Here is a 133,113-nt window from a genome sequence, read left to right as displayed (position 1 = left end):
AATGATCAAGTAATTTGATCATCAATTAGTTGTTGAAAAGAATCAGTCATCACATTTCTCCAATATACCGGTAAATTCCTTCACATGTATTTTAAAACAGAATAAGATCAGCAGTATGTGTCATCATCATAGGTGTCAAAGTCAGGTCCTGGAGGGCCGCTGTCCTGCATGTTTTCCAAGTCTCCCTGTTGCAACACACCTGATTCAAATGATCAGATCATCAGCAAGCTCTGCGCAAGCCTGACATTGAACCTGTTCATTTGAATCAGGTGTGTTGCAACAGGGAGACTTGGAAAACATGCAGGACAGCGGCCCTCCAGGACCTGACTTTGACACCTACATCATGCATGTCACGACAATATAATTATAAAATTAATTAAATAAAATTATATCAAACACCGCTTATAAAATATACTTATAGTCAGATATTTGTAATATAGTACTTTGAATATGTCCTTAGAATATTTTTGAATTTTTTTTCCTCAATGTCTATTTTTGATGTACATTGTGGTCTTTGCAAATAATCATGGGGAAAAAGCAAACTTTAGAGGAATAAGTATACACTGGATTGAAGCTCATTTCAGGAGCGCTTAGCTGCTGCTTATCGCAGGTCATCAAAATTCCTGCATTGTTGAATGAAGCTTAATGAAAAGATGCTGTTTTATGATTACTTTATTCGGGGCGTTAATGGCGTAAGTTGGAAAATGATGGTTAGTACCGCTGCCAAAGAGTTGATGCTTTCATCGGATTTTGTTTGCCTGTGAGAATTATTACTGCTTGTTTATTATGATTTACTGCATTGTCATCCTCATTCGTGTCACGACTGAGCTGGAGCCTCTTTGGATGAGAACCGATGAGATTCTAATCTGGGACCTTAAAACTGTGAGCCAGAAATGCTAACCAGTAGGACACCTTGCTGCCCCATGGGAATGAATGCAAATTATGATTTCTTTTGACTTTTTCCCCCGGTGGCTGATTTAAATATTAATTCAATAATCAATGTTGAATAGATGAAAAATCATTCTGTTGAAATTGTTCAAATAAAATCGAATTGTACAAACTATTCAAATCAAGACCTTCTCTGCAAAGTTCATTTCCAAACACATTATTGGTCCCTACAATTTCCGCTATATAAGGTGCAATCATTCCAACTTTCATTTATTATTGCAGCATTCTTTTGAAGCCTTGGTGGAGGTCCTGAGGTAAGTGGAATAGTTTTGCGTGCACTTCAATTCTCCTGCAGTGGTTACCTTGCACTCACTCTCATCTCTAATGTTCCCACTCAGTTTTTATTCATCCATGTTATGAGTCCTCATCTTTCCCCACTTGGCCTTATTCTCGTTCCACCTTCTGCCTCCGTTCATACATCACCTTAGCTCCTCTACCATTCTGACCCTGACCTTAAACACTATTGATGAGAGGAAGGAACTATTCGCTCACAAGCTCATCTGCACTACCTGTCACACTGGCGTAAGAAGAGGAAAACGACTACTGTGTGAAGATGGGGGGTGCGGGAGGGGGTGGGGGTGGGGGTGGATAAAAATCTGTCACATCACAAGTCTGTGGACCAGCGTTCTGACCCGTGGGACTTACAGAAGATTCTTTTTTTTCCATGATTAACAGTCAACAAATTTCTTTATGGTAATGCCAACAAGCCCCAGAGACTGATCAGGCTTGGTACCATCATTCGGCATATTGATAGGTGACGTAGCGCAGGGAGCCAAATCGAGCAGCAGGATACAAGACGTAACCCACCCCGTTTATCCTTTGGCCCAAAGTCCCACCCTGATTTAGTCCCATGGATTAGCTGCCACTGTGACTCAGGTCAGCTGTCACCACGTTTGCACACAGGACTTGTGAAACCGCATGCTCGAGACCTCCGGCAAGGCCTACACAATACCAACCAAAGATGCATCATCAATAAGTGAGTGTTCCGTAATTTCATATGGATCCAAGGAACAAAATGTCTATGTTATATTAGCACGACTAATAACAACCTGATCTGTTGAGATTTAAACGAGAGTCTCCGAACATGTTCAATGACATTTTCTGCTTAAATTTAAATCGCAGGCGGCCAGGTGATCCAGTGCTTAGCGGGTTGACCAGACAGACACACACACACACAGTTTCATTTTAGGCAAAGATGGACAGATATTATATAAAGTTTCATCCACAAGGGCACAGGGGACAAGTATACACGCATCGGCCTCTGAAGGTGGAGGCTGAAGTCCAGGTTATGGCCTTCCAGTGTAGAGTTTGCATCTTTTCCAGATACTTTGCCTTCTTCTGACATTCCAAAAACATGTTTCCTCATTTCATTCGGGCAGGCACAACCGAGAAGCAAAGGACATTCCAAAAGTGATTCCAAAAACAGTATTCACAAAACAACAAAAAGGCAAACAGGGTAAAAAAAAAAGCTCTCATATACAACCTGCTCCTCCTGGTATGATAAATCTCCCTCCTCCTTTTTTTTTCTGTCTGCCTGTGGGGGCCTAACTGTAGGCCAAAAAGTTAATGGCCTTGTTTGACACTCTTCCAGGCGACTTATGAAGCTGTGTGTGTCTGCAGAGGAGCCCCACGTGTATTTACAGCCATGCTCCCATCACACCGGTGTACTCAGAGTCCTCCTGTAGTGGCTAATATGGGCACTGGGGCCACTAAATCTTACGGCACATCAGATCTCTGCACGGAAAAGGTAAACACAGCCCCGACTGGCAGGGCGACAGAGACAGTGGCCGATCAATAGAAACAGCATTTGCATCCATTGTTTTGCCTCCTCTCAGCAGAATCACTTTTCTCATAAAGGATGTGCTCCCTGCAATTAGACTGAGCAAGCTGATGGCGTTGCAGGTTTGGACAGAGGATTTGATTTGAGATAGAGAGGAGTGATGATAATGGAAGTGAAATAGAGACAAATTGTGTCCCTGAGGGGAGAGAAAACTATTTCAAATGACCAAAAAGAAAAGACTGAGTCATTGAGACTTAGGCGTGTAGAATCACAAAACTGAATAAATTGGAACTGAACATCTGAACATTTGAATGCAAATTATTCTTAGCTCCTCCGAGGGCAAAAAGTATCATTTTTAACACACATCTGACATAAACTTTCAATATTAATTAAGTAATCTTTGTGGTATGCACTAAGCAAGAACCTGTTCAATTTTGATGTGGTGATGGAGCATTTGACCAATACTTAGGCTTATATAGTGCAATCACCATATATGAATTAACAGAGCAGTTTTTTTAAATGTTATTTTATCTTCACATAAAATACAAAAATAACCACGCTCAAGGAATATAAACCAATCATGGAGTCACTCTTGTGCAGTGCACTTGCAGGTACTCATAGTGAGGTTTTGTCACAGCGGGCAAACTCACGCAGCCTCACACCAACCTCGGTTCCTTGGGCTTCAGGAACTTTGTTGAAACTACGGCGGAATTATCTGCTGCCGGAGAGTTACCAAAAAAAAAAAGAAAATAAACCTGGCCATAAGACGAGCAAACAGAAGCTACGTGAAGAGACCTCAGGCAGCTGGGAGGATTCAGAAGCAGCGTGGAATTAGCAACATTTCTGCTTGACAAGTTTGTCACGTCTTTTGTTTTTAACTCATTGTACATTTCAAAAAATAAACCTGTAGAAACACAAAAAGTAACACTTAACTACAAATACGTCATGCCATCAAGGTAGCAGCCACGCCAAATGTCAGTCGGTGTACAGTGCTGTTGCTAGCTTAGCATTGCTGGCTCTGCTATTTTATTGAAGCGGGATATGCGTTCTATGTGAATATTTATGACAACTATGCACTCTCCTAATTGCAGGCCTTATAAAGTAGCCATTTTTCAGAATCACACTGATGAGGGTGTCCCCTTGGTCCGAGATTCCAGGAAGGGGAGGAATTCATGAGATGAGGGTATATTCAAATCTTGCTAGCAGCAAACGTCCCCTCATAATGTAGAGTTGAGTGCTACAGTGAACATTTTTGTGTTGCTGCCACACTATCACTCAGTGCACGTGCTGTTTAGTTGTAATATAGACTACAAAGCATTGTTACTTACAACTGCTCATGTCATGTGGCAGTAATCAGGAAAAAAAATGGATGTCAAATGTGAATAAAAACACGAAGATGAGATGACCTGTCTCTTGAGCAGTGCCCCTGCTTCATTTATCAGCATCGACACATGCAGAGGCACACACGCGCCATAGGAGCCATCATCCAGCATTTGCACTGTAATGTGAGTCATGGGAGTCGCGTCACGTCTTCCACGGCTAAGCGGCCCGTGGACGTGCATGGTGGGACAGACACAGTGCAGATCAGAGTACACTCACAACCTATTACTGCAAAAAGCACCACATCTATCCCTGCATAAATTAACTGCAAGCTTTGCCACTCATCTGCAATGCTGAACAAATGCAAGTTCCTCTATTGCATCTGCCTCCTACTCTCATTTTTTTATTAAAAGCGGGATCATTTCTGTTATTGTCTCTTTGATATCACTGGCAGATCTTACGGGACCTGTACTAAAATGAGATAAGAACAGATGACTTTCCATGGAAAACAAAACGCTATTCAACATTATTAGATCATGAACATGGTTAGACTTTCAATAACAAGGAAAGGCTTTATGAAAAGATGAAACGGATAACTTTTGGTCAGATAAATAAAATAAAATCAGTGGCGAAGCCAAGGCACCCCTTTTACATGAGGAAAATCTCATGGCAAACGAGCAAAGAAAAATGCTCCAGAAAGTATGAATACTGAAATATAATGATGTGGGAGATCTATTGAACCCGTTTTTTAATTTAGTGTGAAATTTGGGCCTGTTTAATTGAACACAAAGGCACGACTTCCTCGGAATAGCAGATAAACAGTTAATTCTGTCGTCTAGTGGAAGAGCACTTAATTGTTGTGTCTGTCACTTTACGTTGTTGCCTTGATAGATGAACCAGTATTTTATTTTTTGAATGAAAAATAATTTGGGGACAAATTAGGTGGCTTCATCCTAGTTGGCAATCGCTGACTTTCAGTGCTTGTTTGATGTGAATCCACTGCACTTTTGAAGGACAAACCTCAAAAGGCAATACAGAGTATGTCATATAATTCAAGAAACCAAGCATCAAAACTTTGCAGCTGAAAACCACTGTCGTGCATGACACCATGCAAAATCAGCAAACCTGAAAAGGATGAATACTTTGGCTTTTCTGCGACACCAAAAGGAGCAGCCTCAACAAGAAAGGGAGTCATTCCCACGAGACAATACAAAAATTCCTTCCTGACCCAGTGCTTTAACAGAAATGCAACTAACTGTCCTGCAGAGTGCACTTTTCCCACTGCGTGTGTGTGCCCATCAAATGCCATGTTGGCACAGGCCCTTTGATGTGCGCTGCCAAATCTGGGTCAGAGGGAGCACCCACGCATGCAAAAACACCCACGTGTACATCTGTGACCTTCATCAAGCTCTTTTCAAAAACTTCCAGTCGATCAGAGACATTGCGCCAGTTAATGTTCACTTCAACTCAGATCAATTATATAAGGAGCTGTGCCATGATGTATTAAAGTCACATTATCTGAAACACTCACTGCATAACACTATTTGTTTTCGCAGAAAGACAGACAAGGAGGGCATATTAAGGGAAAAAAAGCCTCAGCAGAGGACCGTCTCGGTTAAATCGTCCCTATGGAAGCCGAGCGTCAGGGGAGCACAAGGGCGGCGTAGTTAATGGGACGTCAGTCAGATGACGGGAGATGAAAATGGGGACAGCTGTTTAAAAAAAAAATCTGACAGGCACGTGACGCTTTACATGTATTAAGTGCCAATGGGGATAGAAAATTAGTATCAGGGATGTCATGTTAGGGTCACGGGATAAAATGTCATGAAAATGAATTTGAGAATTCATCATTGAGCTTTACAGTGAAAAGTACTTTCCTCCATGCTGATGCTTCCATATGTTTGACGGTGCAGATTTTTTTTTTTCGGTGCAGTTTGTATTTTCCGAGCTGTTGTCACTCAGCCTGTCAGCCCTGCTTGCATCTGCCAACTTGGATTCCAGGCCTCAGCATGATGTCTGCACTCACCCGTCAAGTGAGAGAGTCAATGTGACACTTGTGCCCCACTTCCCTGGGACGTGACACAGCACCACCGCCATGTGCGCCTGCGTGTGTGCATGTGTGAGTGTGTACCCCCACGGAGACGTAGGCGCAACAATCCGATTGTCAGTGGCCTGCTTCTTACGGACTCTTAAAGCCCCACGTGTGGTGACTACTTCATTCTGTTTCCATCAGTCCACACGGGATGCAAAGTGCACTTTACAAGTACATCCTCACTCCCCACTGCAGTGTGTGTGTATACACCCACCAACCACAACAGAAGGAAGAACTGCGTATCGTACGGTGTGGTTAAGAGATACATCTTTTTTGTTTACACAATTAAACATGTAAAAATGTATTGTATGCAGTGGTGCGCCACGCATTTGCATACCTGTCAACTCATACGGTTTAGCCATAGTTCATACGGATTTTGTGGTGAATCTTACGTATATGTCCGTATCGCACAAATCATACGGATTCTGAAAATTTCCGGGTTTTTTTCACCAACTCCAAATGATTTGGAGTTGGTGAAAAAAGTAACGCAGGAATACAACTCTGAACACAGTAATGCCACTAAGTAGAATGATGATTAGACATTAACCAGACATTGTATTATGGAGATCTACAATAAATATAATTGAAAATTTCGTGGGTTTTTTTCTGCCGTTATTAAATGCTTTGGTATGTTATAAGGATTTTTTGCTCTTTATAAGGATTTTTTTGGTAGTTTATACAGGTTGGCGCGCCAAAAAATGGTATGCATTTGATACAGATGGACAAGGGGTGCGGGTGGCCACCATGTGGCTCCGCCCCTAGGCTATTAAAAATCCCAACGTTAGATGTCTGGATAAGGCAACACACGTGCATTTCCTTCTGACACCAAATCATCTGCAAGCCATGTATTTATAAGTTTCTTGATAGTTTGTGGTATATTGACAATTAAAAGTATTAGGCTATTGTAAACATGTTGGGGATATCGGTGACTGACATTTCACTGTTTGCGACACGGCATATTCGGTAGTCCCTGTGGGTACCAGTGTTTACTGTGGTTTATTTTGTAATTATGATTTTTTTTTAACTTGGGGTTAGCTGTATTGTTAAATGAATACAACTGACAGTGCGAGTGTGTGCACATTATTACCATGCAAAAATAACACTTGCATTAGCATTATTATGTGGGTTGTTTTTTTCTGCTACTTAGCCATGCAATCAGTTACGAAAATCAGTCTGCAAAATATGAAGTGATAGACAATGAGTGGCAACTCACTTAAAATACGTCATAATTGTACTTACGTAAAACAAATGGATGTTCTGTCCCCTTTAAGAAATTTAGTCTTTCCACCGAGTTCCACATCAAGACCAACTGGTATACGCGCGCACACACACACACGGGTGTACACACACAGTTTGTGTCAGCGAGTTTCTGATTCAATGAGTCTCTAATCAGATCCAGCTGACCAATCCCCAGTGTGGCAACTGCGAATATCCGCGTGTGGAGATTGGGGGGGGGGGGCGTTTAGAGCGATGAGTGCCACATTGGAGGAGATGCTACCTCAACACAGTTCAGCAACAAGGAGGATCCATTACGAGGGGACAGTTTTGGGAGCAGACGACCCACACGGGGCTGTATAAGCAAACTCGCGGACCTATTTGAAGCCAGTCCTCAAAATTCACACTGCGGACTTCTGTAATCAATCCTACGGATTGAAACGGGATGTTGACCACAAATGCATGCAACATTGCATCGTGCTCTCCTAGACTACCATCTGTACCCACCTGGCTGTCTGATAGCTGCCACAAGCAATCAACTATTGCGCTGAGCCATGCGCACCTGAACTCATCTGAGACACCCGGCCAAAGAAGCTCACTGCCTGAATAAAGAGCTACTCGTTTCTAGGGGGATTTTTTTAAACGTACTCTTCCATGAATACAAACACGCAATCTTTGAAGATTTGGAAGTGACAGCTAGAATAAGAATCAGGAAATAGATGTTTTCAAGGTGGTACAACTCTGAACATTGATGCAATAATGCGTGACGAAGTACTTATAGCAGGCATGTCCAGCTCCGGGCCTGGAGGGCCACCATCCTGCCTGTTTTCCATCTCTCCGGGCTGCAACACACCTGCTTCAGATTGTCAGCTCATCAGCCAGCTCTGAAGCAGCATTCGAATAATCCTGATGATTTGAATCAGGTGTGTTGCTCCTGGGAGAGCTGGAAAACAGGCAGGACAGTGGCCCTTGAGGACCGACTTTGGACACCTCTGACTTATAAACTAGAAACAACATATAGACTATAATAGGAACAATAGTAATTGTTGACCAGTAATCAAAAGCCCTCTTCAGGTGGCGGCTAAATATACTGTACTGTTATTCACTTCCAATAAATTACATGTATTGGTTAACACAATTGTCATGTTTATGTTGGGGTAGCTATTGCAGCTGCTGAATGTAACTAGAAGTAACGTGTAACCCAACTAAGTAACTTTCCAAACCGAGTCATTGATTAATAAATTACTTATAATATCAAGTAAGATGCTAATTCAGTTACATTTTAAGGGTAACTGTGGCAACAGTGGCCCATTAACCCACCATGAATGACTATTATAAACGTCAACTTTTTGAATTGCTGACTTACATCTAACAACAAAACATTAAGCCTTTACAGAATAATAACCCCTTTTAGTTGAAGCAAGCGCTGTGAACATAATGGCGACTTCCAGTACAAACATCTATCCCATAAGTGTTACAGAGCAAAGGCACTCCGAGGCCAACCTAATTCTAACATACACCTAATTTCAAGTAAAAACAAATCCTTTAAAAATATGTTGACGTTGATCACCATTTCCTGCCAAGCATAATTATAAATGTGAATGGTTGGCGGCGGCGTGATGACTTCACACTGCAACTCAGTATTTAATCCCAAAGGAAGAAAAACATCAGCTATCACAATGTAGAACGAATTTGAATCTAAAAATAATTACTGGTGTGCAGACATTATCAGGCAGATGGAAATCATAAAAATGCTCAGACTGTATATTTGATTCTTATCAACATGACATTTATTTTAAAAATGCCGACTAGTGTGTGTGTGTGTGTGTGTGCGCGCGCGTGTAGCGGTGGGGGTTTATCTTTTACTTTTCACAATAAATACAGACTTTTTGACAGTTTGACAATTACAGTGGATGATTATCATACAAGTACGGGCTTGGGTTGTAGATGCCCAGACATAATGGGAATTTATAGATGTGGAAATCATGATTGGGGAGAAATTGTTGCAATCTTTTGTATAATTTTCCAAATATTTTGACATCTGGACCTAAAAAAAAAAATCTTTTGAAGCGAGGGGGTGGATGTCCAGCACCTTGCATGCTTAGTTCGAATAGATTAGCGGGGCTGGTGCTCTACCGCCCCCTTGTGTGAGACATAAAAAAAGCCACCATAATGGAGCAGAAACATTTTCTGCAGCGAGCTGACTCTCTGTTTCCTCCCCATCTGATTACACGGTGTTCAGGTTGAGGATGTTCTCTCCGTGGGTGAGCGAGTGTTGCTTCTGCGGGTATCAAAGAGTCTTAAAGGATCTGTTCGGTGCTTGAGGCAGAGATGTCAAGTAGTCTCCAGGCAGCATGTGGGTTGAGCTCCTCTTGGTCTCGACAGAGAGCCCACACGTACATCATCCTCAGAACTCTATCCTAGCAAGAGAGAAAACGAGGAACATGACTCATCGTTTTTCTCAAAGGTGACGCAACAATATTAGGTTGATCTGGGTGATATACACAATTAGATTTTATTGACTAAATACTGTGATACATGAGGGGCACAATATTAGACGGTTCTTTACTGCAAACAATAATATAAATGATGTATTATGAATATAGTTCTGACATTGTCAATCAATATACAGTATGCTTTTCACACGCATAGGTTCATGTGTACCTAATGTGTGTGCGTTTAATAGTTCTCGTGGCCTGATCTGAACCCTGTTGAAGATTGTAAATGTCCCTCCCGATGGTGAGACAGTCAATATGTTGTGAATTGTGAGTGGCTGTTGTTTTCGCTTCTTGAATAGATGCCTTGGCCTCCATAACACCACCACATGTCCCTGAGGACTAGAATAGACAATTAGGCTGATTTACAGCTCATGAAGTAGGAGTTGTTGAGGATATAAATAAATGCAGACAAATGCATCAGACTTGGCCAATGTATGTCCTGTGTCGGAGTCACACATCGGTGATTATGCACCAAATTTAGTGATATTCGTGTCAAAATCTAAATTACCATTGTACAAGCAGGCATACTTAACCTGAAAGAGAATCTGAAAATAAACCTGTGTTTGGAACGTGTATTTTGTGAATGTATGTGTGTGTGTGTCACTTACAGGGTCGCCTTCCACCACTTCTCCTTTGGTATTTCGTACTACCATCACTAACTGAGCTTGGAAGGTGATGATTAAAACTGGACCCTGGTCCATCATCTTTCCCATGGCCAGCTGGGGAAGAGGACACACGCAAAGTGTTTAAACTGACACTTAAAAACTTCAGACAAAATACAGTCAATCAGATACAATCGGATATATTTTAACATAAATATAGTTTAACAATACCGTATGCGCCGTGTTTATTAATGCGGTTGCTGAATGCAGTGTGGTGTACAACCTGCACTGAATCAACTTATTTTATGCAGTTCTCTTACAAATGATATTTGGCCAAATGTGTTTTGGGTTAAGTGTTTGCAACCACTGTACTTTGAGTCATTTCACAGGTGATTACCCATTATTTTATTTGTTCTATAATGAAACATGCCGAGATCATTCATGATAAAAGTGAGCACTGTCTCATGGGATCTGCTTTGGTCTTTTTGTTGCGCTTAAGTTCTGTGCAATTACTGTCCGGAATTTACATTGGTGCCAGCGGTGGCAACCATCTGTCAGAAATTTAGGGGAAGTCGCTAAGGGTGGCTTCGTTGAGCAGAAGGAGCACGCTGCCGATTCTCGTCTACCTTGAGCAAAATCTTGGCAGAGTTTGGCGGTACTGTATGTTGTAACTTACATCAATGCTGTCGATGTCCAGGATCTTTGAGTGAAACTGAAATCCCATGGCCTTCGCTTGTTGGATCGGGTGTGCTAGCTGACTATATGTCTGCATATTATGATAAAGAAAAAAAAAGAGCCAAAAGATGACTTAACATTCATGATCACAGACCAGGAATGAAGCCCAAACATCTTAACAATTCAACTGTCAAAAGCCTGTTTCTAGACTTGTAGTACTGAGTGTGTGAGTGTGTACCGCTTCATAACACCAGTCTTTCAACACATCCAGCTCCCCTCTGATCATTGCCTGCAAGGATAATAACATCGTTAGGTATATCTGAACAATCAAAGATCCAAGACAAAAAAATGCTTTCAAAGAAAAGTCTTCTACAAAGACAATAATTTTTATTAATAAGAAAAAAAAACATTAAAAAGCCAAAGTCATGCACAGTTACACGATATGGAAGATGGTAGAGCACAGCCCAGGAATTTATATTTCAAAAGTATTGCCATATTTAGAATTTTCAAGGTTGCAGTTAGAAAACGGAACTGAGATTTGGAGCCATGCTAATATCCATCCATCCATGATCCAAACTATTAGAAATATAAAATTGCGATGCTCCCCAATGACATATAATCAATACCTTTCTGACAATGCTGAATTTTAACTCAAATCAAGTCAAATTTATTCATATAGCCCCACATCACAGAAAGTCTCAAGTGGTGTCACATCATGCCCACAGTTTACAAATATTAACGGCATCCCCTGATTTTAATCTCCAGGAGGAAGAGGAAACCCCCCCCCAAAATGATTGAAAATTGAGGAACCTTGAGAAGAGGCTGCAGATGGGAGAAATGTTTCCCAATCCCAATTTCCATACTTCAGAATCTTTTGTGCGTAAACATGGGCTGCATTGAGTCTTAGCGCGATTTGTGCATTTGACCGACTTAAAAAAAAAACATCACGATAACACCCTGGCTGTTTGCTGCATACCTCCAAAATATTAGGGATGATGTCATGTTCACACTGCTTCAGGAAGGAATCTTTGTCAAAAGACGGGTCCGCCTTCAGAATTTCCGTCAGTACTTCGGACATTTCCGTCTTGGAGAACAGTCCACCTGGACATGTGTGGTGGTGAAACACAGGAACGGTTGTAACAATGTAGTTCAGGCACTTGCTGCACACGTATTTTACGAAAACTCTTGAAATAATGATGCAAAACTTTGAGCACTATACAATAATCAAAATATTGTTTCATTACTATATCAGTGTCAATAACAACTGATTGCTACATATTAAAATGGGGGCTACACACTTTTTTTTCTTTTAATCAGATTACCATAACATCAAAGTTCAATCCAGAAGATGCAGCAGTTCTACTGTACTTTTCCGTTATCATCTTGAATAAGCCTCACAGCATGACTAATGCAAGACTATTAGATCTCACACCTATGAGGTCGGTCATTTTGTCAGTGACGGCCCGTGATGCTCTGATGAAAGCGTTGTCACTCTCATCATACTTCATCTTCATTTCAAAGAACCCTGGAGTGGGAATGAAGTTTGCCGGTAAAAGGTGAGCACAGAATCGCAAATGTATGAATAAGGTTAAAGGTAAAAATGTGACTTCCCATTGTGTCAGCTGGTGAAACAATGAGCCGTACAGTGATTAAAAAAAGGGAAAAAAAGCGGAGATAAAAAAACAGACCAAGATATAGAATTTCAAAACCTTTTCCACCATTTGTGTGACGTACAACTTGTACAATGCAAGTGAAAAGAATTTGTGTTTCCAATAAACGTGGATACGCCTGCCACCATTTAAAGTGCCTTTGATGACCCCCAAATAAAGCTTAGCTGTTCTATTAGTTTGTGACATTTTTGTAGTCACATACTATGGCGCAATCCACGGTTTGCAAATAACGTGTACAACATTACAGTAGATGGAGCTCTCTCACTGTGAAAATGTTAAAGTCAGGACAAGGGTACAGAAGAATTTCCAAGGGATTAAAAATAACACTCACAACAGTGACATTACCAAATACTGGGTTTGCCTCCAAAAATGATGAAAAGACAAGAAAACTGGTCATTGCTCATCAACCCCACCCGAAGGAAAAACAAAAAAACACCATACCTGCAGTGAAGAGGGAAAGACTCCTAGAACATCTGAACTTCATTCGGGGTTAATGAGTGGAACTTTAAATGGTGTCAGGTGTATGCTGACTCACTTAACATGAGTTGTATATGTTAGTTGCGCCGTGCACAGCACTTTGTATGCAGCGATGGCTTTTTGAAAGTGCTCTAAAAATACAGTTGAGTTGAGTTGAGAGTTTGAATGGTTGGTTATTTCTGAAAACAGCAACATCAATATCTCAGTTGTTTATTTTCACAACTACTCCGAAAAATATGTAATTTTTTGATATTGTTGTTGAGTTGTTAAGTTATATACTGTAGCTCACAATGGTGGAAATAGCTTTCAAATGCATATTATGCTCATTTTTTTTAGATCACAAAAAACTGACATTTGTGGCATATGACAGAATTGGATGAAGCACTTTTTCCCCTTACTATTGAAGACCACATTATTGTCTTTGAAGTCCTTCCACTGTTGGTACCATTTGGAGTCCTTGTGGAGCACCACACCCATGGCTTCCCTAAAGAGCACATACAAATGATGAGAACCTCGCTAATGTGTTTAGTTAACACACGATGGTCCAGAGAGGAGAACATGGCGATGGCGCGCCCCCTCTCAGCATGAGAGCAAAGCGGGTGGCCACTCACGTACTCGTTGGCTTCAAAGACCCTGTTGTCATCTGACGACCCCTTCGAGGAGAATTCGCTCCTCTTCCGGAGTCGAGGAGGGGGCCGGTAGGGGCCAGTGTGGCCCAGATCGCCGATCTCTTTCTTTACACTCTCCATACCCTGAAAACACCAAGTAATAGAGTGAAATTCTCAAAATGAAAATCTTATTATCGAGGAGGCATGATTGGTTTCACACTAATGGGACAGTGAACCTCTAAAATTTTATACGATAGCTATGGTTTTGTGTTGGTGATGCTATGTAATTCATTAAGGCACACACAGTTTCATGATTTTACAGAGGAGTGACATACATCTTCAGAATAGAATTGAAAACCTATTTTAAAATACCGTTACACTACGCCAGAAGAGTGGCACGTTAGTTCTGCCCGACAGTTCTGAAGTTCGAATCTCATCTCTGCAACTCTCCCCAAAGTTTAGCTGAGCTAGGCTCCAAGGTTAATGGTAACAGTCATTTTCAGAGCCTTTTTTTTACACTTGGGTAATGAAAAACAAATTGAGAAAAAAAATATGAATAAGTTAATTGGATTTAACATATGGAGTCTGAAAAGACAAAGGTTTGGGGGAGTGAATGCATTAAGTTGGCTTTACAGGTTTAAAATACTGAATATCTTGAATGTTACTTTATATTTCACCTCCCCGTAGCTCACTAGTGCCCCCATGAGGATGCATATCAAACATTTTGAAAACCCCCATTTGACAAAGCAGCAGTGCCTCCAAACCTGTGATATAGCTTTGAATGCACCAGTCTTTCCCAACATCTCTCCACTCTTTGAGACGCTCTCTGCTGAAGTCTTTGCCGTTTTGGCTGCCTCCTCCATTCCCTCCTTAATCTTCTTGCCAATTTCTGTACGAGTGACTTCCTCCAGGCCCTACTCACCAAGAACGCAGATGGATCAGTCAACTTGGGCCACATATTGATCGTAAGACCGTCAAGGAACTGAGTCAGAGGCGTTTGGCATTTACCTCCTTCACGGTATCTGAGAGGGTCTCCAACTTCTTTTTGAGAACTTCAGAAGTCTTTACCGTTTCAGACTCTATAGTTTTCTAGCAAAAAGACAAGGTTTTACAAACTCAACCAAATGGATTGCATAGATGGACACAAATGCAAGTTGTGTGAGATACTAACATATTTCCTGCGCGCTTGCCTCAGTGCGTCTGAGTCCTCTAGTTTTTTTGCCTCTTCCCGGAACTTTTTGATGTTTTCTTTCATTTCCTTGTTTTTGCTCATCTCTTGCTTCAAGTTGTCCAGGAATTCACCGAGAAAACCTTTTTTTCCTCCGCCCCTCTCCCCTGACAAATATCTCGACTGTTGAAATGAAGACCGGGGCACCTTTGTAGCGTTTCAGGGAGATATAGTACCAACAGAACACAGGAATTTAATCAATTCAAGACGTCCGCATGAGTATTGTTATATCTTTTAAAAAACGTGATGGAAAGGTCATCGATACAAAGGTTGAGGTTAAACATGATTTATCGATACTCTTACCTGAGAAGTGCTTGCGAGAATGCTCCGTATTCTGAAGACATTTGCTCCATTGTGCAGGAACAAGAACGATGAGGGGAATGCCAAAGAGTATCTTTTTAAACATACCTGATGACAGACGCATAATATTAAACTGTATGGCAATCCAATTACGATCGCACATATGTAGGTTAAGTGAGCATGAGACGAGATATTAATGTCGAAGTCGTGTCAAAACAGAATTAGTGTTACTTGAACCACTTGATGAAAGCATCACACACTCTTTTTAGGAAGGTTAGTCTTGTTCGGAGTACTTTATTATTTTCGTATTTTATCAGCGTGGTACAATGACGGTATGAGCCGACTTGACATTCTAACATCAGTCCACACACCGTCTAGTCGTAGGAAAAACAAGACACGCTACAGAGAGCCCGGTTAACAGTTGTACGCGATCTACATCAGTCGAAATAATCCTACTTTTGAGTGTTCAGTGAACGCCAAACGACCCAAAAGCTCACCTGATAACACTGACACAAGGGGGCCGCCATCTTGAATCTGCTGACAATTAAACTTCTTCCGGTCTAGAGTCGCGCTACCGTGTTCCTGGGGGAGGATCTTTGATTTTCATTGGCTAATTTGCAGTAGGGGCTGGTCTTCACTGGGTACTGGTTTAAACCTAATCTCCGACCCTTTCTGCGTGGAAATTGCGTGTCACTCCCCCCACCCCCGCCCAGTGATCGCGAGATTTCTTAAACTCTCCCCTCCACATTGCCAATACAACTTTCGAAACTAAGTACTCATAGCTGTTAATACTTTGTGTCGTGTGATTGGCTGGGCAACCAGTTCATAGTGAGCCCACCTCTCGCCCAGCCACTTGGGATGGTTAGGCTTCAGCTTCCCCATGATGCGAGTGAGGAAAAAATACAGCTGAACGATTACAAGACATACATTCACTTGTGTGCGACTAATAAGTGTGCAGAAATCGCACTAAATACATTGACTAAAAATGAACATCTATACTCACTTGGTTCAGCGAGAAAAACATTGAACATACAGGTGTTAAACACGATGACAAAAACAGTCAAGATTAATGGTTGAAGTTTATTATCAAAACACCTTGAATTACAAAGTGATCGGATGGACCTTAGCAGAAAAAAAAACATCTTTTACAAACTAAAAACATCTTTTACAAACTAAAAACAGTCTACTAAAACTATTTCACTGTGACAAATGTCAAACCAAGGGAATATGAAGAGTGTCTGGCAAATTTAGACAATCGTGTATTAATACACAGCAGCAGCTTGATGTCAACTGCTGATCAAGAACAATTTATGCATTCCTATCAATCCTAACATCGATTTCTCTTCCACTGAGGCGATAGCCATTCATGGTACGACAGGCACGCTCAGCAGTCTCAGGGTTGTCAAAGCGAACCACACCACAGCCCTTGGACTTGCCATTCTCCATCTTGATGTCAGCGTACTGCACCACACCTGCAAGAAAATGCACAGAAAATAAATAAAAGCGCCAATTAATAGGTATTGGGCTAAAATCAACGCTGTGGTAATTCCATTGATGATTATTATCAATCTTACCACATGTGCTGAAGGTATCCTTCAGCATCTTCCATGTTAAGTCAAATGGCAGCTACGAGACAAAAAAGCCAAAGGGTTAATCATACTACATGAGAATGTCTTGCTAGAAGCTATAACTCCATACAAGCTGAAAAACATACATTGCGGACAAAGATCTGGCAACCCTTTCTGATATTTCCCGCTCCACTTCCAGGGCCTCCTGATCCAGCTCCTCCAAAGGAATTTCCACCAAAGCCACGATCCATATCAGAAGAACGATCAAACTGACCACTGACACCACCAGATCCCATCCGGTCCATTCCAGAGCTCATACGATCTAGGCCACCAGACTGAAAGCGGTCAAGACCTCCAGTGGAGCCCATGCGGTCAAAGTTGCTGGACATTCTGTCAAGCCCAGTGTTGCCCATGCGATCCACGCCCATTGGGGAGCCAAAGTCCAGACTAGAGGCGATGCGATCCAAGCCTGATGGGCCCAAGCGGTCGAAACTAGTTGGGCCGAGGCGATCCATATTGGAGCTCATGCGGTCGAGGCCACCTCCAAGTCTGTCCATACTCGGTCCCAGGCGGTCCATCCCAGAACCAAGACGGTCAAAGCCAGAGCCCATCCTATCCATGTCAGACACGCGGTCCCTGTCAATGCCCATTCGATCCATCCCTCCAATGCGATCCATGCTCGTTCCAAGACGGTCCATTCCAGAATTCATACGGTCCATACCCATGGAATTTCCTGTACATAAGAGAAACGTATTACATATGCAGTCTGGTGTGTAGGTCTTGTACAGCGTTGGTAAATTGCAGCCATTCAAGGAACATGATCTCATACCTCGATCGAAGGAGTCTCCAAAATTATTGCGAGACATGCCCATTTCATTTCGACCAAACTCCCGGTCAAACCCACCACCAATACCTCGGTCCATATCTGAAAAATGCAAGAGATGCAACGATTGGATATGAAGTAAGCCTTACACTTTATCTTTATGTATCAAAACTCCTGACCATTCATTCTGCCCATCCCAGAAGAGCCAAAGCGATCCATGTTGTTCATTCCTCCAAAGTTGTCCATCCCTAAATCTCAGACACGAAAACAATAATAGCAAATAAGTATTCAAAACATGCACACCAGAAAACCCTGAAAAGAAAGATTGAGTTCTGGAACATACCTCCCATACGGTTTCCCATGTTGCCAAAGCCCATTCCATCCATTCCTAAGAGAGAAGACCGAAGACCAGTGAGCAAACAAATGTATTCTTGTTCTCTTTGTCAGTAAGAATTTGGCAATAACCTCCAATGCCCATGTTGCCCATTCCACCACCGCCGCCTCTGTTCAGCTGGGTAGCGTCAATAGGCTGGCCACCAGGCCCCAAACCCAAACCAATGCCACTCAAGCCACCTGGGTTAAAAAAAACAAAACAATAAAATGTTACTATGACGGATTTTATGAACAGACATTACAGAAATGTATATGAATGCTAAAGTGGTGCATTTGTTTAGGTTATTTAAAACATTTTATGCTTACGTGGGAGAGATACACCTCGGTCAGGTGGTCCAAAATCTTTGGGCATGGACTTCTCATCCTAAAGGAGACAAAAACAATGTACAAAATCACAAGATAAGATAAACTGGACCCCAGGGGGCCGTGTTGGCAGCATACCAGTTTTACGTGCATGATCCGGTTGAACAACAGCTGTCCATTCAACATGGCTGCAAAACTCATTAAGGAAAATCATAGTGCAAATCTTTGAGACTTGGTCAACTTTGCTTGGAAATGATTCCAACAACTAAATGAGAGGTGGCGATTCTGTAAGGATACAGACAGCTTGGACCGCTTCAATGGGCAGGTTGAAGGTTACGGTGCCCATCCCTCTGCTCTTTCCGTCCTTGTCCTCCAGGATGTCAGTCCTCAACACTGCGCCAGCCATGGCGAACACCTCTTTCAGCTTCTTCCAGCCCACCTTGTAGTCAAGCTGAAGAAATATATTTTGGCAGTGTTAAGACTTACATCAGTCGTAACATTGCAAATATTCTCACGTTTTCATCTGGGACGCACCAAAATGAAAATTGCTGGCCGAAACCATAATAAACAATACTGTATTTTAAAAAAATAAATAAAATAAAGCAGGGGTGGATCATTTTCTGCACATTGCCAAATTAGTTGAAGCGCGAGCTCTCTGGTTCCTTCCAAGCAATGGGCACACATTCACGGCCCGCGGGGAGGCAGTCCGCGGTGGCAAAGCAGCGTTTTTGTCCTGGGCCACGGCTGACTTTGCCATGGCAAGGGAATTTTGGGCTCGTTGCTCCACCGCCCAGCTTCTGCGCTGCACCACGTCATTGTGGTCGACTACGATGGCTCAACACATCGCAAACTCTGGCCGGATTTCACTCCCCCTTTCTTTTAAATCTAAGCTTAACCCAGGCACCAAAGCAGTGCCCTACAACATTGCGGCAGTGGCTTTGCACTGGTTCGCGCTTGCGTCTTGACAACATCCTCTTTCGGACATGGTGTTTCTGTGTCTGTTGGCTGGAAACCGAAAGAGCACTTTTTGACCATTTTCAGCACAAAGATTTCAATAATTGAATTTTCGTTACAACCACGGTTTTCATCATTATATAATTAAGTCTCACATTTGCAACAAAGACAGTGTTGCCAATTCTCCCCGCTTGCAGGCCATGGATGATCTCCATGGGAATACTGGGGTTGTTCATCAGGCTGGGAGGGACGTTGATCATGGGGCCATTTGGTCCAGGGCCCATTCTGTCCATATTCATGCGATCCATTCCACCCATGCCACCATGGGGGCCTCCACCCCCTTGTGCCTTGCTGATTTCCCTCTGAGCAATCATACCATCAGGGTCCTAAACAAAAAATACAAATCAGTGACCATTTGGCAAGAGGGGCGGGGGGCAACTGTGCAAACTGTTTATGTGGCGTACGCACCTCTTTCACTTTCAGGGGACGGCCATTGAGGTTGTGCTTGTTGACCTTCTCCACTGCCTTCTTCATTAGCTCCTCAGTCCTAAACTCAACCACACTAGCGGACCAGAAAGAACCAGTCAGAACAAGGTTTTATGGCAATGTCATACAAATGCACAATTGAAATGACAGACTGTCACATAACAGAAGAAACAAAGTTACTTACGCACACCCCTTTGTTGATTGAAGATCATGAAACCACCCAAAATGAAAAAAAATATGATTCAAGTTAGGAAAAAAAACATGGAACTTGATTTTACAATATGCATTTGTTAACACAAAAAGAAGATCATGCACATGAAAACATACATTACCACACGCTTAAATCCTCGGCCACAACAGGTGCCACAACTATTCAATTACTTAGCCAAATCTCCCATCAATAACACAAAGCAGTCACATGCTTGTTTTTTTTTTTCTGTCCAACATCCAAAAGAGGAAATCCACAATGAAATTGGATACCTCAAAACGGAGATATTGGAGGTTACTATTCCAGGAAAGAGATTCTTCTTTCTAAAAATATTTTTATATTAAACAACCATCAATAAGACCCTCGACCGCCACTTGCAGAATTCACCTTCTTTAGGTCATTAGAAGAAATTCCAGCAACCATTTCGGTACGTTTGTGTGAGTACATAGCTATCTCACAGCTAAGAAGCTAAGAGAAAGCTGAAGTCCTGACAGAGCATCAACCCTAAAATGACCTCACGTCAAGGCCACAGGCGACACCACAAAGGACATGTCTCTGACATGTCACAGTCTCATCCACTGCCTCAGGTTTCGGAATCTGACAATTGTCCAACGATGAAGATAGAGACTAAAGCTGACAAACACACGTTTGTCAAGGATAGTTCAAAAATGGTGTATTTGTATATATTTGCACTTACCCTTGATTTGCCTTCTGCGTCCATTAAGTGTTCCACGTACGTAACCTCACCCACTACAAATCAGATCCCAGACGACACACACCAAGGGAGAGAAGCCGAGAGAACAATTGGGGTTTAGAATGGAAACAAGGAGGGTGGCCGGTGAGCTCAGACTTGCAGTCCCAAGCCTTCTTCCAGCACTGCTCTCGCAGCACAATATGGTACAGGTCTACAAAAAGCAAACTTTTTCTTAACCAAAATGTACTCCTTAACCCTGTCCTTTTAAAGGATTCTCCCAAAGCACCAAAACAAAGGACTAAGGATATGCAAGTTTTGCCATTAGTCTTCCCGTTTGGAAATGAAACAACGCCTTGATGATTGACAAAAATATTTTAGAACGAATGCTCTGAACTCTGTTCAAAACCACGACTCGCTTCATTGCTAACCTGTGTGCACCGAGACACCATTGTAAACCTCAGGGCAATGCATAAATACCTTTGTCAAACAGCTCAGTCTGTCTTATCCTATGAATACACTGACCATAGCCTGAGTTACAGTCATGAGATTTGTGAGCAGAAGAGTAGCGAAAGGCATTTTCTTGGTGCGCTGTTTTATGAAGTACAATTTAGATTCAGCGTCGACCACATCCTTCACTCCTGATACAACAAAATGGACCAAACCTCTAAAGACAAGGACAGTGTGATGTAAGAAGTTGTTTCATTTTGTAGACCTGTACCCCAGACAATCCCAACACACGTCTTTGATTGGCACAACATGGAGACCTGCTGAGAAAACATTTGGCTTGTCAATGACACACCTAAAAGAAGAAAATGAAATTTAACTCCACACTCAGATCACAGATACTAGTTAGCCCTTTCTAGAGGGGGCGCTATCGGCATTTCAGGACATGCTCAAGATGCTCAATTAACTAAGATAATTTAAAAAAAAAATACGAGTTTTAGAAAACCCACAAAGGTGGACCAATAGTCAGTCCGCAATCAATAGCGTACATTTGAAATGGGACTTCCCATTTCCGTCTTAAGACTGTTCAAATGTCTCAATTTAATTTTAGACAAGAAAACTCATTTTACCTATCGCCAAGTGAACGCAAGACAGATTTTCTGTCATGCAAGTCAATGAAGTTGAAATCATCTCATTTAGCACACATATACACACCATCGATTATAACTAATATGAAATACGACATCAAGAATTAAACAGACTTCTAAAAAAAAAAAAAATACCCAATGGACATTTTTTGCTAAAAAAAATCGAATAAAAATGATCATTCCGTCAGACCTCCAAGGCGACAGCCTCAATGCAAACCTACTGCAAATCATTAGCTGACCGCAAAAATACGATGGGGCCTTCGCTCCAAACCACACAATTTCTCCAAAGAGGATGTGCAACTGAAAAATCCCAAAGCTCTTTACAAGCACCGGTAGTCCAATACAAAGTTAATAAATAAAACATCCCAAACGACCACACACCACTTCAATCACATGGACTCAATGAAGCCCCTAATCCAGAACCCTTACCTTTTTCTTTCATTAGGTCTTTAAGGGCTTGCCACTTCACATCATAGGGGATGTTGCTGACAAAAACTCGGTATCGCTTGTTCACATTTCCATAGGGCTCAAAGCGTCCACCTCCACCTCTCTTCTGGGGTCTCTCCTTCCTGCTAGAATTTCCCTCATGTTTGACCTTCCCGTTCATTTCTCTGCAAGTGAGGGTAAAAACACATCCTCATATAAATACTTTTTCGCTAACCCAACAGTCCATTTCAGTGGCCTGTCTGGTTAAGACAGACAAGAGACGAATTATCGCTAAAAACAGCTGGTGAATTAAGATTTTTCAAATTACATCACCATAAAAAGATAACCACGCGGACGATTAGCATTAATATAGTTGTATGCCAATAGTAAACTGGTTAAGGTACACAACTACTGTAATCTGTTTGTTAACGCGGCGTCGAGCGTAAAATGGCTGCGCGTCCCAAGCAAGGAATTGACGAACGATAAGCCCACAAAACAGGGAAGGCTCGATTCCATTTCAGCACAATTTACAGTGATCTGTCACGACCCACAGCCACGCAAATCTTATTTTTTAGCATGTTTCCATGATGTCCCCTAATCGTCATAACCGTGTGATATGTTGTTCAGAGTTAGCTAGTTATGTTAGCTCTGGGGGGCTAACAAAGAAAACGTTGAAGACATTACCCTTGTTGCTGCGGCGACTGCTGCTGCTGTTGCCCAGCTTTGTCGGAAGTATTTTCATTCTGCTCGGCGGACATGGTGTTTGACGATAAACTGATTGCAAACAAATGCGTTAAGCTTCTCTTACAAATAAACCCGCAGACAGCAGTTGACTTTAGAGATCGCACAACGTATAGAAAATGGCGGAGAATTTTTTCATGGGGGGCGGATGTAGAATTTTGGAACAGTGTAATGACGCACATGCTTATTTCCGTATTGTTCCTTCAAAAATAAAACGACGTGAATTACGAATCTTGCACTTCTATGATCATCATTGCGATCCAGATTTCAAGTTACAGTTAAACACACTTCCGGAAAGGTTTCCCCACTGTTTCCAAAACATACTTGACTAAACCCGTGATGGTTGTGCTTTCCGAGTTATGAACAGCAGAGGGCGGATGGTGTTACTAATATTTATTTCCATTTAATCATTATGACCTCGCAAACGAAAATTAGTTTTGTGTAATCTATCCACCCATCCATTTTTGTAGCGCATCATTAATTATAACTGGAGTAAAATTAAGGATCCAGACGCTACAATTTTGTAAGTAGTACAAACAATTCACAACGCGCGGTATATGGTGCAACGGCAAAATATTCCACTCCTGTTGGTGGCACTACTTTGTGTATCGCCAACCAACTTACGTATAATGTAAAACACGAAGAAGACGCCAGCAAGGAAGTCGGAAATGTTAGCTGTTTACTAACCAGAACAATAGCAGAGCAATCAAACCAGAAAATAGCAATCGTGAAGCGAAACCTTCATATTAATCCCATCTATAAATTAATTTAATCAGGCTACCTTTGAGTATATCGTGGTCCTGTGCGATTCTGTTTAACTACGCAACATAAATGAGCAACGAGCAACGCGTTCTGTAGACGTCAATGAATAAGCGCCAGAGCACGAATTCGTTGTGTTTACCAGTTGTGTGAAGCATCGTTTTATACAGCATCATGACTACCGGTGCTGATGTGAGGGACATTTTGGAGTTGACGGGAGGGGATAACGATGGCCCGATCAGCAAGAAAGACCTAATCAATTCAGACAAGGTGAGGGTTTAACCGCGCTCCCCCATTCATGTTATGCGGTGCTATTAAATACAAGAACTAAGTGTCTTTCCATAAGAAGAGTCCACGTGAATTGTGATTGATTGTGCAGTATGTGAAATGTGTCCTTGGTGGTTAGGTGGTCTATTTCTTATTTATCTCTTCCAGAAAAAGTCTAAGAAAACAACTGAAACATTAACCTTCAAGAGGCCAGAGGGAATGCATAGAGAAGTCTATGCGCTGCTGTATTCTGATAAAAAGTATGTATTTTTGTTTTTTAGGTAATGTTTTAGCCTTAAATGTGTGTACAGGTTAAGATTGATTTGAAATTCAATGAGTGTTTCATCCGTAATGTGTTTGATAATATTTGATTCAACCTGACTGGGTTGTACTGTATCTCATGAATTACGATTAAATTGTTAATTTCATGACACTTCTCGATTTCCACCTTAACATTCTCCTAACATTCACTTTTAAATTTACTTGTCGCCGTTCTCTTATTCCATAAACATTTGGCTATATTTAAAAAAATAAATCCTGTTTGTTTTTTCACAATCCCCAGGGATGCACCTCCACTTCTTCCCAGTGACACCACCCAGGGCTACAGGACAGTCAAAGCCAAACTGGGCTGTAAAAAGGTTCGTCCCTGGAAGTGGATGTCCTTCAGTAATCCTGCTCGAAGGGATGGTGCCATATTCCACCACTGGCGACGAGTGGCAGAAGAAGGCAAAGATTATCCTTTTGCCCGTTTCAACAAGGTGGGAATTGGGAACTGTCTCTGCTCTCTTGAGCCAAAAGACATCAATGTTTCCCGTATTAAGAAGTACATTTGCTCTTCGTCCCGGTTCCCTGAATAGACAGTGCAGGTACCTGTGTACTCGGAACAGGAATACCAGCTGCATCTCCATGATGACAGTTGGACTAAAGCAGAGACGGACCATCTGTTTGACCTGTGCAAACGCTTTGACCTGCGCTTTATAGTGGTGCATGACCGCTATGATCACCAGCAGTACAGAGTAATCAATCCTACTTCCACCACGTTATTGCTCAATGTTACAGAATTAGAGCAGAGTAAGGGCTCATTTTATTATCAGTAATATAGTTTCTCTGTTCATACTTTCAGAAAAGGTCCGTAGAAGATCTCAAAGAGCGCTACTATGGTATATGTGGGAAGCTGACGAAGGTCCGTGCGCCTTCAGGGACTGACCCCAAAATCTACATCTTTGATGCCGGTCATGAAAGGCGCCGCAAAGAGCAGCTGGACAAGCTCTTTAATCGTACACCTGAACAAGTGAGAGACCTTGCTTTTTCTTATAAGGAACTGCTACATAACATGATATTCTCAATTTTAAAGATTTCCCAGAGAGGCTTTAAATGAACGTAAAATAATCTTCTCAAATAGATTTCAATGTTTAATTCTGAAGAGTAAAATAGAGTGGTGTCAGCAATGGAAACAATTTGTTCTGGAAAACCTATAGGTTGCCAGCTCTGTTCATGTTACTTGTACTTCTGTTGTTTTGTCTACAGGTGGCAGAAGAAGAATATCTGATCCAGGAGCTCAGAAAGATAGAAACAAGGAAGAAGGAAAGGGAGAAGAATGCTCAGGATCTGCAGAAGCTCATAAAGGCTGCTGACACGACCACAGAGTTGAGACGTGCAGAAAAGAGAGTTTCCAAAAAGAAACTTCCGCAAAAAAGAGAAACAGAAAAACTGGTAAGCACTCAAGAAACAACTTCAAAATAGATGTGGTTCACATGGTTTTTAACAACCAATCTAATTAACTATGTATAGATGGTATATAGTGTTTAAAATTATTATATTATTGTTATCATCATCATCACGATCATCATTTACCGGACAATTTTGAACCAACATTGACAGTGTCAATAAAACTGAGTACTTTTAGCTAGTTATTGGTTTACGTTCTGATACAAAACTTTTCATGTGCAGGTATCCTTAATAACTAATTTCCTACATATTTTGTCAGGCAAGGTGAATCCATTTGAAATGTTTCTTTTCTTTTTTTAGGCTGTTCCAGAGACAGCAGGCATCAAATTCCCAGATTTTAAATCTTCTGGAGTTACGCTGCGCAGCCAGAGGGTGAGTAGTAATCTGTTGTGTGTGCATTTATCATAACCACTTTGTAAATATTCAACTCTCCTTGTGCACTGTTGAAGGTGGATTTGTCGAGCAGCAGACACGTTTATTTTTCATTAAACGTAACAGGGTTTTCAAGCTATTCATACGTGCACAATAGTTCATTAATTTACATTTTGTGGGCTTTACTTTGTAGTTCTTATATTTAGATTTTTTTCCCCCCACAAGTTGCTAGGCAGGGTTTTGTATTTCATTGATCTTAACATTAAACTGGTTCATTTAAGTTTTAGCATTAACATGACACGCCAGCCAGAATGTTTGACTTCTGCTCACTATCTCTCATTAGCACCGTTATGATAAATTCTGCTGATGACATATTAGTACCGGTGTTTGTAAGAGCCAGCAATGGCGGAGCCTTATTCATCTTCAAGACCGATGAGGAGCTGCTGCTCTCTATGTGATGTGCATTAGCCCAACTACGGAGTGGAGTCCCCCTCCCTCTCATCAGTCAGTGTTCAGTGAATGAAAACATTTTGATCTGGCCCACTGAAGTGAATTTCATATGAATTAAAAAAAAAGCCTGATTTGTTTATCATCATTTCCCTTGCCCTCCTTAAATCATGTCTGTGAGTGTGTGTCTGTCTCAAGCTCTTTATTTTTTGTGTGATTTAAAGATGAAACTGCCAGGCTCAGTTGGCCAGAAGAAGATCAAGGCAATCGAGCAGATTCTGGTGGATCAAGGAGTGGGTGAGTGGTAAACTTGTCCCATCGCAACAGATGCACGGCATGGAACTTATAAGTTAACCTTTTATTGGAAATGGAGACACACATGCATTCTTGGTAGAAGCAGATTGTATTTCAAGTTTGCAGATGTATGGTCTGCTGAACATTATCAAACATCTTGTCATATTTCCTTGGATTATTTGAGCCAGTTTTCTCCTCAAATTGGTTAATTAAATTGCATTTCTTCATTTGTTCAATACATATATCTCATTAATTAACAGGTTAGTTGATTCAGTGTAAATAAGCCCATTTAACATTTTTGTTTAGATTGTGTTGAACAGTGGTTAATCATAATTCATTTAATTATGAACATTAATATGAGAATTCTATCATTGAAATAATGCAAATTAAATAAAGTATATTTCACACCTTTCAACTATTTTTAATGATTTATTTTTCCATCACCTTCAAGTTAAATCATATGTTGACCTTTTTTAACGTTGTTATTTTTGTGCCGCAGACCTCAACCCAATGCCAACAGAAGAAATTGTGCAGATGTTCAATGAGCTGCGAAGTGACCTGGTGCTCCTCTACGAGCTGAAGCAGGCACACAGCAACTGTGAGTACGAACAACAGATGCTGCGTCACCGCTACGAAGCCCTGCTGAAAGTTGGAAGTGGAGGAGCAGGCGGGATCATGGCGACGTCTGCACCGCAAGGCGTCGAACCCGGTGGCACCAACAGCATGAGTGCTTCCACTCCGGTGGGGGAAGCACAGGCATGGCCCGGCACTGATGACATCAAGGTCGAAGCGAAGGAGCAAATCATTGATGTGGTGGGAGCTCCACTGACCCCCAATTCGGTGAGTTTGCTTTCTGTCAGCAGTAGTTGACATCTGGTCTTTGAGAATCAGGTGAGGACGAGTAGTCGGAATGACTTCAAGACCTCCGTTGTTTGAGCCCCGCTGTGGAAAAATATAGAGAAAATAATGGGTACGATGCATGATATTCATTTTTAAATGAGAAAAATTCACGTGAAAAAAAAATCATGACTAAAATGCATTACTGTATATTCATTTTTGAACGAGAAAAAAAAATCAGGTGAAAAAAATCATTCTGCAAAAAAATTCAGTCTCCAACATTTTTCACTCCCATGAAAATCTCACTCTTGACGACTGTCAGTCTAATTTAGGCAGTTAGAACCCTGAAGAAAGTGCCTTCCGAAAAAAGCCACAATAACCACAACAGCGATTTGAGGAAAATTGATTTATTCATGTGGAGAGAGAGCGGAGTTACTTGTGAGTTGGCCTGAGAACATTTATCCCATTCCAGCGCAAGCGGAGAGAATCAGCATCCAGCTCGTCATCAGTGAAGAAGGTGAAGAAGCCCTGATGTCGACTGCTACAAGGTGAGGATGGGAACAACGGCTCACCTAAAGAAAGTGTGACGGCTGAAACATGCGAGACACGGCAGGATGTAACACACACACGGTCACAAACGCAACTTCTGAGCTACTAATGGCATCTGCCTCACCCATCCGGGCTCGGTCTGCTTACCATCATTGGGACAAAGGCGGCGACTGAGTGACATTTCATTCCATTACTGCTCTTCTACCTGCTTTCGCCAATGTTCAGCTTTAAATGAGGCAAGATCAACTGTAAATTGCCAGGCTGAGCTAATCGGGACACGGGGAAGAAGATGGGGATGACTTCGTAATTGAAATGAATTGGAATGAAAGAGAAGGCTCTGGAGTGGGAAGACCACGATTCGCGAGGGTCCTGAGACACTCTTGTTTTTGTGTCTTGTTATGCTGTAAGATTGACTGGAGATGGCGTTTGTATACTCTGATGAGCTCTGCTCCCATGACTGTGGACTCATTTTGTTGCTTGTACTAAGGTGACCTTGACAATGCTTTAGTCAATGTTTCAATAAACCTCATTGTGTTGTTTCACAGGCTGTGTCTTTCTGGAGTAGGCATATTTAACATTTCATGCACCTTTCCGTTTTTAGGCATTTTAATGTTTGGAAAATTACCTTTGAATACGCATTTGCCGGGGAGAATGTAGTCTCATGACTTCCTTGCTTTATATGTCATTTACATTAAGTGACAACTAAAGACTTCATTACTGTGATAATTAAGCAGCGATCAGTGTCCTGGCACCGTCATGGTAATGTAATTAGTTTCCTTCCTGATAATTCTGCTAATTGCGTGCCAGTTTAACCTATGTTGACATCATTTCTATGCAAATTGTGAACATGTTGGCCCAGAAGAGGGGATCACTGGGAATCTTTAATTACATACACACAAATAGTGTAAACAGGGTTCCCATGAGTGCTTGGACATGCTTTAATGTGAGCTTCAAGCGTTGTAAAAGTGACTAAATTGTGAAGTTGCTATCATTAGTCACTTTCTATGACAAAAATTAAATCTAACTGACGACTTGTTTGCTAAAATAGAACTTAACAAGCATAAACATTTTTCCTTTTGATTTTATGAAACAGTTCTACCATTGTATTTGCACTAATGAATATTTTGTTGTATATTAATTATACTGCACTTTATATTCACATTTTTGGTAGCCGGCAGGTCTGGACTGCTGGCAGGCCACTCTATTACGTTCACTCTTTGATTACAAAGCCATGCTGTTGTGACATGTGCAGAATGTGCTTTGGCATTGTCTTGTTGAAATAAGCAGGGGCGTCCCTGAAAAAGATGTTGCTTGGATGGCAGCATATGTTTCTCCAAAACCTCTTTGTACCTTTCAGCATTGATGGTGCCTTCACAGATCTGCAAGTTACCTGCACAATGGGACGAACACACCCTCTTACCATCACAGATGCTGACTTTTCAACCTTGCGTTGGTAACACTCAGGATACCTGTTTTATTCTTTGGCCCGGAAGAAACGACGTCTACAATTTCCAAAAACAATTTGAAATGTGGACTTTTCAGATCACATAACACTTTTCCACTTTCCATCAGTCTAGCTTACATGAGCTCGGGCCCAGAGAAGCCTGCAGTGTTTCTGGGTGTTAATGACATGTGGCTTTTGCTTTGCGTTTGTAGATGTAGCAATGAACAGTTTTAATTGACAACGGTTTCCCCAAAGTGTTCTGGAGCCCACATGGCAATATCCCTCAGACAGTGATGCTGGCTTTTAATGCGGTGTCACCTAAGGGATCGAACGTCATGGGCAAAGCATCCAGTGTTGGTTTTTGGCTTTGTCAATCGCATGCAGAGATCCAAGCGTAATGCAGTTGAATTGCATTTCCAGTTTTTAATCCGTGCTGTTAGGGATACGAACTCTGGTCTATGTGTCATTTGATTTTGAGAGAAAGAAAGAAGAGAGAAGGCAAGTAAACATGGGTAAAATTGATTCTCTGTGTCTATATTTCATGTTGAAAATTGGCTCATAAATCCAGCGGTTTGATCTATGGTGCCCGTCGTTGCTTGAAAAAACCTCCGTAAATGTGTAATTTCTCCCTTGACAGAACACAGCCAAGAGGCTATCTTTCTTTTGCCCCCTCCTTCCCTCACACACTCCCCTTACGCCCCCCTCCGGCTCCATAGCTCTGCCCTAAGGTTGGATTAATGCTCCTCTCTTTCTGATATCTCCTCTTCATCACTGCTCATCCATTCATCAAAACTGCTCGCGCTCTTATCTCTCAATATCTAAACCTTTCTTAAGTTAGACGGCAGTGGCGCCGGGTGTGTCGCGTAAATTGGGCTTCGAGAAGGTGGAGATTATTAATAAATACTACGGTCTAAATTGAAAATCGGTCTGCAAGGGGTATTGCTTCACCAGTCGCGTGCGAATGATAAAGAAGAGCTCCATCCAGGCTTTTCGGTGTGTGTTCTGCAACGCTGACGTGAAAAACACGAGTGTGGAGTGTGTTATGTGCTGATGATGAGATCTCTTTATCAAGGCCCAGCTGAAGCTTTAATCACGGCCGAAGAGGTGTGCGGGCTGTTTATCATAATTGAACTGTATCCAGGCTAATTGTGAGCATACGTCAGCGTCAGGCGGAAGGGGTCGCACGGCCGCACCAATGGTCGGCCGCTGGTGCGAGTGATTGAACGCGCAGTTAAGAGAGAGGCTGTGCACCGAAGGGGCTTCAGTAGGAAGAAGCAGGTAATTGCAGATGTGATAGAAGCCTCTTCAAATACATCACACCTTGTGGTAATCATTGATGTGACAATGATTAGATTGTCGATGCTTCCTCTCCGAGGTGCGGCACTTTATACCTATCATGTCACATACAATCATTGATTGCAACAAAGGGAAGGAGGAGGAGGCCACAATAGAAGCGTCCTGTCTCGCGTATGCATGAGCGCCTCGCCATGTGCCCCCGAACAGATTGTCACCTCCGTGCCCGCCTCTCATCTTCGTGTCGCCGACTTCGGCTTTCACCTCACCCGGTATTGAGGTCACCTTGGGGGAGAAAACTTTTAATCATCACATCAAATTCACCTATGACCTCTGTGGGACACAGAGCTGTAACAACGGGGGGAGAAGAGGAGTTGAAAATGACAAGTGCCCCCAGGGCTGGACGGTAAAAGTCATTTCCATTGGATTTTTTTTTTTTTTTTGCTTGTGGGGGAAGTTCTGCAACCCAATCGCTACTAGTACTAAGCAGTGCTTACAGCCAAGCATTAACCCCACTGTCCCACCTTCCTATTAAAGCCCCGGGGAGGCAGAGAGGAGTGTAGTGTAGGGAAGACAGACCAGACTCAATGTAGACTTCCTATTCCCCAATTGTATGGTGCTGTTGGCCTCAGGTCAACAGTTGTCCTTCAAGTTCTCCTATGTCGCTATAGACTGGAAGACATGCTCTGTTGGTCTAATTTTTGTCCATTAGATAAAAACTATAAAACAAAAGTATTTCTTTCATTTCGGTTTGTGTGAAGGGGTTTTGTTTCAACAATTGTCACGTTCACATATCGTATTAACAATTAATGTAAAAAAAAAAATCCATCTGTTTTCTGTACTGCTTCTTTTCATTCGGGTTGACTCGGGGTGAGAGGCGTAGTACACCTTGCACTGTTCACTAGGCAATCGCAGGGCAAATAAAGACAAATCACACTTGCGTTCACACCAGAGGGCAATTTAGAATCTTCAATTTACCTAACATGCATGTAAGTCGGGACTCCAGAGTAACCGAAGGGGAAAAAAACCATGCCAGCAAGGAGAGCATAGAAACGATGAGCTTCAAACCACGAATCTTCGAGCTGCGAGACAGGCGTGCTAACCACTCTTCCACTATGTTGCCCTCTTCAAAAAAATTGTTGACCATGGTGCATTTTGAGTCTTTGTCCTTTTCGTGAAAGCCGAAGAAGCTTCACTGTAATTGTACAAATGTGTACAACTGCACTGAGTCATAATGAATTATCTTTCAGTTTTACGCAAGAAGTACATTCTTGCAAGTTGAATTCCTCTTTGACAGTGCCAATCAAGACAAAGCCTTATTGTGTCATACCATGCACAATATTTGATAAACGCTTGTGCAGGTGTACCTAATGATGAGGCCGCTGATGTAGGTGTGAGTGTTGGCAATTCATATATTTAACAGGGAGTATGAATTTGGCGATTTGACCTGTGACAGAAATGGCAACCTATAACACCCCCCCCCCCCCTCCCCCAACAGGATAATACAAAAGACACCCTGTTCACATATTTGACTTTTCATTGATTGCATGTACTACGTGATGAAGTCAGCAATCCTGTCAGGGTGAAGAGAAAGCACCCTGCCCATGTCAGACAGGCGATTGCACACTGCCCATAAACTTGGATAAAACAGCTCCACATCAGGTTAACCAACGACAGCCACAAAGAAACTTGATTGATTTGTGAGCGAGAGGCCCGCGTGTCAAACGTGACGCGCCTCAGCCAAGCAGTGCAGCCACTGTCTTCGATAGCCTTACCTGCTCAACCAATTGGAGCAAAGAGAAAGAAAAGGGGAAAAAAAATCCAATTTGCCATGTGGATCCACAGCTGTCACAGCAGGAGAATTAAACATTACCCATAACTCAGTGGGGGTGCTGCGCAGGTCAGTAAGCGGCTGGGGCTGGCAACATCACTCCGGTGGAACAAAGGATTTTAACCTCTGACTCCAACAATGGGGCTGCTGGCACAACATGTGGTTAACAATGTTGTGCACACACCTTACGAAGAAGACATGGAGAAATGTCAGCATAATCGCTATATTTTACACCCTACTGGTTCCGGCGCAGCCACTGCTGCGGTTGGGGGTGCGGCGCGGGGGTATCGCCGGGTTCCTGTGGCTGCCAGCGTTCCTGTGTCATCACCCTCACGGGCCGACTGCCTGCCTGGTTGGCCCCGCCACCGCCAGAACCTCAATTACCTGACTGACGTTTCATTAGCGTCTGCAGCTGATCCCGTGGCTGAGAGGCGGCGGGGCGCAGAGGAGCATGGAGCACCAAGGGGGGTGGAGAGGTGTTTGCAGGCGTCCATGCGTTCTATTCCCATGCGCTGTCAGTGTCATGGCTCAGAGTACATCCACACAGCCACCCCATTATACTCGTCATTTATACATGCTTGTATTCATGCGATATGTGTACTAAAGTGGAGCTGGCAAGGCGTCATCCGGGCGATCTGACCTGGATTGTTGGAGAAAATTGGAAATAGAAAAGTTTTTGCGCGTGTGTGCGTGCGTGCACACGTGTGTGTGTGTGTCACCCAGGCCACTTCATTAGGTACAACTGCACTATCATGAGATCCGAATGTCAGAAGCATACAACCATCCACTTTCTAATCACTCGTCCTCATTTTTGCAAGTTACACCCGACGGTGGTCACACTAGTGCCGTGGTTGCTTCCAGGCATCGCCGGTGACTGACCGTCCTGCATACAAACCGGATTTTCACCTAAAAAATCTCGTTGTCAACACACACAAGAAGCCTAGCTGAAAAATGCGAATGCAAACTTTTGTCGGAGGCATTTTTATTTCGGGGTAGGAGGAAGTTTAACTTTGACTCAGATGGCAAAATAAAATGTGCATTTTGTTTTGAAGGAGTGGTTTATCGTCAAAAAGTGAAAAGATGAAATGCATCCAGCATATTTTGTACAGAATTAACCCAAACATTTGGTTTATTTCTTGCTGCCTATGACTCAATGACAGCTCCCCACAAAAAAAAATCTCATGGAATTACTTTTTTTCATTGAAATAGTTTTGCATACTCCAGGTTAACCAAAAAACAAAGCAACAATAGGCAAAACCTTTCATCCTTCCATTTTATGCTTGACAAAAGAACACTGTTAGGATGGGGGGGAATGCACAGGCCAACCCCTCAAATGAGTCACTGTGCCCCCTTGTAGTGTAGCCTTTTCATGCCAATCTTGATATTTTAGGGATGGATTGCAAGGATGGGAGAGAGGCCTTTTTTTTGGGGCTGAAGAAGAGTTTTATTTCAAAATAGGCAAAAATAGACCATTGCCGCTCGTTGCAGAAGTAAGCAACATTAGGCAGGTCACAAAAGAGGACACAACATTCCCACTTTTAGTCATAGTTGGCCTGGCCACTATCAGAGAGCCATATTGTTATGTCTTGTACTTTTTGATCCCACTCCTGTCTTGGGTCTCGTTGGATTGTGCCGGTTTACCGAATGAGGATACAAGGCAACCCGAGGTGTCATACTACGTATTGTACGCGATCTGCCCAGGAATTGATGTGACTCTGACCGATATGCTTGTAGCCTCCCCACTTGTGGGGTTAGAGCAGGCCACGGCAGAGATAATCCAGGGTGAACTGAGCAGGCTTAGTGAGACTTCCAGTTTGAGCCTGTCCACAGAGAACCACGCTTGCCTGAGTCTCTGCTGCCCATTTGTCATGCTCACCCAGTAGGATCTCCACAGAGATTAGGGCAGAGCACAGTCTACAGGAATATAGAATAATAGCAATAAACACAGACAAGTTTGTGTCTCACCCCGTCGGGCTTGTTGACATTTTGTAACGGATGGCTAAAGTTTGCCGTGCAGTACATCTTCTTCCAAAGCACATGGTGAAGTGGGGATGTCCCACCATTCCCGTGTCAGCAAACACAACAGGTGAAACCCCCCAACACTACGACCAGTAATGTGGTGAATGTGCTGTAAAAATTGGACAAAAGAGCCACCGGCTTCAACCCGCATTGACCCGAACTAATGAATCATGACCCGATGCAGAACATAAAATGCAAAGGCTTGCCTGTAATTGGAATTCTTTGCCACAAAGACCATTAGTCAAATCACGAGTGCCTCCTCATTTCCATATTTTTGAATATTCTACTTAATTATGCAAAGAGAATAGTGAGGTAGATGAAGTTCTAAAAAAAAAAAAAAAGCCCCATAAAGTCCTTATGAAGAGGAGAGGGGATTAATGACAGTTACTATGAGGGCAATCAAACATTTAATGCAAAGGCCTTCCTGCGGGCAAACAGTATTTAAATTAGTCAATTAGACGTTCATTATCTCCTCGCCTGTAAGTGGAGTCAGACCTGCTTCAATGTTATCTCAGAGAATATGTCCCACCTAAAAAGGAACTAATGAAATATTTCAAAGTTAACTACCTATACATGGAAAATGTGTAAATTTTGATTGCTCCAGGGCTGGCTACATGTTGTTGTCAAATCAGGGAATAATGTGAGCTATTCCCTAAAGATTATCCCATAAATCATAATTATTGAGTTAGTGCAATCCCTCCTCCCAATTAGTGCTATTGTTGGGATGGAATGATGAGGGGAGGGAAAGGGTGGGGGGGGGGGGGGCTGCAATTGTCCATCATAACGTCACATCAAAGCCGACCTGCACCCCTAAATATAGCCCCGAAATGATTGTCGTACTAGCAAACCACCCAGTAGATACATGCATGGGAAACAAAAATATTGGGCGCAGGATAACTTGAGCATAAAACTATGCAGATGTATCATTGTCAGGACCTCCCTCCATCTTCCTCCTTTTCGTTTCCTCCTCTCTTTCCCGCCCTCCACGTCTGAGTCTACGTTCTTGTCATTTGCCCCAGCACACAATTACTGTGTGTGATTGCTATCAGGCGGGACGGTCGGGAAGCCTCCTAAATTAGGGCCTAAATAGGATTTCCTACATGGCGAAGGCCACAGCCCTGGACATGGTAATGAAAGCCTATACATCACAATCAGGCCGACAATCCTATTCATATTGCAACACATTACTCTCACTCCTCATAATTATAGAGGGCTGACAGACGGGCCTGTGAGGCGTGGTGGAGGTGGCGAGTGGGAGGCAGGGGTAAGGGAAGTGTTCGCGGTCGTGTAGTGGCACTCGCCGGCCACTTCATTAGGTACACCGACGAAATGGAATGTCATCCAGTACACCAAAATTCTGCCTTGACAGAGATAATTCCCAACAATACTAAGCAGTGCAATCCTAAATATGTCAGGCTAACAATTTTTTATATTTCTTTCCACTCCTTTTCCGATTAATTAATTAAATCATTGTTTGTGCTATACAGTAGTTTTCATTCTTTGAGAGTCTCCTATAATCCTGATCAACAAATTTTTGCTACTTTTTTTTTATATTCAGAGATGCAATTAAACTTCTCTCGATAAACATTTGTTGTGCTGATTTTGAATCTCACTCATTTTCTTCTCTCGCAGATCAGGTTTTCGTAATAATCCATTTTTTTTTTCAAATTCATGTTTGGTTTTCGTACTCCAAATAAACTACTAAAGTCAAACAATAAAACTTTTGTATGATAAAAATTCATGATACTGTTTCACTCTAGTTGTATGGCTCACAGTGATGCGGATTAGATGCAAGTGGGTGCCAAGTGCCACGCACAGCAAGGTAGTTACACCACATCTCCGCCTGGATACATCATGTGTACTCATTAGGGGTTTGTCTCCACCTGTTCTTGGCAGACCAGTTCCTTGTGTGGACCAGTCAGCTACCTTCAGCCACTTGTATCATGGTCGCCTTGTCATGTGATGATTCTTGTAATAGTGACTGTTTTGTTTCCTGGTGTTTCTTTGTGTTTAGATTTTTTTTAGGATTTTCTTAATTAAGTGTTTAAACTGGGTAAAAAAAAAAACGGTTCAATTTTCAATTTTATTTTGTCAAGTGGCTGGACATAATAGAATCATCTGGATTCAGACACATTTTTAAGTAGATGTATAGCCTACTTCAAAAATAAACAAAAAACACCCCAACATAAACCATGCCATTATGAAATCTAAAACTAAGCTACTAGTGTTCTATTCGGTAAAATATTTTCCCTTTTGGATTATTCTGTAGCATTGTGATGTTCAGAAAATAATAAAGCTGATCTTTTTCACCTGATGCCGGATCAGCTGAAAATAACGATTTCTGACCACGTGATCAGATCGAGACAAAATCAAATTTGGTCTCATTTAAAAGTGGTGTACCTAATTAGATGTCTTGCGAATATTCCACTGGCTTTGTCTCCTTGCTACTAGGAGTGACCGGATTAGTTCTTTGGGTTCAATCCTGCTCTGTGTGCGGTATGGAGTCGAAATTTCCGCATTGTTATGACAGAAAATTCATTTAAAACTAGCATTTTCCCAAAAGGAGAAGATCCTTCCATGACCACATCCACATTTTCTATCAAACAGTGACTCAAGTCCAAATACGCGCTTGCAGGCAAACTCACTCCTTCACACAGAGCGATGTGATGAGATGTGAGGGGGGACAGCTTTGCGATCAATAGCATGAGCAGGAATCAGCGATGGGGAGAATAAAACAATGGCCTATCAGATTGAGGTTGACTTCTCCTTGTATGTGTGGCAGGACTGTGACAATAGATTGGCTCAGAAATCCGATGGTACTTGGCGGCAGAGTGACGAAAAAAAGGGGAGACAGATGAAAAGAGCGATTGCTAATGCTCTCCAAGCAAGGCATTTTAATCTGTGACAGAGGAGGGATTTGGCGAAAGCCATTATCACAAGGCGACCCCTCCACTTCTCCCCTTCCCTTTCTTTTCTGATAAGCCAGCCTTATCAGTCTGCTCGGGGGGGGGGGGGGGGGTATGTATGTGTGTACATCCATACTTTTGCATGTGTTTGCGTTGCAAAACGGGACATTCAAAATGTGATGCACTGGAGCCGAGCGAACCCTGGTTCAGTCGATGTAAATCTCCTTAAGAACTCTGTCAAACTGTCACCATGGCAAAGTGCAAAGCAACAGTCATGACGGCGACCTAACATGAAGCGCATTGCTACATCTGTTCACTGCTTGTGCCCGAACACACAAGCCTGTGTGACCTTGTGTGTGTGTGTGTGTTTGTGAGTGTCCCTCACCTGCATCTGCTGAGATACCTTTCATCTCTTGATTGCAACTTTCAAAAGAGAGATGAGACGATGATGGTGTGGGCCCATGCGGGTCACGTGCACTCTTTCTGCTAGATCAGGCGTGCAAGTTGGAGTGTGTGTGTGTGTGTGCGTGTGCGTGTGCGTGTGCGTGTGTGTGTGTGTGTGTTGGACGGTAAGAAAGTAAGCAGGTGGAGCGTTGTGCTTGAGATCACTCTTCCTAATGTATGTAATGGACTGAGCTGTGCATGTATCTGTAACAAGAATGTGGGCGTGTACATACATGTCTCTCTGCGTGTGTGTGTCCCGAGTTTTTACTTGTGTTTGCGTTTAGATCTGTGTGTGTGTGTGTGTGTGTATGCACGTGCTTGGATTCTTTAGCAGCATTTACCTTCCTGCTTTATGTGTGTGTGTCCAGAGTACACTGTCCCTTCTGTGATCAGGACAATCCATCAGAGTTGGCTGTTCATTAATCATCACAGTCACACACACGCACACACGCGCGCACGCAGACACACCTGGAGTCAGGTTGGACAGTGGGGTCAGTTGAGTTGAGCTCTCACACCTGCACCAGAGAGAACATTTCAGCACTTGAGAATACATCACATCTGCAGATATGAGGAAGTCCCCACCCACTCCCCCTCGCTTCCGAATACGAGTGCGTCTTAGTCACGGATTGAAAGTGCAGCGAACCCTTCCCAAGGTTTCCCCCTGATTTTCTGTGTTTATCAACCTTTGTGGGAGAGTGTTTGGGGTTTAGTTGTTATGATTATTTTCCCAATGCATTTCAACGGGCGGCAATTATACGTGAAATTGGGGCCCGTCCTAACCCCCTCCGCAGATTTACCTCTGCTGTACATAAACAAGTTGGATTAGATAGTTTGGAACATCTTGTGATTGGATTGGTAATTGGTTATGGTTTTGTTTTTTTCACTCTGTGATGAGCTCCAAAATGCTGATCATTTAGAGCCAAATCGCTAATGTCTTCTGAAACAAACGTACTTCTTCAGCCACCTCATTCCCCACACTAAGGCTGTCTTCCCGTCAAAATACTGGGCTGCTGCTGTGCCAACTTAATCCACAAAAGGGGTTTACTCTGGTTTTTCATTTTGGCATTGGAATTGATTTTAAAATGCAAACAGATTATAAAGCATTATAATTTTTCAGTAAGTTTTCGATGATATTAAGGAAACGCAAAAATAAAAAATACAAGTAAAATAACCACATTCGGGTTGAGCCCTCCCATGTCACGTTGCAAGGTGGTGGTGGACCCCAAAAAGCAAGCAGGAGAGAGGAGCAGGGTGTACTTGACGAATTGTATTAAAACAGAGAAAACTAAATCCTAAACAAACAAAGTCCAAAGTATCAAACAAAAATCATGACTGAAACAAACATGACAGAAGCCATGAGCAAACAAACAGCAACAAACAAACATGCCAAGAGCAAACACAAAAAAAACTTGGGCTGGGAGTCCTTTTAAAGCACTAATTACATAACGACCAACAGGTGTGCAGCTGCAGGGAGAGCCCTGCAGTGCCACCTGTTGGTCCCAAACCGAATCATGACATCCCAGTTCTAAGGTTTGGGGTTCAAATCTCCACTGTGGCCTATTTTCCCCCCTTTTTGCATGCTTTTCATAGGTCAATTGAAGACTCTGAATTGTCCATAAGTGTGAATGTAATAGTCAACGGTCATTTGTCAATAGCAGGAATGTCCAGCTCTGGGCCTGGAGGGCCGCTCCCTGTCTTGCCTGTTTTCCATCTCCCCCGCGTGTAACACACCTGATTCAAATGAGCAGCGTTCAAAGCATCCAGATGATTTGAATCAGGTGTGTTGCAGCCGGGAGGAATGGCAAACAGGCAGGACTCCAGCCCTTGAGGACCGAGTTTGGACCGCTCTGCTCTATATGGTATGTGCCCTGTCATTTATTGGTGAGCAGTTTGGTGTACTCTGCCTCTCACCCAGTCAGTGAGATAGGCCCTAACTCATTTGCAACCCTAATAAGGACAAGTGCTATTGAAAATAGATGGATGGATGTACTGCATGAGATCAGAATAAGAGTGAAGTTTTAACATTCAACATTTGGGTTATGATTCGGTGTCTTTTTGGCCACGATGAGACACTGATCTATTGGCTTCTTATTTTATAGTTTTTCTTCATGCTCTACTACTTAACTGGGATTTTGTAAGAGAAGACATAACTACCGGCTTTTGACCATTCAACTGACAGTATTTGACCCATTTCAAGAGTTTAGCAAAATTATGCCGATTTATTGGAACACATGTAATGGGCATTACAAAATGCTTGCAAAGTTGTCACGACTTCCTAACTTTGGAGTTCCTTTCTTGGCATGGTACTTTGTGAGCAGCTGTGGGCTGTAGAGGCCACTGTTGGAACCACTCGTGGCCTTTTTAATGGATCATCGGATCGGAGCTGAGTGAGCAGCCCGAAGAAGCAGCGCACTGGCTAATTCACTATTGATCTTGCTCCATAGACCAATTTCCACTTGTGTTTGGTTTGGAACTACAGTTTCAGTCACGCTCTGTCACTCCTTCTGGGCTAGGAGAGAAGCCCGGGGTACTCTCTTATCAGTCCGAGAGCACACTCGCACACAAGGAGTGTGCAGGGCAGAGCGAGATGAGGAGTGAAAGCCAAGGAGGGGAGCATTACTTGCTTGTACAGAAAGGGAGAGAGGTCATTAGAGGATGGTGATGAGTTCCATCCACCAAGAGTGGAGGTGGCGTGGGCGCTCTGGAGCTGCACAGGAAGGACCCGCCACCATTATTTAATACCACATCTTTGTACGAGTTGAGCAGATCCGGGTTCAAAAGTAGAAAATAGAACGGGAATGGAGAGCTGTCCCTGGTCCTGAAAAAGTTTCATTTGAGTTCCAGACATTCCGGTGTTAGTTGTTTGGATTTTGACATAATTGTATGAATATTTATAAGACAAAAGATAACGTTTTTCCTTGTAATTTCTACGAACGATATTTGGTGTGATCTTGACTATTTTAGAAAAAATGCTTCAACATGCTTCCCAAACATATATCATTTTACAAGTCAATGCGTCTAGGTTTTGGGGTTATCTTATTTCAGTTTATTTTGCCCTACACACGCAGATTCCAAGATCAAATCTTTCACCCTTGCTTCCATTCTTTCTTTTCCTCCAGCCACTCACCTCTCACTCTCCATTTCTCCTGTCTCCACATCTCCCCTCACCTGCATCAGCTACCCCCAAACGTACCTTCACCCCTCTTTATCTACCCACCTCTCAGTCTCCATTTATACAGACTCACCCCAACCCTCTCCTCCCTCTTCTTTCTCGCAGTAACAACATTCCCTGGACTAATTGCAAACCTGTCAGCAGGTAAATGCTTGCAGACCAGTGTGTGACAGTCACGCTTGGCAACCCCCAGGTTGCCACTGACAGTCATTGTGGGTCAGGACAGGACTCGCCAGTCTTAGAAGTCAGCGTGTGTGTCTGTGTCTGTGTGTGTGTGTGTGTGTGGGTGGGTGTGAGTGTGTGTGCACGCACCCATGTGTGTGTAGATGTGGCCTCTCAGCTTGAATAGTGAAACTCCAACTGTCTGTGGGTGTGTGACGCTCCCATTATGCTGCTAAAGAAAAAAGTAGACAGCCACAGAACAGCTGGGTAATGCACTGTCTGAGTGACAATACACTCTACCTCTCACCCACTCTGCTTCTCACCTCGTCTGTGGGCCTATGACAACGCCACATTGATACTGTCAGGTTAGGGGGCGGCTAGTGTGACATGTCAGTGCTCTCACACACACACACACACACACACCCAATATGAAAGCAAAGCCCAGGTGGAAGGGAGTCCACGAGGCAGGGTGATGAATGATGGATCACTTCAAAGAAAAGGGGAGCAATCATATTTTTATGTGACGCTCCATCACCTGTTCATGTTTAAACCTTCCCCTCCAATAAAAGGATAGATTGATGCATTTACCTTCCAAGCCTGTTCGTTTTCCCATTCAGCAGCCCTTTACTCTGATATCAGCCTTGATAACAAAGCTCAGCTAATTAAAGCGGGCTGTTGACAGTTGTGAGCCTGACCCTTAGCATGGCTCCCCCCCCGGGGGTCCTGTTAGCATGCTAATGCTAATCCCCAGTGACGGGGGACAGGGCAAGGCTGTCCCCTGCAGCCGCTCTGCTCTTGTGACCACAGGATGTGTCAGGACAGCCACAGTGATGTGCTAACATGGAGACGTCCCTATGTGCATGTCACAAGTCTGTAATTAGAAAAGAGGTAGGCTCGGGGGGACAGACGTTGTCGCAGCACCCCATCCGCGTTCTCGAAACGGCTCTGCGAAAGAGCAATCGGCGCCTAAAATGGGCTCATAAAAGAGCAACTGGTTCACATGCTTTGATGCGCTGATTTGCCTGACGCAAGCTTGAGGTCATGTTCGATGTGACTATATTCATGCGTTAGAGAGAGACAGGACCTCAATAGACACAATCCAGACTCGGGTTGGGATGAACTTGAAACAACAATGTAATTACCTCTGACTGTGCAGTTTAGCTCTGCTAAATATATTGTTGCTCTGTTCAGTCTGTTCACTTTATGGGGATTTCACTGGCACAAGAATTGTTGGGATAAAACACCGATACAATGTATCAAATAGTTTTCACTGTACATTATACTGGAATAAAATATTTATATTGTTGCTATGTATCCCTCTTCATGAGGACTTCACAAGAACAATATGGGTTGTGATCATGTATCAATATCATGGGGTGGTCCTTCACATACACCGGCAGCAAACATTAAAATGTAGCAATTGTGGCAAAGGGCAATACAATATACATTGTACATTATACACCATAGTTACCTTTGTTTTCAGTACACATGCTTTAAAACTGGCAATTTAAAAACGGTGTAAAGTCATGACAATGTTTGACATTAATTTTTCGATGTAACTCCAATCCAAAGCGCTGCAACACCGCCATTTACAGAGATCTATTAGTCATTGGAAAACGTACTTCACAAATATATTCGCTGTCATCAGTCAATGGTTGGAGTCCAGGTGACAGAATTAAATGCCCAAAAAAATAAATGAGGTAATATCATCACGCATCATTTGCGCGTTCCTTGCAATGGCATTACACTGTAAGACTTTTAAATCATACCACGACTCACAACCTGGTTTACAATGTAAGTGAGAGAAGGGAGAAGCAAATGCTCCCACCTGCCTGTCAGTCTATCCGTCTCGAGCTCCCTTCTCTTCTAACGGAAGGTCAAGGACACATGCATATTCATGGCGGAGCCTGGCATAGGAATCGATGGCTTTTAATTGTTTTCCCTTAGTTGGTGCGGGGACGTGCCAGTGTCTATTGATCTGTTTGAACAGAGTCCACTCACAGTGCAGAACTATGAGACCTTTGCCTGACTGAACACCAATAGACCACAAGGACGAGGGGGGCTTGTGATTAGACATTTGACACACGGAAAAACACAAGGTGTGGGGAGAAGGTCTCGAGGGGCTTAGAGGTTGATAGACAAACATAGAGGTGACACTGTAAGAGAAGTGGTTAAGACAAAAAAGGCTTCCTATTGTAGTAGTAAATGCGACTGATGCCATAAAGAACAATTACTGGTAGCTTACATAGAATAGCTGTCGGCTTTTAATTTTTTTTTTAACACTTTATGTACTGGTAACTCATTCAAAATAAAAACATCGGCATGCAAAATTAGTGTAAATTAAGAATACCAAAAAATGATTTTGTTCGTCGTCAATTCTTCCATGTATCCATCAATGTGTATCCTTCTGTAAAGATTACATTTTGCAGATGTCCCCTCTTTCTCTCTTACCATCACATTTATTCTTTTTGTCACTGTAGAATTTGTATTAAATTGTCACAGGAAACTTTGCAGATAGATGGAAAGCAAATGAGAGATAGAGCAACAGAATGTCGGCGAAAGACTCGACAAGGGAAAAAGCTTGTGACAGTCATCCGTTTGACCCGGACTGGTGAGTGAGTGCAGTCTGGCTTGTCAAATCTCTGTGCTAACAGTGAATAGGCGTATCTGTGCAGAGCATAGAAGGGTGTCATGCACTGTGGTTTCATGGTTGAGGATAAGGCTGGATAAAGCCATTGGCTGGATGACACGCACACAGTTTTGTTCGAACGCCTTGTCTTTTTGTGCCTTGTCTTTTTGTACTCCTGCTGCCTTGACCTAAAAAAAAGAGAAAGAATATATTTCAATCTGGTCTGTTTGTTTGAGTGGAAACTGCACACTGTCTGGACAAAAGGCAACATCAGGATTTAATTGGAACATACCACCATACACTGTGTATGCCAGTTCCGTATAAGTTGGTAGCAGTCTTTCACTTTTTCCTGGTGAAATCTGCAGTCTTGTTCCCACGCTGTAGAATATGTGTAAAGATAAGATATCCTTTATTTGTCCCACACTGGGGAAATTTACAGCCTCCAGCAGCAAGAATGTAGGCAGAAAGAAGAAAAAACAAACAAACACCGTTCAATTAAGTGCAATATAAATACAAAATGGATAAATCGCAGTGCTATTTACAGTTGTTTTCCACATCATTTAATTATTATTAATATTATTGTTGCTATTTTTTATTCAGCAGCCTGACAGCAGTTGGTAGGAACGAGCGTCGGTATCTCTCCTTCTTGCAGCGCGGGTGTAACAGTCTCTGGCTGAAGGAGCTACCTAGTGCTGTCAGGGCGGGCTGGAGGGACTGTCCATCATAGCTTTTAGCTTAGTTAGCATCGTTCTGTTGCCCACATCCTCCAGAGTGTCAAGGGAGCAGCCCAGGACAGAACTGGCCTTCCTGACCAGTCGCTCCGGAAGGTAAAGGTAAAGATTGGATAGTTAGCTTTCTTACCTCAGATCCATGTTGAAGACCAATAACAAATGATCCAGTGACATTTTGGACATTGCCCCCATCACTGCATTTGTGGAGGATGTGACTACAAATCCGAGGGACTCCACATATGATGAAGAAAGAAATCATCTCTCTGAATGTGACAATCTTGTAATGTGGGTGGAGACTGGAGTACCCGGAGAAAACCCACGCAGGCACAGAGAGAACATGCAAACTCCATGGAGGAAGGCCGGAGCCAGAATCGAACCCTGCACCTCTGCACTTTGAGGCCAATGTGCTAACCAGTCAACCACAATTTTAAGTCTCTTCCCCCGAGTCAGATGTCTGTTGTAGTACTAAGAGTGACCTGTGAGAGGCAGCATGCTGCTACAGGGTAACCGGATTCTCAAAAAATATATAAGGACAAAAGAGTAGTCATTGCAGAAGAACTAGAAGATAGGCTAGCTGATAGCCTAGCTGGGCATTACAGTCTGATTGTAGGCTCTTTCCTTTGTCGTTTTTGTTGTGATGAATCACATGTGGGTCATGTGAAAGAAGAACTCAACAAAACGAGTTGCTCCTCCGTTTCTGTTGTTCTGTTTCATACCACAATCAAAGACTCCGTAGCTCGACTAAACTCGGGATTTGCATTACATTTACAATTTGATCTGGGTTGACGAGACCGCTTTGTTGCTCTGTGTGGGAACAATTCAATGCTTCCAGCCTAGTCAGAACATTGCATGGTTTGGATTGGTTGTAGGATTTTGATGTAGACTTTTAAACCCATCAAACACCACTGACCATTGAAATAGTCCAACATCCTTGGCCGAAAAAGATCCCAGTCACACTCCAGAATATCAATTTTGAAAGAAACTCTACCAAGGAGAGAAGCTGTTATAGCTCCACATTTTCTTCAATTTCCACCTTCTGTAGATGAAGCAGCCAAGTATCCCAATACTTTTGTGAAAATAATGTCACAAGACAAAACTCTTTGTGGAGTATTCGCTAAGAGTTTCTGTGGGCAGAAAAATAATCTCGCACGAGCTCTTGCTCACAGATTAAGCCTTGTACCTCCATTAGTGAGCAATGACAACCCTCCATCCCTTTGCCCCCCTCCTCTAAATTGTAATATCTTTCTCATCTCAAAGAGCAGACCTATTACCAGCTCATTAAACAGAATCATAGGAGAATTAGACCCTTGCCTGCTGACAGTAGTTCAGAGAACAGGCTGCTTTTTTGCTCAAGAGTCAGGGGTTAAGTTAGCAATCAAACTAGCAGGGCAGATGTATTGAGACATTTTAATATTGGCGGTTGTAGGAGCTCTAAAAATGTTAATCTCTCACTGACACGAGTCCAACCCTCAAGGCAACTCAAATTAAAGTCTCCAGGAGGAGTGGGGGTTTGGTGTTCATAGAATTGATGCCCCATGCAGCATTTGGATAATTGTGTTGGAATTGTTGCGACCTGGAATAGATCTTCCTTGTTTTACTTCGGTGCTTACCTGGAGAGATTCTTCTTGAGTCTTGTGTTCATGTCTGTCTCGCTCTTTTTAAGTCATTTGAGGCTTAACAAGAAGACTCCTTCAAGTAGTGTTAGCGCTGTGTTGATTCCGATAAAGTGGATCGGGTGGTATTGCCTGCCTCCCTATTGTTATCATGATATAAATCACCACAGAGGGTCGGTGGTGAAGGCAGCCGCAGTGAAACAGATGAACCTTTTTTTGTTTCTGCATGTTACGAATATAAAAAACAGGTTGTTCCTAATACACCTGTCAAGGCTCCACTTCACCTCCCCCCCAACCCCTTTACACAGTATAGTCATTGCCATGGTCCCACGCCACACCTCCCCCCTCACCATGGCCCTGTTCTCTCCCAGGGCTCAGACTAATGACTGGTGACAGTCCACTGAGGGGAGCGAGCTGTTTGCAGTCAGCAGTGCGTTTGTTGGTAATTATTTTCCAGAGTGTCACATTAGTGTCAGCCTTGTGGCGGTGAAAGAGCAGCAAGGACGAGGGCCCTGGCCGGCTTGCTGGGAGGAAGTGGATGGAGCGAGGGGAGGGATATGGTGTGATGTTTGGCGGTGGGCAGTGTTTTGTTGATGCGCCTAGATAGAAGCTGCGGTTGTGGGTTGAGGATGCAACCTTTCGCTGACTACTGGCTGCGTCAGGCCAATGGTTAAGGATGGAAGCGAATATAAAAAAAATTAAATAAAATCCTAACTGAAAGGACAAAAGGCGTTGATGGTGATTTATGCTTTCGTCACTTTGAGCAGTTGCATACAAAACCAGGTTTCATGTATTTTGTGGTGCTACTGACTGGCTCGTCTTTTATTGCCTACTTGGCAGAAACGAAACAATCCTTTTGAATTTACTCATAAATTAGAAAAAAATATATATTTGTTAATCTCGACTCACTGGATGGCTCAATAGGTACATATGCATCATATAACGTCTGATCGAAGAAGATACTTTAGTGTGTTTGTTTGTGTGAATGTGCAAGCGTGAATGCGGGCTGTTGTGCAGGGAAGGGGGGCAGTCAGCGGCCCCCTTGGGAGGAAGCGATCAATGATTGAGACCATAATGCACCTCTCTGTATTCCTCCTCGCATTCACGCTGGCCGGCTGCTTTGGGGAGCTGTCACACACGCGCACACACACATAGTCACATGTTGGACAGCTCATCTCTCACACGTACCCTTCCAGTCCATCTTGGAGCTGTCTGGTCGATGGCCTCTCTCGCTGTCTCACTTCCACTGGCAAACTGCTCTAGCTCAGGCTCTCCCTATGTTAATAAAGTAGACCCCCCCCCACCCTCTCCCACAGCACTGTGACCATTGAGACAGTCTCGGTGTTGACACACTGAGCGTGCTCTTCCGAACTTTCTTCTCTAATCACTGCTGCGGCCTGGCAAACACAACAGGAAATGAAATTGCTTAACAACGCTTTTATTTTCATATTATTTCACTTGTTATGAGAGAGCGCAGAATAAATATTGAAGCCAACCAAGCATCAAGAGTCCCACAGCAAGTGGCAATTATCACTAATTGGTCTGTGGAAATAATTACAGCTACATTGACTCCAGCCCCCCAATGCATTAAGTGGGAATGAGTGAGTTAGAGGAGGGGAAAAAAAGAAAGAATAATACAAAAGTCTATTCAACATTTATGAGGACAATTATATTTTGAGACAGTTAGAAGACTCGTCTGATGACCTCTGAATTATATTACTAATATGAAACTAGTCGTTTTTTTTTTTTTTTAACTTGACCTTTTAACTTTTTAACTATTACAATCTGTAGCGCAGTTAAAATTAACCCAAATACCAGTTTTGGGTTGTGCCTTTCAAATCAAAAAAATCAAATTGACTTGTTTTTTATTTTAGGGTAGCATGGTGAATAATTGGTTAGCACAACTGCCTCACAGTTCGGAGTTTGAATCTAAGGTCTGAATGTGCTCTGTGATTGACTGTTGACCGAGCAGAACCCCTTGATGATGCTAAGCGATGGCTGGATATTACATTTTGTTGTGCACAAAAACTACTATTTACAGGATGTCATGAGTATGTCAAAGCAACATTATAACCATTAACAACCATAATCATGAAAAGTATAAGAAACAGTGTTTTTCATAGTTTGGCCGGTTCTACGACTTGTACTCAGCTGTGATTTCGATATATTAAAATAAGAGATTGCACTGGCACCACAAAACCCCCATTTTCTAATCATGTTGATGACACTGGACAAGTTCCGGTTGGATTTGAAACTTGCGCTCAAAAAAATGAACCAAAAGATACAGCCACCTTCTGAAACAGAGTGGGTACACAATATTCAATAATTTATGATGATTCGAATCAGAAAATTCTGATCTGACAATTATTTTTTGACAGCCAATTCCGACCCTAATTTGAGTCGCCACCGATTCATTTCATACTAAAAAGAAAAAAGTTTCCATGGTTAGAAGTGAAAGTTTCAGATCTGACCGAAACTTACTTGCTGCCATCAACACGATTCGGGACCGAGGATTTGGGATGCCGGTCCAAGTTCTGCCGTTCTTGGTTTTGGTTTTTGGGAAAATAAATTTCCCCTCAACAGTGGGAGTAAAAAAAAGACAAAAATCGACATAGCAATCAGTGTTTTTCACAGGACAGCGCTATCTAAGCTAAGCACAGTGCCAAATAGCAAAGAAATCAATAAAATAACTGGCTTGGAAAATCTTCAACCTGGCAGTCAGATTTTAGGAGCCTAACATGCAGTTTATGGGTTGACAAAAAGCTGCTGAACTCTTGAAAAAAAGAAGAGTATGCATGGACATGGCCTGAATGAGCCTTGCGTCTTTCCCTTTCTTGCACGTTTGGATCACATACACAAGCGCGCAACTTGACTGTTGGGTGCGAGTGAAGTCGACACATAATAAACAAAGACACCAACGGCGAACTCAAAGCTCAAGTCGCACACATCCTGACGTGTGTGTGCGTGCGTGTGACAGTCACCAAGACAGCCAAGTGACTCACCTCCTGCCAGAAAATGAAGACATACAATTAACATCGCATCCCATCATCCTCAGCTGAGTGGGCAGGCCTGTAATTGGCTGGCTGACCAACCCGCGTGGCTCCGGGTGGCAATTTATTCTGGGAGCCTCGCACTTTACCCACGGCGGCTGACGGCCCCTGTGCCATAACCTGGCTGAGGGAGCGGGGACATCATTAACACTTCAGTGGGCCTGCAGGACACACAACCATCATCCAGCACGCACCCGCACTCACCGCGAGTTGGAGGAAGATGTATGGCCGCTCATCGGCTAGCAAATGTGGACACTTGAGCCATGTTTGCTCAGTCGTGTCTCTCGCTTGTTATTTCTGCCAAGTGCGAAAAAATGTGCGCCGAGAGGCTTCTTTGTGATCGAGTACCTTGGTCGGTTAGCAGGATCACACGAAACCAATACAACCGTTGGGTAGGATCGGACAGTCTTTTTGAGTGGCTACCACGTTGGCCAACATAAGCTAAATTGTGGTGGCCCTGTCAGAACAGTTGCTGGCCCTCTACGGTCAGAATATAATACGATACCTTTCAATGATTATTTCATATTTTGCATCTTTGTACTGTATACAGTTGCATCCATGGCCATGACTGCGTACTAACCTCACTTAAAATCAAAGCATTGCAATTGTAAAAATGAATAGAAATGCTCCAAAGAATACATCGATTAGAAAGTTATTGAACTATTTGCATCGCTGCCATTGTTGTTCCATTGCATGGTCCTACTGCTGCTTAAATGAGCAAAAGAACAACAACAACAAAACAAATTCTAGAAAAGTAGTTGTGGCCATAATTATAAAAATCATAGTTGCATCTTCACTAGTTGCTTTGACAAAGGTTTTTAACTCATTCACTCCCAAAGACGTTTTTAAATGTCTTTTCAGACTTGGTCCAGAATTGGCTAGTACTGAATGAGTTAAGTACTGTATATCGCTTATCCTTTTCAAAGTTTTAGGTTGCTGAACCCCATCTCAGATGAAACTGGGCCAAAGTCAGACTTGTAGTGGTCGCCAGTTTTTCAAAGGGCACACAAACAGACAGATGACCATTCACAGTCAAATTTATACTGTCACTGAGTGCCTGCGGAGAAGTAAGACCAGTCAACCCCAACATCGTAAGTGCCGCGTGAGAAAATATGAAACATGCATGACATTCCTGTCATGCTGCTTGATTAAGTCAGACAAAAAGGCATTTTGCTGTATCTTATCATGCTAAACATAAAAATAGGTTTTCGATGAATTACATTGCGGGTTAGAATTAATTACATTTTGGTGAATATATGGAAAAATCTGTTGATCACAGAATTGATTTGAAATTTTGCGTCCGCCTTCCACTTGTGCTCCACACCAAGTGGTGCAATCACCCACCTGATCCAGCAGATGAGGCTGTGGCAAGAAAATGTTAAACGTAGCAGTTGACAACCCACTTTAAATGTGAATTACCTTCTACAGGACTGAAGAGGACTTTGGAATTAGTTTTCAGTTGAAGGAGTCAGACTTACTAGCCCCCAAACAATGTAGGAATAAGAGAGCGGCCATGATCTTGTCTTGTCACAGACAACAGACACGTTACATGTTGCTTGGAGGTCAGGGCGGTAACAGGCTTGGTCTGGTTTATGTGCCTCTTTTTAAGGTCTGCATCTGCTGCATGGCTGCAGCTGTCATGAGGTGCGATGATGAGCATGCATGGGAAGCTTGTCGTGTGAACAGAACAGGGGTGTAAAAACAAATGAAAAACATTTATTTTTATCTACCGACAATCCAGTTTGCTCTCACAGTTCGGACTCTCCACAACGCTGGATGTATTCCCCATTCACTCATTTCCTATCTCGCAACTTGCCCACTGATCACACACACACGCACACGCGCACACACACAGTCACAGTGCAGGCTCACAGCCAAATGGCTGTTCATTAAAGACCGGGACCTGAGGGGAAGCAATCGTCTGAGAGACGGAAATTGCGTGTCACATTAGATTAGCAGTGTAAAGCCCCTGGATTGGCTCGGGGGAATAAAGAATTATTTCAATTACATTATTTCAAAAAGTCTTTAAGCAATACCAATACCGATAAAAACAAATTAAGAGTGATTTGGGCTGATTTGTGGGGCTCAGAGCCGTGCTTTCTGACAATTTGCTTGGAATCAGATATGAATGATGTAGATATTACACCGTCTGTAACGTGCCGCAGTTGAAAGCAGATTACGCTTGACAAATAATACCATTGGTGTGAATTGTCTCTCATCAAATGGGAATGTTCTAGAGTGTCAGTCACCCGACAGGCTGCAGACTGTGCTGCCTCAGAGCGTCACAGGGGAGCGGATGACTCTATCAGCTACCATTCACAGCACAGACACTCTGACACCTTGTCACACCTGCACTTGTTGACTGGGTTCAACCTCTGAGTGCAGGATTTATGGAGGCCATTTGAGCTCCTGAAGCGTTTTACACGCATACTGAGTTTTAACATCTGAACTGATTCTTAAAATGTGGGACACCCCACACTACCAAGAAAAAAAGTGTTCTTACTGCTCTTATAGTGTGTTGGACCAACACAGCACGCTGTGCAAATAACTGTATCGCCAGCGAGACCGTTGTAGTACCAGAACCGACCTGTGAGAGGCAGCATGGTGCCACAGGGCATCCAGACTGACAGGAAAAAAGAGTAGAAGAAGAAATAGAAGAAGCGAACTGTTAAACTGTTATCTGGTAATTAGTGTGTTTGTTGGACAGAGCCCTTCTGCTAATTGCGACAATCTGCAACTAATCGATGTATCCGCTCAAAAAGTTTTTAATTGCCTGTAGATGCCATAAGGTGGTAGTAGAGCACTACTTTTGTCTAAACAAAGCTCCTCAATACTGTAGCTCCTTTTTTCTAAGAAGCCACAACATGGCGGCAAAGCACAATTTTTGTCGAAATGAAATGCCTCAACTCACTTCAACACTGTTCCTTGTTTTGCCAAAATTCTCCTGAATGGAGCTCCACAAATCTCTTCTACATAGTTCCTTTGACTCATAGTTCCAGCAATATGATTCTTTTTCCATTTACAGAGCACCCGGTGAAGGAGGGATATTGCTTCAACTGCATGTGCTTTTAGACAGCAAAACAGCACTAGCCAATCAGATGATTGCCCAGTGTGACATTTTGGATCCTCATCGAATAGCAGCGTTGCATTTAACACAAGATGGAAAAAAACGTCTCAACTCTGTCCAACTATTCACTATTTGTGCAGCTGTCAGAATGCCGAACGTGTAGTACTGGTGGAACAATTTAATGCCCATCATTCCATGTAAGTGTTGTTTATACAGACCAGTGACCCGGAAAAATGCTGAGAAATTACAGTTTGATCAGGCAGTGTAAAGGGAGTTCAACACACGGTCACATGTACAAACATCTTCATTCAAATATCACAAATACTGTATGGTGACGAAGGTTTTCAGCGATGGGGTCAGGGATTGTCTTGACAGAAAATGGAAAAGGCTGCGCTTCGTCCTTGTTTACCTCCAGCACCGTCTGATCCACTGACCTGAGGCACTGGGCATGTGTGTAGCGGTGGAAGATTTCAGAAAGGTAAGATGCGGAGAGACCATTTAAAGATTTGAGAATAAATCAAAAAATCTTAAAATTAACCCTAAAATGTACAGGGAGACAGCGAACAGAGGATAGAATTGCAGTTATGTGCTCCCTCCTACAAACTCCAGTTAGGAGGCGAGCAGCAGCAATTTGGACCAACTGGAGACACTTGTGGGAGGACTGGCTCTCTCCAAAATGAAGTGCATGACAGTAATCCACCAAAGATGTAACAAAAGCATGGATTGCTGTTTCGAAGCGCTGTTGAGAAAGAGGAGGCTTTACGTTAGCCAGGTGCGTGAAATGAAAAAAGCTGGATTCAACAAGAGCACCGATTTGTCGGTCCAATTTCAAATCGCTGTCCCATTTAATACCCACTGTTGAGTTTAGATATTTCATGATTTTTTATTATTCAGATACTTAGAGAGTCAGCTTTCTCCGCTGTTTTTGGGCAAGAGGCGCGCTACAAACAGCAGACAAACAAATTCACACATTCACACCTATGAACAATTTTGAGTCTTCAGTCAAGCTACTGCGCATGTTTTGGCAATGTGGGTTGCAGCCAGACCGACAGAAAACCCACTCAAGTAGAGAGAGAGAACATTTAAATTCCACGCCGGAATAATGTCGTCAAAGTTTGAACCCTGAAATTCCAAAGTGAGGCAAATGTGCAAACCACTATTTCACCATGCTGTTCTCTTGAAACTATGCAGTATGTAAGTAGGCAATCCAGGAAATCCGATATTGGCTCTTAATTGGAATTAGTCCGATTTACAAAATGTGTCCAGTTTTACTTCCTGTGAAAGGCAATTTTCTCCATGCCACACCTATCATCTAGTTATTGCATATATGATGCTCTTTTGGCTCTTTTCAATGGAAGTGATCCCCAACCATGTCTAATATGAAAATCTTCCAAGTCGATTAAAATATGTTTTATGACTACAACTAAACTGGGATTGTCCTGTCGGCAGTGGTTTTGATTGTATACTAGTACTATACTGTCACCGCTGCTGGTTTGCTTGATTCATCTTTAGCAGGAGGCGAGAAATTGAAAGTGTCCGACCGAGGAGGGCGAGAGGTGGGGTGGGGGTAAGTGGTGGAAAGAGGGGCTGGAAAAGAAGCAGAGACGGGAGGAGGGGGTGTCTCACACACACACACGGAGGAGGGAGACACGGACAGACACGCAGCCGGCCCACTGATGTACTCAGCCCGGTTAGAGTCACGGCCACCGGTGAAGTCTTGTCGCAGCATCCCGTAGTAGAAGTAGAAAGGAGGACGCTTCGAGGATCCGAAGTGCGCCCGCCCGTGGAAAGTGTCGTCTCCGTGGACTGCTGGAAGTTGAGAGAGTGAGTGGAGTTCACGTCGCGCCCGGAGTTCTTCATCAGAGTGAGTGCGCATCTACTTTGGATTACTGTTTAATCGGTCTTAATTTGGGATATTGATTGTTTAAAAGGCGCGTTTATTGAATGCGTAACACGATTGCGCATTCCGCTGTAAAAGTGTCAAGGCACTGAAAAACTGACGCTTAACATTTTATTTGACGATTGATGGTGCGAAAAACTAAAAATCGAGTGCTTCATACTGCAGTTCCAATATAGGCTACAGTATGGAAAGTTTGTTCATGTCAATTATGTCTAATTGGTTCAAAAACTTCTGACGAGTTCGGCAAAAGCCCCCACAAACCGGGGAAAGTCTCATAAAGTTTTGTTTAAAACGAGAAATGTTTTTCACACGTCAGCAGTTCTCACTGAATGAACTGTTATATTTCATCTTTATGTATAATTCTATCATTTTAACCGTAATTATGTGCTTTGTATTTATTGTATTTATTATGTACTTGATTATATAAACCAGTGTTGAAAGTAGACGTCAAAAACTCTTCATTTGTAAAAATGTTTTTATGCATCTATTTTCATATCGTCCTTATTTTTCTTAATTTGCCATATCTGATCTTTTAGAAAATGTCTTTGATCAATGCAGTTTTAAATGTAACGCTGGCAGGTTTCTGCATGTGAGTTTTATTTTAATATATACAGTTTTATGCTAATCACATTTAAATACATATTGAAATGCTACGTGTTGCTAACAATTTGAATTTTCAATCTCTAATTAAAATAAATCGAAAACCTCTTTTATAAAAAAAAAAAAAGCTCCTACAGTTCCAGCAAAGCGCATTTTACTAAATTCAATATGATATATGAGTTTTAGGGGGAGTAGATATGTTTTAATTATTTCTCAGCCTTTGCACTTTCCATTAAAAAAAAATGTTCTCTTTATTCTTTCTCAGCACCGCTCAAAAGGAGGTGAATGGACCTCCACCGCCCCTTCAAGATGGACAGCTCCACCTACATGCCAGCTCCTCTCGCTTCCCCCGCTCTCATGGTCCTCGCCTCCACCGCTGAGGCTGGCCGCGACGCCTCCGTCCCCAGTCAGGCGCCCAGGCCCTTCGGGGTTCCTGCCTCATTGGAGAAAGACCTCCATCTCCCCTTCCCCTCCGCATCCTACACCTTTGCCTCCATGTATCAACGCCAGGGCCCCGTATCAGGCCCCTTTCCTGGCCGAGACTTCCCGGCATCCCTACTCCACCTGCACCCCCAGTTCACCCCACCCAACTTGGACTGCTCTACTCTGGGCATGCTCCACCACAGCGGGGTCGGCGGTGCCTTTCGACCTTTCTCATCCCCGCATGATGAGAGGGAGCCGATCGGTTATCACTCGGCCTTCACGCCGGCAAAGAGGCTCAAAGGTTGCTTCTCGGAGGTGGAGGGTAAGGAATTTGACTTTGGCTCCCCCGGCGGCTCCATTAAAAGTGGAGAAAACCCGGGGCGGAAGCTGTTCTCCATGTCTGGTCTGCTTTCTGATGGTGAGGCGTCATCCAGCCCAGAGGAGCGCAGGGAGCAGAGTGAGTGTAAAGTCACACAATTTATGCAACTCTGAAATTTACATACTGTCCCTTTTGGACAACTTTCTTACTGTATTTAATGGATCAAGTTGACATGATTCAGCTCAAAATATTTGCAAAGTTGGTGTCCAGTCAAAAGTCTACACGTGTACATAGAGCATGTAATATTTTCTGTGGTTAATGTAAAAATACGCTATTGAAAGTGCATGAGAGGATGGATGAAAAACACAAATTTGAAGGTACATGTTTTTTTTAATTTTTTTAATTTGGACAGAAATGTGAAACAAAACGTATTTGGACATTCTATATTGCAACGATGGAAGTGTCTATGAAAGAAATTTGTAGTTACCACCCAACCCATTTCAGAGCTTTCACTGTTCTGGGAAGACTTTCGGCAAAATGTGTGTCTTTATGCTTCGATCTCTGACCTGAAAAGAGGTCCTGGCTCATAATCTCATTTGTAGTTCATCTCAAAGGTGTTTGAACAGAAATTCCTCCACATCAAACTCATCCAAACATTACCTTCATGGACCGTTCTTGATACGCTGGGCCACAGTGAAGCTGGTATAGAAAAAATGAAAAGCTTACAACTGCCCTAAATGTCTCGATAAAATTAAGAATTATTCTGAGTAGGCTGACCTGCACTCTGATTGATCAATTCATTGATTGAGAGTGTCTCCAAAGTCTTTTGTCCATACCATGTAGCGGGTTTTATATTTCCTTTTGCTTTCTACGCGTGCCTGTGAGCAACTTTGACACAAATCATGTGAACAGCTGCACTTGTTTAGCTCAGTGATCATTAGCCACATATGACCATTAGGCCTATTGGTAGTCAGACTTTCCTTGAGCAGCAGAGATACACAGGAACGTATGGCGAGCAGACGTCGGAGGAGTGCGTGTCGGAAGAGGAATGACATCCTGTCAGAGATAACGAGGTGGCAGGGATAGAGGAAGGGATGGAGGAGGATGGAGAAAATGAAAGAGGGAGAAAGTGTGAGAGAGAGCAAAGCGCATCAGCCCGAGCTTCCGTGCGCAAAAAAACCCTCAGTGCAAATATGGCCGCCCACACCAGACGTCTGATTTGTTGACAAATGAGTGGGAGAGGTGTCAGTCAGAGCGCAGGGGAAGGAAGAGACGCTCCTCATTACTCCTGGGGATAATTGCCCGACGACGAGGGGGCACCGCAACGCACAGGGGAGGGAGAGTTCGGAACTAGGGGGGGGGGGGGGGGGGTCAGGGTGATGGGGGGAACAATGCTAGGCATGATGGGAAATCAAACCCTACTTGGCGGGGGCCGCCACAGGGAGCGCCTGACACTTCAAAGTGTGCACAGAAAGACAGAGGGAAGAGAGCATCCAAAGGCTCGTCAGATCAGAGGGGACACTATCAAAAATAATGACAATGAGAAAAAAAAAGTGTGTGGGGGGGGGGGGTGAAGGCAGAAGTGGTGGGGTTGAGGGCGTGAGGGGTTCAGATACACCTGAAGGAAACTTTCATCCCACGCAAAAAGGACAAGGAATAGGAACAAGTTGTTTTAAGAAAAGTTTCACATGCGTGCATCTTTTTGTTGAAACTTGACGATTTTTGTGTTGAGTGACAGGGCCTGGGAGGCGGAGCGGCAGGAAGGAATCTCAATATGGAATTTTAATAAGGACTGGAAGGGAACGCGAAACGATGGCAGCCGGCGTGCTGGCATGAGAGGTGTGTCTGCCTGCCTGACAGTGTTTGCTCTGTGCAGCCGTGCATGCGTGCTCCGCTCACCTCCTGGTTTTTGGGAATCTCATTTAGGGGAATGTTGACAAGGACAAAAGATGGAAGGGAAGTGAGGGTGCGGGGCTGAAGTTTGGGGGTGGACAAAAATTGGAATCTGCTTTTCCAGCTTGATCCAATTAGTCTGGAGTGAAGGCAAACTTAAGAGCTTTAATGCAATTGAGCTCCCAGCACTTGCTGCAAGTCTGACATGCACTTGTTCCTCTTGACTGACTAACAGACAGTCACTTCAGGACCTCAAGTCTTAAGTGTTCAGCCTGGAAATTTCTCAGGCTTTGAGAGAGCGCAGGTTTCAGACTAGACAACCTACCGAAATGCAAACAAGTACAAGCTAGACGAGCCAGTCAAACTTTTCCTCATTGGTCGACTCGTCTCATTGGCAATGTTGGAAAAGTACCATCGAGCTGCTTCGTTTTTTCGGAGGACTCAAATGCAATGGACAAATATTCTCACAGTTGCTATTTTGTTCTATTGCTACTCGTGGTGAAGCTTCATCCAGGGCATTTTCATCAGTATAGTTTGCGTTTTGGAGTTTCAGTCTTGCCGCAATGCCACATACACAAGAGCCATAAAAAAGGGTTTGCCCACTTCTCATATTCCTATTTTTTTGCATGGTTTCCCACTTTAATATTTATGACTATTAAATAAATGTAAATATAAATAGCAGAGAACGATAACCCAAGTAAACATAAAAAGCCATTTTTAATGATGATTTTTTTTTCACTCACATTTTCTATTACTGCAAATGCATCTTTCATATCTCTGTGGAAATATTTTTGGCCCACTCTTCCTTTCAGAATTGCTTTAATTCAGCAACACTGGAAGGTTGTCAATCACGAATGACATTTTCAAGGGCATGCCGTAGCAATTCAGTCCAATTCAAGTCCGCAATTTGACTAGGTTACACCGAAATCCTGATTTTGCTTTTTAAGTCATTTAGATGTTGACTGATGAATTTATTTTGGATTGTTGTTCTGCTGCAGACTACAAATGCACTTCAGCTTGAGGTCACGAACTGATGGCTCAACATTCTCCTTCAGGATTTTCTGGTAATGAGTAAAATCATGGTTCTATCGACTAGAGCAACTCGTCCAGGTTTTGAAATAACAAAGCAGCCCCAGAACATGACACTATTTTACACCTCATTCTGAAAAGCCGTACTCCAGATGTTATAGCTTGCAGTGACAACCAAATATATTACTAAATATTTTCTTAAAGTGGCATATCAAGGTGCTAGTCATCACTCTATGTGCACTCTTTGAAAAGTCAGAATATTTGATACACTCTCCTATATTACATCTCATAGAGGTTTACCGAATGTTGCAGGACTCTCAGGTCAGTCAGTGTCCACATCTGGCAAGGACGAATCTTCTCATCTGGCCCGTGCATCATGGTGGCAGGACACCTCCATCTGCCCTGTTAGTGACTTACCTCTGTTGATTTTTCCCTTCCAGAGTCTCCTCAGTTTTATCAGTTAAGGTCTGGGATGCTTGGCGTGCGCTGACAGCTGTTCAAACAGTCTTGTTGCCTTTCAAAGGGCAGATGCTTGCAGCCGAGCGAGTCGTGCTTATTTTCCTCAGGGAGATGCTCTCTGCTGCTGGGCCGACCCGAAACTGAAATGGCCCTTTACCGGGAACAAAAATACGGAAACTGGAAGACAGCGGCCAGGTTTGACAGATGATTGGTATGTGCGTTTGTGTCATTAGGGTGCCAAAGCTGGTAGAGAGCCAGATGTTGGAGGGCGTTGTGCACATGAGACTATTAGGAGACTTAAGTTCTTCACTTGCACAGTGACACAAGTTCTCCAAGAAACAACAATGCAATCATAGATATGTACATTAAATACCAACAGCAGTTCTCCAACTGGCGCCTGATCATTTTTTCTCGAAAATGTTCAAAATTTACCAACCCAGAGAAATGCATTAAACTTGACAGGACTATAACTAACAGTGTTGGAGAAAATTCACTGAAGCTGACTGCAAATCAAACATTACCGTTTTATGAGATTTTATAGACTAAATTCATTTTAACATAACATTTTCCACGCTTGCACTAGAGTGTGACACTGGAGTGGATTTTTACTTTTGTCCAATGACACTCCCACAAAAAAAAAAAAAAAATCTCAGCCTGTCACAGTCCCAGTCCATAGTTTAAAAAAAAAAAAAAAAAAACTCTCCTGTTCTGCTCCCAGTGAAAAGGACTGATGGACTAGCTAAGCATTTATTGGGGCAAAATGCTTACAGTAATTATGTATAAAACAATATTTTCAAAGGTTACCAAAAATAGAAGGGAGGTATTTAAATTCAACACACAGTACTCCCTGCCTGATTTTGGCTTGTGGAAACAGAATCAATACTGCGTAGTTCCATGTTAGATTTGTCCCATGGATTACTGGTCACGGTGAAGCTTGATACGTTAAGCTTGCTGCAGACGTGGCTTAAATGGGCCCAAAAGTGTGTGTGTGTGTGTGTGTGCATGCATGTGTTAATTTATCTCCAGAATGTTTTCTGTACTGAACAAAGTCATCTTGAGTTATTAACAGTCTGACTAAATTTAAAAAAACACTCTCATAATTGTCATCTGCTAGCAATACATGCTTGTTTATGTCTATAGAAAAATAAGTTTGGCATATTGACACATGAATGCAAGCTCTATCGTACGTGACAAAAAGGACAGCGTCTTGTCGTAGACGTCTGCTCGTATTGAGTGGAGCTTCCCGTTGAAAGACAGTGTTTACATCCCACTGGCAGACCGCAAGGGGATCAATAGCAACCACTCAATTCTCATGCATATACATCTCGTATCTACTCAGCGCTATTATTCCCAGGATGTACGCACCTCCTCATCAGCACTCCCCACATCAATGGCAACTCTCACCAAATGCTTATTTAAGGTGTAAAACTGTATAACATCCACATTCTGACCGAAAGCTAGCAACACACGCGCAACTGTTAAGTGCATTTTTCAAGCCGCTCTCAAACTGACCACACTGGGAGTCTCCTTGTGCGTTTCAAACGCTCCAGGGAGAAGAATTACAATATTAATGGTTGGTTGTGTTTGATGTGTTGACTGTTTCCCCTCCTGTGGGGATGGTAGTTTGTTCTCCTAATGTTCTCCCAAGTAAAAGAGACTTTCATCTTGGCAGGAGGGTGGGTGGGGGGGGGGGGGGGGGACTCTTCAGTGGTTTTTCCCTCCATCCCTTCATCCTTTCCATCAGGGTCAGAGAGAGGGAGCATGGAATGTTACTTGTCATGTATTTGGATTTAGATATGGCCCGTGTGTGGCCGTGCAGTGTGCAACATTTTGGTCACTGCTCCCCTCAAAGTCACATTTCCCTTCATCGCTGTCAAACTAAACCCCGCACGCATCTGTGATTTTTCAATAAAAGATTTTTTTGTTTTCATTGCAGTATTTGAGAGGTTACTCTGATTGCCAAGATCTCTCAGTTATGTCAGTAAGAGTAAACTATTGTCTCACAACTGTTAATTCAACAAATCTGCTGGTGGCATTTATTATTAAGTCAAATGGCAGTTGCCAGAGGTTATTATACTTACACATTTTGGAAAAAAAATCAAATTAAAATAATAAAATAAATAAATCCTAATGTTCCTAATCGCCAGAACACATGCAAGAGCTTAGTTCAGCAGTCGTAAAGTAATTTTCCTGTTCTTAGCTTTTTCTTATTTGCGTTACCTATTCCAAAAGAGCCTCAACAAGTGCTGTTAAGAAGCATATAAATCAATGTTATGAACTAAGTAAGATTCCAGTGTCTGTGCCACATGGACAGTGGTCTGCTCATAAGTCATGGCTTTGTTTTTCTTCTTTTTACACTTTTATGACAACTAAGACATATTTATGATGCTAATTACTTTTGCATTATAATTTCATCATACTGTATCTTATTGAAGTTAGCGCATGAGTATTTTATATTATTTTTTTTCATGTAAATGCTATATAAAATACAACATATGCGCTAGCAGAATATTTCTACTTTTATTATTTTCTGCTGAAAAATTTGTTTCCAAATCAAAACAAATCGGAAATTGACCAGTGTTGTTTGATGGCTTGCATTTGCCCTTCCGTTGTAATAAACGCTTTAATGGGCATGGCCTTCATTCTTTCAAGACTTGTGTCAGCTTACTCTCACTATATATTTTGAAAAACGAAGTACTGGCAAATATTAATTTTTTTTTAATTTATGAATGTTACTGCAGACTTGTGTGTGTGTGTGTGTGTGTGTGTGTGTGTGTGTGTGTGTGTGTGTGTGTGTGTGTGTGTGTGTGTGTGTGTGTGTGTGTGTCTTCCAGTGTCTCTGCAGGCTCAATTGTGTCTCCAAAAGAGTGCGTGTCAGATTGTGGACCACACAAATTGCCGGAGACAGACAGGATCGCTATAAGTCTAGAAGGAGGCTTTTACAGTAGCGGGGGGACACATATGTATGTGTGTGTTAATGTGTGTTTGTGTGCAGTGAGACATTTTTGCGGTGACCATCAGCACCTGTTAAACAATCAGGAGTCATAACACATCTTGTCGTCACTGCATCTGCCTCTGTGTCCCACTGTGATGGGCTCGGGGGAGAAGGGTTGCTCATAATGAGACCAATGCCAAGGGGTGTTTAAAAAAAAAACCCTTGTTTTAACAGAGGCTGCTTTTCCTTTTTCCTCTCTCTGTTTCCTCCCGTGTTCCGCCGCTCTGTCCAAGTACCTGATCAACCTGCATTGCAGCTGCTTCTCATCTCACATCAAAGGGCCGCACACACGTGTGTGCAAATGTGTGTGCGTGCATAAGAAGGAGTCGGGGTAACGGTGGAAGGGGGGTGGATTTCTGGAGATCGAATCGCGTGTTCCTCAGAAGTGGCGCGCCGCATGCACACAGCATCCTTCGCATTGTCCCCCGAGCCCAACAAATCAGTGTCGGGGCCCATCGACATGTCAGAGAGGGCAAACGTCGAGGTTAAACACATGCTGCTCACTCTGTGTGTGTCATTGTGTGTGTTGGGTGTGTGTATGCCTTGTGTCAGACAGACCTCATTACAACATGTCGCTTTGGCTTTTTTTTTTTTTTTTTTTTTTTGCGAATCTTCCAGCTGTAGAGAAGCTTGACAAAAGCCAAGTGTGTCAAAAATGCATGCCAGGCTTGATGGCTTTACCTCCTCCAGTGCACAATCTTTTGACATCATTCTGCGACTTTAAGCCATTGTTTGCATTTTAAAAAAAAAAGTATTTTATGAAAAATGAAGCAGCATGTCAAGATGTACGCATGCGTGGAAAATGATGTTATAACTGAACTCTTCAAACTTGACACGTTACACTTAGGAAGGGAAAAGTTCATTTTTGCTCATGTAACCACTTCTACAAGTTGGTTTCGCATGTTCTAAAACACAAATATTTTTAAACTCTTCATTTATGTCAATTTAAGATGAATAATGCATTTATTTGACATAATGATTATTTTATTAAATTTATTAAGCTCTTGGTGAAATAATATGAAATGTGATCAGGCCTGAAAGAGAATTATGTTCATTAGGACGCACAACAAAAGCTCGGTTCCGTCCCCAACTGGGGGTTTGACTTTGATGCTAATAAACATTAATATGACTTTGTAAAATTACGAACCAAGCAAAAAATGTAAATCACATTTATAGTGATGGTTCTACAATATTTTGTTTGTTTTATTCTGTGAGAATGAGCTTTTATATGGATAATTTGTTGTGATACAGATGATTAGGTATGTCTGTTCGGTCTTTTCGCTAATGTTAGTTTGCAAACCTCTTCGTGTGCCAGCTACCATCTTGCCTGGGTGAGGACAGCTTTAACCATTTTAACTTTTCATTTTGTCTTCCCCGTTCAGGAAGTAAAACAGATAGCATCGACGTATACCAGGGATGGACAACTTATACGATGGCAGAGGGGCCACAATTTTTCAACAGTGCTAATGGGAGGACCGCATTGGACCGCACACTTCCTATCTGGATGTAGAACAAAAATGTTACTTTTTATTAAGGACAAAATATGTGCATGTGTATGTTTTTTACATAACCAATGTACCGAAGAGTATCTTCATATCATATAATTTTCACATGCACATTGATTAGAGCCAATGCTCAACTTCACAAAATAACCTCTTACTGTAATTTCTCTGAATTGCTAAAACAACAACGGCGCTTTATTTTTTTGCACCGTGCAACATTGTGCAGAACTGAGATTTGCAAAGGTATTTTTAAGTACAGTATTATTATTTTACTGATGCACTAATTGTAATGCTACTATTTGCTTGACATTCTGGCCATGGCCTAACAACCCCGTAAAGGTCAGATCCTCGAATCACCTTCCTGCCTTAAAGGTCAAAGTTGACCATGATCGACCCCGTCGCACAAGGGGTGTAAACACTCTCCCCCGCTTTTCTCCTGAGAGAATAGAATTGAGTTTGGGGCCATAAATCAAATGCTTTATAATTGGTAGGAAAACAGCCGTCCAGCAGTATATAACCTTTTATGTGTCGTCCCAACTCTTTATTATGGTGCTAATGAGTGGCCAGACATCAGGGTTGGACCTGCAAGCCAACAGGGAAGAAGGGAAGGAGTGAGCACTTTGCTAAAATACTGCTGACTGACCACTCACATAAATATATACACACAGGAACTCAGTGCACTGTCACACACCAGAGGGGACGCATATTTACACCAACAGATATGCGCGTATGCAACCAGCTCCTCTCTCTCTCTCTCACACACACACACACACACACACACACACACACACACACACAGGCTCAGCAGTGTCCATTACAAACTGTCATTAGTATGGAGATTGTGCTAATTGTCCCCATAGACCACACAGGCAGCGCTTGGCAGGCCTGCTGTGAGGCCGCCGGGCTGGGTCACACAGCAGAGTCCGTTTCACATATCCTTTTGTCTCAGCCGTGACTCTATTAGTGAAATTACGGAACAATCATTGAATAATTATGGGATGCACACATTGGATTGTCTTAATGCTAATAGTACCAATGTTGCACTTCAAAATAAGGCAACGATAGAGGACTACACGATTTATGAAGACTGATGATTTTCATTTTGAATTGCAATCAGAATCAGTAACATCTTTATTGACCAAGTATGTCGAACACACAAGGAATTAGTCTCCAGTAGCATAGGCTACACTGTTATTGCAATAACAAGCAACTACAACAAACAAAGTCATGACATATGAATATCAAAAGACTTTCCGCAATGGAAGGGTACCATTGTGCAGTGGTAGCACCCACTGACAGCTGTGCGATAATGCGCAGAGTCATCGAGCAGAGATAAAGTGATCAGTGGTGCAATACATTACTATGACGGTTGTGCAGTTGTTGCAGATAATCGTTGCACCATTTCTAAGTGACCGGAAGCAGTAATTGTAGTACGACTTGAGGTGTGCAATTATGCAGAAAGTCCTTGAGCGCTTTAAAGTGTTTGGTGCTGTGGAATATTGATCACCGACAATTGTTCAAGTAGGGCAATGGATGGAGTCTGGGTTGGGAATAACTCAGAGTCTGGTGGGGTTGGGCAGGTGTAGGAAGTGTAGGTGTCCTTTTCAAATCGGTAGAAAAACATGTTTAGATCGTCTGCCAGTCCTGCCAGAACTTCCAAAGGTCTTGTTGGTCCTTCTGAGAAAAAGTTCATGAATCTTGTTTGGAAGAGAACCTAGACTAGCATGGATCGATGGGAGCGGGGTTCGATGTATCTTGACTAGCACACCGGCTCACTTCCCCTTCTTCCGACGGCGCTTCCATGTTCAATACAGAGCAGCCTTGTGGGTTTGGGTGTGTTTGCGAGAAAGAAAAATCAGTGAGTAGACTCTCTATTGCTTAACAAGTCTTCTCAGTAGCTGGCTTAGAGTCGCCCAAAAAAGAACGAAAATGACAAAAACAAAGACAATAAATACTCGGGAGTGTGTGATCCAGGCCGCCATTCGTGCCAGCGCCATCTTGGTATTGATTTGATTCTTTTGCTTCAGGAACTGCTTTTATAACTGGACAGTGTCTGCTGTTGATCTAATATTTTAGTCAATTCATTGAACGAAATGAAGAATATGTAATACAAAATATGATATACAGCATCTTAGTGGAAAGCTGCACAACTTCTCAAATTTTTTTTCCAGATCTAATTCCAAATACATGCGAGAGAACCTCCAAGACACTCGGACTTTTGGTGGGCCGTTTTGGCTGGTGAGAATCCAACCGCATTAGCAGCCGCAGCAGCAGGTCAAAGCGTCTGGTGGTTCAAGTAGAAGAGCTTGAAGTGATAGCAGCTCCTGTGTTGACCTCACTCAGGGAGAACACAAGCGAGAAGATCTATGCCCGCAGGCAGCGCCGCAGGCCTTTTTGTTCTTCTTCTGTGTTTGCTGACAGTTTGGAGGGTCTTATTGACGAGGAGATCACTGAGATTACATATTAGGTCTATGTGGAAGTGATATACAGTCATCAGTGCATGCACACATTAGTGCGCCAGTGTGAAGAACTTTGGTCTTTGGCATACTGGCACGCCTGTCCCCAGTCATCCTGAAATATTGAAGCCATTGTCACTGCAGGTCCAAGTGCACAATTTCAATTGAATGCCCATATCAAAAAATTTGGACTGTCTATTGTATATTTGTTATGATTATTTACTTTCGCGGAACACATGATACAGCCTGCATAGGCGGACACGTAAACTGCATGTAAATAACTACACAAGGGTTTTAAGAAACAAACGGTTGTACAATAAAAAGATCTCTCTTTAACTCATTTTAACTAAATGATCAAATATGCAAATACAATAGATCAATATTGCACAATATTATGGAACACACTCCAAATATTTACCAATATTAAATTGGCCCCAACACTCTCCAAATAACGTCTGTGCTGTGTAAAGTGTTAAGACACCTGATTATGCTTAACTACTCATCTATTTAGAATCTTGCTTTTCATAACTAATATAATAAAAGCTAGAAGAGTAAAAACCCAGAACACTCCAAACTTTGAAGCAGACATGCTGAAAACTGGTGACTGGTGAAAAGTGTGTACTGTATCTCCAAATTTTGTGAGCTTTAATTATTTATGATAACTTTGGTTGGTTTCCTGACAGAAAACTTCATGAGAGGGATATGCAGGATCTCCACATTCAGATGATTATTAAATTCTATGAGAGAGCTTTGTTAAATCTGAGGTGATTTAAGGTCAGTTATCATCTCAACTCTGTTGATCAGCAGTTTAAATCCCCCCACACACACACACATGACTCTCAATCACTTCCTGTTAAATATGCTGCATATGTGGCTTGCTGGCGATAAGATCCATCATGTATTTGCTCATCCAGGCAGACACAATAGCGTCCTTTAGGAAGTGTGACTAACCCAAACACAGGTGCGTCACAGAGTGCCAGGTGCATTTTCTTTTTAGGTGCCAGCAGCATTCAACACTGTGTTTTGGACAGTATCGGATGTTATCTGGTGAAGTGGCGGGCGGTGGGCCAAGTGGCGGCTTAGCTCTAATGATGTCTTGCGATGAGGCCGAAAGGCTTGAAAACCTTCACGGCGAGGTAAACGACACCCTTCTGACATTCTGAAACGTTCTGACGGGAAAGACGGATGCGGGCCGTTTTTCTGGTCATGAGCCCTGATACAATGTAAGACCATTTTATTTGCTTTCTTGGAGTATGCTGGTGGTTTTAAAGAGCTTTCAACTCACCTGTGGAGTGTTGCGTCTTAATAGCTAATACCTTCACCTGCACCACATGTTGTATGAGGGTTAGCTGTGTGTGCGAGGGAGAAGCAAATGTGGGATTTGTTTCGTTTGGATCAAATTTCAAGGTGGCTGGAGTACATGTACTTATTGTCAACTGTATAAAATGGCATATTTACAGATTAGTTTGAAAAAGCACCCTTTGTTTGCCTCTGTGCTGTGTTACGATTTTGTGTTTGCATGTAATGCGGACAATCACTCTTTTCCATGGCTGATATATTCATATCATTTTCAATCTCCCTCACGAAAACTAAACGAATGGTCAACATTTTTCAAAACACGCTCCTTTACTTGATAATGGCTGAACCCTTGTGTCAGAGTAACTTAAAGAAAGTTTGGAAACTGCTACACACTTTCAAAAAGTAATTGCAGGGCCAATCATATCCGCCGGTAGGCAAGTTACACATGAACTAAGGATAAACTTTTTTATTATTATTATTTTATTTTTTTTATAGGATGTGTCAAGCAAGTGTACACAGAAGGAAGATTGATTCCTTCATAAGAATGAAAAAAACTGAGAAGCAGGGGAGACTCACAACTTTGTTTGAACTCAAACAAAGCATTGCATCAGGTGGATTCATTGTGTTGACACAGATTCAAGAACCGGCACTGTGATTCAATGTGACAGTATATTTCAGAGTGAGTGGCGGTTGATTGTATCACAATGAGTGACAGGCCACTGGTAAACTGCTCTTTCTCTTTCCGCACTCGCTAGCTTTCCTGACCCTGTCAGACTGATGGCACGGCAAATGGATTGGCAAAAGGCGGATATAGGCATCTTATTGCCCCAAGTGAGAGCTCCTTTGCGTCTCACATGCAAAAAAAAAAAAAATGGGGGAAGAAGAATGAAACAACTTGACTGAGATGCACCTGAAGTCTGTATCTGGTTGCAGATCAGCAAGGATTGGTCATGCATGAATAAAGGAGCATCATAAAAGGAAATGACATTTTAAATGGTGTCTTATCTGCATTGTTAATTTTTACAACTGTTAGGTATTCTTGCTAACAAAAAGGGAGGAAATCCTTTTTGTCAACAAGAAGGAAAGAAAACCTTTACTCCTGACTAATGCAAAGGGCTAAAAGTTAATGCTAATGCTACATGTGTATTTTCAGCTCTCTACTTGTCACAATGAAGAACGCCCCGTGTCCACCGAGCAAAAAAAGTTCAGTGTACAGCTTTTTTTGTCGGCAAACGTTCTGAAGGGTGCCATAATAATTTCAGGAGTGCAGAACCACTTTTTGAGACCCTTTGTTTGTTATACCAGCCGCAGGGTTATAAAACCTAAAGGGCAGCGAGATAGAGCCTGTAGATTAGTCAATAGAATCAGTCAGTCACTCATCAAGACGTTACCAGAGCTGGTCTTTTTGTCCTTCAATGATATCTTTTGTGAAATGTAGTAATGTGTTCATACGTAACGTTGTTAGAGTCCCATGTCATATTGGAAAATGTTTTTGCTAGTTGGTGACTCATTCCCATGACTTCACATTGTTGACTGTTGTAGTTATCTGGTCATTATTCTGTTATGTTTTTTTGCTTTGTTTTGTTTTGTTTTAAGTGAGGAAATGACCGCAGAAAAAGTCTTCAAGCTCCCGTGTAGATTTGCTGTGAGTGAGAACATAAGTAGCTTTATATCACCGCAAATGACTAAGGACAGCTCCTGACTTGCACTAGCTCTCACCAATCTGTAATTCACTATCACAGATCATTGAGCCATGCATCTCAATGAGGGCCAGATTGATTGGCCGGAACGGCGCAGAGGCAGGGTTCGATCCTTCGCCCGCCGGTCTTGGGAAGGGAAACGTGGCCGCAGAGTCGAGCGGCCACCCAGTCCACTCTCCATCAACCACATGATTGGACGCATGCATGCCGGGCCACACCCGCACCTGATTGAACAATTGTGGTGACTAATGGACAAGATGAGAGAGAGAAAGGGTGAGAGGGAGACTGAGATAAATTTGGGCTTGTGTGCTGATTGACCCGTGGTCAAAGAGGTTATGTCCATTGATCTGTAGGTCAGGAGAGAAAAAGGGATTTCGCCTGAGGTGCCTCAGAATGAGTCCATTTGAGCTTTAGGATTCCCGTCCATTCCCACCAGGAGCTTTTTCATCATCTGATTCCCGAGGACTTGCAGCTGTTGCCTCCCATCGCATGTGGCAGCTCCACGTAAATCCCCAAGAACTAGCGAGGACAAAGGCCAATCAATGAGCCACAAGAGGTTGATACAGATCTTATTAGTCAATGAATGATCATTAGCGATTTAACGAGGCATCGATTTGTGCAAGGGGCAAAGGTTGCCGTGGTTGTGGCGAGTGTCTTGAACACATGAAATACAATAGATTGCTCGGTCGGAGGGATATTTTTGAAGGGTGCTGGAAATGAGATCGGATGGAGAGAGGCGATTTGAGGTCAAGCCTTGCAGAAGAATTCCTTTGGCCGTGTTCAGCATTGTCACGCAATTAAGAGAACACAGATATCTCGAAACACTGTGTCAAAGGCAAGTGGACGACACGTTTTCAAAGCAGCTTTGAAAGTGGAGGAAATAAATGAGCTGGTAGCAGATGTCTCACTACGGGGCCTGTTATGTTGCTCATTAAATACCAAACTTCTCAATAGGCCATTATTTCCCCAATAAAAAAACAAATGGCGGGCCGCATACCCCCCCCCCCCCTCCTCTGTTGAGCTTAGCTCTACCTCACAGACGGCAAAAAGTCCTGACTAATATCCTGCATGATGCTTTTTAGATTGGAAGCAGGCAGTCTCGTCGGGCGTGGCACAGGTGTGGCAGGAGCCAGTGGCTTTTATAGGCCTTCGTCTCCTCTGAAAGTGTGCCAAGGACTTGCCCACTTACCAACTGGTGCAGAGTTTGACACCAGGCGTTAATTGAAAATCCCCCCTCCCCCCTCCAAATCTCCACATGCCTACTGCTTATATAGAGTCTGTCTGTGCTTGTTACCGCTTTATAGAAGGTTTTCTGTTGTGCTTGAAGGAATTGTTTGATGATTGGTGTAATGGTGCCGCTCGGACCGACTTGTCTCAGCACTTTATTGCTAGTGAAAAACCCAACTTGTGGCAAAGTAAGCACCGTCTCCGCCTCGGTTGTTTGCTTGCGTGTCTCCTGCCATTCAGAGCTGTCTGGTCTGCATCGTGTCAATCAAGATTATACCGCGTCCACAGGTTTGTCGCCAGCAGGAATGAGTGGGAGGGGGCCGGTGGGTTTAGCGTCGCTCGTCACTATGTCTCCCTCCGTAGAACAGCCTTTTCATGCCCTGGCATAATGTCAACGGGTGACGTCCCGGCCTGATGTGATGTGGCATTCACTAAAGGTCACGTTAGGCATCTTTGCTCCATCTGCATCTGCTGAAGTGGCAGCCGTCATATGGGCGCTGGCATCGGCCATTACCAGGCCCCTTAGGGGGAGGGAACGTGATGTTTTGAGGATTTTTTTTTTGGGAGGGATTTTGATCTTGTTTCTGCAGGGCTGAGTACTGAACATTGTGCATCTGTGACCCACGACACACATATAGTTTTACAAGGCGGGCGGGGGGGGGGGGGGCAGAAATTAGGAGCGCTCCTGATAACTCAATTTGAAACCTCCAACCAGGAGAAGTTTGATGGAATATCATCTGCCACATTTTAGTACACACTGTACGATCTTGATGTATGTATGTTGTTACTGGTCATACTATCACACCAACAATAGCACGACTTGTTCTTCTAAAGCATAGGTGTCAAACTCAGGTCCTGGAGGGCTGCTGTTCTGCATGTTTTCCAAGTCTCCCTGTTGCAACACACCTGATTCAAATGAACAGGTTCAATGTCAGGCTTGCGCAGAGCTTGCTAATGAGCTGATCATTTGAATCAGGTGTGTTGCTACAGTTAGAAAACATGCAGGACAGCGGCCCCCCAGGACCGGAGTTTGACACCCCTGTTCTAAAGTGTTGCTAAGATACGTTGATATTTCGCCTTGTTAAACATCACCTGGTGACCCCTTTATTTTTGTGATCTTACCGATTTTTCCTCGATGATCTATTTGACGATTGTATTTGCTGTTTTGAAGATATTATTTGGAATTGGATGGAAGTACCTCAGAAGGTTCTGAAGTTTCAATGCCATTGTTGTACTGAGCAAAATAATGCAGCTCGGAGGTCTGTGTACTGGATAGACCTCAACTTCTGTTAATATCGTACTTCTTTTGACATATGAGTAGTTAAGATTTAATCACCTGCTACTTGGTTGCAGCTACTCTAAGTAGTTCACTATATTTTGCCTCACTTGCCCTAATACTTTACTCAACTATTGATCCTACGCAATTAACATGAATTTTAACACTCGATCAATCAGCCGATTGTGCTTCATCCATAGTGGCAATTAATCTATCGCTAGACAATGCACTTGTCACCGTCACCAGCCACCACCAGCTTATGTTGGACTTGAAATTAGACTGGAATGCAGCTTTTATTTTATGTTGCACCTAATTTTATAATGCGCGACAACACATCGGAAAACTAAGACCTTTCCTTGTGATGCACGTGAAGTTTATAGGCATGACACTTGAAGTAAACAAATGAAGGACATAGTGTATCCTCGGCAGCCAAAAAAGGAGGTTCTGAACTGGCGAGACACCTCTCGGAAAGAGAAAGGAAACAATCAGAGACACAGTGAATCCATTCGATGATGCGCCCTTCAAACTGGGCAACACCCAACTACGGCGCGCCAGCAATCCATCCGAGCCGGTTGCTGTAGTGAGGGAACCGTTTACAAGCCTCACAAGCAGGTTTTACAGCCTCCCGTTGTGTGTCTGAGAACCCCCAGGCTGAAGAGGGTCTGAGTCTGACTGAAACTGACAGCGTTTATGTGAGCGGGAGTGGGGGGTTGGAAACGTGTAAAAAGAGTGGCGGTGGTTGTGGTGGTGAACCAGCCACTGTCACTTATGCACAAGCAGCGACTCAGCAAACACACTCCAACAAAACACACATTTAATCTGATGTTGGTGCGGATCAGAGGTGAAGGATGCCGGGTGAGGCTGCAGTTGGAGGGGCTTTGGGGAGTGGAATCCCAAAAGTGGACCAATAAAGCACCCGAAAATCAAATCCCATTGCTCTTATCGCGGCACCGTTCTGAGACGTTATCTGTGCACGTAATGTGGTTATAAATTCAATTTCAGCACCGAGATTTCATTGTTTACTGATGCCGACATGTTCCGGCGGCGGAGCGCAGAAAGCGCAACAACGTTCGATGCGTGTCGGGAAAAGTCATTTTGGCTTCCGCGAGGGGATGCAAAAAACGGTGTGAAGGGGGAGGCGGGGAGACAAGGAGAACCGTCACTCTCCCAAGGACACCATTTTCTGTTTTCCACCCCCGTTTTATTTCGACGATATTTTGTCCTATGTAGTTGTGCATCAACGGGGCACGTCGTGCTATTGATGTTATAGGACGCCTCTTATCAACACATTTTCTTTGGACAAAGTGATAATCGGGTCCTTCCTCGCCACAAACCCTGCTTGTTATAATCTAGTTTAAAAACGATAACCATTGGCTTTCCCTCTTCTGTACAGAGATGGCAAATTAGGTACGTCTTGCCTACTAGCGCTCAGTGACTGATGGCTTTCAGGAGTAAATCACCTCATCTACTAGGTAAAATCTTGATATAGTGGAGCTCCTCGGGATCCCAGCTGGCTGCTTATGGCAGTAATCCATCAGTGGGGCCCAATGGGCCGAGCGGTCCTCCTGGGTAATGTTCCTATTGACAGCCTATGATGTCGACACTGACGGCAGGGAGACACTGTGCTGTGTGTGTGTGTGTGTGTGTGTGTGTGTGTGTGTGTGTGTGTGTGTGTGTGTGTGTGTGTGTGTGTGTCCTCTTTCACTCGCCTCCACTCTCTGTCTGTAGGATACTTCGGTCTCAACAAAGTGTTTCAAACATATATATCAATCCATATATATATATTTTTTAAATATCTGCAGGTGGCAAAGTGAAGGTGATCTATGATGCCGGGGCTCCAGTGTGTCCAGTGTGTCAGAGCGTTCTGCGACCAGGGGAGCTGCAAGAGCATATGGAACAGGAGTTAGCCAAACTCGGCGAGATTCAAATCAGGTGCCACAATCCCAGCAGCCTCAAAACATGTTCATATATCATTATCGAAACGTCATCATGCTATTTTATGTATCATGACATACGCAGAAAACTTCCAGCTCTATCCATTTTTCTGCTCTGTCGTCCCGATAATTAGTGCAAACAGTATTTCTAACAGTAACCCGCACACCCCTGTAGTTTCCTCAAGTGGTTTGTCCCATCGTCTCTATCACCTGTGTGCAATGTTTACAAGCTGCCTCATTGTTCTCTACATATTTCATATTTCAGGCTTCAGCCTCCTGGCCACAAATCATGCAGCCGGCAAATAATGTCCCACAAATAGATGCTCGGAGGCTAACATGCTTGCTTGTGTACACGTTGGAAAAAACACATGAGCCACACACACACACGCACACGCTGCTGCTTTGACCGTAAGAAGGATCTCTCCAATAAAGACATTACACTCCAAATCTGCTTAAAGACCACTTGGTGGACAGTAATGGTTTCAAATTGAACTTGTTCCACAGGGACACTGTATGTGTGGCTACGTGTGTGTGTGTGTGTGTATAGATAAACCATGACATGTATGTGTATCCTTGTCTGTGAGGAAGATTGAGTGAAAGATCTGAAAGGAGGTTATACACACTCTTACAATACATGCAAATTTGGAGCAGATAAAGCCGGCTGTTCAGGAGATGGTGTTTATCGAGCCATATTGTGTTTGTTTTGTTGCATGTTGGATTGGTGTGCGTTTGTATATGTTTCATATTGTTTATTTGCATGGGTGCTCATGTATTTTTTACCTTTCTTCTCACAAGCGTCACTTCGGTGCAGCATGACCACCTCATGAGGACGCCAAAGGTAAACACTTAGATGAGACCGTCATGATTTGCCTTGAATCCGTTGCTCCTGAAAGCTCTCCTTTTTAAAAAAAAAAAAAATTTTTTTTAGTCTCTTTCATTCTCTCTGCACATCAAACGTGAAGGAGCTTCTCCGACGTCACCCCCTCGACCGGCTGACGACATCCACTCTGACCGATATCAGGTAAAGTTTATCTCAACCTCAATCTGATATTAGACCGACCAATTAGGATTACATGATCTCTATAAAATAATAAACTCAACATTAGGCCGGCCAGTGAGGGCATAAGCATAAACTCTTCTAAAAAAACAGCCTCCATCCATTTTCTGTAGCACAGGTCCTCATTAAGGTTGCAAGTGTCCTCGAACTGATCCAAGCTGACTTTGGATGAAAGGCATGGTACATCGTGGACCGGTTAACAGCCAATCGCAGGGCACATAATGACAAACAACCCTCCCTTTTATGCTCACATTCACAATTTAGAGTCTTCCAATTCCATCATTTGAAATGTGGGAGCGAGAACACATCATTCGATTTTTGAATACTTAGTTTATACTTTAAGAGGGACAAAATGATGCAGTGCAGATTGACACCACGACAAAATACAAAGCACAATAATACATATAATGTTGAACAGCTCTGTCACTGTAATTTATTGCTTTTTTCCCCTCTCTCTTTTATAATAAAGTACTTAATTGGAGCTCACTACATTCAGGGGTACGTAATGTTGGGGCCAGAGTGTAGGATCAAGAGGGTTCATTGATTTTGCAGGCGTTGCCTTCAAATGTTCTGTTCATTTATGCACTAAAAAACTGCGGGTAGTTAGGGACATCATAAACATTGTTGCTGGTCTTGATGTGGTGCCAGTGACTGAGAAGTTTTATGAGCTACGAGTTGATCACTCGCTGCAGCCAACAATCACAAGTAATATGTTCACCAGTCGCTTAGCTCCTAATAGAGTAACTGTCGGGAAATAGAAGAAATCAACTGCAGATGTCACCATGAGCTCACGTTTCCTCTCCGGTCCAAATTGCTGGTTTGTGACTGTACATGTTTAATTTAGTCCAAATTAGTAACAGGGTGATTTTATTTTTGATACAAAAGTAATAAAGGGACATGATATGCATGAATATAAAATGTATATCATCGTTCAGTTGTAGCCCATATCAAATAATTGTTCTGTTCAGATTGGTGGACGTCAGGCGTGTCAAACGTTTCTGTTGTGGGCCATATTGAAAGGTTTCTCTCAGGTGATGCAATTTACCTTATGTGGAATGTGGGAGGAAGCTGGAATAAAATAAACACAGGGAGAAGGTACAAACTCCGCACAAGAAGACCTGAACAGAGATTCAAACCCCAGACCTCAGAATTGTGTGGCGTCCATGCTAACCACTACATCCGCCTTGCTGCCGAACACCTGCAACCTTTAACCAAAATGGCATTTTACTTCAATTACCACTCATGTATTATGACATGCTGTTTTTCTTTAATACAGACTTTTCTGCGTGTGCGGGCTAACAGACACACAAGACTAAACGGTATGTAGATGCATGCTCATGAAAGCAAATATTTTCTTTCATTGCTCCTGACTGGGTGTCTCAACAAAAAGCCACTTAGATGGCTAATCTCAATATACAGTAGTCTTCCCTTTTTCCCAGTCTTCCAGCGCCTTGCCCCCCCCAACCCTCCCTCCCACGCGTCACCCCTCCAACTGGCCTAGCGCCCACACGAGCAGAGGAGTTATTAACCTTTCAACTTTGACCTCTTGATATGTTAACAGTCGACGACCTCTGCTGGTGCAGGTGCTACGTCAAATCCGCCCCATTACGCCCCCACAGCGCAGGAGCCCACCTAGACTGCACCCAAGCCGGTAAGACACAACGCAGATGCAAATTGGATGCACACAATTTTTATGAAAAAAAAAAGTAGCATTTGCTCTAAATAGAAAAAAATGGGTTATGAAAGAAAAACGATTTATTTATATATTCATATATTTTTATTATCAAGTCAAGTACAACATTTTAATTATATTATAATTATAATATATAATATTATATATATATATATGATTTTTTAAAAATATAATATAACATAATAAAATTATAAGGTGCTGTATTTATTTATTTGGTTTTCTCCATCCTGGAGATTGGACTAATTTCGTACTCATTCGGAAGCAAAAGCCTTTAGCCTTTATTGGGTTTTTAACAGGACGCCATAATGAGCTTCTAAATACACGTCAGAGGAAGAAGATTGTGTTGGAGTCAATGTGTGCGAGTGAGTCGAGTGTTGATTAATCAACCTCTCACTTTCCTTCTCTCTTCTTCTTTCCTGTTTGATGAGCTCTTCCTCATCTATGACCGCCTCTTTAACCCTCATTATATTTGCTGGCATGGTGGCGCTCTGGGTCACGGCCACCAGCCCTGTCTGTGTGTGTGGGTGTGTGTGTCTGTGTGTGTGGGTGTTTGTGTGTGTGTGTGTGTGTGTGGGTGTATGCGGACCATACCACCACCGCAACCCTCCCTCACCCAACTCTCAGAGCCACTGTCATGCAGGAATTAAGGGGCCCTAAAACCTAATGTCCCTTGCTTGCAATCTGCACTCAGTGCGGTCCCAATGAGGAAGGAGGGGCTGCTGGTGTTCTGCCATGTTAACATTTATATCACTGAGGAAAGTGGAGGCCTTTGCCATGCTCTTACTGTATGCGATATTTGTCTTCAGGATCTGTGTGTTATGTAATCAAACCAACAGGTCAACACGATCGGGTTCACAAGGCAACGTCGACAATATGCAAGAAGGCCATTAAAATACGTTGTTGTTCCGCGAAAATCACACAAATACAAACTTTTGCCCTTTGAATCCAAATCATTTTGCCCATTCACTGTTTACATTTATTTCTGTGAGTCTATATTGCACATTCCTGTGAGTGGTATTTTTTTTTTTTAGTCTTTTTTTTCCCACCCTGAACACAGGTAACAGTTATATTTGAATCACGTTCAAATTCAGTGGGTTTGTGACAGCACGTGAGATGTTTAGGTGCCCTTGAAATGTCTATCTTTAATGTTGAAAAAGATTTTTTTTTCCTCGCTCATTCAATGTTCTTTCAAAAGACAATAAACATTTTATTGGAGTCAACATTCCTTTGTCAAACCGCAGGATAAATCGTGTATTTAATTTTAGATTCATACTGCATTATCGATATTTGTAAATACACTCGTTTTGTTGTTTTGTTTTGTTTTTTAACCAAAATGCTTTGAGATCCACAGAGAATTCTCCTTTGTCCGAAGAACAATTCACATTAATAGTGTCCATCCATCCATCCATTTTCCGAACCGCTTGATCCTCATTAGGGTCGCGGGGGGTGCTGGAGCCTATCCCAGCCGTCTTCGGGCAGTAGGCGGGGGACACCCTGAATCAGTTGCCATAGTGTATGAAAAAAAAAGCCACACTATTTTCAATTGTGTTTGGAATAAATACCTTTTTTCGTGTTTGCATTTTGTTAACAAATAACATCTTTTTCATGTAAAATGAAATAACGGAACCATTTAAAGGCGCACTTTCTAATGCTGCAAACGAAGCCAAGTCCGATTAACAACAAAATATTGCGAGTGAAATGAATCAAATGTGAATGTGAATCAGAATCAATGACAGCAGTCAACGTGGCTTCAACTTTGTCCCTGTCTTGTGTCCTCAGTCAGGATCAGCAAAATGAAGAGGAGGAAACCAGACGACGCTCAGGTATGGTTGAGTTGATATTTTTCTTCCCCCGTCTTGTAAAAGACAGATGAAACCATACATTGTGACATTTTTATTGTCATTGGAGAGAGACAAATATCAGCGCGTCCAGATTGACACAGGACACCGTTGGCTGCCTTTGTCCATGCGGCATCAGGATCACTGTCATGTCAGCGTGTATTCATGTGAAAACACTTCACTTGTTATGAAAACGCTGCTAGAGGCTACTGGAAGCAACAAGACAATCGTCCTAGTGTGTGGTGTGTGTAAACATGCTCTTCTTTGTGTGTGTATTTGCTTAGGAGGTTTCTGCAGACACAACACCATCGGAGGATGAGTGGAAGGAAAGGCGGAAGATACAGATGATGTCGCTAGTCGGAGGGTTCAAAGGTAGGTGTGTGTGTGTGTGCGTGTGTGTGTGTGTGTGCATGAGATGCTGTGCATTGGACGGTAATAACATGACGGAGTGGCAGTTGTTGAAAAAGCACTGAACTTTTCAATCCATATTACAGAGGACGGGCATGCCTTGAAGGTTAGCGTCCATGCAGTGAAGGGCTCTGACATGCAAACTTGTCACAAGATAGATACAGTACACTCAACGCTCCCCTGTTAAAATCACATGCTTTTCCCCCTGCAAAATTGAGACCAGAATTACATTGGAAAACCAATTCACAAATTTGGTCAAATATAACTGAGGCACGGCAGCTCTGTGCTGTGTCTGATTCGGAAAACTTGTTATGGGAGCAAAGAATGGAGATTTTTATTTTTTGTCTCTATGTGCCCTGAGATTGAATGGAAACCAGTCCAAGATATACAGTACCCCGCTCTTGCCCAGTCAGCTGGGATAGTCTTCAGCTCACCCACGACAAGTGCCGCAAAAAAAAAAAAATTGATGGATGTATAATCTATCATTTCACTTGAAAAAGAAACACAACTCGACTGCAACAAGATGGGATCTAAGTGCATATTTTGTTGAATAACTTCAGCTTGAATGACAGCGCTCAGTGTTTTATTTATTTTTTGTGGAAGATCAGAATGGGACAAAAATTTCCATCTCTATTAATGTGAACATTTGTCGTCAGGTTCACTGTTGGTGAGCAGCACATCGAAAGAAGGTCGGGACAGCGATGCAGACCTCGACGTGGATGGAGACGACACCTTGGAGTACGGCCGGGCACAGTATCCTTCTTCAAATTGTTTTGAAATGGAGGGAAAAGTGTTTTTAATAGTAAACTAATACCTGAAACCTCCCAAAGACATTTTTTCAAATTTACATTTTCTCCAAAGTGAGTCACATCGTTCTTAACTTTGCCTTTTAAACCCTTATAGGACAATATTATAATAAATAAATATAATAATTGAAATAGAAAAATAATCTAAGATTCCTGGTCCAAAAAAAAGACATGGAAAAATTGGCGATCAGTAGAGCACAGACCTCCCCCAAATGCCAAACGATTCTACTGTCAGCACCCTGTTGTACACCGTCATGGATGCAAATGTCGGAATTTAAGAGTCATGCATTATGGATTGAGAAATTCATCATTCCTCTGACTTGTGCGGACGGAATGGTTTTCCACAGAAATTGTGCGTAGATTGTCTGACTCATTTTCGGATAATCGTATCAAAGTAGAAATCTAAATACATTCCTGGCAGATTTATAAAATTGCATTCATCCGATGTTTTTGAGATTTTTTTTTCCTCACCCTTAGCTTTCATTTTAGATACACCGAGACAGATGTGATCATGTGCGCCGGAGAAAACAGCAAGGAGACAACAACAAAGTATGTTTCTTTCAATGCATAGTTGACTCTGAGCATCACGTGAGTTTCATGTGTCATTGCTGTTGTGTAGCAGTGTCGGAACATTGCCTGACTCTGGAGTCCACCAGGAAATTTCCAAATGGTCAAATGATGGTATGGTGACCCAAAAGGAATTTGAATTACAAGTCATTGATTGCTTCTTATGTTGTACTTTTATGTTGATTCACATCCATGCAGAGAGTCCGTCCACCAGCAGTGGAGATAAAGTGGATGGATGCATACCTGTCCTCCCAAAAACCTGCAGAAACAATGACATGGACATGTAAGCGCAGAATTCTTTGGATTTCAAGGCGTCGTCATGTCAAATGTACTGTGTGCTCTGACAATGATTTAGTTGGAAATACAGTACCGGTACTCCAAAAAACGTAAGCGACACACTCATGATGGATTGAAACGGAACTATGTGCACTGGACACCCAGCACACTCATGGTTCAGTACCTGTATGATTTGCATATACACACTTTTTTTGTCAATATACCGGTATTTTAAAATATCTTGTTTTTCGGGAGGGTTCCCCATGACCTCAACCCCATTTTTTTGTGAAGAATTCTTGGAGGTCTCAATTCGTTGGATTCTACTGTACTTCAAACCGTGACACCAAAGTGTTCAAGTTTCCACCTTTTTCCACCACAACAAGCAGACTTACCAATGTGTTAAAATTTTATATCACCGCATTTCCCGCACGACAAGGCGCTTCGGAGTATAAGGCGCACCTTCAATAAATGGCCTATTTTTAAACTGTTTTCATATTTAGGGTGCACCGCGTTATAAGGCGGATAGAATAGAAGCTACAATAGGGGCTGCGGTTGCATTATGTATCCACTAGATGGAGCTATGCTAAAGGGAATACAATACAATACAATACAATACAGCTTTATTTATATAAGCACACTCACAACTCCTGCAGCTGTAACAAAACACTTTTCAGAACATTTATAATACTACATCCAAGAAATCAGAAAATGAATCCATATATAAGGCGCATCGGATTATGTCAGCTTTTGAGAAAATTGGAAAGCTTTTAGGTGCACCCTATAGTGCAGAAAATACAGTATTCATCTTTTGTTATGCAAAAGTATAAAGTAATGGCCCAAAGATTTCTACTCACGACACAGCTTTTCTTTTTGTATAAAATCCCACACATCCGGTTGATGTTGACACATACATGATGGAACCCCACTGAAAAACCAGCAAAAATAAGGTGGCAAACACCAAGCACATAAAACTTTATTTCAACTCATATGCGACAACCCTTTTTTTTTTTTTTATTAAAACAAAAATAGACAGCAAATGTCTGTCAGTTTGTTGAGTATTAATGCCAAGCCCCAAATCCCCGCCACTGCCAAACACCGCATCACCATACAGCACCCCCACCATTCCTCAGCCGATGATAAATGACAGTGCACGCAGCCAATGTGATTGCTGCTAAATTTCATGCTCACCATCCTTGTTGGCCAGGAAATAATTTAATATGTCTTCCATTTATAAATGACTATACAGTGTCGAACTCACGGTCTCTTGCGTGTGTGTGTGCGTGCGTTCGTGCGTGAAGGCTCTCAGAAGACTCTGCGCTGACATCCCTGGATGCTCTTAAAGCTCGGATACGGGATTTGGAGAAACAGTTGTGTAAAGGAGACAGATTTAAATGCCTCATCTGCATGGTGAGTGTATGTCTTCATTTTGGCGCACTTGTTCAGAGGGAAGTGTCTATCGTATGCTGTGAATTGCAAGGACGTTTTCTTTAGATTTTGTAGAATATCTTCTGTCGCTGCCCAATGAAGTGTGTCAGATTTCTTTGATGTCATTTATACCCCTAACAGTAAAACATAAATACATTTTGGGAATGTACATAGTTGCATTGGGACAGCAACATTTTCATATTTTTGAAAGAATCATCAAAGTACGTAGATTGACGAGTATAAATAATAAAAATCTTTCTTCCTGACTGGGCTCAGTACTGTTAGTAATTAGAAAATTCTAAAACAGATGTTTTCATTTGTTTTGTGTATTTATATTTTACTTTCATTCCCCTGCCCCACACACACACTGTTGGACCAAAGTTGTTTTAATTGTTTAAAATGGGGCCTAAATTAAATAAAAATGTGATGTGAATTGAAATGGGAAAACATGTGGGGCTTCTAACTTACATGTTCATTATATGTATAGAAAATACAGACAGTATATTTTGAATATTTTAAAATACAATTATTAATTTTCATATTTTATTACTATGTGCACTGTGGACTGTTTAATATTCTAATAAAATATATATTTTTAAATGTATCGATTTAATTTGTTCTATTCCCTTTAATACTTATTTGCCCGGGAATTTCCCTCTTATGGGACCAATGACGGAGTGGTTCAATCTGTTTCGGTGGGCCCTCCATTTAAATCTCTGAAATGAAATTAGCCAATCTGTAGTTGGAAAATTACACTTGAATTCTCTATGAACAAGCACGTGACTGGAACAACAATCAAGTTGAATTGCAGTAGAAAGGTTACTTATGGACATCTAGTGGCGAGATTCGTCATTGCAAATGCCAAGTTTTGACCTTTGTGTTTTATCTTCTAGGATACTTATTCAAACCCGCTCACTTCCATCCAGTGCTGGCATGTTCACTGTGAAGAGTGTTGGCTCCGAACATTAGTATGTATCTTCCCTTAAAAAAAATGTTTTTTAAATCACAAACATGAAACATTTTTCATGGATTGATTATGGTGTGATTTTTTTCATTAGGGAGCAAAGAAGCTGTGCCCTCAGTGCAACACCATCACCTCGCCCGGTGACCTGCGCAGGGTCTACCTGTGACGCCAGGCCCATCACAAGGGGTGGACTTGTGAGCAGCTGGCCTGACTCCCACCCTCTCCCCAATCTCTCCTCAACTCGGACCTACTTTTTAGTCATTGCATCCATTCAAAAAAAAAGAAAAAAGAAAAATTCCAGGGAGAATAGCTCCAAGGTGACATTTAACATGAACTATTCAAAATTCCTGCAACTTGTTTGGTGGAAACACCCGAATAACACTCTTTGGGGATGATATTTATCAATTTTATAACCTGTTTTTTTCTGTTTTCTTGCAAAGCACATGTAAATATTTTTTCGTGTTTGGATTGGTGTTTGTACATGATGTTTATGAGAACAACCTGACTGTATTTACTGTACAGCATTTGTCTTAATGTTTACTCCATCTCTTCTTCTCATACCTCCTCACTTTATGTCTTTATCGTTACCATAATAAAAGTTGTGGCCAAAAGGGGCATCGGAGTTCATTATGAAAGATTCAAGCTGTGTTCAGTCAATGTGTCGACCTTAAGAAGTGGGTCGCTGCGGGATTAGCCTGGTCAAACCCAGGCATGGCTCAATTGTAGCCCATGTAATTCTGTGCTTTTTACTCGGAAAGATTACAAAGGTGACAACACATGAAGGACACTTCACATTTCGGCAAATACCTGTTCATGATATGAGATTAGTTTAATCACTTTATTTCTTCACATCAGCCTAACGGAGACAATAGAGCCACTTCCAGATATGTAAATATATGTCAACTGTCAAAAAATCTGACTACCTGTGGACCCTTACAGGTGTGGATGGGCTGGATATAAGCAAACCGGGCCAGCATGCAGACGTGTGATTGGTCCGTGGATGTTGCCTAGGGGAGGCGGCAGTAATTGAGGTTGACAGTGAGCTGATCAGCGAATCCCTCGTTGAGCATCACGCCCGACTGAGCGGTCCACTCCACATCTCTTCGAGGGTGCAGAAAGGTAAGCAAAAGCCTTCAAATGAATTTATTTGGGGAAAATATCACTCCCGAAAAATCAATGAGAAATAGGAATATGTATTTGTACAGTTTTTGAATTTGAACACCTGTCTTTAAAATACATCTATTCATAATTAACATCAGTTAATTTGGAGGTGAAATGGGGGGAAAACTTCCAGTTGCTGATTGGATGACCAGTTGAGTGTGAACAATTAAAAAAATAAAGGAATCAAGTGAGGCGTGAACAAATACAATTGTATTAGTCCAGTAAAACACTGCACACCTGTTTTATGTAACTTCATAGTCTACATTTATTTATTAAAATATGTACACATAATATAATGTGACAATAAAACCAGCGGAACATGAGCAGAATATGGGTAGAAAATGGCTGCATACATTAAAAAAAATCATTGTATTCCTTGTTTCATGAGTAAAATGCAGTACAATACAAAGAAAAACCCTCCACAACATGGAAAGGTTTGACACCTGTCATTGAGAAATTGTAATTTGTCTGTCTTAAATAGACAAATACATAGCAAGATAAATATGCATCAATAAAACCTGAGACACTCATCATTGTAATACAGTACTACCAAAAAATGTAATTGCCTAGAAAGTGAAAAATGGAACAAGAAAATCAACTTTTACAAAGGTAGCCTCAGAAAGAATAGTCAGATACTGAATAAAACAGATCAACATTAAAAGAGCTTCCAAATGAAAATGCCCCGCATCATGATATCCTTGTGTAATTGAGCATTGTAAATCAACTCTCTTTGCACTGCAGCTATAAACAGATCACCTGTCCTTGCACCTTTGCCCAGACCCAATTAATCCTGTTGACTCACTCGCCATGACTTCATTAATGAGCGCTCTTAACGTTAACCCGCAGGCCTCGGCCTGTTGCACTACTCGCCAATTAGCTGCATGTTTTCTTATTTGAATTAAACAAAGACCCGGAACAGTCCATTACAAAGATTAATTAAAAGTGAGATGATGAAAAAAGAAGAGATCGACTTTTCAACCTGTGTATGCATGCGTGTGTGTGTGTGTGTGTGTGTGTCTGTGTGCGTGCATGTAAGGTATGTGAGTGGAGGTGAGATGGATAAGAGGAGCAGCAGGGATCAAGAGATTAGCACAGATGACAACAAGACTTCCGGTTGAATAACATTTCTGTGGCAACTGGAGGACAATGAAGCCCCGCCCACTCGCTATTTCAGTCAAATGGTCAAAAAATGACTCATGATTTGTACGTAACGTGTCTTTGGTCCTCTATAAATCTCGGCGACATACTGTATAATGACAGAATGAACATTTTTTTTCGTCATTTTTCACATTTATTCGCCTCATTCTATGTACCATTTATTACATATTTATTAAGGGTGCTGTGGTATGATAAGTTTGGAATCACATTAATATTAAATAATATTAACTATTTAGTGATATAAACGCATGTTTGTTATATCTGTATGTATGTACAGTACAGTATATAGTGTGTGTGTGCGCACGTGCATGTGTGTGTGTGTGTGTGTGTGTGTATTTAATTTATAATCTATAATCATAATTTGTGGTATATTTCAAGTTTAAATTCTTAATATAGACAATTATAAACACTAATAAAGCCAATTACAAAAAAAGGTTCCTTTCTGGAAGTTCAATAGCTTGTCATATTTAATAATAATAATGATAATAATAATAATTGTCTGACATCAGCACCATCTACGGGTTGATCACTCATGATGTCCTTGTGTGTCAGACAATGTCAGGACCGAGACCTGTGGTGCTAAGTGGACCATCCGGAGCGGGCAAGAGCACGCTGATGAAGAGGCTCATGAAGGACCATGAAGGAGTGTTTGGATTTAGCGTGTCACGTAAGTGGAACAAATGCTTCTTGTCTGCTACGGACCAAGAAAAAAAAAATGCAGTCTATCTGATGGGCTTTTTAAGTCCAGATACCAATCCAAAAAGCATTTGTGAGTTACTCTAACATTTCCTAGGCAGCACAGTGTCCTTGAGGTAAGCAAGGCTGCCTCACAGTGTCATGATTCGGTTTGGGACCAACAGGTGGCACTGTAGGGCTCCCCCTGCAGCTGCACACCTGTTGGTCATTAGGTAATTAGTGCTTTAAAAGGACTCCCAGCCCAACCACTCATTGTCGGGTCATTGTTGCTGTTTGCTCTTGCTACTGTCATGTTCGTTTGTTTGCTGTTGCTTTTTGCTGCTGTCATGGTTGTTTGTTTGCTGTTGGCTTCTGTCATGTTTGTTTCAGTCATGTTTAGATCATTGTTATGTTTTAGCTTCAGTCATGTTTTGGTCATGTTTTTGTTATTGAGAGTTTTTAGTTTCTGCCATGGTTTTTGTTTGTTACTTTGGATTCGTTTTGTTTTCATGACTTTGTTTTGGATTTCGTTTTCTGTGTTTTATCAATACACTTCTTCAAGTTCACCCTGCTTCTCCCTCCTACCTGCTTTTTGGGGTCCACCACCACCTCGCAACGTGACACACAGTCTTGAGATTTGGATTCAAATCGCAGCTGTTTTCCTGTATGGTTTCTGCAAGTTCTCCCTGTGCTTGGATGCAACTTTTCACAACTCTCATACTTCATCCATCCATTTTACGATCCACTTTATCCTCACAACGGTCGCGGGGGACACCCTGAACTGGTTGCCAGCCAATCGCAGGCCGCACAGATGCACACAACCATCCGCGCTCACACTCACACCTAGGGACAATTTAGAGTGTTCCTGCCATACATGTTTTTGGAATGTGATAGGAAACCACAGTACCCAGAGAAAACCCACGCAGGCACGGGGAGAACATGCAAACTCCACAAAGGAAGGCTGGAGCCGGACTCACGACCTCTGCACTGTGAGGTCGACGCGCTAAGCACTCGACTACCGGGCCACCAACTCTAATACTGTTTGTTTGAAATATTTAGACGCAGCAATGTAGGTTTTTCAGAGTTCTTCAAATGGTTTTTCACAGTTACATCATGTTGGCTTGGCTAGCCCAGCCGCTTTTGGGCTAAAGGCATTCACACAAACATTAAGCAGGAAACAATTCCATGCTGCTTGCATGATAGTCAACAGAATGTAGTTGTTTTTGTTGTTCTTTTTTTTTAAATCATAACTGTCCCATAGACCTATGAGAAAATTGGCGTATACCAGCCATGCCTATGCAGGCTGCTGAAATGACAAAGTTGGGACTGACAGAGCCGTGCCCATGGAAAGGAACACAACACAACACAATGTAACTCTAAGTGCACCCTTAATTTTTTTTGAGCAGCATATACAGTATACATAAAATGAACACTGTACTGTTCTCGGCACAGACACAACGAGGAACCCTCGCCCCGGAGAGGAAAACGGCAAAGGTACTGCCAAGCTGGGGTTCAAACCTGTGGCGTGGTGAATGTTTTAGCGCGGGCGCTGTAGCAACCCTGGATAGATAGATTTGCACCTGATTCTGAAATATTTTAATAAATCATTGCACCCCCTCGTATGACATTTCCTATCCTGCCCTGGGGCTCCTGCATTACTTCTTACTCCCAAGTGAACTGCAAAAATAGTTATGTCCATTATGTACCGTCTCCATTCCGATAGGCTGGGATGAAGCTGCGTATGTGTGTATGTGTGCGCTTGTTGTGCTTTTTCCATAGGCCTCAACACGCTCCCCATGCTTCTGGGGGCTACTTTACTGCCCGTAGCAGACGTCTTTTCCTCAGAAGACTTAGACACGTCATTTTCGTGCCCAAATGAATCAGAAACCCCACATGAAGGTGATCGCCGGTGTGGTTCCACATGCGTACATCTTAAGGCAGGGGGACGGGGGTTACTTTCATCACCCTGGACTACTCTCTTTGAATATATTTAGGAAGTGCTGTTTGGATCTGAAAAAAAAAAAGAATAATATTTGAGGAATCACATTACGACATAAGTCCACTTTGGAGTAAAAAGCTTTTGAAAATAGCCCCCCCGTAATGCCTCCGTAGTGAGTCCAGTTGTCCTTTCCCGTTTTGTGGGGGATTGTCCACAAAAAAAACGCAGCCCTCAGTAGAGTGTAAACAACCCCCAACCAATCATTAGCATTATGCAATGTTAACCTAGGTAATTATTACATGCAATTTAAAAATTTTGTTTTTACTTTTTTTGGGAAAGGTTTAATCATTAATTCTGGGTGTCCCAAAAATTAACATGAATACAGCCAATTTTAAAGGTGGCATTTTGTGCCCCCCGCCCCCACACACACATACAGTACACAATTTAAAACAGCTCCAAGGTTTGTGACAGGCGTTTGTCAAAATACCTCAGCAGTCACCATTTTATCCATCCTGTTTCCTTTCTTGCTGATGTCGATATCCATTTGAACATGTTGGAATTTAGATCAATACATTCAACATGAAGGATGTTATAATTTTGCTTACATCAGACATGTCATTACGTAGATAATATTTTTTGAAATGATGTCAACATTTTTGGTACACCCTGAATTTAGAATGGTTTATTCTTTCATTGTTTGATAAAGCCCATAACTTAGCCTCCTCAAAATATATTTAATATATTTATTTTTTAATTGCACAATAAAATTCTGTTAATACATCTTTTATTTTCCCTCTAATGCTAATGATTGAGTATTTCATGTTAGGTTGCAGTACGTGTTTCTATCGGACAAAAAGAAACACGTGGTGTCCAAATGACCTTATAAAATCCAATGAGTCCTGTGTGGCCAGCCTATTGTATGGAACGGGTTCCACGTGTTGTCATTGCGCCAGTCACAATATGTGATCCTTTCACACAGATTACCACTTCACCAGTCGAGAGGCCATGCAGGAGGGCATCCAACGCGGTGACTTTATTGAGAATGCCGAGTTCTCTGGCAACCTGTATGGAACAAGGTAAACATCCGGAAAAAAGCGACAGGCTTGCTATAGTTCGTGTCAATGAATTATAAGATCTCGGAATGTCCGATTATTTCAGTCGTTCAGTTCAAAATGTGAAACTCAATTGTACTGAATCATTTATTTGATTACGTTAATTTTTTTTAGAATACAGTGCATTGTATCATACTATTATCAATCATATCAATACCATACTATATACATAATACAAAGTATTAAACAAATGGGAAAATACCTTTCAGAAGATCAATTCCTATCTAATGTACATTTTAAATTGAAATATGTTTTCCATGGTTCTGTCGTAGTAGAAAACTATGCAAAGTACTGTAGTGAAATGAAGAAACCTGTTCTATAATTACACTATAGTTTCTTCGAATTTTAGTACAGTGCAGAGGTTACATAAGTACTGGCACAGACATTGTTCCCTCAGAAAAAAAATAGCTAATGATACCAATTGAAGGAATAAAACCTAAAAATATCAAACTTGAGAATTTTTAAATGCCACCATTTTTTTTTTTTTTTTTAGCCTGGCCCAAGGTGACAGCTTCACCACAAATTGATATGGTCGCTGACAACATCAAACAAATCTCTTAAATAAGGCCGCGGGTGAGGACTATCTTCATTCTTTTTCTTACGTACTTGTATAAGAGCTAAAGATATCAATCAATATGATCTCATCCACATCATCACCTTTACCTCTATTTGCATGTTTTTATTTTTTAACCGACATGACATTAGCAGGATTTGAAAAAAGTAACAACCCTGCTTTGACAAAGTAAAGAGTAGAAAGTCCAGATATCTGTTTTCAAATGTATGGAACACAAGTAAAAAGTGACCAGAAAAATAAATATACAATTCAAGTACAATTAACCTGACAAAATCTTCTTACAGACTGCGACCAAATCTTTGTGACTTTGTTACTTCCAACCACTTGCACAGTGTGTTCTCTCTTGTCAGGCATCCTATGAATAGGTAACCCATTTCAACACTTTACCTCACCAGACAAGAGGTTAGTTGCCTTGTATAAGAGCGCACTCTAAAACTGGCCCGCTGGGCTCAAGAGGATCAAGAGGATATTCACCGTCTTGGTACAGACAGAGCTTTAACCCCTGATACTACAACACGAGCGTGTGTGTGTGTGAGTCACATTCAATCTCACCTCCTTATTGTGAGGTGGGCGTAAAAAGTGAGCGGCTCAGCGATCCTCTTAGCTTGTTTGCTTCATGTGGGAAGTCAACAGCTGTGTGTGTGTGTGTGCGTGCGTGTGTGCGTGTGTGCGTGTGTGTGTGTGATGTGTTTCATAGCAAAGCTGCCATCGAAGACGTGCAGGCCAAGAACCTGATCTGCATCCTGGATGTGGACATTCAAGGTGTGAGGAGGATCAAAGAGACGAACCTGAACCCCATCTACATCTCCATCCAGCCTCCATCGATGGAGATTCTGGTAAATGACCCATTTCATATGCAGTGCTAATCGAAGGCCGCAGCATTAGGGACACCCACATATTCAAATCCAGTCGCTTTTTCGACAACAGTAGCACCTATAGAAAAAGTACATCTTTTATGACTAACATTTAAATGCAATGTAGTAGGCCTACATATTACCAAAATGAAACCGTTTTTCCCCCCTAAAATGTGTCACTGCAACATGTTGCAGGTCGAACATTAGCACTGAATATAACAAATAAATCAACTGAAATAATGACTCAATTAAAATGTATTACACATAAAAGTTTTTTTTAACCCTAAATAAAAGCTTAAAAAGAACCTGTTCTTCAATATCGAAGGCAAATGTGTTGAGCTTAAGTTAAATATAACTGAATTGTTTTTCCATCAGTACGAATGGGGACCCACATGCTCGTACTAATCAGATGCATGACAAAATGCTCTTTTAAGTTTGGAAAAACTACATGCCAAGCCATGAAGAGTGAAAATACCCCAAAAATTGACACCCAGTGGAATGCATTGGGAAAATTGGGGGAATATAATAATCAACGAACAAAAAACTTTCTTAGTACCCAAAAATTCTCCCTGCCCAAAAACAGCATCACTGCGCCATAGAGAGAGCTTACACGTCAGAGAATTCTCATGAAAGAACTCTATTATTAACTGAAATACTTACTGTAGTATACTGCAGTGCAAATTAACCATCCATAATTATTTCTCAAATAACATTTAATAACTGGACAGTATATCATTTTGGAATAAGGGAGGAAGCCAGAGTACTCATAGAAAAGCCACCCAAGCAGGAAAATAATGTAAACGACAATCACAAATATTGTTGAATCCATACTGTATTAGTTTGACAGTGTCCAAAAAAACTCCAACATTATTATATTTGTTGTATCAGATGTTGTTAGATTGTGTAGGTGTAGATACCTTTTCTCTCTGCGAATCACTTGGTGGATGGCAATCCGATGTCATGATGAGGAGGGAAATAAATAAAAACACTTTCTTTCTTAAGGAAAAACGTCTAAGGGACCGACAAACTGAGTCCGAAGACAGTCTACAGAAACGCCTGGAGGCAGCTCGCATCGACATGGAGCTCAGTAAGTTTCGACAGATTTAAAAACATATTCCTTTGAAATTCCAAAAATATCAACCCATCAACGAAATTCTCTCTCTGCAGGTAAGGAGCCAGGAGTGTTTGATGTTGTCATCGTCAATGACGACTTAGAACGAGCTTACGAGGAGCTGAAGGAGATCCTTAATGATGTGAGCCAAGACCCATTTTATTCGGAAATCAAGACATCTCTCTTACCACGAATCTTCTGACTTTCAAATGTTTCCCCTTTGTTTCTAAATCTCTCTCACTCTCTCTGCACAGGAAATCCAAAAGGTTCAGGAGAGCAAATCCTAAAAGTTGCAAACTCACCAGCATCTCAGAGTGTGAAAAGGTGGTCCTTTACCGGCGATGTCTCTGAACACAGCAAATAAAAAAGCTTGTGCTGGAGAAATGTTGTCTTTTACCCTCTGTGATTCATTGCGAAAAATTTAGTTGAGCATACCCAGAACAAAAAGATTAAGAGATAGAAATTGATGTTAGACTTAATTAAACCAGTGGTTAACTCTTTCAGGGACAGAGGTTACTTCAGTGGACAGCTTACCATGTTATCGGGTTACAGGGTGCATGAAAGGATAAATATTCAAACATTACGCGGTGCTCATTTCACTTCAGGTTTTTCTTTGGTTGGACGATAATTAAATCGAAGCAAAACGTTACATGGCTCTGGGGCTCTGAGCTGTAGCAAACATTCTGCTTCATGCCAAAAGGGTGTTTCTAAATTAAGAAGCAGCTTTCAGTATGATTAAATGGTGTCCTACCCGTTTACAACAAGAAAGCTACTGTTCAATTCAAAATGTTATTTTCTACTGGATGCAATTCGATTGTACCGGTCAACCTAACAAAGTGTACCGTCACTGCAACACTCCAAATCCTCGCTTGTATATTTGTGATTGTTTACAATTAAAGTTGAATAAATAAGATGATGGCAGTTACTGTACTGGTCATTTCAATGCCATTTATTTCACCCGTCATCCGGCAACTCATCCAAGCAGATGGTTGACACAATAAATTGTATTACTGAGACATCCAACCGACAAAAAAAAAACAACAACAAAAATCTAATTTACACATGAAAACAGAAAAAGACTGAATAATGTCATATTTGAATTCAAATGTGACATGCAGAGAGAAACATTATCAAGTCCGAACTCACTCACTGAACATTATCTCTCAGATGCTTGCATTTAAACCATTTTCAACAACAACTTTTATCATGATGCTCTATAGCATAGGTGTCAAAGTCAGGTCCTGGAGGGCCGCTGTCCTGCCTGTTTTCCAAGTCTCCCTGTTGCAACACACCTGATTCAAATGATCAGATCATCAGCAAGCTCTGCGCAAGCCTGACATTGAACCTGTTCATTTGAATCAGGTGTGTTGCAACAGGGAGACTTGGAAAACATGCAGGACAGCGGCCCTCCAGGACCTGACTTTGACACCTATGCTCTGTAGTATAAGTTGAGACACAGCTTTTTAAGACGCATCGCAGTTCCCTCAGGGGCCAGCTGTTTGACACACAACTTTGTTAATGCTTGTATTCCATAGTTTTTTCTCTGGTGACTCGCTACTGAAAGAAGGGACCCTGAAGCTTGGTGCGCACTTGGTCTCGCTTCTCCTCCTTCTGCGTGAGGTACGCTTTGAGTTTATCGGTGGAGAAACACACCTTGGAGTGGTGTGATCGGTGGGGGGCGCGATGAGCACGCAGCCAAGGATTCTGGAGACACTCTGCCGCAGTGGGTCTCCCCCTTAAAAAGCATTTTGCCATAAATTTAACTGCATTAACACAATTATATCTTTTTAACATTATTTTCCTCATCATCATCCCACTTATTCTATGTTGTGTTTGTGTCTGTCACATTGGTGGCAAAAGGCTCAATATTGGACTCGTGAACTTGTGTAACAGGTTCACAGGTTTGGGGACACAAATACCCACATCACAAGTCCAAATCAGTGTGAGACGCTCACCAGGATTTGTTATTCAGGCTGCTCTTCATCAAGTTCAAGGCTCCTTCAGACAAACCAGGGTAACAGCGTCCAAACTGGATCTTCCCTTTCTTGATGTTTCTGTCTTGTTCCCAGCTCTGTTCTGCATGAAACGGGCTGTCGGCACTCAACCTGGAAGACAGCAATTACAAACATTAGGGAGGAAGAAGAAATATTCATGACAGTCATCAGACTGTTGATTTGCGTGCTTACATAATAAACAAGAGAACTCCGATTGCCCAAACATCGGTCTCAGGTCCAACACCCTGGCCGTCCAGGATTTCCGGAGCTTTAGGAAGGACAATATAATCTAACAAAACAGACAGAAACATGATATTGTTCATACAACATTGTGCACTTATTGGCACCGGCAAGTTGACTCGCTTGATCCATTGTGAGTGATTGAAACTGTTTTAATATCAGTAAGAAATAGTGAAAAACATGATGGAAAATTTTTGTTGCGCTTATGGATGTTAGGATCATCTGACGTTATTCCCATTCATCCTTCCATCCATCCTCCAGTAAAGAAAGTGTACCTTTGCTGCAGCGCTCTGTTGAAGGTCATGAAGGGTCAAAGGTTTAGTGTACTAGAGATTTACAACAGCAACAACACCAAGTCCAACCAGCGTTTTATAGTCACCTTTGCTCTCCGACAGACCCTGCAGGTGCTCAGTGTGAAGGGGCTGACCAGGCGTGAAAGACAGAGCCGAGCCAAAGTCCACAATCTTCAGGTGGTTGCCGTCGTCCACTAGCATGTTGTCAGACTTGAGGTCCAAGTGGACCACTCGCCGGCCATGAAGGTAGTCGACCGCACTCAGGATCTGACCCAGCAGCTCGGCCACACTAGCCTCTGAGTACACATCTCTGCAAAACAACACCAGGAGCTAAACAGACATGCACCGCAACATATCTCTGGAATATGGTGTTTGCAACCAGTTGTCAAAGCTTGGTCGTGTAGGAGGTCAGTGATGGAGCCAGAATTTTTTCGCTCGGATCGCCAGCCGTTTCAGTAGAGCTTTGCTGTATTAGTCTTTTGCAATGCTGTAGTAATTTCAAAAAACTCTTACCTTGCAGCTAGACTGTAGAGCAACTCTTTGCCAGGACAGAGCTCCTCCACCAGCACCAGGTAACGGGAAGTGATGTAAGCAGTATGCAGTTGTACCAGGTGGGCATGATGAAGCCTCCTCAGCAGCTGATATTCCCTCAGGACCAACTGTCTGTGCTCCGCCCGGTACGGCGTGATCTTGGCGGCAAACACTTGGCTGGTTTCAGCATCGCGACATAAGTTGACCACACTGAAACGACCCCTGAGGCAAAGATGTCAACAAATGATGAGGGGATGGAGGACAAGGGCATAGCTTTGCTGAACGCTAACTTGAAGCGATTTATAAAAGCCCAACCTGTTGATCTCTGACAGGAAATTGTAATTCCTCTGGGTTGCCTGACTTTCTGACCCAGTCACCTTTGAACCGAGGCAGTCGGTCTGGATGAGAGGAACATTTGCATCTGTGTAACAAAAAAAAAAAAAGTGACTAGATGGACAAATGAAGGCTCTTTCAAGTCCCTTTTTTCATTTATGCAGCCCTCACCTTCAAGGTGTGTTGCCATGACAATCGGGGCGGAAGCATCACTGAAAGGTCCTGCTCCTGTCTTGGTGATACAACCAACCCTGAAAACATATGAAGCTCCTCTGGGTAGATCTTTTGCTACATAGCTGCTGTCAGTCACATCCTCCGACAGGACTGTCCACTCCCCACCTGAAGAGTAATGTAGCACTCCTTTACGATGTGACACGATGACGCAATTCATTTGTCGCCAACAACAAACTATACAGCTGTATATTGGTTGTGATCTTACCATCTGTACAGTATTGCACACAGAAGGTAACCGGGTCACTAGACTGAACAGGCTTCCACACTAGCAGTACTCCACCTCCGTCCAACTGAAGCACATCAGCCTTGTTGGGACGGACTAGAAGATCTAATAAAATGAAGCTTAGCGCAATCGTCGGCAACAATCATATTATGAGCAACTGACAAATTGAATATGGCTAATTTGATACCTTTAGATTTTTTGAATGCTGGTATCTTAAAAGTAGGCAGGCGCTTGGAAGTTCTCACTTTTGGACTTTCAAGCCCATGCTCCTTTTCAGGCAAAATTGAGCCCTTAACAATTGGCCCTGTTGTAACGACAAAAAAAACATTAAATAAAGCTGATTGTATTGTTGTTCTTCAATCAGACACAATAAAAATGGTGCACCTCCTTGACTTAGATCCTCTTTACTGGACGACCTTGAAAACAGCTTCGTCAAACTGGAAGCCGAAGCTCTCATTTTCTTTCTGAATGACATGGTAGGCGTAGCTGGCTTCATTATCTCTCCTAGCGTTGGTCCTAACTCTGTGCTGTCCAGCTGAGAGTAGGAATGGCTAGCCCAGGACTGCCTGCGGAAGATATTCAGCAGTCCCAGTTTTGGGGATTTTCCTGCAGGTGGCTGAACTTCAAGAGCTGGCGCAGATGCATGTCTTTGAAGGCCGTGGCTTTCCTTCTTATCTTTTGCCCTGGGTGGCCTTTTGGGAGCCTGGAGAGAGGAGAGGCTCGGACTTGGACTGGGGGTTGATGACATCTGCAAGTGACATATGTTGGGATTGGAGCGTGTGCGATTGCGTGGAGGAACTTGAGGAAAGGGGCCTCTGGGTTTGAGTTCTTGAAATGCGCGAGGGGATGATGAAGTCCTGGGCTCCCTTGGGTCATCATACCCTTCACTCTCTTCTGATCTGTACCTCCCTCTGAGCTCTTCATATGAACCGAGTCTACTGGAAGACTCAGAGCCGCCATGCTCCAAAATAGATGAGCCAGCCAAGGAACCCTGGGAGCCAGTGAAGGCGTCGCCCTCCGATTGTTCCTGATCCATCCTGTGGCTCATCCTGTCACCCAATGGAGCAGATCCACCACCCAATGTTGCAGTGCCCTGTACGGGAATAGTGGAAGCTCTTCTTCTTGCGGGTCTCCGAGGGCTTGGAATCATCAACAATTTCTTTCCTCCCACTTCATCGTCTGTGAAATCCTCCTTCAAACTTTGCGTACCTTCTTCGTCACCTGCCTTTGAGGGTTTGGGTGAGCTTGGAGATCGCCGAGAGTAGTCATCAAGAGACCTGCTCCTTCTGTGAGGTGGAACATTGGTTCGGGTGACACTGCCATCAAAGGAGGTAGACTTTTGCATTGTGGGTTGGGTGGACCCACGTCTCTGGCTTCGGTTGGTCTCCGTGTCATCCTCCACGTATTCTATGAGCGGTTCATTGAGGCGCCCTGACAAGCTCCTCCGTAGTGGCTTGCGACCTCTTTCCTGCTTTTTGGCCTGAAATTTATCCCGTAATGTCATGCGTCTGGCTGACATGGGTGAAAGCTGATGAGATGAGCTGTAGAAAGTGCTGCGGATCACACTGCCACGAGGGATTCGACCCGCATCGCTCCCTGAACCTTCATCTCCATCAGAAAAGTGGAGAGACGGACTACTGCCCTTGTCGAACCTTCTTTCATTCTGAGGTGTTTGAAGGTATGAAACATCTGATGAGGCAACAGACTGCCTACTCACACTCCGTTCTAACACGCTCCTCCTACCAGCCAGCTCGTCATCGTCCTCCTCCTCTGCCTCCCCAAACGTTACTTCTTCCTCCTCATATGGACCTTGCTGAAGTTGGGTAAAAGGTTCTGGGATCCGCGCTCTCTCGCTCAAAGGGTCATAGTCCTCTTCTGTTTCTTCCTCCTCCTCTGTCGGGCTGTAGTGCTGGAAGAAGTCCCAAGAGTCAGCCTCATCGTAATCGGATGATGAACCACTGCTCATAGAGGTGCTGCTGTTCTGCTGGTGTTCACGGGGAACAGTCACTGCGGTATCTCTGAGAGGAGCATCCAGGAGCTCTGGAATTTGCCTTAACGTGAGTACCGAACCAACACAAGTCAAGGACCGCTGGGGGTAAAGAAGCAGAAGACATTGCTGTTGACGAATCGCAGAATCTCTCAATTCCCCAATGAGTTTGATGAATCATACAAAACAGCTCACCTGCCATTTTCTTTTTGAGATGAACAGCTTTAAACCCTTTGTGTTAATTTCATCCGTGTCTTCTCCTGCATGTTCGTCCTGATCACAGTAAAATTTTGTTTGATTTCCATTCTCAAGTTGAAGAACAACTGAACACCCAAAAGCTGTTTGCTATATGATATTTAGGTCTCACCTGGAACCATTCATGGCTCAAGCATTCAGAGGCAGATGGTCGCTTCCTATACAGGGCAGAAAATGGTGAATATTGCTTCATTATTATCATCCTTAAAAATTCTTTGCTTTTTGGATGAAACAAATCATAGGATTCTGCAACCGTATAGTGAAGTACATGGGTGGTGTTAATTTCGACTTCAGTAGTCATTAACAAAGAAAGGGATAGTTCAATAATTATGGCTGGAGCAGGGCTTACTCGGGGTCTGGTTGAAGAAGACTGTGAAGAAAGGCCTGGGCTTCAGGACTCCTACTCATGACGTCAGGGGCATCCCAGTTTAGGGTCCCTTCTCCCACTCTCAGCAGTGTAGCACGGTCCGTTTCACCCGCAAACGGGCAACGACATAATAGACTGCCAAAGGAAGTCATAGAAAAGAAACATTATTGACTATTTATGGATAGTTTTATGCTATCGTATGTATCGTACTGTATGACGCCTGGCAATATACATACCATAAATAGGTCATCACACCCACAGACCTGTTACAGATGGAAAGAGGTTTCTGTTATCTCGCACAATATAGGCAATTTTGAGGGAATTACAAAAGAAATGTTATGTAATATATGATGTTTAGGCAGGAACAAAGTACTGTTACTCTTTTATATTTTTGTAATATTATTACAGTGATGGGCGGCCCAGTGATCGAGTGGTTAGCGCGTTGACCTCACAGTACAGAGGTCTTGGGTTCGATCCCGGATCCGGCCTTCCTGTGGGGACTCTGCATGTTCTCCCCGTGCCTGCGTGGGTTTTCTCTGGGTTCTCCGATTTCCTCCCACATTCCGAAAACATGCATGGCAGGCTGATTGAACACTCAAAATCAGGGGTGTCAAACTCATTTTTGTCGCTGGCCACATTGTAGTTCCGGTTTCCCTTGGAGGGCCATTATGAATTTTAGGAAACCATATAAATGTTTGATTCCCTCCACATATTACATACACAGCGCACAACAAATTGATGAATAACTAGTTTTAAAATCCAAAGTCAAGAATAATGACTGTTATTGTGGATTACGTATGACATTTTGAAATTTTGGTTCAGACTTTAGCATGCATCATGGAACTTGACATACTTGATTTGTTATCAGGGGCCGCATCCAATAATGTGGCGGGTCAGATTTGGCCCCCGGGCCTTGACTTTGACACCTGTGCTCTAAATTGTCCCTAGGTGTGAGTGTGGGTGTTTGTTCATCTTTGTGTGCATTGCGATTGGCTGGCAACCGGTTCAGGGTGTCCCCCGCCTACTGCCCAAAGACATTCTCGGATAGGCTCCGGCATGCCCCACAACCCTTGTGAGGATAAAGCGATTCGGAAAATGGATGGATGGGTATTACAGTTATAGAATCAGATAACGGGTTACAATCCCACACTGATGTCGGGCTACGCCGTGTTAATCTGAAAGCCAGTGAGTGCCTATTATTTTTCTTAGAACAGGCAAACACACAGTAGCTATGACAGTAAAAAAATATTTTTGATTTTTGATTGCAATGTCGAATCTGGACTTTGACTCACCAAATATCTGTGCCCACACTGACAGGTTCTTGGTGAACAATTTCGGGTGCAACAAACTCCGGCGTACCAAACATGCTGTACAGATGTCTGGATGTGTCTACTTCCTGACAGAAGCCAAAGTCACAGATCTTGATTTCATCTCTGGGTGGATATACCATGAGGATATTCTCTGGCTGAGGGGGTATACATAAAATAACATAAATTATTGTTTTAATCCAAAAACTCGTCATTTTGTCAGTATTGTAACTGAGCTAAAATCTCACTTTGATGTCCAGATGCAAAATGTTCATGCTATGAATATGCCCAACTCCTTCAAGAATTTGCTGGATATATGACTGAACCTGAAATCAAATAATTCACAGTTCTAAACCAACTGAACAAGGAAAATATACACTGTATGAGAATTTGAATGAGGAAAAAAAAAAGCATCGCTTACCTCTTTCTCTGAGACCAAACCTCTGAGTAACAAATGGTCAACAAGGCTATGAGAACAGCAGCTGGTAATTGCATATGTTAAAGAAGAAGCTCATCCACTAGGACAAAAGTGGTGATTGCATGAGAGACCTATTTATTTATTTATTTTAAAATTTTAGAAGGGATACATTTCTGTAATGAGCACCAGTGTGCGCCGAGTGCAAAAGAAGTCCAGTAGACAAGCCACCCTTGGATGAGCCAGACGAGAGAGCAAATCTCTCTCCTTGAAGGCTCGTGTGCGGGTGCTACTTCGCAGGGGTAAGAATTTGGCAGCAAAGACTTCACCTGTCCCTCTATGGATCACACGCTTCACTACCCCAAATGTTCCCCTGAGGATGGAGACACTCCAATGAATCATAACAGAGATAAAAGAATGGTAGGACAATACGTATAGCAAGGGACTCACCTTCCAATTTCGTCACCCACATCATAGACAGTGAATAGCTTCCTTCTCTTCCCCAACTCCATTTCTCTCTCCTGAGACCCCAGTGGACCTAAAAAAAGATGAAATGATGGATATACGTGTACCACTCAATATCTGATAATATTAGGTATTTTTAGCAGCCTGAGAAGAACGCTTATCTATTGCCTCACCTTCCTCAACGGTAAGATGAGCCTGACACGACACATGGCCAGAGTCATTGTAAGAGAAGCAGGTGTAAATGCCACCGTCTTCAACTTCCGGGCACACTATGGTCACTGAGCAGCGGGCGGCATGTTGAACGATCTCCACGTTGTGACTGGCTGAAAGTTCTTCCCCATCCTCCAGTAAGAAAGCAGAGATCAAACTGAGCAGAAACGCATGCTAAAATGAAGTGATCTCAGGAGTGATGATTGAACTTAAAAGTTCAATCAGTTTTGGTAAGGTTTGGAATGGTAAACTCTGATCTTCTGCTTCCGCCAAGCGGGGTGTGTAAGCAGGCATATTTAAAAATGTGGCGTCATAAAAACAAGGTGAGATGTAGCCTTCTATTGAATTAACGTAGACACACTAAATGAAGCAACAAAGGATGACATGCAGCATGTTGTGTCTCTGTTAACCAATCAATGGATCATCGAGCACAGGGCTGGGCAACATCGGCTTGCTGAGGATTTCCATTCTTGGGAGCGTTTTTACTTGTTGCATTCATCTCACTGTTTTTCCTGCATTCTGACTGTTCTAGTATTTATGAGGATTTTCTACAGTCACAGAAACAATTTCACGAGTTAAATTTAATTTAGTGTCCCAGAGAAACTAACATATGGGGGCTTACTGGAAATTAAAGTTGAATTGAAGTAAAACAACATGAATATTATAACAGTTGAATATCTAAGCATATTAATAAAATGACGATACGTTTTAAAAAGCAAATATGGCTCTTGAGCCCAAACCTTTGCCCACCCCTGGGCCGGTGTCACCCTTTTGACACCAACAACTTAAAGGGTCCCGAAATAACAAATCAGTCAAAGTGCCAAAGAACGGAACTTCTTATTGAATCTCTCCAATCACAAACAAAGTGCGCCTACCTTGTACCACTGTATCTGTGGCATGGGCCTTCCTGTTATGATGACGGTAAATTTGGCTGGTTGGCCTGGTTCAACACACACATCTTCAGGGGGTACTTGGATGAAGGGAGGAACTGAACAGAACAGCAAAGAAAATCACACGATATTTGAAAAGAGTGATTCTTTACATCTTAACACAGCAGAAGACGATTACCGTCTGTTATTTCTTGCATTTGCTCCGAGATGTAGATTTCTTCTTCTTCTTCCTCCAGGTAACATGGAGCCTGCGGCTGTGCTGGCTGATCCATGCATGCTGGCTGAGGAACCTCTGCAATACCACCCTCAGCTCTGAAGACCAAAAAGCAATCCGGGGTTACTGTTTCAAGTTCACAAGTGAATATTTGGAGGATTGTTCAGATGTTCTGGCCTAGGGATGGGCAACTTAAATGACAGTGGGGGTCACAATTGTCATCAGCGCTATCGGTGGGCCACATAGGAAAATGCACATCCTAACAAGCTGTATGACAAAAATTGTATTTTAATAATGGCTAAAATACATGCATATGTGAAAAATAAGTGCTATTAATACTCTATTTCATTTTGAAAATAAAATTTTCAATGCATGTTTCAAACAGCCATTATCCCAGCAACAAAGGGTTTGAAGCAAACAACAAAACATCCATCCGTTTTCAGAACTGTTCATCCCCTCACAGGTCACAGGACAAAATATGCATATTGTAATTTTTTTCCTGAGCGCAAAGGGCTCTCTTGCATAAATATGGCCATTCAAGGACGGCACAACACTGCTGAACAAGAAACCACTATTAAGTGCAAGAACTTGTTTTGTAGATATTTTCCACTTTAGTTACATTTTAATCCGAATATCATTGAGGTACTGTTTGTCCAAACCGCCCCAAAATGAATAGGCCAACTCACTTTTTTTGTTTTAAAGTCCAAGGTTCAAGAAGAGAAATAGTGTTGTCATGTTTTACTTACGGTTCATGAATGGGTGGAAAAAGCCCTTCAGCAATAGAAGAGGGGGTGAAATCTGTTTGTAGCCACTTCTTCACAAAGGCAGAGGACCAACCCTCTGAGTCTTCATCTAGAAAAATGCACAATAGCATTTTGTTACTAAATGTAATGATTCAACATAGACATGAGTAAAACATACATTACCTGAGATTACGGAAAAAAACTGAAATAATGTGTGTCTTACCTGCTGTCTTCGGGCTATAGTGAAACTACAGTAAAGTATCCACCACATCGACAAGATATGGGCATGTGCCCAATCCTGCATGAGAACATCTGCTCAGCACATGACCATCGCATATTTGTGGTGGTGAAGAGTTAGCTGGGCATGCGTTGACGAGAGGGGGAGGAAAAAAGGGCAACACTGAGCCGATAACATGATATGTTATCATGACAATGATGACTTACATGGAGCGGTCCGCATGAGGAACCTTCTGCTTTTGGACGAGTAGAAGGAGGAAAATATGAAGGTTATAGAGAATGAAAGGGTAAAAAAAAACCAAACGGTGTTTTGCATTAAAATTTTAGTACTTAATGTACAAACTATAGCATCACTCACATCTACTTAAACTCACCAACCACAACATTCAGTACACTTGCAAAATCTTTCAAAAAGAGATCCAGTACATAAAGTGCATCAAACGTTCTGCCTTTACAAAGATAATCATGCTCAGTTAATGCAGTTTACATTATCAGAGAGGCATGAATCTAACATTTATTTTGTCTGTTTGTATGTTTTTATATCGCTGTTTGCATATGTGGAACTACATTTGACCTACTGAGAACTATTTTTATTTTAGCTCGAGTAAAACGCTACAATGCTGAATTAAACATTGTAACTCTATTTGATATCCTTAATACATGTATGTAATGTTGTGGCCAGTGAGAACCAGAAGTATTATTTTAAAACACATCGGTGGTTGTGATGCCTCCATCTTGAGGAGAAAAAGTTTGTGTCCTCGATGTGGGGAGTGAAAACATGATCAAATATATCCTATGAAGCAAATGTATTCATTCTATTTTGTAGTTACTATCTCTCAATATCCCTCAGTAAAGTCGTTGTTTCCTTTTTGTCTGTTTTGTTTATCATCCACGGTATCTTCAATAACTCTCAAGAGTGGTCAATAGCTAGACATTGTAATTACTATACTGAAGTTCCAATGAACACGCATCCATTTTTTGTTCTTGCAAGGTATTGTATTCTTCCGCAGCCTAATAAACCAGAAACTGGTATGCTAGACGAAACAACTCCAGATGTAAACATATGAAGTGGATAAAAGGAAAAGTAAGTAAATGTTTTAAAATGCAAAACACATGACAGAATGGATGAAATGCCCCAGAGGACTGTCAAGTGACATTATAAAATGAGAACACACATGGATTGTTGTGAATGATGGCATGTGCTTACTTCCTACATCCTTCATGTAGAAGAAATTAAAGTAGGTCCCAAAGAAAAAGATCCCCACTGCGGCCTCTATGTTCTCTACTGCAAAATTACCGTGTATAGCTCAAACTGTCCTACCTTTCGGAGGTAGGTCATGCGTCTGGTCACTCTCAGATTCATTCGGGGCGACATATGAGGGGCACAGACCGGCCTTGCACTTGACACAACCGAACTCATTCGAAAGCTTAAATGGAAGAAACATATTTCATATTTCGTTGTATTTACGAAGCATCTCTGACAATGACGAATAGTCGGCATGTCGTCCATGTGATCGCATCGTACCTCGCACTCATAAAGTCCGATGTCTGCCTCTGTTGCACTGACGACTGTGAGAGACAATATTCCACTTCGACGGTCATTCGAGACTGAATATTTTTGCGTGTCACTCAACTCTTTGCCATCTTTCATCCACCTGCGGAAGAAAAAGAGGAGTTTATTGCCATCGTTAACTCGTCAGAATTTTGCCTTTGCATTTCAAAGAACAAAAGATTAATCATGATCAGATTGGATGATCATAAACAACACAGTGAAAGCATAACAAATACATATACACCTGTATATATATATATATATTTATCAGTGGGGTTCCGTCAGGGCCAGCAAGGCCTTCTCTGCTGGCCTAAACATTCTCAGAAATGTACATTTAATAAATGTACTTTTACAATTGAAAATGTACTTTTCTGAGAATAACATACATTTAATTGATGTTATTTTATTTTCATAAATATATAAACAAAATTATTCTCTGTATTCATTACGTCATATTATTTCCACTTATGTTATTTTAAATAACATTGAAAGCCACTCGATAAATAACTTATTTATTATCGTAGAGTTTTTAACCAATCATATTTCAGATGTTGCCAGGTAAACTAAACTGCTCGGGCCTTCAGATGAAACAGAGCCAATCAGATCACGAGGCTGCGTACCAGGGCCAGCGAGAAGGGCTTACGTCGACACTTGACGTGCGCGTTCGGTGATTGGATTAGCGCCTGCTAGAGGGAGCTGTTGCTGCATTTTGACCCAGAATGACCGAAGGAGAAGACGTTGATCTGGTTGCAGGACTACTTTCCACACAATTTTCAAGACGGACCTTCCACTGGATTTACCAATTGAAGTTGTTTTACCAAGGCAGCAAGGAAACATCAGAGCACGGCTGGGCACTTACAAGCTACGGTGCGTTTAAAAACGTTTGGGGACACTCGCGTAGATCTGCAGCTCAGTGAACAGGCACTACATTGGTGAGTAAATGAATTTTATTTTACATTTCTTCTTGTTATTTTATTTCGTTAGTATTAATGGTAACGAAATATAATGACAAAGATACAAAAATGTATCAATAAATCAGCTCACCTGCAATTTTTAATGGCGCATTGTAGTCAGCTTCGTGCACTAAAAATTAGTTCAATCACAGCTGCTCAACATTTTCAGTTATTTGCTGTTGTATAGCTTATTCTTAAAGTCTGAATTCTGAGATAAAAGTTTGAATTCTGACTTTAAAGTCAGAATTCTGAGATTAAAGTGAGAATCTTCTCAACCTTATTTTTTTTTTCTTCATTGGCCCTAATCCTCTTCCGTACAAATGATCTGTTAATTTTATTTTCAAAGAATAGTTTGTTTTGTTATTGTGTGGTTGGTGTCTTATATGAAACTGTGACATTGCGCAATTTATTGGACAGACTTGTTTATGATCACACAGCGCAATTTGGGTGGCATTTTATTGAGTATTTTTAAAATCTTTTTATTTTTGACAATATCTGTAAATTTAGTTTCCTGCTCTTAATTGTGAATGCATACTTGATGGTTTTAAATGCTCCTGAAATTAAGTGCTGCCTGACGAGCCTATATTGTGTTCATGTTTGTGACGTCACTGAAGGCCTAAGGTTGAAATGCACGGCCGCCACTGATATACTGTATATATATATATATATATATATATATATATATATATAATAAAATAAAGCTCCTGAAAGTATTGAAGGAGAAATGCCTCGTAGTAGGATGAAGCATTATTATGAAGCATTGATTTAACTCATTCACTTCCAAAGACGTTTTTAAACATCTTTTCAGACTTGACTGAATGAGTTAAGATTAAATTACCAAACACATTCTGTCCATATTTTTACTATACCTGTAAAACAGAAGATGCACTTTGATATATTATACTATTACCATTCTGTACATACCTAATGTCATTACCAATGAATGTACACTGTTGGAAAATTTGCATACCGACCTGATTCGGGGAACAGGAGTTGTGAGAGTGGAACAAGTAAAGTGAAGGTCCTCACTCTCGATCAGACAAGTACTTTCCAGCCGACTAACAAATCTAGGTGGAGCTGAGGAAAACATTTTAAAATACGGTAAGCACAAAGCCTTTCCAGGTTGAACATGTAAAGTGCACATAGAATGATATTTCAATCGAATCCCTCTCGACTCACCCTGCACTACAACAGTAGCCAAAGTGCCAGTGCTGCCCATGCTGCTGTTAGCATAGCACACATATTGTCCAGAGTCTTCTGCAGTTAAACTGTCCAAGATCAGAATGCACGTGCCGGATCTGTCCGCTGTGATGATGTGCCGAGGGTCATCCTCCAACGCAAGGCCATCTGAGAAGAAGACATCCGATACGTGTGAACCAATGCAGTGTGATACACTTTTTTTAGTTTTCTGACCTTTGAGCCAAGTGATCACTGGCTGAGGCGATCCTGTAACCTTGCAGCTCAGTTTGACTGTCTGCCCTATCTTTGCCGTGCAATCCGATAGCAGTGATGTAAACACGGGGGGGTCTTGTTGATGGATAGACACAAACACAGCAGGAAAGGACAACAAGATTCATAAAAACAACGATAGAGGTTTGCAGTAGATCTGCTGTCATCGTAATAGGCTTACTGTTAGTGGGCAGGATGGATCGTTGCTGCAGCTCCTTCAGGTCTTTGAGCCAGGAAAGTCTCACCAGTGGTGAACGGCCCTGCAGTGCATATCTCCGCACCGAGCCCCTGTGCTCATGCCACAGCTCCCAAGTCTTCTCATCACCTCCCATTGTTTCCCGTAGCTCGACATCATTCAGCTGTGGTTGGCAGAGTCGAAACGTGAACTTGGATTTGTACGTCAACATGAAGCCACCAAAAGTGACACAATGATCACTTTATTACCTTCATTTTATTCTTGAAGGTGTACACATCACAGCTCTTACTGGCATCTCTTCTCAGTTTGCATAGGACAATACATTCCTTGAACAGAAAGACTTGTCTCTGATGCCCTCTAGAGGTCTTTTTAGTTTCTGGCGTTTCATCCCACACCGTGAAGGCTCCCTTGGAGAGAAAAAAATGAATTATTTAAAATTATTTCCCTTCTGGAGATAACATTTCAAGATGTGGTTGATGCTTTTGCTGACCTGCCGCACAGGCTCGCCCAGGGCAGACAAAGGGGCGGGGTAGTTTTCAATGAGGGAGACCTGGTGCAGATTGTCAGACCTCCAGGGTAGACAGGACACAAGGGAGAATGCATCCTCCAACAAAGAACAGCTCTGGCCGCTTTTGGCCTTGTTCTTAATTAGCTCCTGAATATAAAATGTTCATTCAGAACAGAGTTAACACCCTGTGGACTAACGCTTGCAATGTTTGAAAACAAACAAAAAAAAAGGTATAAACTATTCATAGTTGACCTTCAGCAATGCTTGATATGTCTGAATCCTTTCAACTGGTCTTTGGAGGAAGGTCAAGGTATCGATGACGGGAGCCTCAGGTCTACCGGATCCTGGTAACTCCTGTATTACAGCAAGAAATGCACTTAAAAATGGTACTGTTGTTTCTTCGGTGTATGCTGACATACAGAGTAATGTTGATGGGGCTTACTTTGAAATATTGTTGGGTAGCTTTATCAGCAATGCAGGCCTCTGCTTGTGATTGGCCGAGCATGTAGTGAACATACTTTTCAAGGTCTTCAAAATGACGGATCAGATGCATAGCGACATCATCATCTGTAGTACATGCTCTCAACCCAGGGAGAATAGACCTGAAACCGCGCGTATAATGTCAAAATTAGGCTTAAGCTGACTGCAGAAAATTGGAATCTACTGTTTGTATTCTTTGTGTCGAATTTTGCAGATGAGTGCATATACACATTTATACACTGGTTATTGCGTACTTACTTCTCATGAAGAAGCACAATGTCCTTTATATTTCTGAAAATGATATCTTTCTGGTTGATGATGTGGATAGGAACATTGAGACTTGAGTCCAAGTAATTTAGTGGATGAGAAATAAACAGCCTCATTTCCTTCACAAACTCCTCTTCACCATCAATCAGTCCTTGAATCAGTTGGCTAAAGAAAAAACGTTGGAAGGAAAAATATATATATTTTTTTGTCAATAATAGACAATAGGTGCCCTGTAATGCAAACAGACCTCAAAGCCCTCCTATACTCTTCTCCTGTGGAACCGATTCCATCAAGATCCTCTTGAGGTGCACGCAATTGTGTGAAGGCCTCCTAAAAAATAAATAAATAAATACAATTAAAAAAACGAACAGTGCTGCATTTATTTCTGACACACCTGAACTATTTAATTATTTCACCAATTGCTAGAATGAACGTCTAACCTTTCTCTTCTTCTCCAGGTAGGCCGGACACACCCATCCCTGTCGGGCAGGGTTGGTTTTGGTGAGTTTGGTTCTCACGAGCCATTTGTCTGGATGGACAGAGTCGAGAACCTCGACGAATTGACCCTCCTTCAGTAAAAAGCTGTCCTTGCTTCCACTGTTGGGGTTGCAGGCTGCTCTCGCAACATACATTTCAAATGTCTAACGGAAGTAAAAAGTAATTACGTGCATTAATATCATGCAACAAAAATTGTTCAACTGCAAAATAATACAAATGCAATAGATGACCATTAGAAGAACATTTAAACAAACCCTAGCACTGAGCTGGCTCCTTTTTCTCAACTCAAACACTAGGGGTCTGATTTACAAAGGTCTGAGTGTGCAAAAATGGGCACGAACTGTATTGCTCAAATAAAAAGCTGAACTAAAGGATCAACCAAACACACCCAGGATTCTGTCTGTTCAACAGGAATAATTGCTGCATAGTTGATTCGCCAAACAGATTATACTTTGGATGTGCAATGTCATTTATCAAAGCTGAGCCGAATTGCGATGGCTGATTTTGTGCTTTAAAATCACACATCTGAAAGACAGATTGAAAAGCATCAAATACAGCTTAGCCAACGTAGCACGGAAACAATAAGAAGCAGCAGGGAGAACCTTTCCATTCATGGAACATTTTTGAAATGCCAGAAAGAAATATTGTGACAAAACATATTCCGAGCGGCACAATTTTTTTCAGCTTCTGGACGGCTGACTTGGAACTATACGGAGGCGTGCCATATCACAAAACTCCTTGCAAATCTGTATTTCCTTGCATCCATGGGTCATTTCAGTGAACTATGACAATGGCCTCTCCTAAAACAGGTTTTCGGATAAGCTGCAATTCTAAATACATGGCTCTCCACTTTTTGTACCTGTTGCCAACAATGCATTCAATCTGATAGGGGAAGTAAAGATATTCTTCAGCACCTGCTCTTCAGGATAAAGCTTGCAATCTTTGGAGATCCTGTGTAAAATGACCCCCAACAGCACATCCAATATGTTGAAGTCTGACGTGCACTTTAGCACATGGTATTTGGGGGTAAATCTGGCCCTTAGATATGTATTGTTCACAAAATATTGGACTCTTCCGCAAGGAGGGGTCAAAGCATCATTGGAATATTGTACTTAATAAGCGACCAATTAGAGTGCTCCAATTACTGCTATTGAAGCAAACCAGCATTTTTGCCTGGTATCTGGGGATTGCTATGACGGCCTTTCAGTATTCAACATGGATGTGTATTTTTTGTATGTATTTTCTGCCTTTGCAAAAGCCTTTGCAATTTCGGCGGCAATTGCAGTTCCTCCAATCAAAAGCACAAACCTCACGTTGATCCTCTTCCCCTTCGGATTCTGAGCCAGAGACAGTGCTAGCTAAAGGTGTGTGCGCCCTCAGGTGTTTAGGAGATGGTGTTCTCATTTGGCCTTCTTGCGTGCCTATGAATGAGAGGTACACAAAATCATTGATATACTTGATAGGAGCTGAGAATGAAGAAGCCTTATGGGTATCGCTGCTTACCCTGGACTTGTAAAAAGGTCTTGAGAAGGCAGGGATCAGCAGAGTGTTGATTCAAGTCCTTCGGAGGCATTTGGTCCGTTGCCTCAGGAAGTTCCCTGTGGTAATATTCATGAAACAAATAAATTTTCGTCATGAGAATAAAACAAAGCCTCTGCTCTATTACCTTGCTGGATGGGTCATAATTTCGACAGGTTCAATCACATCTGGTGCAGTGTCATAATCAGATGGACTTGACACTATAAAAGAAAGACAATTTAATGAAGAAAATGGAAAATGTGCTGAGAATAAGATCCACGTATTACTCACCGGAACTGGTGGCGATGAGAGACGATGGTCTCCTCTTTTGTTGGCCCATCTGAATGTGCTGCTCTGTCAGGTTGTAGGCCTCCCACAAAGAGACGTCGATATTCTCGACATAGTTATCAGCATCGGTCCCCGAAGTTGCCTGATCTTGAATCTGTGTTTTGTCCTCAGGCCTCAGCGGGGCCAACTGCAGTGGAGTAATTGCGGCAAGAGGTGGGTGCACTTGCCTGCCGACTGTCTGAGCAGGCTGTTGCAGCGGAACCACGGTTATGTTTCCACTGTAGGACGTCATACCAAATTTATTGACCACCTCACATGTGTAGATGCCACTGTCACTAAGGGTCAGTTGAGTGATAACTAGAGAGCATACCCCACCCTCTGCGGCTTCAATACAATGTCGTTCATCACTTCTGATTGTTTGACCATCTTTAAGCCAGCACACACTGTTATAATGTCCTTCTACAATACACACTAGAGTGATGTTACCATCAACATCTGCACACTGGTTGCTAAAGACCTCTTTCAAGACCGGCCGTGTATCTTTGCCGGTTTCGTAGCCTTTTAAGGGAGTCTGGATCTTGACGGTAGCTTCTTGCATTTGTGGTTCATCTTCAGCACTGATGTAAACCTCTGGTGAAGCATCCTGGACCGGCTTCTGGAGATCCAAAATGATAGGCTGGGTGTAGGGTTGGGTTGACGTTTCATCAAAGAAGCCACCGGGTTCGATTATGGGGATCTCGGTCAAAGCTTCTGAGAAAGTTTCATCTTCAGAGATGTAGAGGAGAGGAATTTCTTCCATCATTTGCACTTCTTGGTGGTCGTCCTTCCTTGCCATTGATCCGGCAGCGACTTCTTTGTCCATTTCAGGTTCTTTTCTCATAGGTTTGACTGGATGTTTTATCAGCTGTTTGGGTAGAACCAACTTCTCCACCAGATCAGCGTCTGCTGATGCTGACTGTTTTTCCTCAAGTCTTGATTCCTCGTCTTTCAACGACCTTCCCGTCTCTTTTAGTAGCTGATCTTTGGCCGTTGTCACCACTTGTTCATCTTGATCTGTTTCAGTGTCTCTTGATGGTCGTTTTTCCATTCCTGTCCTAGTTTTGCTCTTTGACCTCACAGGTGGCTTTGGGGGAATAGGTTCAGTCTTTATATCTTGAGGCAGTTCTTTTCTTTTTCCGTAGTGGCTGTCCAGCTGATTTACTGATGGCACTTGTATCACTTGCTCCTCTACTTTCTCTGTGGTCGCGAGTTCTTTTACGTGGTTTCTCAGTGTATTCCCATCCCTAGAATCATTGAGGGCAGCGTTTGATGGCTGTAGAGTGAACTCCTCAGTTTCTTTTTTAACAACTTCAGGAGTCTCTCTTCCTCCTGCTGCTTTTCCTTTTGACCTCACAGGAGGTAACACACCGTCCCCCGTCTTCCCCACATCCCCATCCTTAATAGTAGACTTAATATCTTGTTCCAATGTTTCGATCTCAAAGGCTGTTGTTGACGGTTTCATAGCCTTTTTCTCCTCCTCAACTCTCTTCCACAATGTTGTTTCTGGGTGGTCATCGAGTATTTGTACTTCTCTGACTTTTTCGAATGGTTTTTCGTTTTGCGTTGGATTTGTTTCCAGAGATTTAAACAACTGCTTCTGTTGATCAACACCATTATTTCCAAGATTTCTGCCTGGCTGACTGAGTTCTGCCTTCATTTGTGGCTTTGCTGGTTCAGTCTTCTCCGTCACAACTCTTTCAATCACATGCTCCTTCTCATCTAAATTTGCTGGTCTTGTGGAAACCTCCACATTTTGGTCCACATTGTACACCTGCTGGTTTGAATCCTGAGCATTTTCTGTCTGTTTTTCAGTCTGCATCGCCTTCTGGTCTTCTATTTGCAAAGACTGAATGGGCTGTTTGATATTAAACATGGTCTCTGCATCTTGTTCTACAGCAGTGATCGATGCTTTTCGCACTGTCCTCTTCTTGGGTTCAGGAGGGATTGGGTGTGCATTGGGGAGATTCACATTCTCGGGTTCGGAGGTGGTGCTCCTTGTTCGTGGTCGTATCATGGGGGGTTCATTCTTTGACAAAGTAGTCTCAGGTGCTAGAAGGTGAGGGGAAATTATTCAAATTTTGTTGCTGTACATTTATTTTACAGTAAATGTACCAACCTTTTACAGACACCGCTGCAGTGGTTTCTGCATTTCCTGCTTGACATAAGTAAATTCCACTATCTTCTGGATTTAGCTCCTTGATATGAAGTTGCAGCAAACAGCCATCCTTCTTCATCGCATACTTCCTGTTTTCTCTTAGTGGAATTCCATTTTTTTTCCACTGTGCCGACACACCATGTGTGGACAGTTCACAACACAAGACTGCTGTAGCTCCCTCTTTCGTTTCGGTGTTTTGCAATTCTTTCTTGAAAAAGCAAGGCAGTTCTAGAATGCATTAGGGAAATAAGTAAAGTCACGACTTGTCCCTTAAAATAACATATACTCACCTACAGAATCAATTGAGAGCCAATGCAATATTTGCATCACTAACAAAAAACATTGATATCTTGTATTACCAACAAACATTTGTAAGGGCACATGTCCTGCATTTACCTAATAGAGAAGCAGTGGGTGGATTCATATCATCAAATAAAAAACAGAACTGTAACACAAAATTCAATAAATTGATGCACATACCTTTTACAGACACGGTTGCAGTGGTCTCTGCACTTCCTGCTTGACATGTGTAGCTCCCACAATCTTCAGGATGGAGCTCCTTAATATGAAGCTGGAGTAGACAGCCCTCCTGTTTCATGTCATACTTCCTGTCAGCTTTTAATGGCAGCGCATTCTTCTTCCACTGTACTGAGACTTCAGGTTTCGACAGCTCGCAAGACAGGACAGCTGTAGCCCCCTCCTCTGCCTCTATCGTTTGTAGCTTTTTCTTGAACAGTGGAGGGAGCGCTGCAGAAATAGGCACATATTAATAAATAATTTATTCTACGGTGGTAAAGGGTGAAGGCTTCACAATGCCATCTTGAAGATGGACATCTTAAAATCGGGCATCTCCATAAATATCAAGTGATGACTTTTGTGAGAGGTAAATCCACCCATTTTCAACACCGCTTATCCTGAACAGGGTCATGGGGGGTGCTGGAGCCTATCCCAGCTAACTCCGGGCGCAAGGCGGACTGCACCCTGAACTCGTTGCCAGGCAGTCGCAAGGTACATATAGAGACGAACAATTATTCACACCCACATCCACACCGTCACTAAGTGGGAACCAATCTCACGCGGATCGCTCACTAGTCGGGGCGAGTGTACCACTACACCATCAACGACTGAGAGGTAACATAAAATGTGTATAACATACACACCTTTGATAGAAAGAGTTGCTGTGCTTTCTGCACTCCCTACTTGACATGTGTAGCTGCCACTGTCCTCAGGTTTAAGATCCTCGATGTTGAGCTGAAGAAGGCAGCCATCTTGCTTCATCTCATACTTCTTGTTGGCCCTGAGAGGCAGACTGTTTTTTTTCCATTGCACTGGCACCCCAGGTTTAGAGAGCTCGCAGCATAAAGAGAATGAGCTTCCCTCATCTCTCTCTGCGCTTTGTAGGCCTGTCACAAACAACGGCGGGAGCTCTGGGGGAATTCAACACAAAGAGAGGACTTGAAGATGACCACCAAAATTAGGTGACAGAATTTGTTTGAGACACATGACCACTATGCACACTAGTGGTTGGTGAACAGGGATGGCAAGGACCTTTCTGCTGGCTGAAAGACTAGATTTACAACCGAGATTTTTATGTCCAGTCAAATATCAGCCTCTATATATTGCTAAGTAAATCTATACTGCCCAGGCCATTCAGAATCAGTAGTGCTGGTCGATTTGACTGAAACGACAGCATATCAGCAATGGAAGTGATTCTCGACTCAATATAATTTAAAACTTGTCCTCCTAGGGTCAGCTCCGGCCCTCAATAACATCAGTATTTTTCTGTACTGTGATTGATTGATCAAAGCAAAATAGCCAACTTTGACTGGCAATACAGTTGTGTCGAGATTTATTGTTATTGATAGAAAAATTAGTACATTTGGTGAGTAATTTTTCTGTAATTTTGTCATTTTAGATAAATATTGATTCACCACTGATTTCCATCCAGTACGTACGGTACCTTTCACTGATAAAGTGGTTGCAGTCTCTGCACTTCCTGCTTGACACGAGTAACTACCACTGTCCTCCAATTTGAGGTCCTTGATGTTGAGTTGTAGAAGGCAGCCATCCTGTTCCATCTCGTACTTCTTGTTGGCCCTCAGAGGCAGTTTGTCTTTCTTCCATTGCACTGGCACTCCAGGTTTCGATAGCTCACAGCACAGAGAGGTTGAACGTCCCTCTTCTATCTCCACTCTTTGTAATTTTTCTTTGAAGAATAATGGAAGCTCTAAAAAGTGGGTATATAATTGATCAAACTTAGATATATGGGTTCTAATAAGAACGGGATAAAATTGCTTATTTTTAACATAATAGATTGACTTGTCCATAAATGTGATACATTGTAAAATTTAAATGCAAATTTAATAACTTCAACATGTAAACAATTCAATGTATTTTTTAAATTTTACTCTTCAATTAAAAGTGTGTGTGTCCACCAAACAGAAATACCTCTCACAGCTAGAGTTGCAGAAGTCTCTGCACTTCCTGCATAGCATGTGTAGCTTCCGCTGTCTTCGGGTCTAAGGTCATTTATGGCGAGTTGTTGAAGGCAGCCATCTTGTTTCATCTCATACTTCCTGTCATCCCTCAGAGGCAGTCTGTTCTTTTTCCATTGCACTGCCACTCCAGGTTTCGACAGCTCACAGGAAAGAACAGCTGTGTCTCCTTCTTCTGCCTCCATACTTTGCAATTCGGTTTCGAATGAGATTGGGCGTTCTGGAAAAGGATTATTAAAATAGCGTGATAAAGAATTGGGGTGAATTACTTTCTCCTAAATGGACGCACCTCTTACAGACAGTGTTGCAATGGTCTCTGCACTGCCTGCTTGACATGTGTATCTACCGCCATCCTCAGGCTCGAGGTCACTGATGTTGAGCTGAAGGAGGGAGCCATCTTGTTTCATCTCAAACTTCCTGCTGGCCTTCAAAGGCAGCCTGTTCTTCTTCCATTGCACTGGCACTCCAGGTTTAGACAATTCACAGTACAGAGAGACTGAACCGCCCTCCTCTGTCTCCACACTTTGCAATTGTTGTTTGAAGAATAATGGCAACTCTATTGGACAAACCATTGATCAAACTTCATTACATGTTTGGGATCTAATTAGATCAGCCTCACATTTAAACATAACGTTGAATTAGTGATCTGCCCAACATATAGTGCAGAGTGAATATGCAGCACTTAGTCACACATTAGCATAATTATTTTGGTGTTTTATTTTTGATATATATAGTATATATACAGTATATATATACTATATCAACTATTTTGATATAGTTTGTTTGACTACTCGGGTGTGCATTGAAAAAAAAAAAGTTAAATACCTTTCACAGTTAGAGTTGCTGAACTCGTTGCACTTCCTGCTTGACATGTGTATGTTCCGCTATCTTCAGGTTTGAGGTCCATAATGTTCAGCTGAAGTAGGTAGCCATCTTGTATCATTACATATTTCCTATTGGTCCTCAGAGGAAGCTTGTTCTTTTTCCATTGAACTGGCACTCCAGGTTTAGACAGCTCACAGGATAGGAAGGCTTTATCTCCTTCCTCTGCCTCTGTACTCTGCAAGTCAGCTTTGAATACAACTGGGAATTCTGGAGAACGATTATACAAATATCCATATGAATATGTGAAACGTTTGAAATGGATAGGAAGGAACACAACACTGTTCAATTGTGTACATACAGTATATAAAAACAGTGCCTTTTGTTGAGCTCCCAAACTGTCAAATGGGCCTACCTTTTACAGAAACAGTTGCAGTGGTTTCTGCGCTTCCTGCTTCACATGTGTAGCTACCTTCATCCTCAGGTTTGAGGTCACTGATTTGGAGCTGCAGGAGGCAGCCATCTTGTCCCATCTCATACTTGTTGCTGGCTCTTAATGGCAACTTGTTCTTCTTCCATTGTATGGCAGTGTCGGGCTTCGATACCTGACAGCGCAGGGAGGCAATACCTCCCTCCTCAGCCTTTACATTCTGTAAGTTTTCTTTGAAAAATGGTGGAAGTTCTAGGAAAGATGAGATTCAACTTTGAGAGAAGCGCCCAGCAGAAAATATAAGACGCCTCTTTTCCTACCTTTCACTATGATCGTTGCAGTTGATTCTACACTTCCTACATGACATGAGTAGCTGCCACTGTCTTCAGGTTTGAGGTCCACAATGCTAAGCTGGAGAAGGCAGCCATCTTGCTTCATCTCATACCTCCTGTTGGCCCTCAGAGGAAGCTTGTTCTTTTTCCATTGAACTGGCAATCCAGGTTTAGACACCTCACAACTCAAAGAAACGGAGCCGCCCTCATCCACCCGCACATTTTCCAAATCTTTCTTGAAGAACGGCCGTAGCTCTGGGCAATAATGGACATTAAATGTCCAAAATGTTAATACAACGAAAGCCAAACTGAATCCATCATCCATCAATCAGTTTTGACATTGCTTGTTCTCATTAGGGTCAGGGATGCGCTGAAGCCTATCCCGACTGACTTTGGTAAATGTGGGGTACACCCTGGACTGGTCACCACTCAGTTGTAGGGTACCGTATTTTCACGACTATAAGGCGCCATTAAAAGTCTAAAATTTTCTCCAAAATGGACAGGACGCCTTATGATGCGGAGCGTCTTGTCTATGCGCTGAGTTCCAAAACCTGACTGACAGCCGACATGCTGTTTATATAGAGAAAAGGCAGAAGTGACTGTGGACAGGCATGCGGCAAAGAAGTCGGCCAATCAGTGAAGGGTGGGCGTGTATATATACACTTATGGAGAGCGAGAGAGAGAAAAGGCAGATGTGAGTGAGGACAGGCATGCGGGGAAGAAGTCCGCCAATGGGTGAAGGGTGGGCGTGTAAGTGGACGCTAAAGGTACGCCCCAAGCAGGTACCAACACCTGTATAGAGTGTGGCTATGTGCATTGTTGCAAAACAACTTCGGTTTTGGTTTCTAAGAACCCCCGAAAATAAATTCTACAAAGAGACACGCCTACGAAGCTCAGTTCAAACTTCAAGCCATCGGTTATGCTTTTGGCATGCGTGCCCATCTCACAGCAGCGGTGAAAAACCAAGTCAAGCAAATGAACTCTGAGCTTGCCGTTATTCCCGGAGGCTTGACTAAAGAACTCCAACCGCTGGACATCGGCATCAACCGGGCGTTCAAAGTAAAGTTGCGAACGGCATGGGAACAATGAATGATCGATGGCAAACACAACTTTACAAAGAGTGAGAGGCAGCGCCGGGCGAGTTACGCCACAATTTGCGAATGGATTGTGGCTGCTTGGACGAACGTGTCTGCTTGCACTGTTGTTCGAGTTTTTGGCAAAGCAGGCATCATTTCTGTGGAGCCACATGGCAATGAGAGTGACTGACAACGAGAGGGAACACGGCGTTTTTGATGGATTACCGGTACTTGCACAATTGTTCAATTCTGATACAGAGGATGAGGACTTTGATGGATTTCTGGGTGATGATTGATCGAAAAACGTGAGTACATTGTACAATGGCTAAATAAAATACAACGGAATTCAGTTTTAGTTCCGTTGCCTTTTTAAAAACGTGTTTTTAGCTTGTATCTGTATGTCTTGGCATGCTACCGTATGCTTCAAGCTAACGTGTTTTTAGCGTGCGCGCATGCATGCCGTATGTTTAAGCTGGCGTATGTTTTACCACTTTAAAATTGCGCCCAATAATACAGTGCGTTTTGTCTATGTGTAAAATACAGAAATAGCACCCATTAATGAGACTGCGCCCAACCATACGGTGCGTCGAATGGTCGTGAAAATACGGTACATATATGATGGATATGCAGCAAGATCGATCCATAAAAACTACTGCCAGCCTGCACGGAGCCCTGAGATGAAGCCCATATAACACTTTTGGGAGAGAATGCTTTTGTATATTGTATAGCATGCGCTTGATTTGGTTGATGAACTTCAACTTACCTTTGACTGTAACAGTAGCAGTAGTTTCTGTATTTCCTGCTTGACAGGTGTATCTGCCACTGTCCTCAAGTTTAAGCTCCTTGATGTGAAGCTGAAGGAAGCAGCCATCCTGCTTCATCTCGTACTTCCTGCCAGCCCGAAGTGGCAAACTGTTCTTCCTCCACTGTACTGGCAACCCGAGTTTGGACAGTTCACAGCACAGGATGGCCGAACCTTCCTCCTCAGTCTCAATGCTTTGCAACTCTTCCTGGAAGAATGGGGGCAGCTCTGGAGACGGAAAGAGAAATGATACAAATGGACACACCTTCACTTTGGAATGCTGCATCCCTCCCTGTATTACCTGTCACAGTAAGCTTGGCACTAGCCTGTGCATCGCCTGTATCACAAGAGTAAACTCCAGCATCCCGGGGCTCCACGGCATGGATGAGCAGTAAGTTGACTTTTCCCTCCTTTCGTATCTCAAATTTGTCGCCATTTCGGAGAGGGATATGGTTGCGCCTCCAGGTAACCGGGGTGGTGAAGTCAGAGGTTGTGCAGGACAAAGTAGCAATTTCTCCTTCCGAGATTCGAACATCTTGAGGCTTCTCCTCAAATAAAACTGAAAATCAAAACTTCTCTTTAGATTAACAAATCTTCTCAATAGGGCTTGATAGATACATTTCTTCCCACCTTTGAGCTTTGGCACCACCAAAAGACTCGCCGATGTCCTTTCTTCCCCGATCACAAATGCCACAATGCCTGTCTCGTCAGGTGTTGTCATGGTGAGAACAAGTCGGTGTGTGCGACCTTGGCATGTCATCTGGTTCATATCGTTCCTCTGCAGTGGACTGGAGTCCAACCACCACACACCCTCATTCACATTGGCATGGCTCAGCTCACACACAAACATGGCATCTTCCCCCGCAGTTACAGTGATGTCTTTAAGCTCTGTAACGATTCGTACCCGCTCTGTGGAGGAGAAAGGTAGAGACAGATACCGGTGAAGCAATGGAGTGGGATATTTTTTTACAATACTGAAGTGATAAAAACTGGGGGAGATTATTGCACTTTGACATACCCCTCACAATCAACTTAGCGGCGGTCTTTTTGCCCCTGGTGATGCAACAGTATTCGCCAGCATCCTCCAGGTTCAGCTCCTTGATCGCCAGCATATGCATAGGTCCTTTTTTGGTAATAATTAGTCGTGCCCCAGCTTCAATGACCGTGTTGTCCTTCTTCCAAGTGACCGGGACATTTGCGCTGGAGACTTCACATGACAGCAGCACCGATTTGCCCTCTGTCACCGCTTGGCTCTCCAGTTCCTTCTCAAAGAACACGGATGCCGCCGCTAGCATAAGGGGGGGAAAAAGAGATATTACTTGAGATGACAAGACAATTAAAATGGGGGAAATGAGGCAGCATTTGACAGGCAACATATAATACAGTACTCTATTGTGTTCTCACATAAAATATTAACACAATTATTAATATACTGTAGTCTGACAATGAATGATTAAGATTTCATCTTTCAACCAGTTTTATCTTGCTATGCTTGCCAGTACCCAAGATATGAGTTTTGGGAAAGGGACAAAGACTTATGAATGTTTCATATGGTGAGTGTTTCATTTTTTTTCTCTCTTGTTCTCTTCTTGACAAATAAAATGTAAAAAAAAAAACATTGATGTTAACTCACATTAAGCATGATTACTATCCTTACTGTATACAATATTTAGTGCTGCATATAGCATTATTTTACGGTAAGAACATTCCCATTGCCTTACATCTACTTCAATGATGGCCATGAAAAAGCACCGCAGTGTATTTTGACACAATTGAAAAAGCTATCCTTTCAGTTTCAATGATCAAATACGCAAGAGGATCATCAGTGTCTATGCAAGCTCTGTGACAAAAACTCAATAATCATTCGAGTTTTCGTACATTTTCATGAACAAGAATTCCAAAAACAAGAAGCATATCGAATACCTCTCACATTCACTTCAGCAGTTGTTTTCTGCTCGCCAAAGACACAACTGTACTCCCCAACGTCCTCCGGCTGGATGTTTCTGATGCTCATCTCTGCTACGTTCTCCTTGAGGGTCATCTGATACCTCCCACCTTGATGGAGCTGGTCCTCTCCCTTCCACCACTGTACAGACATCCCACTCCTGGACAGTTCGCATCGTAGGGTCACGTTGCCTCCCTCAGCGGCCTCCTGGTTCTTCAAACCCATCTTAAAGGTGAGGGGAATAGCTGTGGATGTAGGATGCAGAAATTAAGTACGATTCCACAACATGCATACTTAAACGTAGCGATCATCTCTTACGTGTCACAGTGATGTTGGCTACGGTCTTGGTGTCGCCATAGATACAACTGTAGACTCCACTGTCGTCCAGCTGAGTGTTTTTGATGGTCAGCTCCAGCATGCTGTTTCGATTTCTTAGCTGGTATTTGAAATTATTCTTCAGCAGCTCCTGGCCTTTCCTCCACTCAACAGAAAGGCCGGGCTTGGACAATTCACATGTCAATGTCACGCTGTTCTCCTCTTCCACCTGGAGGTTCTTTAACTTGGTTTTGAATGTGATGGGAGGTGCTGGAAATACATCTTATTGTGAACATCCGGATGGGACAGTTGGTTGTATTATCGTAGCTGTGAGATCACTCACCTATCACAATGAGCTCAGCAGTTGATTGGCTGTCTTTTGTCTTGCAAGTGTACTTCCCAGCGTCACACTCCTCTACATGGTTGACAAACAGTTTGGTGAAATTTCCCTCCTGTTTCATTTCATATTTGTAACCGGGCTTAAGGATGACTCTTCCTTTCCTCCAGTCCACTGGTGCCTCAGGTTTGGACAACTCGCAGCAGAACGCTCCACTGTCACCTTCCTTCAGCTCCAAATTCTGAATTTCTTGCTTAAATGTAACCGGAAGAGCTGGGGGAAAGCAACACATGAAAATCAAAGAGATTTCCAAATCTTTTTTACATTTGCTGAACACTGTCTTAGGTACACACAAATATGCTGGATGTGTTTACTCTACAGGGTGTAGATGTACCAAAAATGGCACTCCCTATTTCACTGTCTGTGTGACTATATTGCGTGTATCATTGCTAATCTTAATTAATTGGGTGGAACGGCATTGCCGATTCTTGGTGTTCACGTGAACTCACCAAATAAACGGTGACTTTTTTCACAGGTAATGTGTTTTGACTTGACTGAAGCCTACCTCTTACTTTGATCTCAGCGGAAGTAACAGCTGAACCACCAGAGCAGCTGTATTCGCCAGTATCCTTGAGAGTGAGATCTGCGATCAGCATCTCACACACCCTGCCCTCTTGCTTCATCTGATATTTGGCTCCCTCCCTCAGGAGCTGAGCATCCTTTCTCCACTCAACCGGGACTCCTGGTTTGGAGAGCTCGCAGTAGAGCATCACACTGCTCTCCTCCACTGTTTCTTGGTTCTTCAACTTTTGCTTGAACATCACTGGAATTGCTGTGGGGACGGGGGGCATTACTGTGAGGAATGTACACTATATGACCACAATAGGAAATGTGTTTGGCAATTCAATGAGACCTAATGGCGCTAGCAAATAGTCTCTCTTTGACAGAGAGTTACTGTTTATTTTTAACCATGGGGTTATTATTGTTGTTGTAGTTTGCAGTGGTGTACAACTCCCTTGATTCATTCCGAGAGCTTTGATTATCCTGTTTGTAAATACAATATATTTATTTAGGTAGGTCTGAATCATTGGTTTTCTATTTCTGCTCTGTGATTGGTTGGAGTCCAGGTTATACCCACTTCTTGGCCAAAGTCAGCTGAGGTAGCCTCCAACTCACCAGTGACTCTAATTACTCAGATATGTGATATCAAGGATGGACAATGAATGGATGGCTGCAGCTAAACAAAGTAAAATAAAATACTGTAAACGTGTGCATCAGTGTGATGCATTGCACTTTGACATCAACACAGCATCCTTAAGCATAAACATATTGAAGACGTCCTTTTTGATGGGGCTAACGCTGTGGGCATTCGTTGTACAAAATGTTTACGTATGTCGACTTGTGTTTCCATGAGGTGCACCGTCTCTCACCGGTTATGATGATTGTAGCAGTAGTTTTGATGTCTTCACAGATGCAGCTGTAAACACCACTGTCTTCAGGCTGACTCTTCCCGATGAGCAGCTCCAGTGTGGAGCCTCTCTGCTTCAGCTGATACCTCTCACCATTGGTTAACAACTCATCTCCCTTCATCCACTGAGCAGTGAGCCCTGCTTTGGAGAGCTGGCAGCAAAGTGTTACCCCGTTGCCTTCTTGCACTTCAATGTTACTCAGTTCATGGAGGAATTTGACAGGCCGTTCTAATTGGGGGAAAAAAGAGAGATTACCAAAGATTGAACACTATAATATTTTACGTACATAATAATTAGCTTCACAAAGCTTTGACTTGTGTTTGGTTGAATTGTTGATGTTGTGTATTTTGAGTTTCACATGTACCCATATATATATATACATATATACACACTGTATATGTATGTATGTGTGTGTGTGAGAGAGAGTCCCAATAACTGTTTACAAGTGCAGCTGTTAACACTGTTCTGAAAAAAAAATTGGTTCAGACCCCAACAGCTAACCTCCGCCTCATCTCCAATTTATCCTTCATTTTCAAAGTCCTAGAAAAAGTAGTCGGCACTAAAATTCACTCTCATTTAACCCACAACAGCCTTTATTATTATTATTCTATCATTATTATTATATGATCACAAATGCACTGCTGTATACTGACCATTCACTGCGAGGCAAGCTGTAGTAATTTCTTCACCACAAGTACAGGTGTAATCACCAGTGTCTTCGAGAGTGACATCATTAATAGTCATCTCCAGCTGCAAATCCTTTTTCCTCATCTGGTACTTGTCTCCTTGCCTCAAAACCAAGCATCCTCTCCTCCACTCCACTGAGTGGGCAGGTTTGTTCAGCTCACAGCGCAGAAACACACTGTTGCCTTCAATCACCTCCTGGTTGGCAAGCATGAGCGTGAAACGTGGTGGTAAACCTGTCAGGCAGAAAAAGTTTTACAGAAAAAAAGGGAACAAAAATATGCATGGACAAGCTGCTGCCAGGAATTTTGGACCTGCCACATTAATATTCCATCTTGATGTATATAGAGACGCGGTACCACTTGCGCTTGTCTGTATGATCAAGTTTTGTGTGTGTGCAAGACAAACACAGTGTCCGATTAAAGATATATGGAAAGAAAGAAATGATCCGTATTCCTTCTCACGCTAATAATCCAGAAGTGCATTGTATTATCTGATATTCATCCTTCAGAATCACAATGTACCCGACAAATATTCCAAGGGCAGGGCACTGCAGTCCTGCGATTTTATGTGAAACGTAAAATAATTTGCCTAATTACTGTATTTGGTTTTACATAGGTCACATGAGGATCTTATTGACAACAATTATCTTTTTTAATTCATTTGGCAAACAAAACTAAAGCAATATGTTTTAATATGATACGGGGTTGTGGTGACTCACCCTGGACTGACAGCTCTGCAGTTGATTGGCTGTCCTTAGTTTTGCAAAAGTATTTCCCAGCATCGCTGTCTTGCACGTTGTTGACAACCATCTTGGTGTAAGGCCCTTCCTGTTTCATCTCATACTTGCCTCCACTGCTCAGAAGCACACGACCTTTCCTCCACTCCACTGGAGCTCCAGGTTTGGAGAGCTCACAGCAGAAAAGCCCACTGTCGCCTTCCTTCACCTCCAAATTCTTGAGCCCATGTTTGAATGTGACTGGAAGTGCTGTTTGGCAGAGCACATGCAGATTCATGTCATCAGCATCAAAATCGCATACGACATTTTAAATTTACTGGCGTGTTGATTTTACTGACATTTCACTTTGAGTTCGGCAGTTGTTTTCTCATCTCCTGTAATACAGCTGTACCTCCCCGCATCCTCCACTTCTACGCTGACAATGGTCAGCTCAGCTGTCTTCCCTTCAAGATTCAACTGATACTTTCTTCCGGACATCTCCTCAGACAGCACCTGTCCATTTTTCTGCCATTCTACTCGGGCATCTGTTTTTGACACTTGGCAGCGGAGCGTCACATTACTGCCCTCCTCCGCCTCCTGGCTTTTCAGACTCCCTTTAAACGTGGCGGGGATCGCTTCACAGGAACAAAGAAAATGTTCCAGTTTGTGGCATACAATCAAGCAAAAGTACTGATGACCAATAATCTGCTATATGGAGAACGGATGGTAACACTGATATCAAACAACGACACAAGTATTCAAATATATGGAGCTGGTCTCACATTTGAAGCTTCTAAAGATTTTGGCGTGTTCCTGTGGCTTTATTTTCCATTTAAGTGCTAAGGGATCTTGTAATATCAACAAGAAAGATTTAGTGAGAACTAACTGGCCTAACACGATCGCTGATTAGTAAATACAGTGTTTTTGCCATGTCCTAAAATGTTCAGTATCCATAGTGGCAACATTTTAGAGCAGTGCTTTTCAAAGTGAGGATCTGCTCCCCTATCGGCTGCCAGAGAACATTAGGGGACTAAATTCCCTTGTTTCAGATCATGTAGTCTTGAAATACACAGTTATTCACGATGCAATGCTGAGCAATTGTAGGCATAAGAACTTTTGTACTTAAGATTCCGTACTTGCGTTTCAAACTAGTCACAGCAAGTAACCTACGTATACTGGATAACATACCAACGACTTTAACTGTGGCCTTTGTCTTCTGGTCTCTGCAGACACAGGCGTAGATGCCGCTGTCCTCCGGCAGAGCATCTCTGATCGTCAGCGTGAGCACGGAGCCTCTTTGCTTCATCTGGTACTTTTCCCCATCCTCAAGAAGCTCACCGGCGAGCCTCCACTCCACAGTGACGCCAGGCTTGGAGATCTCACAAGACAGCATGATGTTGTGTCCTTCTTCCACTTGAAGGTTCTTCAGCTTTTGCTTGAAGGTGATGGGGAGTGCTAAAGAGCGACACGGAAATATGCATATCACTCCTCACTCAATAATAACGCATTTCTAAAAGTGTCTTTCAAATGTACATTGTATCTTGATGAATGAATCTTAATACCGTGCTTATTAATACCAATAACGAAACATGTCAGGTTAACGAAGCAGTGTACCATTCACAGTGAGGGTCGCTGTGGTCTCTATGCTCCCACAAATGCAGGTGTAGATGTTGCTGTCTTCTGGCGTCACATCTAGGATCCTCAGTTCGATCAGTGTGTCACTCTGGCGCATGTGATATTTGTCACTATTCTTGATGAGCTCATCACCCCCCTTCCACCACTCCACAAAGAGAGATGCTTTGGAAAGCTCACATCGCAACGTTGCCATATTGCCCTCCTCGAAGCTTACGTTATGCAGCTTCTGCTTGAAGGTGACTGGCAGAGCTGAGGAATGTTATGCAATATTTAGTACCAATGAATCGAGATTCTGAGGTACTTTGGCAATAGAATACTTGCTACCTTTGACTTTGACAGTGGCGGATGTGACCTGATCAGCACACAAACACTTGTAAAGTCCACTGTCTTCAGGAACAGCTTTCCATATCAAAAGCTCTAATGTTGTCTCCCATCTTCTCATCTGGTACTTCACTCCATTCTTCAACACTTCTTGGCCTCTCATCCATTCTATTGGTATTCCAGATTTGGAGAGTTCGCATCGCAAAATGACATTGCTCCCTTCCTCTGCATGCAGGTTCTTCAGTTGCTGGATGAATGTAATCGGAATGGCTAGAAAGCAAAGGGAAAAAAATAAGGATGGGAGGTTGTGAAAGTGAAAAGAAAGTGGAAATGTAAAAACGTTGAATGAAAAAAAAAAGAACCGACATAGACCACGATAAGGTACATGGCTTTACCTTGCACTTTGAGCCTTGCTGTAGTGTGGTGGCCCCTGCATTGACAGGTGTACTCCCCCGAGTCCTCCGGCTTCACAGCTCGGATTATGAGTGAATTGATGGTCTGTCTCTGTTTCATCACGTACTTGTCTCCAGGCCTGAGGCTCTCACTGCCTTTTTTCCAGTGGAATTGGACTCCCGGCAGAGAGTATTCACAGGTCAATGTAGCGGTTTCACCTTCTCGGGACTCTACGTTTTGCAGAGGCTTCGTGAATTCAGCTGGGATAGCTAAAAGGAGGTAGGAACATTAGGCAAACTTTGGAAAGCAAATTCAAGTTATCGTTTCAGAATATTATCTGAAAATTCCCATTGATACCTTTGACGGTTACAACAGCCCTTGTTGAAACAGATCCAGCACTGCACTCATACACCCCAGCATCACTTTGGCAGACCTCCCGAATTGCCAGCCGAGCCTCACATCCCGAACGACTTGCAAAGTACCTTGACGAGTTCCACATCAAGCAACAATCTTTGTACCAGAGGATGTGGCATGGCTTTGAGGTCACGCAGGACAAAACCAGACCCCCTCCTTCAATAGCCTCACAGTCCTCGAGGGCTTTGCAAATGGTTGGACGTCTCTCTGGCAATGTGAACAAGTCAAACCAACTCAAGACCAAATTAAAATAGACTGAGAAAATAAGAATAAAGACGAATCCTCACCTCTGACCAACAGTGACGCATATGATCGTTTGTTACCGGCTGAAAACGAAATGGTACCAGTGTCTTTGCGGGCTAGCTGTCTAAATGTCAGCGTGTGGTAGCCCCCCGCCAGCATCTGGATTTCATTAAGGTGATTATTGTAGAGTAGAGTCTCGTCCAAGTACCACTTCACTGCTGTGTAGTCACTGGGACAGATTTGACATTTGAAGGTGACTGTATCACTTTCAAGGCACTCAATGTCCTCCAGTTCATCCAGAATCACCACCCTCTGGCCTATCGGACAAAAAAAAAAGGGATGAGAAATCTCACATAAATCCTTTGTTAATAAGGTTACCAAAATATTCGATGCTATCAGTTTGAGGCAGTGTAGGTATCAGTGATCAATTATGTTGGTTTTTTTTAAATACTGTACTGAATGCTTAATTTAGTCCTGAACTGAACTTAAATGTTGTGAGTTCTTCCTTGTCCCATACCCCAAACCTTTACGATTTCCCACAAAGCGGATTAAAGTCAGCTGCACACCAAGTGATTTGGACGAGTGGTGTACGGATTCTGGAACAGGTGTACGGATTCTGGAACAGGTTTTTTGTCTGCAACTACTTTGGCTGTGAGTAGTTCCAATATCCACAGTATCTCCTTTTTTTCTCCACCAACAGCAAACTATATCGACAGTGGCCAGTAGAATTTTCTTCTTCCTTGACAACGGGGGCACGTTGTCTGAAGTTTAATAATATTGGTGCTGCTTCAGAATGCAATTTTCTGGTCGGAAAACTGCGTTGCTCGGTGGGCTTGCAAGAGATGGGAGCTACGATCTCAAATGAGAATTCATTCAATGAGTGACCAGTGTTTTGCTCACCCTGCACAGTCAGCTGCGCACGGCTCTGCATGGTCCCAACATCACATGTGTAGGTATCTGTGTCCGATTTCTCCAGATAAGTGATGGTGAGCGAAAGCACCACACCCTTCTGCCTCATGACATATTTCCTGCTCGACCTCAGCTCCATCATGCCCTTGAGCCAGGTCACTCTCTTGGCTGGCTGTCTGGTCTCGCACTCCAGGGTCACTTTACCTTTTTCCTCTGCTTTGCTGTCCTTTAACTCCCTCTCGAATGAGTGCTGCAGATCTGGAATGATACACGTCTTAGAAATTGTGTGTGAATGCTGAGCGTAGCAATCCTAGGAATCCTGTAGCCTTCTAGTTAGATATGACGCCATGGCAGTTGAATCGGAGATGCCATGGCATCAGTGACATCTTTTTGAAGAAAAATGTCAATATTCCAGAACAATATTTTTCTCAAGTACTTACCTCTAACCTCCAGTTTGGCATGGGAGGAAACCCCATCAGCCTGACAGCAGTACTCTCCTGAGTCTCTGATTGTGGTATTCTTGACTATCAGCCTTGCCAGGTTCTTTTCCACGCTCATCTTATATTTGTGACTCTGCCTGATCATATGGCCATTTTTCAGCCAGTGGATGCTGACTTCAGGTTTGGTGATCTCACAACTCAGCTCCGCATCCTCACCTGGCACAGTCTTGACATTCAGCAGATCCCTAAAAATGTGCACTGGCCTCTCTAACATCACAGTAAACATATTAGGCAACACACTCATCTATTTTTTTTGTTATAAATTCATCTCGCAATGATTATAATACTGTCTATTCACCTTTGACAAAGAGCATTGTCCTGCAGTTTAAGTCTTTAATTCCAAAGATCACTTCTCCAGCGTTGGACAAAACTGCATCTTTAATCTTCAGCTTGTACTTGCGACCATTGTTGATGACCTGGAAGTGGCTGTTGGAGACAACCACTTGACCGTTGATGGTCCAGAAAGGCTCATCACTAAGAACGTGAGAGAGTTGACATTCAAAAGTGCAGCTTTCACCCTCCATTATGGACGTTGTCTTCAAGCGGTGGATAATAGTGATATGTAAATCTGTAAATGGATCAAATAAAGGTCATTGAAATGTGGACCGCCCGGGTATTTTATTTGTGCTGCTTTTCAACCCACCATGTACAGTAACTTTAGCCTTGGTTTGGCTGGTGCCCAGATCACAGGTGTACTGCCCAGCATCATCTTTGCTCAAGCAATGAATAATCAGTGCCAGGGACCTTCCGTACTGGCACAACTCATGCTTTTCATCAGGTGTCAGGACAATACCATCCTTCCTCCAGACTGGGATCACAGATGCTTTGGAAACTTCACACTGAAGGCAGACCTCCCCTTGTTCTTCCCCAACTGCATCCTCCAGAGGTCTTAGAAATACCGCAGGGCGCTCTAAAGGCAATGGATGCGGTAACACAAAACATGATTTTAGCATTGGTGGGAATATTTGTCAGAAATAAAAAGTAGAAGAAAACTGTTATTTTGGCTAACCTTTGACCTTTAAAGTTGTCGTCTCCGAAAGAAGGCCAGCTCTAAAGGTGACCCGACTGTGCTGCGGTCTCAGCTTCTTAATAAAAAGGCTGTGCATGGTGCCCATGTGTTGGATCCTGTTTGTGGCGCTGGAATAGAGGCGGACATTGTTGAGGAGCCACTCGACGTTGGCAACCACATAGTTGAGTTCACAAGCGAAACTGGCGACGCTGTCTTCTTCAAGTTCCACTGGTTCAAGGTGTCTGACCAGCTTCAGCTTTCGCACTATGACCAAAAAAAAAATACAGGTCAGCTCTCGGCTCAATAAATAAATAAATCCTATTTAACCAACATACCTTCGACCTCCACGTGTGCTATGCTCTGCGAACCCCCCGCCATGCAGCGATACTGCCCTCCATCCATCCCTACCAAGCCATGGATTGTCAGCTCTGCACGTTTCCGATCTCTCCTCATGCTGTACTTATTTGAAGTCTTCAAAGCTGTACGACCTTTAAACCACCTCACCACCCTGGGGGAGGGGGTAAACTCGCAGCTCAGAGTGACAGAGCTGTTCTCCTTGGCTTCCACATCTTCCAAATTGCGGACAACTTGGAGGGGCCGCTCTACAGGGAGAGAGTTACTTTACCAAATGAAATCGATACCTTCACCCTTCTACTGATCACAGGGAGGATGTACTTGGGGGAGGGCCGGTCCACCCACCTTTTACCGTAAGTTCAGCAGAAGAACGGCTCTTGCCAGCGACAAAAACCACGGGACCCGACATGGAGCTGTCTGTGGAAGTGAGGCAGAGGCTGTGGATGGTACCCTCCCTATACATATCCACCACTTCGCTGGGCTCCAACACTTTCCCATTCAGGGTCCATCTCGGCGGCCTTCCTGACTTCAGGCTTGTCTCCACTTGGAAGAGCGCTGGCTCTGGTTCTGTCACTTCCATTGAGCTCATGCCCCGAACAATGCTCATAGCCTGCTCTGCATGGACAGTCAACAAACAGCACACTTCTGTTATTGACACATACTGTATGTTCTGTATAATGATCTCTTTTTTTTCCTATAAGAAAAAACAATGTTTGAAATGAAGTCAACACATCAAAACATCTATTTGTCTTTCAATCTAAGTGATTAGACTGCATCCACATACATGTGACATGTGTATACAGTGCCCACATATATCTCACCCTCAACTAGGAGCTGACAACTGGTTTTGTCATCTCCTGTGTCACAGGTGTAGGTGTCTTCATCCGAGGAGCAGACGTCATCGATAGTGAGCTGCCTGTAAACGTCTTGGCTGACGAGTTGGTACTTTTTGCTGGACACAAGCTCCTTTTTGTTCTTGTACCACTTGACTTGAGCGTTGGCTCGAGACACTTGGCACTCCAGCAAGCCTCTGTGGTGATACATGGCTATCTTGACTCTCAGTGGACGCACAATTTGGACTGGCAGCTCTGAGGATTAGAGCAGCAGGCTGAGTCAGGTACACGTAGCAAAAAGCAGCACCATATCTGTGGCGTGTCAAGATTGAATTTGCACTGTCCTTTCTTTGATGTAGTGGAACATACAGTATGTTGCACTGACAACGTTTTATATTCGATGCACGACACACTTTGTGTGAGTTCCTGTAAAATTCAGATGACCCAATGGGACAGCTTTTGAGCCACCGACAGACTCACCTTTGACTGTAAGTGTTCCGTAAGATGAGATGCGTTCCGCAGTGAATCGGATTTCTCCAGCGTGCTCCGGCCGGACCGACTTAAAAGACAGTGTGTGGGTTTTACCTGAAACCATTTCAGAACAAAAGGAAAACCATTATGCCTAATTTGAGGGTATTTTTTTTAAAAATAGATTCACATGACATGAATTAATAGGTCATTTACCCTGATGTCTAATCTTAATGTTGTCACCAGGTCGGATTCTACAGTCATCTCTGTACCACCGACCATCCACATCCACTTGGTTTACTTCACACAAGAAGCTGACGGACTGACGTTCCATAGTATCAACATCCTGAAGTTCCTGGACAATGTGGATGTCCCGAGCTGGTAGGAAATTAAAGAAACAAGTTGTAATCATAATAAAACTCCTGAAAACATTGACATTTTCGCGAATGGCTCATATTAAAGCCATTCAGTTTAATCTCTATTCGGCAGTACTAACGAAATCTGAATCTTGAACTTGATCCTGTCATTGTCTTGGACTGTATCGGTGTCAGTCGGTTGTCCAAGCCTACCTCTGACAGTGAGTCTGCCGGAGGTCTGAACGCCATTTGCCTGGAAAGAGATCAAGCCCACATCTGCCAACGCCACTCTGTTTAATATGAGCGAATGCGTCTTCCCGTGTGCGCTGATGCGACAGTTGGGCTTGGACTTGAGCCGCATGCCATCCCTGGTCCACACTCCCTCGATGTATGACAAGTTGAGGGTCACCTCAAAGGAGCAGCTCTCGCACTCGGACACTTCTACATCCTCCAAGCCTCTCATCACCTGTAGACGGTTCTCTGAACCATGAAGACAAACATGTTTGTGTATGCACGCAATGATCAACGTGGGCCATTGAATTCAATGAAGAACTTACTTGCGGCTGCTACTATTCCTCCAGGTATATTGTCTGCCATACTTCTTACAATCTAAATGGTTTTGTTCTGATTGATTGAAACCTTTCAGTCTGGCACTGGAAACACATATGAGGTACAGGTTAGTCTCTGGATAATGGAGCTACTACTGTATGTTGTATTTTTGCTTTTAGCTAAATTAGCTAGCATTCTTCAATAATTATAGAACCCCGAATTGCTCTATATTATGGCAACGCTCTCCAGAGGTCACTCCTTGATAATAATGAAGAACTGACCGATAGAATCTACATTGACCACATCCAATACAGGACCCGTATCAAATTTCTGTCATGACAAAACTAATTGTGCCTTATTGACATTGTCAGAAAGTTTGATAGATCCACTCAACCACATCTCGGTAGAGTTCACCAAATTTTAAGACGGAAGCCCGTTCAGTTGCAAGAAGATTACGTCATGATCTCAGCTGAGTCACCCAGTAAAGTTACATTGGGTTTTTGTTTGTTTGTAGGTTGCAGTTGTAAAACTGTAATGCTACACACTGAAGGGTGTTTCTACAATGTTTTTCAGTTACCTTATTCAAGTACACAAGAGGAGGCATCTTGCATGACACCCACACCAAGAAAAATTTTGTCATGTGATATATGAACCACCAATAAAAATCAGATGCCGTGGTTTGAGAACTCTACTGCTCTGTAGATCTTGACCAGTTGCAGCTAATGCTTATTTCATATCTGCACAATTGGCTTTGAGAGTTTTAGCCAGTAAAAGTATCAAAGGCCGCTTCTGGTGATATTGACATTATTACGATTGTTCCAAAATCCAAGAGCGCCACATAAAAGTCAGTGCACATGACATTACTACTGCACGGTGGATCCCCGCGGTGGCATGCTCGGCCTCCCCGGTAACGACGAGTAGTGTAATCTCTGTCACCTCGCTTGACTTAGCTCATCACCACCAATATAGACTCAGCTGTGATGCTGTCTCCACCAGACTGAATGCCCTCAGTTGAAAAAGGGGAGATTTAAAAAAAAGCAAGAGACCAGATGAGAGTAGACGGAATCAAATTTGAGAAGTTGGAGTTGATACCACTATCAACAAGGTCAGGATGTTTACAAGGTTCTCCAAATAGGGCCAGCTGCAGGACAACTTGGACAGAGTAACGACAAACCACTGGATATAAATTCACTGTAGCTCAACTTAACGTTTTGGCCTAACATCGCTAGACAAATATCATATTCCAAAAAGTGTCTTTATAAATCACAGATAGGCTCCCACAAAACACCAATATGTTCAAATTTCAATTTTAAAATAGAATTTGTCCCTCCCTTCTGGTGTGGAATTTTGTCAAGACATGCCAAGAAACGAAACACCAGCAGTGATGTACGCACCTTTGACTCAGATGTATTCTAAGGGAAATCCATCCTCACACTGGCTGGACAAAACAAAATATCTTTGTCTGAGAAGAATAGATGTATATAAAACACCATCACAACAAAAATGCAAACATCTTTTT

General features: G+C 42.6%; 6 protein-coding genes across 12 annotated transcripts; 3 read left to right on the top strand and 3 right to left on the bottom strand.

Moving 5' to 3' along the window:
• Positions 1-9,122: 9,122 nt before the first annotated feature.
• timm44 (translocase of inner mitochondrial membrane 44 homolog (yeast)) lies at positions 9,123-16,045 on the bottom strand. 2 transcript variants are annotated; one of them, XM_086116523.1, is made up of 13 exons: positions 15,911-16,045; positions 15,417-15,521; positions 15,057-15,260; positions 14,894-14,974; positions 14,650-14,799; positions 13,893-14,029; positions 13,676-13,761; positions 12,563-12,655; positions 12,107-12,231; positions 11,369-11,419; positions 11,132-11,221; positions 10,462-10,572; positions 9,123-9,775 (listed from the first exon to the last, which is right to left on the bottom strand). In XM_086116523.1, exons 1-13 carry the CDS (start codon positions 15,938-15,940, stop codon positions 9,656-9,658), a joined length of 1,383 nt encoding a protein of 460 aa, XP_085972649.1. In that variant the 5' UTR covers positions 15,941-16,045; the 3' UTR covers positions 9,123-9,655. The 2 variants fall into 2 exon arrangements, with proteins under 2 accessions (XP_085972649.1, XP_085972650.1); XM_086116524.1 differs by having other exon boundaries at positions 15,057-15,236.
• A 428-nt stretch (positions 16,046-16,473) lies between these two features.
• On the bottom strand, positions 16,474-23,240 carry hnrnpm (heterogeneous nuclear ribonucleoprotein M). 3 transcript variants are annotated; one of them, XM_086116022.1, is made up of 16 exons: positions 23,044-23,240; positions 22,363-22,544; positions 20,846-20,898; positions 20,125-20,132; positions 19,923-20,016; positions 19,610-19,840; positions 18,798-18,951; positions 18,639-18,688; positions 18,504-18,561; positions 18,270-18,377; positions 18,148-18,192; positions 17,984-18,052; positions 17,811-17,906; positions 17,128-17,714; positions 16,988-17,039; positions 16,474-16,885 (listed from the first exon to the last, which is right to left on the bottom strand). In XM_086116022.1, the coding sequence occupies exons 1-16, from the start codon at positions 23,115-23,117 to the stop codon at positions 16,722-16,724; spliced, it is 2,025 nt and encodes a 674-aa protein (XP_085972148.1). In that variant the 5' UTR covers positions 23,118-23,240; the 3' UTR covers positions 16,474-16,721. The 3 variants fall into 3 exon arrangements, with proteins under 3 accessions (XP_085972148.1, XP_085972147.1, XP_085972146.1); XM_086116021.1 differs by having other exon boundaries at positions 17,984-18,058; positions 23,044-23,239; XM_086116020.1 differs by lacking the exons at positions 20,846-20,898; positions 22,363-22,544; positions 23,044-23,240 and having other exon boundaries at positions 17,984-18,058; positions 20,125-20,730.
• A 487-nt stretch (positions 23,241-23,727) lies between these two features.
• On the top strand, positions 23,728-28,895 carry dmap1 (DNA methyltransferase 1 associated protein 1). The gene is made up of 10 exons (XM_086116669.1): positions 23,728-24,129; positions 24,295-24,386; positions 24,689-24,884; positions 24,984-25,142; positions 25,250-25,417; positions 25,654-25,839; positions 26,155-26,226; positions 26,898-26,970; positions 27,467-27,807; positions 28,277-28,895. Exons 1-10 carry the CDS (start codon positions 24,034-24,036, stop codon positions 28,334-28,336), a joined length of 1,443 nt encoding a protein of 480 aa, XP_085972795.1. The 5' UTR covers positions 23,728-24,033; the 3' UTR covers positions 28,337-28,895.
• A 25,430-nt stretch (positions 28,896-54,325) lies between these two features.
• Positions 54,326-83,321, top strand: rnf220b (ring finger protein 220b). Of its 3 annotated transcripts, none has more exons than XM_086115685.1 (16): positions 54,326-54,578; positions 55,480-56,094; positions 73,595-73,724; positions 74,522-74,564; positions 74,655-74,747; positions 76,060-76,102; positions 76,345-76,434; positions 78,256-78,299; positions 78,599-78,686; positions 79,379-79,475; positions 80,018-80,077; positions 80,151-80,209; positions 80,294-80,378; positions 81,670-81,778; positions 82,690-82,764; positions 82,855-83,321. In XM_086115685.1, exons 2-16 carry the CDS (start codon positions 55,500-55,502, stop codon positions 82,924-82,926), a joined length of 1,683 nt encoding a protein of 560 aa, XP_085971811.1. In that variant the 5' UTR covers positions 54,326-54,578; positions 55,480-55,499; the 3' UTR covers positions 82,927-83,321. The 3 variants fall into 3 exon arrangements, with proteins under 3 accessions (XP_085971811.1, XP_085971810.1, XP_085971812.1); XM_086115684.1 differs by having other exon boundaries at positions 80,148-80,209; XM_086115686.1 differs by lacking the exon at positions 76,345-76,434 and having other exon boundaries at positions 80,148-80,209.
• Positions 83,322-83,719: 398 nt separating this feature from the next.
• Positions 83,720-92,265, top strand: guk1b (guanylate kinase 1b). Of its 2 annotated transcripts, XM_086116425.1 has the most exons (9): positions 83,720-83,879; positions 85,632-85,746; positions 87,207-87,248; positions 87,534-87,653; positions 88,673-88,769; positions 90,077-90,215; positions 91,236-91,320; positions 91,401-91,486; positions 91,599-92,265. In XM_086116425.1, exons 2-9 carry the CDS (start codon positions 85,635-85,637, stop codon positions 91,629-91,631), a joined length of 714 nt encoding a protein of 237 aa, XP_085972551.1. In that variant the 5' UTR covers positions 83,720-83,879; positions 85,632-85,634; the 3' UTR covers positions 91,632-92,265. The 2 variants fall into 2 exon arrangements, with proteins under 2 accessions (XP_085972551.1, XP_085972552.1); XM_086116426.1 differs by lacking the exon at positions 87,534-87,653.
• Positions 92,266-92,774: 509 nt separating this feature from the next.
• On the bottom strand, positions 92,775-131,642 carry obscna (obscurin, cytoskeletal calmodulin and titin-interacting RhoGEF a). Its single transcript, XM_086115729.1, has 79 exons — positions 131,603-131,642; positions 131,259-131,525; positions 130,906-131,067; positions 130,702-130,806; positions 130,210-130,476; positions 129,734-130,003; positions 129,370-129,636; positions 129,035-129,298; positions 128,669-128,935; positions 128,324-128,593; positions 127,966-128,232; positions 127,517-127,783; positions 126,661-126,933; positions 126,317-126,580; positions 125,962-126,228; positions 125,570-125,836; positions 125,225-125,494; positions 124,799-125,065; positions 123,970-124,245; positions 123,614-123,880; positions 122,862-123,128; positions 122,170-122,436; positions 121,305-121,571; positions 120,746-121,012; positions 120,406-120,672; positions 120,066-120,332; positions 119,161-119,430; positions 118,773-119,051; positions 118,444-118,701; positions 118,104-118,370; positions 116,253-116,519; positions 115,918-116,184; positions 115,506-115,772; positions 114,970-115,236; positions 114,634-114,900; positions 114,146-114,412; positions 113,346-113,612; positions 112,147-112,413; positions 109,995-112,079; positions 109,852-109,924; positions 109,689-109,783; positions 109,494-109,606; positions 108,128-108,328; positions 107,935-108,017; positions 107,679-107,852; positions 107,383-107,542; positions 107,193-107,294; positions 106,923-107,087; positions 106,681-106,839; positions 106,418-106,595; positions 106,201-106,314; positions 105,967-106,134; positions 105,762-105,864; positions 103,808-103,937; positions 103,604-103,709; positions 102,049-102,154; positions 101,267-101,400; positions 101,074-101,186; positions 100,162-100,330; positions 99,974-100,061; positions 99,696-99,896; positions 99,530-99,590; positions 99,357-99,434; positions 99,094-99,266; positions 98,038-98,064; positions 97,784-97,936; positions 97,547-97,592; positions 97,375-97,452; positions 95,577-97,281; positions 95,380-95,496; positions 95,175-95,297; positions 94,907-95,074; positions 94,718-94,823; positions 94,385-94,624; positions 93,958-94,181; positions 93,854-93,868; positions 93,531-93,627; positions 93,300-93,449; positions 92,775-93,079 (listed from the first exon to the last, which is right to left on the bottom strand). Exons 1-79 carry the CDS (start codon positions 131,640-131,642, stop codon positions 92,899-92,901), a joined length of 18,438 nt encoding a protein of 6,145 aa, XP_085971855.1. The 3' UTR covers positions 92,775-92,898.
• Positions 131,643-133,113: the final 1,471 nt, after the last annotated feature.

This window comes from Hippocampus guttulatus, chromosome 7, assembly GCF_054856545.1.
Source record: "Hippocampus guttulatus isolate MCC_2025c chromosome 7, RoL_Hgut_1.0, whole genome shotgun sequence".
NCBI classification, from domain to species: Eukaryota; Metazoa; Chordata; class Actinopteri; order Syngnathiformes; family Syngnathidae; genus Hippocampus; species Hippocampus guttulatus.
Note: the sequence above shows the minus strand (reverse complement) of the source record. Positions and strands in the feature narration are given on the sequence as shown.

Excerpts from the sequence above, each read along its gene's own strand:
- timm44 (XM_086116523.1), bottom strand. The coding sequence starts at position 15,940 with ATGGCGGCCCCCTTGTGTCAGTGTTATCAG. Across the intron at positions 15,261-15,416 it reads TTCTCGCAAGCACTTCTCAG|GTGCCCCGGTCTTCATTTCA; the intron begins GTAAGAGTATCG and ends AACGCTACAAAG. Across the intron at positions 9,776-10,461 it reads AAGTGGTGGAAGGCGACCCT|GATAGAGTTCTGAGGATGAT; the intron begins GTAAGTGACACA and ends CTCTCTTGCTAG.
- hnrnpm (XM_086116021.1), bottom strand. The coding sequence starts at position 23,117 with ATGTCCGCCGAGCAGAATGAAAATACTTCCGACAAAGCTGGGCAACAG. Across the intron at positions 22,545-23,043 it reads CAGTCGCCGCAGCAACAAGG|AGAAATGAACGGGAAGGTCA; the intron begins GTAATGTCTTCA and ends CCTCACTTGCAG. Across the intron at positions 18,952-19,609 it reads ACACTGTCTTTGTTGCAAAT|CTTGACTACAAGGTGGGCTG; the intron begins GTGAGACTTAAT and ends ATATTTCTTCAG.
- dmap1 (XM_086116669.1), top strand. The coding sequence starts at position 24,034 with ATGACTACCGGTGCTGATGTGAGGGACATTTTGGAGTTGACGGGAGGG. Across the intron at positions 25,143-25,249 it reads ATGATCACCAGCAGTACAGA|AAAAGGTCCGTAGAAGATCT; the intron begins GTAATCAATCCT and ends TCATACTTTCAG. Across the intron at positions 26,971-27,466 it reads TCTGGTGGATCAAGGAGTGG|ACCTCAACCCAATGCCAACA; the intron begins GTGAGTGGTAAA and ends TTTGTGCCGCAG.
- rnf220b (XM_086115684.1), top strand. The coding sequence starts at position 55,500 with ATGGACCTCCACCGCCCCTTCAAGATGGACAGCTCCACCTACATGCCA. Across the intron at positions 74,565-74,654 it reads ACCTCATGAGGACGCCAAAG|TCTCTTTCATTCTCTCTGCA; the intron begins GTAAACACTTAG and ends AATTTTTTTTAG. Across the intron at positions 78,300-78,598 it reads GGAAACCAGACGACGCTCAG|GAGGTTTCTGCAGACACAAC; the intron begins GTATGGTTGAGT and ends GTATTTGCTTAG.
- guk1b (XM_086116425.1), top strand. The coding sequence starts at position 85,635 with ATGTCAGGACCGAGACCTGTGGTGCTAAGTGGACCATCCGGAGCGGGC. Across the intron at positions 91,321-91,400 it reads TCGCATCGACATGGAGCTCA|GTAAGGAGCCAGGAGTGTTT; the intron begins GTAAGTTTCGAC and ends CTCTCTCTGCAG. Across the intron at positions 91,487-91,598 it reads TGAAGGAGATCCTTAATGAT|GAAATCCAAAAGGTTCAGGA; the intron begins GTGAGCCAAGAC and ends CTCTCTGCACAG.
- obscna (XM_086115729.1), bottom strand. The coding sequence starts at position 131,642 with ATGGCAGACAATATACCTGGAGGAATAGTAGCAGCCGCAA. Across the intron at positions 112,080-112,146 it reads TGCAGCGGTGTCTGTAAAAG|CACCTGAGACTACTTTGTCA; the intron begins GTTGGTACATTT and ends CTCACCTTCTAG. Across the intron at positions 99,435-99,529 it reads GTTTGGTCTCAGAGAAAGAG|GTTCAGTCATATATCCAGCA; the intron begins GTAAGCGATGCT and ends ATTTGATTTCAG.